Source organism: Melospiza melodia, chromosome 1 (assembly GCF_035770615.1).
Source record: "Melospiza melodia melodia isolate bMelMel2 chromosome 1, bMelMel2.pri, whole genome shotgun sequence".
Taxonomy (NCBI): domain Eukaryota; kingdom Metazoa; phylum Chordata; class Aves; order Passeriformes; family Passerellidae; genus Melospiza; species Melospiza melodia.
This window is the reverse complement of record NC_086194.1, coordinates 153,847,366-153,991,544: the sequence shown is the minus strand read 5'-3', so window position 1 is coordinate 153,991,544 and position 144,179 is coordinate 153,847,366. Positions and strand designations below refer to the sequence as shown.

Genomic DNA, 144,179 nt, shown 5'->3' with positions numbered 1-144,179 from the left:
GCCGATGTAACTCTCAAACAGTGAATACAGAAGTGACAGAGGTAGGGGGACTGTTCATTTAGGAACACATGAGAAGAGAAAACGATGGGGGAATGTGGTTCTAGTTTCTACTGTGTAATGGATGGAGCCAGACTCATCAAAGTATAGAGGATGGACTAGAGACTCGGGCTGAAGGGCAACAAGAAAAATCTTCATGGGAAAAATAAGGGAAAATATTTTCATAGCAAGAATCATTAAATTTTGGGAAAAAGTTTCCCGGAAGGGTTGCAGAATGCTCATCCCTGGAGACTGCACAGTCACCTGAATTAATTTCAGGTGCATCTGAATTGGCATAACCTGATGCAGCTTTGAATTCAGCCCCACGTTGAGAAGGAGGTAGAACTAGGTATCCATTCAACACCATTTCTAACCAAAGTATTCTGTGATTTTATAAATGAAGCATTGACTTACAGCCTAGAAATACTTAGGGGCTTGAATCAAGTTAATTTTTTTTTCAATATCCATTTTGCTTTTAGAAACTTTGTCTTAAGGATGGGTAAACTCAGTTTTTAATTTTAGTCTGCTGAGTAATTAAAAAATTACGCATTTTCCTGTATGATTTGATATTTTGATGCCCACATAATCTTTCTCAAGGCAGCCGGCCAAAGTCTGCTGCATTGGTGAAGTTCATATGTATTTTTATTAATAACCTGGCATGAGTTTTTCTCTTCTTCTGAGAAAGAAAGAAAAGAAAAGGCAGTTTATATCTTTTAAGAAAAAATATAGCCATTTGGAAAATGTGAAGATTAGAACCAGCATTCTCACAGCTAAACTATTGTACTAATTTATTGATGCTTGTAAATTAGTTTTTCTGTATGAATTGCAGTCATTTTCTGCAATGATCATAGAGTATATATTAAGAAATAATGTTTTATTACACTGCTTCTCTAACAGCAAAAATTCAAGGCATGAAAAATGCTGTTCCTAAGAATGATAAGAAGAGACGAAAACAGCTGGCAGATGAAGTTGCCAAACTAGAGGCAGAACTTGAACAGAAGCACAAGGAGGAATTGAAGCAGCTGAAGGAAGCTTCACCTGAACAGAATAAGGTAGGTGCTCTAACTTCACCTGAAGTTGTACAGGTACAATTTGTGTTAGGGCTTTTTTAACTTTTAAAAATTCTAATGAAATAGTACTTCAAAGCAGTTATCCTATTCTTCACACTATTAGTAACTCTTTGCAACTTAGGAAAGCTTTAGCTGTTACAGTAAATGGGCAGTGCTAGAAGGGGCATGTAACAGTGAGGGGTTTTTGTTGTTGAGCTCTTTTGAGAGAGTGGCTTGGTTGCTTAAAGAATCCCTGTAAAAGGTATTTCCAAACAGGTTTAATATAAATTTGCAAAAGCATGACAGAGTTTGGTGGCAAGATTTACTCTGGTACTGAATCCATGGATGAGGCATACAAGGAAAATCATTATACAAATGCCAAGCTGTAACAGAAATTAAACGTAGAGTAAGGGGAAAGGTGCACCACCACAAGTAGTATTTTGTGTTGCTTTTAAGGCTACATGGGTAAGTCAGTTATGTTAGAGAATTATGTTTTTAAGGTACTGTTGTATTGCCTCTCTGGTTATCTTATGTGGACTACTCAAATATTGGAACCTTCAGCAGGTGTTGGACTCATCCAGTGTGTTTTGTCTTTCAATTTTATCAGCAGTGTGACTGATCTTTTTGTATAGCTCATACATTCACTGAGTTAGGTTTGTCATTTTTTTGAGAAGTTTCAACTCTCTTTTTCAACTCCTGGTTATGCTTTGATAGAGAGGATGGACCCTTCTGCTTTAATTTTCACAGAACTTGCTAATGGCTGTTTGGATACCTCATAGGCTGGTGTGGTGAGGAAAGCTTTTCCTTTCAGCCAGTAAGCAGTGTTCACCAGTGTGTTAGAGAACTTACAGCTTAAATTTGAGATGCACATAACTCTGTTGGGACTGCAGAAAAGTAACAAAATGCAAGACAGTAGTTTGGGATGTGAAATACTTTGATGGCTTCTATGCTATACATGGATCTTTGTGGTTAAACTTCATAAAAATACCCTGGAAGAAAACTTAAAATTGTTTCAGAAGATGCATATCTTTGTTATTGTTTATACTAATAAGAACATTTAACTTTTTTTTTCCTTTTAGACAGATTCCATAGCTGATGGGGTTGCAAATATAGAGCTTGAAGGAGTAGAGCAGCAGACTCAGCATCATCGAATATCAAAAGCACAGAAGAGGCGGGTATGACTTCATGTTAAATATTTGCAAATAACTGATTGATTATCTTCCCCTAAACTTAACTGTAATAGCCAAAGGTAAACGTTTTTACTGGGAACATTACCTGGGTAATTCTGTATTGATGCTGTACCTACTGGATGTCTTGACAATCTGTTAAACTGCTGCCTAGAGATATGTAAGGATTTTGTAAATAATTGTACTTTTCTACCTTCAGCCATGAGCTGGGTATCAGAATAGGTCAGGAAATGGGAGCCGTAAGAAAAAAAATTATGTAAAGCAAATTATTTTTAAAAGACTTGCACTAAAAGTATTATCAAAGAAGTAAAGTTATTGAATTGAAATACTGTGTGGAAATTATGCAACTAGTGGTACTTTGCACATTTAACGAAAGAACATCAATACTGTAGAAATTCTGTGAAATATCAAGTTGTTAAGAAACACTGCCTAGTGTCCTGTTCTGTTAGGCTTAGATCTGGTTAAACATCACATGTTGTGATGGATTAACATTCTTGTTGTACCTGCCTGAATATTGGGTCATGGCCAGGGGAACACTGCTGTATTGCATATTTCATCCCCTGTTAAATGGTCGCTATGAACATGTTAAAAGGATGTTTATAATTCATGGTACCATGTCTAGGCAAACCAGGAATTCTGGTCTAGTTTTCCCATATTCTTATTGCCTAAACCTGTCTGGTCCTGATTTGTGGTGAATTTTAAGCATGAAAATGGACAGATGATTCTTCGTACTGCTTCCTTGTTTATTTGCTTATTTATTTTGGTTCTTGTTCCCATGTTACATCAGTGTGAACTTAGGAAACATTCTAGGAAAGTAATTTTTTTTTTTGTATTATTACATCCCTGCTAATATTCTCTGCATGCATTCTTATCCATCCTTAGGTTAGGAGCAGTCTTTTATGATGTAGAGTACCTGTCCTGAGGGAGTTTCAGTTTCATGGCATGAGCTCCATGCAGTTGTATACTTAACTGGTAGATCTCACACTAGTTATGAAAGAGCAATATTTTCTGATGTTTAATTAAGAGTTCTCATACTTGAGTGTTGAAATAGTTGATCCTGAAGAAAGCACTATGATTAATAGACTTTATGTAAGTGTTGTAAAGTGTTATTTTGCCTGTTGATTTAATTAAGATTTCTCTTGTCATATAATTTTGGGTATGATTAACTGTGGAGGCAGTTGGGATATATTGGTCACTTAGCATTTGGTGAAGTTTGGGTTTAGGAGGTCTCCAAGATCAGTCTGAATCAGGTGGTACTGATTCAGACAAATATTTTATAGATAGGAATGTACTGAGAAAGCATTGGAAGAGCTAGAAGCAAGCCCTAAGCCAAGAACCATATGGGCATATTCTAAATTTTAACCTTTGATGTAATTTTTGTGTGTTTTTAATCTAAGGAGAAAAAAGCTGCTTTGGAGAAAGAAAGAGAAGAAAGAATAGCTGAAGCTGAGATACAAAATTTAACTGGTGCTAGACATCTTGAAAGTCAGAAACTTGCCTGCCTATTGGCAGCAAGGCACTTAGAGATTAAACAAATCCCTTCAGATGGCCATTGCATGTACAGAGCTATTGAAGATCAGCTCAAGGATCACCAAAATTCCTGGACTGTTGCAACTCTGAGGAGCCAAACAGCAAAGTATATGCAAAGTCACTGTGATGACTTCTTGCCTTTTCTTACAAACCCTAATACTGGAGATATGTATAGCAGAGGTAAGATTTTAAAAACAATTATAACTGTTTCTGATAAATCTCAGTCTCAGTTACAGCTTAGTTGGGACTTTTATGGTTTTTGTAACTTTGTTACTTTATTGTGTTCCATGGAACACAGCATTATGAAACTATGAAAGCTATGAAACTTGGTACACCTGGATCTCTAATTAAATATATATTTTTAAATTAATCTAGGAAATATTATTTCCCATTGGAAAAAAAAACAGAACAAAACAGAACTTGCTGGTTACTAGATGGTCTGAACTCATTCTGGGATGTGATTTTGTTATTATAAACAGCTTGTCTAGCAGGCTGGAATTATTTTCTTGTCACGTTTTATATTGGTATTTTAATGTACACAGGAAAGCTGTTAAAAATGGGTGTGAAATTCATTCAGATCTATTTTATAATAGTTTGAATAGATGCATTTTCTTTTTTTTTTTTTTTTTTTTTTTTTGGCTGCAAAGTAGTTAGGGACCATCTTTTACAAATAGACTAAATTAAAAAATATAAAGAGCTTTAGTGTGAAGTAACAGTGTAGGCTGAGTCAAAACAGAGTTTATGTACCTCTTATTTGAGCAATATATGATTTATTCATTATGCCTTGAACACCACAGAAATGACTGCATAAGTTTCATTAACTTAATGCTACATTTGTTTAATAGGCATTGCTGTGGATTTCATGTGGTCACTGGGTGCTGTCTTTCCCATGTTGACAGAGATTAATGTCACAGGTTAAATGTGTCCCAGGAGAATACTGAATAAATTCTGCACAGCAACAAGGAATTGTGCTTTTCTGTTATAAAGGAAATTAATGAAAAGTCATTCTGAGCAGTCTTCAGAAAATCTGAAGATTCTTCTTTCTTAAAATCTGTAAGGTTCAAAAGCTTGAGGGTTTGTAATTTACAAACTTTAAACTTGGTATCTGTAGAACATGATCTGAAAAGATTAGCTATTTACAGAGCAACTATTAAGAATAAATACTTCAGAGGTTGAAAACAAGGCAGCTAATCTGGGAATTTAAATAAACCCTAGCCAGCTGTTTTCCCACATGCAGTTGCAAGATTTTTAAAACATACCTGACACCTGGCTAATTTAAGAACTAGATATGCTACTCACTGTCACATTCTTTTCTAAAGTTTCTAAACATCCTCTGAAACTTAACATGAAGGAAACTGTATGCAATTTCATGTGTGTTGTTACCTGTTGTTCTCTGAAGAAAAAAATTAAAGTATTAGCTGTACTTCTTTTTTTACTCTTTTTTATCCCTCTCTTCAGTCTGAAATTTCTTTTCAAAACAGAATGAGTCTGGGGTATTTTTTGACAACTGTTTTTCTCTGCTTTTCTTCAGTGAACATATGTATTTTCCTTTATAATGTGTTTGTACTTTTCTGCCTCTAGTTTGCACAATCAGTGTTTTTCCACAGTTGCTTGTTCTTAACCAAGACAAGTACTAAATGTTGTCTTTTCCTGCAGAGGAATTTGAGAAATACTGTGATGATATAGCAAATACAGCTGCATGGGGAGGTCAGCTGGAAGTAAGTATTGTGTTGATAATTTTTATTTGTGAAATTCTGAAGTGGGTGAATAGACCTTAAAAAAGGGCTTCTTTAGAAAGAATACCTGAAGGCATAAGGAAATATAGTCATAAATAGCTTATCAAGAACTTTTTCTTGTGGTTATAGGTTGTTTTCCCACCATCTTTCTGATGGTGCACCACTGTTCTGATGTATTTGGCAACATGCAAGTTAGTGAATTAATTTGGTATAAATATCATTAGAAAGACCGACACAATGAGTGGCGTGTATTGTTAGGTTGCTGTCATGTAAACGAGAACTCGAGCTTCAAAAAATACATATTTATTTTAGTTTGTCTTATTTTTTATGAGAGAAAATTTAGCAAATTAATGAAACTAGCCCAGTGTATTCTCTAAACAATGATTGAGGCAATCTGTTTCCACTTAAAGTTTTAAAAGTTGAAATAATTTTGCTTATTTTAATAAAGCATAATTTCTGAAAATATTTCTAATGTTATGCTTGAACTGCCTGCTAAAATGAAATGCCTAGTCTTCCTGTCTCCTACCTACATTGTCTTTAATCCTATTACTAAATTGTTTTTGCCTTAAAGCTAAGGGCTTTGTCACACATTTTACAAACACCTATTGAAGTAGTGCAGATGGATTCTCCTCCCATTGTTGTTGGTGAAGAGTATTCAGGCAAACCAATAACACTTGTGTAAGTATGCAATTTTATCACTAAATTTAGTGCACTTATTTCTGTAACAGGGCTCAGCTTTGATTCTCATCTGCTCTTTTGTTTTCTGTTACACATCTGATGTTGAAACACTGCTTGAGTAATGGTTGTGCAGATCAGAAATTTTTTGTGATTGACACACTTACTTTGGAGAAATTGTAATTAGACAGTGTCTGATGTGTATCAGTCACTGATTTAGAGAATGCTGCAAGGTCATTTTACCTGGTAAATACTTACAAAATAATAATGACATTGATACAAGATGGAGAAACCCTGAAGAAGGAAAAAAGTTATTTGTCAAACTGTGCCTAGAAGTCACCAGAATTAAAACTTGTCTTTATTAATACTCTTCTGTGTAATGATCCTATATATTTTTGTTGCTAAAACTTGGCTTTATTTCCTTTGTCTTCCAGTGCTGTTACTGTTTGGCATGATGTATACTTTTTGTTGAACTGAACACTATTTCTGTAACTTTTTTTTTAGGTATATGAGGCATGCCTATGGATTAGGAGAACATTACAATTCTGTGAAAGTTCTAACAGACACTGCCACAGAGAGCAGCAGCTAGCATACAGAAGTTGTACATTCACATGGATAACAGTTGCATCGTGATGTGTTGGGCTCCAGGAAATTCCCAGTAAGACTGGAAAGTAAATGGCATGGATTAGAAATTAAAAAAAAAAAAAAAACCATACAAAATACAAGACCCTGCAAGGTTTGACTATAAATCAGACATGGCTCCTGATTTGTAACAAAACCAAACCAAAACCACACAACAATATTTTGAACTTATTGGTATTAATTATGTTTAGAAGATCTTCTGTAAAATGGTGGCTGTGTAGATCAGGTTTTTTTCAATAGAGCTTCCTCCCAATACTGCAGAGAAAATATCAAGTGGTAAAAATTCGTTTTGGTTGATCTGCATTTCTGCTGAAAATTTTAGGTTATCTGAAGGTCCCTGTTCCATTATTTCTGTCAGATTTTCATGCTAATGGAAGAGTTCAGGCATTTGAAAGAACTGATTGTATTTTGCTTATGGAATATTATCTGCAGTGTTTCTGTAGTCCTATTAGGATCTAATTTCAACAATGTAGTATTGATTCCCTTCTTTATTTGGGCAGAGAAGATGAGGAGGTAAATCCAGAAGCAGAATATCTTGGCTTGGCTGAAGGAATTGCACGATCTTTTTAAAGACTTCCATGTAAGATGTTTACCAAGGGTCTGTGTAGGGGGTTTTTTGAGTTGGCAGTAGGAATCCAACTCTTGTGCATTGTTATTTATGACAGTACATGACTGCACTGTCAGTGCAAGTTAACTGCACTGTTCATTCTCCATAGTCTTTCAGCTGTGCATTTCGGTGAGTCCGAAATCTTACAGAGCTCCTCAGTGTCCTCACTTGAGGTACTGAAACTCATCTGAACTTACAATTTCTGGATCTGCTGATCTAAGCACTTTGTCATCTAAAGTGTGATGTTTTATAATGCTTAAAACAGCTGGTTGCACACAAGCTGTAGAAATAATCACCTTGGGTTTTATCAGTAAACAAAGGTGATCTGGAAAAGAGTTAAGTGTATTTTAATTGCTTCTTATGATGCACAGAGACTTGAAAGGTTTTAATATGGCTTGACTTTTTACATTAGAAATGTAGATTGTTGTCTGTAAATGTGACTTCGAAATGAGGAGCATACTGAAACCAAAATTTTAATGCAAATGTTTTTTAACAAGTGATTTTGTTAATTTTTAAAAAGCTTTAGTCAATAAAAGTATTGTATTTTACTGCTGCTGAGTTGGTTTGGAGAAAAGTGGTTAATGAAAAGATTAAACACCTTTGCCCTGGTTTGAGGATTATGACCTAACAGTGTGTATCTTGTAGTTCTTCAGTAAAGCTAGCCTGCAGACTTACATTCCTGGAACTTAGAAAAGTCTGCTCTTACTTAAGAGGGAGATAAGTGATCACTTTATGGATCAGATTATGTCTGGATTAAAGCACTTTGAGAGAGAGGGAGTAAAAAAATACCAGATAATTACAGCAAGAGTTTTTGGACAGCAGTTCTTTAGGCTGGTGCCTGCCAGGAAAACAAAGTATTAAGCAGATCAGGAGTTTTTACATTCTTATTTATCTGTTATAGTGTAATAAATATAGCTGGTTTATGTACCAAACCAGCTGGCTTACTGTAAAATTTAGTTTACTACCTTGATTGTATAAAATGATGGTTTTAATTTCAAAGAAAAAATAGGATGCAACAGCATGGAAAAAATGTTTCTATTCATAATGCCATTAAAAATTTCACTAAAAATAATGAAAAGTACTCTTCTCTTGCTTAGAATTGATGTGATATACATGCTGCATTTTATAGATACACAGTTTTTTGGTTTATTTGGGTTTCAGTTTTGTTTGATTAATTCAGATAGAAAAGATGCCAGAATTGGGGAACATCTGTACCAAGAGTTTGTCATGTTGAAGATGTTTACAGTTTGTATGAAGTTAAATAATTTAATATAGTGAGTGAAAGATCCTTGCTTATGCTGTATGGGACTTGCCAAAAAGTAATAAATTGGTTTATTTGTGGCAAATCTTGTTGGGGTCAGTTTTATTTTATACTCAAATGTTCACTTATTTCCTAGTATAAGTTTACCTGTTTAAATTTTAGGATCCTATTGTAATATGAATTCTAAAACAACTGATTGTATTCAGGCAGACAGTGCTTCACTCCATATGAAATCAAGTTTTTTTTGAACTGAATTTATCCTTTGCATTTAGCAGTTAAACTTGTGCTCTTCTGAAAAACTGTATTTGAAAATCCTGTTGAACTTCGGGGGTCTTCTCACAATTTAGCTTCTAACTTTTGTCAGATTACATTTTTCTCTGCAGAATAACACTATTTACTTCGAGTGCGTTTCAGTAGCTTTCTTGCTTTTATCTGTAATTCAGTTTCTTCAACTGCTATTTCTTTTAAGGAAAAGGGTATTTTTTGGGGTATTTTTTTGCAAGATTAAGTTGCCAGCAGGAATACTCACATGAACAGGGGGGAAGCTGTCTAGTGGTCTGCAGTAAATTGTGTACAATATTCTGAAAGGGAGGAACATATTTGTTGTTGAAAACAGTGGTTAGATGTGGCTCTTAGTGCTTGTCCTTGTCCCCTTCACTAACTCTGCACCAGTCTCTGCTCTCCTGTCCAGTTGTGTGGGCTGCAGGCAGCCCCAGAAAGGGGTTGGAGGTGGATGGCAGCCAGAAGGAGTGCAGACCTGTCATAATTTATTTAAGCAGCAAATTAATTAATCTAATAATTTATTATTTAGATAGCAAATTAGTTCAAGGATTTTTTTTTTTAAGAAAGAAACTATATACAATGCAATGAAGCAGTGATGTCCCTTGTGCACTTTTGTATAGTTCTCATAACTTCTTGTGTTTATGTATATTAAAATATTGCACAAAGCTAAAATGGAGCTTTTTTTATTTTGAGGGTGGCAGTGCAGTGGGAGAGTCTGCCCAGAGAGGTTGTGGAGTCTCCCTCTCTGGAGACATTCAAAACCCACCTGGTTTCTGTGTGACCTGCTCTGGGTGACCCTGCCTTGGTGGGGTGGTTGGACTGGATGATCTCCAGGAATCCCTTCCAACCCTAGTGATTCTGTAAGACACAGTGAAGAGGGAATTTGTTCCACAACCACTTGCTTTGAGGCAGAATTGTCAGTAGGAACACTTTTTGCCTCTTCTCCATGCTCTGTTCTTTGTATCAGGCAATTGAACAGGGGCTGTGATGGGCTCCAGGAAAAAAAAAAAAAAAAAAAAAAAACCAAAAAACCAGTGCTGAAATGTTGGGTGTATGCAGAACACATGCCCTCTGCTCCTGTGACTCAAGGAGTAAGATGTGCTGGCAGCAGTGTGACTGGGGACATCTGCAGCTTGTGGGATGGTGGCTGCCCCTCGGCTGGGTTATGCTTGAGTGTAGCGTGAATTACAAGGGTGGGAATTCCTGGAGCTAAATGCACGGGTGGCAGTAGAGTCGGTGGGGTCGGGAGGGGCCCTCCCTGTGGCAGTTTGGGCTGTGGGTTTTGCCCAGTCCCTGCCCCAGCAGCCCTGCTTGCCTTGCAGCTTGCAGACAGCCAGGCAGCGTCCCTTTCCCTGTGTGGCGGCAGTGCCCACGCGGAGCTGTGCTCAGGACAGTCCTGCTCTGGCCCTGCAGAGCTGTGCTGCATTAGTGCCATCTGCAGGGCTGCAGCCGCATTCCTGCCACAGGAACCAGTGATCAATGGCCCGGAGATGGCATGAAAGCTTTGGTGAGAGTGGGCATCAGAGTGTCCCTTCTGCATCATCGGGGTGCTTTGGGCTGTCATCTGTCATAGGCAATGGAATCGTTGCAAGTACAGCTTTCTATTTTTAGCTCTTGAAACACAGCCTGCCTCCCTCTGTCTGCCAGTGGATCTCCTGGGATGTATTTATGAATGATGTATTTATTTATGCCTGTGTTTATTACTTAATCTATAAGAAGTTAAGCAGACTTAAAAATAGGATCTGAAACACAGAAGGCATTTTCTCTACTTTCCTTGGCTTCAGTGAGAATGCTAATCCACCAATTCCTTTGTTTTGAGCAACTGATAAAAGCAACAGATGGTTGCTTTTATTGATTGATCACTAGAGGCATATGATAGATGTACTTTTGAATACAACTAAAATCCAATTGCCTCTGTATGTTAGAAACAGTTATATCATAAAAAGAATGATTCATGCACAAAAATATTTGGTAAAATTAAGAATAAACCGATGTAGTCTGTGTTGAAGATTAAATAAATACGTCAAGGTGTTAATTGAAAAGCTTTTTTCTATTTGCAAGTTAGAAAATTTGGAGTGTATAAACTTATATCATAAACAGATTAAAAAATATTCCCAGGAGCTGTATTTTCTGCAAAGGCTCCCTGAACTTTATCAGTTCTGCAAATGTTTTGTCATGATGTATGAAGGAGTTAGATACATTAAGAAAATCAGACATGCTGTGTTTGTCCAGAAATGAAAACCTTCCAGATGTGAGTAATGCTGTTTTATTTTTTATTGCCATTTTTTCCTTTTCTTTTGAAGGATAGTATTATGAAAACATTTGAGCACGATCTCTTATTTGAAATTATTATGTAAATAATGCAAATGCACATGGGCAATTGCATTCTGGAAGGTATATGAATATTCTTATGAGAAAGCTAAGGATGTGGAGATTTTAAACAATTCTTTAACACACACACATATATATATACACACACACATGTCCTCTAAAATCACAATATGAATAAAGCTTCAATAGTATAAATATGCGATAGTTTGTCATTAATTCCTAATAAGGCTCCGTTGAGTGGGGAGTGAGTGACATCTAATGAGGAACCATTTTTCTTTTATCTGTTTGCAGAATGTTGGAGCACAAAACAAAAAGAAACAAAGCAGGGAAAGTAGATGTGAGCTGGGGATGCCTGCATGAGATGCACAGAATTATTCATTGTTGAGGAGTGTTCCAGGTGCTGGTGGCTGGGTGTGCTGCTGGTGTGCCCTGGCTGGGGGGAGCAGCTGGAGCCCAGGCACGCAGCTGTGAGTGTCCTTTGGCACTTCAGTGCTGTTCAGCAGCTACACCACGTTAATAGGAGCTTGGTGAGCTCCTCGTGAGAGCGTTCTGTAGGTTCACTGGCAGCTGCATTGCATCTCCTTCGCTGGCTGGTGGAACTGCAGATTGCATCAATGGATTTTAAAAACTTTATTTTGATCTCTGGTATATTTGTTGGTATTAGACATACTGTGCTTAATGTCGCTGATTCCACTGTAGTGCTTGCTGTCTGATCTGCTGCTTGTGTGTGTTATCCATCTGCTTCTGAACATTTTATCACACCTTTTGCAAACAACTGAAGAATTAGAGGCAACTTGGAGATTTTGGAGAAAAAATACAGGGGGCAGGCAAGGGGCTGGAGAATGTAATGCAAGAATGCTTTAAATCCAAGTTGAAAAACTGCTGTTCAGTAAAAAACAATGAAGATACTGTTAAGGAAAATTATTCTCCTGATCTTCCAAACCTTTACATTTTAGATTGTACATTTTAGTTGTGACAATCAAGCAAAAATTTTATTTGTTTTAAATAGAGAAGAAGGTGCATGTCACACCTCTGATAGAATCTGCAAAACTTGAGTACATGCTGTCACTTATTTCTAAAAGAACTTTAGCTTTCCTTGTCTTAACAAGTAATATTCCCCCTCTTGTGGAAGGACACATAACAAAAACTATGATAAGGGTCTTTTTCTAGTTAGACCATTTGGGAATTCTGTTATTTTTCATGAATAATTTTTGATGCTGTCATAATTATCCACATAATTGCTATGTCCTACTTGTGCCTGGCTGAGAGCTTTCTGTCTACTTATTCTTGCCATGGACATCACGGGAAATAAAAAGAAATGTGAAATAGCTTGTGTGGATACAGACTCTCAGAAAGGACAGGCTGGGATGCTGAGGGAGGAGAGGGATTGCTTGGTGCTCCTCTGTGGGACTGGCGGTGGGGTCTGTTCATAGCTCATGGGTCAGGAGCAGAGAGGGGTGGCCTAAGTAGACTTTTAGTGGGTCCCTGTTACCCACCAACAGACATATTTCATATTTTTATTAAATTTGCTAGTAGTGTGGGCATTTTGCACAGTTTGAGCTGCCTGCTCAACTCCAATACCTTAATGTAAAAATAGGCAAAGCAGACAAAATTTGACAATTTTTGCTTCGTAAATACAATTGAATATGAACTCTCAGTAAATCCTGTGTCTGAAATTCTGTATTTTTCTGCAAGACTTCTTTATGCATTTGGAGAAGAGCACACAAGACAGGTTATTTGTACATCAGAAAGCAAGTCTCAGTAGAGGTTTTCTGCTAGTCTCACTTCATGCGATGTAAGGTACACATCACAATGATGCATGTACCATCGAAGTTTGTCTGATGCACAAACTAAGCTATTATTACTTTCACAGAGTGGCCTTTCCAAAACTCATTAAAAATGTTAAATGAGTATTCAAATAGTCTTTATAAATTTCAAATGCAACTGCAACAGTTTGCAGTCAGAAAACATAAAAATACAATTTTACTTAGCCCCATCCCTGTGTTCAAGACCAGGTTGGATGGAGCTCTGAGCAGCCTGGTCTGGTGCAACATGTTGGAACAAAGTAAACTTTAAGGTCCCTTCCAACCCAAACCATTCTATGATTCCATGATAATTCAAGGACTGAAATCTAATACGCATTTTAATTAGGGGTGAAAAGAATCTAATCCTGTACTGCACACTGTAAAACTGGATGAGAACTACTGACTATTATATTAGAATCTAAGTAAACAGGCCAAGAAGAGAATCAACTGCTAAAGGTATAAAGCTTAATTTTTGTTTATTAAAGCACTGTACATGTTAACTATATATTGTCCAGTGTAAACTCTCAGTAAATTTTAATTGAAGAGCCTTAAAAATAATAAAAGTAACTTCACTTCTAAATTTTGCACATGGTATATCTCACGAGCATTTATTTTGAAGTATTAAAGTGAGGGAATAGATAATCCATAACTATACCAAGTAACTCAAATTGTATTTTAAATTTTAGAGCTAAGATTCTGCATGTTATTCATGTGCACATGGACATACAAAAATACATGGACATAAAACATATGTTCTCCATGTTTGGTACTTCAGTTCATTTTCTAAAGTAATGACATAGTTAAATTTCTGATGTCAGGGCTGAATGTATCACTGGCACACATTGCACATGACATTCTGTTCATTCAGTTAATGGCTTCAAGGATAGTTTAACCAAGTATTACTGGCACACAATGCACATGACATTCTGTTTGTTCAATTAATGGCTTCAAGGATGGTTTAGCCAAGTATTTGAAGAACTATACACTAAGATTAAAGATATGTATTGAATAACTTCTTATCTCTTAAATGTAGCCACTTGTTTTCATAATAGCATAAATCAATGAGCAAGGCAGTGGATGTGGCGTGGGAATATGGGTCTCAAAGCTGGAAAAAAAAATAGTTGAGGAAGTTATTAGTAGCATCAATAACACATTTTAAAACTAAGCAAGTACCTTCCAACAGTTTACGAAATACCAAAATTTGATAACATTTTTCTAAATGCAGTGTAAAACAAATGAGTAAACATGAAGCATGATTTTCAAAGAATATCTTGGTTTTAAAGAGATCTCTGGTGGTCCTCCAGACTGACATCCAGCTCACAGCAGCGCTAGTTTCAGATAGAGCAAATTATTCTGTCTTTCATTTTATGAGCATCATCCTGTATGTGGAAAAGGGGGAGGGAAGGCAACTGAGAACTCCGTAGACGCAGTCAGAGGAGAAATGCATGTTCTGTGTGTTTGCTTCAGGCTGCAGGTCCCTTGTTTCTGTGTCCATGCCAGTCAGAGGGGCCACCTCAGAAATTTTTTATCTGAAGGTTTCCCTAGTTTGAGCTGAGTTTTCCAGTTTCTTCAGGCTCAATCTCCTAGGTCATAGTGAGGGAGATGTTTGCTTGGGGTTTTCTGATCACTTGGATTGATAGAGCCAGCTGACAGACTAGAAGAGCTTTGAGGGTATTTCTGCCCATTCAGCCTATTTATAATACTGGTGTGTTGTATTCAGTGGAATTAACTCACCTTATTCCTTTAGACAAGTCTTTCATTCCATCCTTGCCTTTCTTATATGAGCTATCATGCTTAGTGCTTTTCAGACAAATAATTTTATTGGAAAATAGCTAAAGAGTTACAGAGACTGTAATCTCATTCTGCTAGGGATTGAGTTACTGAAGCATTGGTTATCTATCAGTTGTTTCTTGAGACTCCCAGAGCTCTCAGCTGTGTACCCTGCTGGTTGTGAGCACATTCCTTGGCAAAGAAATCTGCTTACCATGTTTGGGCAGATGGGGAGCAACTCACCTTTCATTTTCTGCTTGAATTTCAGTTTGTCATTTTTTGTTTGCAATTTTCTATTTCCAAGGATTTTTTTTTTCATGATCACACCTCCCTCTAGTTTATCAGCATCTCCACATCTCACTAAAGCAGTTTCTATTTCTTGCACCTCTTTTATAACAGTGTTCCAAGACTGAACTGGACATTACTAATGAACTTTGTCACACAGCATTGGCTATCCCTCTCAGCAGATGCCTTGAACTTTTACAATTCTCCCCGTGTCTTTCTACATCATGGAACCAGTCCCAATGAGCATGGAGTGTTTCTGACACACTTTGTTATGTGGCACCAAATACTTTGCTAGTTGGATGTAAACTACACAAGTTATTACACAGAAATTGCTCATTTCATAGGCCTTTCACCGCTTTCAAAAAGACTTCTCCATCTCAGAGTAGGTAATAACTTCTTTGCATGTGCAATTCTTGCTGTGACTGCCAGGAAGAGTTCCACCCATACAATGATTTTTTTCAAAATCTGGATTTCATCCATGAGTATCTGGTCTCAGGCCAGGGAGTTAATATCAAATAGTTTGCAGCAGAAACATTCTGTTATAACTCATAGAGTACGTAATGAAAAGAGTGACTTGGAAATGGAATGTCCTAAATTCTTTGGCCATTTCCCTCAGCCATCCAGTCCTCAGAACACATTTGGATTTTTATTTACTTTCTGAAGTGCTGATAGCCCTAATTTTTCCCGAGATCCTCTTAAAGTTATATAGTTTTGGGAGTAAAAGATTTGTGTGTTGGATAATGAACTTTCAACCCCATTTGAAATGACATAATGCTCTTGAAAGAGACTGAGGTGGATATGCCTCATTCCAAATGTGGGTGACTTAAAGGGTCCCATTATGGAAAAATAAATGGAGCTTCATACTCATAATTACTTTAGCTGACATGTTTAGCTGAGCAGCAATAAAACATACATCATCTTAATATGTATTGTTAATCTTGCCAATGATTTATACCATGCAAGCTGAAATTACCTCACCCAGTTAGAGAGAATGAAGTCAGTGAAAAGCAGCCAAGGATAATTAAGCTAGACAAAGTGGCAAGTAGGTTTTTCACTGCTTAATATATTATGAATTATTGAAATACTAAAAGACAACATGAAATTCCTTTCTTTTAACCATAACTGATCCTGCTGTGGATGTGTTCAAACAAAAAAGATATTTCAGATATTTCATAACAGTAAATAAACATGGTTTTATTTCATTTTGACAACTATATTAGAATGTGCAGATTTTAAACTAAGATCTCCAGCCTTGATATTCTTCTGATAAATCATGGATGCAAAGCAACAAACAAGAGAACTTTGCTGTTGGGAGGTGAGTCTGAATACACTTCTGCTTGGGAGAGAAAATTTTTCTTGAGGTGTGTTTCTTGCAGTCTTTTCTAATCTGAGAGAAGTCAGCCTAGTGATGACAGGAACTGGGAATTTTTGTAATAATAGAAAATAAAATTGTGTACTCCTCTACCTTTTCTCCTTTTCTGTTTAAGATGATTATTCTTTAGATAAAACATGCAAAATTTATACTTCTTGGGATATTTTCAAGCACTTTAGCATAAAAGGAGGCAATTATATTTTATTTTCTAACAATATCCTTCTTTTCAATTTGGCCCTCAGGGCACTTTTTGTAGCATCATTGTGCAAGATGGGCTGGTAAGGTTCATGTACTTTTTAAGTATTCCATAATGAAAATCAGATGAGCAATTTCGCATACACAAAAAAAAAAAAAAAAAAAAAAAAAAAGTAGTAGTTCAAACCTAAGATTTAGAGAAGAAGAAAATCCATATGTTTTTAAATCTTTTGTCATTGTTGTTTGTCATTTTGTAACAGCTTGGAGCAATACTTAGTCCAAGATTTCAAACAGAACATGGTTAGCTCTTTAGTCATGGTTAGGCAGTCGCTTAAGGCCACCATCACTTATGTTCTGTATGCCAGTGAACACAGGAAAACACACATTTCTTCAAGGAAAAGGCCTGATTTAATAAGCTGGTTTCTTAAACCAGCTGCTTTCTTAAAGTTTCTGGTTACTCCTAGCTTTTATTTATGACTGAGTTCTAAAGTTCTAAAAAATGCTCCTATGCAAGCCTAATTTTGTGATGTGTTGTGAATTAAATTTCTATGCTGTCAGTGGAACACAGGTGCATCCTTGTGCTTCTTATACAGGCCACTGATTTGCTGTGGTAGATAAGGCCATAGAGGTTAAATGTTTTGTCTGCAATATGATGAGTTGTTCAACAGGAAAGGGAATTGCATTATAAAAGGATGGGGGATGAGAAAATGAGATGGCTAGGAAGCATTTGGATGCACAGTTTCCAGAGAAACAGGAAATCCTAAACATGTTCAGCATGAACATAAATATCTATGGAAGTAAATTAATTTTAAAGTGGCCAAAGTATTTGGATTTTAAAACTGTTATTTTTCTGGTTCTAGATGATCTTAGAGAAGAAGATTTAGAGTACGATTCATTGAATGAATATTTGATTGATTTCTTATACAGCTGCTTAACTAAAGGCTTTATTCTGGTTTATAATTTATAGTTTTATAAAGCATTTTAAAGACATCAAATATGAATGCATTTTGGGTCCCAGTGTAGGTGATGGAAAGGAAGATTGAGGATGGTCAACACCTCGGAAACCCAAATCTTTAAAGAGCCATTTGAATGTGGAGCTGCTCCCAGCCAACAGTAACATCTGGATTCCACTACAGCTTAAATAACTTTCCAGATGGATGTTGCTTATGTTCCCATTTCCGTAGACAGGGCTGACATTGTGAAAAAAGAGTGAAAAGCTTGAGGATCTGTTTGCAACATCTGTATAGTGCTTAACTTGTTCTAACTAGCAAGTCATCCATTTCATGGAGTCTGAGAGTCATGGAATTGTCATGGTTGGAAGGGATCTCCTGAGATCATCCAGCATAACCCCCTGCCCAGGCAGTTCAAATCTCTTGGCACGTGTCCTGGTTCTGGCCCAGAGCAGCGGGAGTGGAATGGCCAAGACTGTAATGTTACTCGATACCAACTTATGTCATTGCCAGGGGTGGGGGAAAGGGATTCTCTCTGTTTCCAAGGTGAAGGACATTCTTTTCTAGTGGGAAAAAGCATGGTGTGGTGGGGAGGAGTCAGATGGTATTTGTTGTGTTTTTCTGTGTAAATAGTTTCTTTCTCTTATACTTTTTGTTGCTGTTATTGTTTGTTTTCTTATCTCATTGCTGTTTCCACTAAATTGTTCTTATCTTAACCCACAATTTTCCCCTTTAATGCCTCCAATTCCCAGAGCAGAAAAGGGGAGGGGAAGGAGGGAAGGGTGAGCAATCAAGCAGGATCTGGTTTGGGAGAGCCCTGGTGGGGGCACTGAAGTGGGGAGTACCATTCCTGAACCACAAGAGTATGTTAGCTATGGAAAGGAATCACATTTGGTTTCTGAAGATCTTACACTGAATGTTGAATAGAGAGAGTGATATGAAGAGTGTCTTGAATCCTGAAGGAGACATTACTGATCTGCTGGGTGCATCACACAGTGGGGCAAGCAGGGGAAAGAAGGCTGCTGCAGCCCCTGCCAGGCTCTCTGCTGGACCCTTCACCCTCATGTGCTCCTCTCATTTTAAAGTTTCTGAAGCAAGCTGAGGGCAGTTTGTCCAGCTCAGGAGGGCTGTACGTTTGTACAGAATGGAAGTGAAGGTATGTATAAGTGTTTAAGAGTGCAGCATGAGGATTTTTAGGCGTTTGTGGGGATGGAAAAACTTCTGGGACAGCACTGAAGGGCTGAGCATGCAGAAAAAGGCAGAACTGGTGTAACCTTATCCATACTGACTTTTGGCTCTGGTTTTTGAACTGAAACCTCCTCCAAACTTCTCTCATTTTGCAGCCCAAAAGATGCAAGGAGTAAGGGAAAAATGAAGTGTGGACACTGAAGGGTCTAATTAATTTTCTGGCCCTCAGTTACTTATCAGCACGGATGTTTTCTATGAAGTTCAATCCTAGTTATAATATAACTTATACTGCAGTATAAATAATAAATAAATAATAAATTAATTTCTTCTTCCTAAATTAAAAATAACCTAGGATAGCTTTTTGATTCAGAAAACTTATGTTTTCTTCATCAACATTACTGTCCACTCCCCACTCAGGGTTGCATATGACATGACAGATAACAATGGCTCTGTCCTAAAGATCTCTACATTTAAATATTTTGTCTTGAAGACAAAATTTGAGTGTAAATTGTGTCCTTGGAAGCCTTTGGGCCTTCAAAGGCATTTAGAAAGAACCAGCACCATACAGAACATCTGACAGAAAAAGAATTCAGCAGCATAAATTTGTGGAAAGTAATTTTGAAATGTTGGTGTTGCACTGGTGTTTCCTCAGAAAAAATGTGCCAACTGCGACCAGAAAAAAACCTCTTATTTTCAGAAGAAAAAGAAAGTAAGCTGAAGTGTACACCTGCTAGAATAGAGACAGTGCTGTGCTCCCACCCAGGGTAGTCACGGCTTGGACGCTGCTGCTGTGCCGCAGAGCAAGCAGGGAATGCACTCACTAGATCAATCAGATTGCTCTCTTTGGTATTGTTTACAATGATTGTTAATTAGTTTCCTAGGATAGTGCCTCATTTGCGGTCAAAATAAAATGTACACCAGATGGAGAGAAAATGAATTCCAAAGCAGTAATCTATTCATATACATAATTATTCCTTGGAACTCTAATGGTGGTGGTTTTGGCTGTTTAAACTCCAGCAACAGATAGATCAAGCAGATGACATAGCTTAAACATTATTCAGGATTTTATTGGATAAACCATAAACAATTGATATATGATTGCTTTTTGACTGGCTTCTTTCATGTGTTTTAATTTGATACTGTGATTAACATTTTTTCATTTAGAGACTTTGAGTTCAAATTTTAGAGTTGCAGAAAATATTTGATAATATAAAATAAATATAATATAAAATATCTGATAATTCATGTAATTTCTCTCTCCTCTAAAATAAGAGAGTTTTTTTTATTTTAGTTTTTTTATTTCTTACCCTTTTGAAAGAATCATATTGTTACAAAGATAAAACTGATTCAGGAAACATATTCCTATGTAATTAGTAAGAAATTTCAGTGGGAATCTCAATGTGCTTGAATTTAAGGATGTGCTTAGTAAGCTTCATCAACTGATCCAAATTTACTTACTTTGGAATAATTCTAGTATGTCTATTACTTCTATAGATAGTAACTTTAAGGATAAGTCAGTCAAAGTTCCATGAAGTGGTGTGGATTTTTTTTTCTTATGCAGATATTTTTCTGTGCTTAGAATAAAGGATTGCTAGAATGCAAACATTTCTGGAGACTTTTGGCTCTGTGGTGGAGCCTATGGGAACTTTGGGCTTGATCTTTTTGCTTTGAGCAATGAAACTGGCTGAGAGATGAACTTTTATACCTCAGTACAAACTGTGAGGGATATCTTGGCAATACTCTAAATTTCTGTCACCTTCCTGAATCTGAACATTTCAGTAAGAAGGTGTTTAAAGAACACTTAATTAGATTTTGGTTTTTATGTAGAATAAAAATGTAAAAATGGCAAATTAAATTTGTATCTTTGTCCCATTAAGATGACGTTAAGAAGGCTGTAGTAGGTGCCCAAATATATGGAGGTGACAAAACCAACAAAACCAGAGCTGGTCAGGGGACTTCATTTGTGCTTTGCTTTTAAAGGTCTTTAGAAATCAACATTTTATGTGCAATCAGATTGTACTCCCAAATAAAGAAGATCAGACTATTTTCATAACTGTCTAAAAATATAACATTAAACATGATATAAAAGAAAATTATTTAAAATATGTAAAGAGATCCTATGAAGGTTTTCTTTTTGACATTCACCTAATTTATTTAATGTATATGATGCTTTTCTGTTGGGTATGGGATAAATCAAAATCCATCTCTGACAAGGAGAAAAGTATATTACTGAAGTTTATACAGTACTGTCACAGAGCAAATATTCACAGGGCGCTGGCACAATGTCTTGGCTGTGTAGGAAGACATCCACAGGTTAAACATTTAGAAACCTTGGAAAATAAATGTACATAGATAATTCTGTAGAACACTAAAAATTATATGTAATTTATGTATAAAAATTGTTCTGTCTAGGTTTTTTGTTAAATGTACACATTCTAATTTATGCTGAAATATTTGTTTTGTTTGCTTTTTCAAAAGAAGTTTCATTACATCATGAAGTTTGACAGTATTTCCTGTGTGATATTGTATGGGTATTGGTTTAAGTTGACTTTTTAAATAACACAATTTACAAATACATGTAGAAATGAATAAGGCAACATCAAAGTGGTAGATATTAATGATACTGGCAAATGGAATAAGTCTTTGGTGGCAGACAGGGAGACAGGAGCCTCATTCATCAGCCACTGGGATCTAGCATGGCTTGAGGCAGCAGAAGGTCAAAGAGGAGTTGGAAAATGGAATCATGGTGCAGCCAAGTGGTGCTGTCTCTAACAGCTGCCCAAACCTTTGGGCTCCAGCGCAGGTTCTCTTCACTCCTTTGTAGTTCTTTCCAGTTGTGTAAAGGATGGTCATGAGACATCTCACTGCTTTAGCTTCTCATGAGCTGCTGAGTAAAATTTCTTTCTTCCATTTATGGATGGACAGAGAGTGTCTGAAATGTAAGAGATGATCGTGCTCGGAGCTCCCATGGACACCAAAATGATAGTTGTACGTGACAAGGTTGTGTCAGCACAGAGAGGTGAAATTAGTCTTGTTTCTCATTCAAAATGCATAAGTGAGCATGCCAAGTTTCTCCCTCTCATTCTGGTAACTAAGTTTTCTGTAGAAATAGTCCTGAGGTGTGTTTTGAAGCAAGTTGGGTTTTTTAAATTACTGTATCTTGGAGGAAGTTTCCCCTCTACAGTTAAATCCTAGTACAACTGAAAAGCTGTGGCAAAATTAACTCAAAGTAATTATAGTTTGAAACAACAAATCTATGCTATATATGCCTTATTTTATGCAGTGTTCTGCCCAATGTCTAACTTACAAATACTGCACATTTCTGAATCAATGATTCATTTGAGGGAAGTAATTCTAAACTGGGAAAGTGTGCAGCTGATCAGTCATTAAGAAACCCCCAGTGAGTAATTGCATCAATGCATTTGAGCACATGGGGACAGGTTTTAACAGGGTGGAAGGGAAATGCTTGTATGGAATATGGGAGTCAGAACAAAGAAATCTTGCAAAAAAGGAGGAAAATTATTTGTAAACCAGTGTAAGAGAAGACAAAGGCAACACAAGAGCTAAAAAGTCTAAATTTTAGAAGTAGCAAGGGAAAAGGAAATATGAGGGGGAAGTAAAAAAGGTTTGTCATTTGCAAAGATGAGGAACAAAGCTAAAGCAACTGCTAAGCACCTGACTCAGCAAACTATCCAGCCATATGCTCAAGTGCATTTTTACTTAACAAAGCACTCCACAGTCAATTAAGCAATCACTGGGGTCAGGAGGAATCTTTCCACAACAGCTATGAGAATGTAATCTCTTAGATTTTATTCCTTTTTAATTTAGTTACATGTAGGTTTTGTGCTCCCATTGTTTATGAGATTAGACAAAATGAGGATGAGACAACAAAGATTTTTATAATTTCTATATAAAATTCTAAATGCATGCATGATGAAAAGCACTCTCTTTCTGTTTACTTTACAAAAAGTATTTGAAAAAGTTGCATCAATCGCTGGGTTTCTGCTTTGGAAATATGTCTTAAAAATACAGAGTTTGAAGTATGTAGGAGACAAAATTGGCATGAAATTATCTCAGTTGTCTGTACTCCCTCTCTGTAACAAGGAAGAGTGGTAACTTTGTAAGATTTGGAGCTATCTAGGACAAATATTGATTATTTGGGAAAGTGTACAGTTCTGCACCAGTTGTTCAGCAGCAGTGGTGCATTTCTCTTGCCCTGATGAGCATCCTTGCTCCCTCAGACAGCCCAGAATGGTCTGTGCCAGCCCTCTGTATCAGCTGCCCTCCACCCTCTAGTTGGTGCCATGTTCATATTCCTAAGAAAAGCAAATACTATGTTGTGTGATGTAGACAATTGCCTTAGAGGCCCAGGAAAGGGATCATGTTCAAAACTTTGAGATATTTACTGAGACTACCTAATTTACTATTATCTATTGGTAAATTGTCTAAACTAAATAAAAGCTGATAATTAAAAAGGTACATAACTACTGCCTTTTCTTCATCAAGGAGGTCATTAGCAATCACATCAGAAAAGGAAAAGAATTATCCTAATTAGTGTGAGGCAGAACTATAAAGACAGGATGCATTGTTCAAGGTCACCTAAAAGAGATTTTTTTGCTGTAAATATAATTAGGACAAATTGTCCAACTCATGGAGCCGAGTACATGCAAGCATGATCATACATGGAATTAGTTTTTAAAATAATCAGTTGTTTAAAATAGCACCCAGTTGCATAAAATGAACAAGTAGCACTATTTGGTTGGCTTTTCTTCTCAATTCTGTAATATTGTGCAAATTAATATATGGACTCATCTATAGGGCCTATATGATTGAGCAATCTTTTTTTTTTTTAGTTCATTTTAATGGATTCTTAAGCACCTGGCATGTGAGTCATGGCGCTCTCAGCTATCCAGCACCAGTGTACCAGTGGGTTGTTTTTGTTCCTACACTTTGGAAGAACTTGCTAAAGGGGCAGCAACATTCCTGATTTCAGGGCACTTGGTAAGTATACTGGGAGATTTAGTTTGAATTATTTGTATACTTTTGAAATTTGGAATTATTATATTTTTATAATCTATGGATGCACGTTTGGGAAAGTTTAAAATACATTCTTTCAAACTGAAGTATTATGTGTGTGTCTAGTCACTAAGTTTCAGGCAAGGATGAGAATTTTTATTAAAGTAAGCAAGATAGTTCAGTGCAGCTGGTTGTTGTGTGACTTTCTGAGGTTTCTGTCTTATAGTAGTGAAACCATTTATAGAACTATTGTTCTTATGTCTCTGTATATCTTTCCTGCTTATTTCTGGAACTAGTAAAAGCTGATGTTACAATTCAGATTATTATTAGTGCAAACCTTTTTGTCTACTCTTTAATTCGGCAGCAATTGATTTCCTGTATAGTCACTCATTATTATGAAGTCAGTGTGGCAAACAACAACTTTGGGGAGAAAAATAATTAAAATCACAATTTTAAGAGTAACTGCTTTTTTTATTCAGTATCTAATATGTATTCTTCATGTGAAAATTTCTGTTAAGTGTGCAGACTACTAGATAGTGGTCTCATAAAATATCTTTTCAGATATTTTAAATTGCAATGAGGTAAGAAAACACTGTGTGGATATGTTAATGTTTTTGGATTATTTCTCCTCAAGAACTGTTTTAGCTTTCTCACAGGCTGCATGGAATTTGCTCAGCTGTGGTCCTGGAATTCTGTCAGTTTGCTGTCTCTTGGGGCAGGAAGATATTAGCTACTTAAATACTAAATTTTAATTATTACACTTCATAGGCCTTCCTTTCTGAATGGCTGTACTTTCTGTCATATGTTGTAAAATCTATTACCACTGTGATTTATATTATGACAGCCTACAGTTCTGGATTAATATGCTGATTTATAAATACACTCTTAACTTAGTTTCCTCAGTGAGATAATTAAGTATCTGTTTCAGCTGGATGAAATTAATTTAATGAGTGAAGTATATGGACACTCCAAAACTGCAGCTTTTTCTGATTGATGCTTTCACTGACTGATGTGTCACTCTAAAATACTTAACAACACCACACTTTGTTGTAACAGAGGATAGAAATGAGGCACTTAGAGGTTTTTGCATAGGGAGAGAAGAATGTGATAAGTTATTTTATCACATGATGCAAAAGAAAAGATTTCATCTGCTGAAGAGTCTAGAGGCAAGGTATTTCTGATTAACCAGACAGTAATATCCTCTGTTTTCAGACTGCCAGAAGAAAAAACTTAGTATTGAAGAAAGGTGATGTATTTTGGGATAATCTGTGATTTAGTATTCATTCCACTGCCATAAGATGATGCAACACTCAGAGAGGAATGCAGTGAGGGCATAAAGCACAAGAACAGTTTGTCCCTCCTGAGCAAGATCCTGAGCACCTTGATCTGGCTTTGAAGTTATCCATTCTTTGAGGAAGTGTTTGGATGAGATGGCCTTCAGGTGTTCCCTCCTCTCTTAAATTATTCTATGCTTCTCAGGTTATCTGGAGATAAAGTCCTTCAGGAATGCTTGTTTCATGATGCTACTTCCCAAATCGTTCTCTCATGAGACAATCCATAATAAGTGAGCACCTAAATGTTCTGTGGTTGATGACATTATGTTCGTTCAGGTAAATGGTAACTCGAGGGGTTGCACTTCTTGAACATAGGTACGTTTTAGATCTATCTGCTGTTTGTCTAACTCATAAGACTGTTGCACCTAAATTCCAGGGAAAACAGAACCTTGTGGTGCGAGGTGTTATGGAAACTCCTGTCTGACCACCCAGAAGTGACTCAAACAGTCACAGTCCCATCACCTGAGCTGGGACCAAGGCTGCTTCACAGAAGGAGGCCCCAGTGATCCCATGAGTGCCCTGCACAGTGTGGGATTCCCTACACACTCCACACTCACATCCTCCAACCAGGATCTCTAACTGGCTCTAACCCCAGGTTTCCCATATTACTCTTAGAACTCTGGATCCTTAAAATAATTTAATCATGGTGCAACAGAATAACCTCTTGTGCTGAGAAGTGGAGCCTGAATAAAGGACTCCCTGGGGCCTTTATAACCTTACCTTAGGTGTGCAGTAGTTTGGGGTGTTCCTGTTGGTTCACTGGCTCCCGCTGTGTCTCGGTGCCAGGTCACCTGGCTGGTGCCACAGGTCCCCAGCCCTTTGCAGCTCATGGCTCTTGCCACGGGCTCCTGCCACCCAGAGCTGGATTTGCAGCTGGCTCTGCAGCTGCACCCTGAGCTGCCTGCATTGACTGTATTCTTCTACAGGAGCTCAGGTTTGGCCCTCCCAGCTGCATCTGTGCCCCAGTGTCCCACAGCCTCTGGTGGGCCAGGTCTCAGCACCATCCCTTACAGATTAGGTCTCAGACATGAGAATGGACATTCAAGATGTGCTTACAGGCTCAGCACACACTGCTTTGGAATGAAAGGATGCCCAGAGTGAGCAGAGGCTTTGACTCATTCTCTGGAGGTCAAGGCTGGAACTGAAACCAGTGAAGATCTGCTTCTGTGGTGTGGTTACTCCATTCCACAGGCTGCTGAGCACCCACCAGTCAATAAGATATGCAAGAGAAGGGGTCACTTGAGTTTGAATTGTTTGGTTTCCTAAGTTGAAAAGTTCTCCTTTATTTTCGTGGCTTACAGGCTGGCTTGTGCACTCAATAATCACAAAATCTGGTTTACTCTCTCTGTCGTAACTTTTGGTTAAGTGAAATAATATGAAGAAACCAATGCCTGTGATTTAAATATTTTTTCAACATGTGTTTTTGATGTTGAAACCTTAAACAGGATTTCTCTTGCACAGACAAATCTGTGTCAAGGGGAAGGGGTTACCACAAAGTATTTCTGTTAAATGCCACTGTCTGTGTATAGAGATTTATGAATTTTGGCTATCAAGACGTTTTTTCTTATGTAAGAGTTCTTTAATCTGTTTCTAGTCAATTCCGTGACACTTAACCCAGTTTAAAAAGAAAAAAATAAGCTCTCTTTTACTAATTTGAAGGTAACCTTCAAACAGCTGCTAGAAACAACCTTAAAAGGAAATGAAAAATTACATTTTCTTTACAGATATTTTTCATAAGAAGTGGGCACTGCTATGTTTCTTATTGTCATTTTAGATATGCTAAAATTATCTCATATAACTTGCTATTATTTTAGCAAAAAAAAATTTTTTTTTAAATTTCATTAGCACCTGTATGTCAATTTATTAGCAGACAGCTAATCTCATCAGGTTCAGAGGATCTCATCAGGAGGATGGTTGCACTATGACTTTTTTTTTGCCTATTCTGCACTCCCTTCGTCATTCATTAGGTGTGCACAGAGCAGACTGATCCTGAGCATAAGGACATCCCATGGTTCAGTATCCTGCTGAATCAATCAACTGACCTCCTGTCAAATTTCTGGCCAGTAAACACATGGGAAATTTAGGGAACAAACCTTTTTTTGATGCTGCAGATATCTGATTTTCAACTAACTGTGTTAATAAACTATATAGTTCATATTATCCACCATAGTGGACAATATAGTTCAGTACCCACCCTGTCACAGCAGCGTAGCCAAAGGGAAATACCGGGCCAAGCCACTCGATGTCAGTGTTGCTTCACCGAGATCTGCCTAGCACAGCATCCTTAAAAGAGCTGAAAAGTCCATTTTACAGGGAGGATGTTTAAGTAGAGCCCAAGCCTTTTGAGCCATGCCTGGCTCCTGTGTTGCCTCGGTGTTACTGTGCCCATAGTCCCATAAATTATCTGCATGATGAGGGGATGGAGATTATAGCTTTATGTGTTTTGTTAAGGGTGAGAATCGTATCTTTCTCAGTTTAGGTTCACATTCAAGTAATTTGTGACTGAAATCAGTGTTTTTGAAGTTAATTATTACTGAAAATGCATTGCATCCAAGCGTGGGAGACAAATTGGCAAGCTTTGGAGTTTGTGGATTTTGTCTGGCTTTGATACAGCAGAATTTCAGAGGGGGAAGTTATTTAAATATCAGTAATAAATGATTTGCATACTTACACATATGCTTCTTCTCTGCCTAGTGTTGAGGTTTAACCCAGGTTTATATAATACATGTGGTTGATAACCTACTTTTTTACAAATTCTAAAAATTCAGGAATGCTGTTTTGAACAGTGTGGATTTCTATCACTGTTTTTGTGTTGTTGCATTTGTCAGCACTCTGTTTTAATTCTAGTAGCTTGTATTATATTCCCATGTGCTATGTTCTGCAAAATATGAACTGCACAATTTGGTCTCTCTAAATTAGTTCCTCTCACCCTCTTTTTAAAACTTGACTTTCATTCCGATCCAGTTATGCTTTGTCAAAATACTTTAAATTTTTCATAGGAAAAATTTGTCTAGGGGTTTTAGCCATAATTGCTAAAGACACAAGCTTTATGTGACCAAGATTTTTGCTTGTCTTATTTTCCTAAGTCTTTAATTTAGTATCACCTTAATCCTTTACCATACTTGACTTCTTTTTTGACAGAAACAGAGCAGTACCAAAACTGAGTTCATAAAAATTTTTGATCAGGATAGAGGACAAGGATGAGCAGCAATTAGTTTCTGCACAGAATAGAAAGGTGAGGAAAGCTCAATCATTATGTATTCATTATCTATTCAGATATAAATCTAATATGTTTTTGCCAGTGGCCAGCCAGAAGGTGTGTGTAGTTTTGGATTAATGATAGCACATCCTTCCCTTTACCCAGTGATGGTGGAAGGGAGGACTTCAGTGAGTGAGTTGGGTGCTCTGGATGTTCTTGAGGGGAAAAAATTATGCACAGCAGCAGAGCACATGTTCAGTTAGCTCAAACTGGTTTTATGCTGAATGTTTACAAATATTTAGTTCCTTCCTGAGAAAACTTATGAAGATCAAGTCACCCTGCAGAATCACAGAATGGACAAGGTTGGAAAGGAGCCCAGTTGGTCACCTGGTCCCACCTCCCTGCTCAAGCAGGGACATCCCAGAGCAGATGACACAGGATTGTGTTCAGATGGTTCTTGGATATCTCCAGTGAGGGAGACTCCACATGTTCCACTTTTTTCCATCTATGCCTGTCTGAGCTGTGAATAACTTCATTTATGTTCTATGAGGGTCTGTACACATAAGTATAGTTTTTGACCTTGCCTGCCAGTTTATGTGACATCTGAAGGCAGTTCTCATGCAAGAATCCAAAGATTTCCTCCAAAGGTTTTCCTGCTTCCATATGAAGTGGATTTAGGGCTTCTCTGTCAGAGCTTACCACAATTTTTTCCTTTTGGTGTCTAAATTGGTGTAAGGTGTCAGATTATATTTTTTTTTAATCCCTTGAGGCCAGAGCTAGAGAATCAAACCCCCTTTCTTCATATATCCACCAATGTATGTAAACTTCCCATGTATGTAAATGTTAGAGGAGCTGAGGTTACCCCATTTATTTTTGGAACTTTTTGCAAATCAGGATTTTAAAGCCCACCATATCTGATTCACGATGCCATAAATATCTCCTTCTATATACTATCTGAATTCTAATTTTTGACTTATGGTAATTATCTTTTTAGCATTGCACATAAATATCCTGCTAGAATTAAATTTTTATGCATTTCCAGAACAAACAAAAAACTACTATGGTAATCACTTGAAGAAATGTTTTACTCATATGAGATTATCAAAAAAGCTAATTGTGAAGCATCTAATATTACAGAAACATGTGTAAATACACTGACTTAAATGTGTAAAACCAAAGGTTTCTCATGTTTATCCTTTGGTGTTCCAGAAAATGAAGTTTTATTCACTGTTTTCAGAGCAAGAGAGGGTCTCAGAATCCTGATAGCTCAGGTACATCATGAAACAATTCAGCCTATGGAAAGCCTTCATAGTCTGGGAGTGTATGGATTAAAGATTTATAACAGCTGATGGGAAAGAGTTTGAACATTGTGTGTGTGATACGTGTTTCCATAAGGATACTGAAGTGCTCTAGGAAAGTGGAGGGGATTTTATGTTTCTTTAAGATTCAAAGGCTGTGATATTTTGTAGTGAGGTACAGGCTTGTTATACATACCTATACGTCAGTTTTCCCTTAAAAACGTTGATTTTTCTGGGGGTTTGTAACTATTGCTTTGTGTCACAGGTAACTAGGATTATTTATTTATTTGAGTTACAATGAAGAATGTATTTCAATAGTGATAGTATTATCAACTTCAGATTTATGGATAATGCAGTTTTTTACTTATCAAAAATTATTGTTGGGGTTAAACAAAATTTCCACAAAAATTCCACAACAGCTGTAGGATGTTTGGACTCATGCATGCCCACACTTACAGAGAGATACCATCCTCTGTTATTGGTAGGGGATAATATCTGTTGATAATGGAAATCCTAGGTGTTCAGATACTGATCTGGGAATGAGGTAAACTTGTCCAGTTTAACTGACTCTGCAATTAGGAGGTGGGAAAAGCTCAATTACAGACCTGCTCAAACATCGTCAGCATTTTGGTGCAAGAACTTTGAGGACTGGAGAATATGTTCTTGTGTGTTTAGCCACGGTTCTTTGGTTTCCCACTGTGGGTTTTTTTGCCTGTTTCAGAATATCCAGAGCTTTAAGCAAACAATGATAAAAAAAAAAAAGAGCATATTTATGTGTAGAAATGTATTTTGATTTTTATTTCATGGTAAATACTGTTATAGTTAGAGGTACTGAACATTTCATCAAAAATAAGCAGCACCTGACTACTGAGTAGCTCTCATTGTAGCTCACATAGTGGATTCCTGTCCACTTCTGACTATTGAAAGGAAAAGATTTGTGTTGTGAAAACTTGTCAGGTATAAATGCCTCAATTATGAAATCCTTGAACTGCACTTTCAAGTTAAAAAAAGTTTTCTTTGTTTTAAAGAAAACAAAAAACACAAACCACAAAAACAATAAATGAAAATAATTGATGCTTAGAGGCTTATTGTAATGAACAGAAGTAAGATTACCTGTCTTTAGAAAGTGTATGTTGTTAATGGGTGGGCAGGGCAAAGAGTAAGGATGCCAGGAATAGTTAAAAGTAAGGGTCTGTCTCATGCTAAGAAATTCTTTCTTTCTCTTCCTTTTCCCTTTTTACCTTTGCAATTCTATGGGACACACTTGTGGACATCAACTGAGTGTCACTCAGCAGAATGACTTGATGCATTTGTCTTTGTGCCAGTCTACCTGTTGCGTTTGGAAGCAGTCTCATTTTTCTAAAATTGTTTTGGGTAGAAAATGCTTCAGGGTTTTTTTGCCTTAATTTAAACAATAAAATGTAAATTAATTTCTATTTAAAAAAAGGGAAATATTTAAAAAATATAAAATTTGATTTTTATTTCTTACTACAGAATAGTGATTGGGAAGACACTTCTCCCATATAATGGATCTTGCATTTCAACTTAAATTTCTTTGCCATCCATAGATACAGAAAACTTAGAGGAAAGCTTACTGTGTCCTTGCTCCATAACAGTCAAGGCATTTAAATGCCTGAACATTTAAAGCTCCTCTGTGTCCTTATCACTTTGTCTGAGCACTTTGTATCGTACGCAAGGTGCATGACATTATTACAAGAACAAATGTTACTGGGTGAACAGCCTGTGCTGAGAGAGCCTTCGTGGAGTGGACAGCCAAGAGCAGAAAGGACTAGCTTTGAACAAGAATGATTGTCACAAGAATTTTTGGCACTGCCCATGTGAAGCTGATACCTTGCAGTCCCTCGCTGCACTTTGAGCTTGTTACTCCGAAGTTTGAGTTTTCAGCCCACAGAGAGAGTCTGTGTATGTTTCTGGTAGGGCTTATTGCTACCTGATGTTCTGCATTTGCTACATAAACAAGCTTTTTGTGTCATTTAGAAGACAAAATGCTGATGGAGTAAGACAAGTCTTCTAGCACGAGCTTTACTGAGCTCTCGGTGCCTCCCGCCTGCGGCCAGGAAAGCTCCCCCAGGAGGGACCAGGCTGCTCCCAGGCTTGGCAGGGAGATGCCTGCTCTGCTGGGCACTTCTTGCTCAGATTAGCATAGCCCAGCCTATATCACACACACACCCAGTAATACCTCATTTTGCCACTGGAATGAGGCCAAAAGCACGAGCATTACAGGGATATAAAGCGGGAAGTTACTGGAAAGAATCACAAACTAATGTGAGACTAGACCAAATTTTTGCAAACAGCAGAAAATATGATCTTTTTCTGTGGACAGTTCTTGCGTTTAATGTAGCTGTTTATATGATTGAAGCACTTAATAAGTGTTTTCATTGAGTGTAGTTACAGAACAGCTGCAGAAATTTTAAGTGCTTCTGTTCATTTTTTTTCTTTGCAGTTTGGAACTGAAAAATCTCAGAAGAAAACTGGACACTGGCAGAGATCAGGGTGATTCCTCAACAGTGCACTCCTCTGACAGAGGCACTGCTTTTGTGGGGTAGGAATGATGACAGGGGCAAAAAGGAAGAGAAGTACAGTCTGGAGGAAGATCCAGGCTGTTCGCTTAGAAGATATCAAAGCCTGGTGTATGAGGAGGCTGCCTATCTTGACATGGGTGCCTGTCTACAACTGGAAGGAAAATTTGGTTCCTGATACTGTTTCTGGGATGATGCTAGCCATCCAACAGGTGACTCAAGGTACAGTTAACTCATTTCAAATTAATATTTTAAGTTTGTCTGGTCATATCTAATGTTGATTGAATCTAAATAAAAATACAAGGAAAAATATATAGTCTTAACTAATTTATAGAGTGGATGTGTAAATGTGGAAAGAATTCAGTTAATTTCTGTCTAAGTTTACTATTTATCCTTTGACATTTTTTCAAACACTGAATATGGAAGGTGAGAGAGCAGTAACTCTCTTCATACAGAATATATATTATATACAATGTTTTATCATGTTTTATATATAATGTTAATGTTTTATATATAATGTTTTATTATATTATATACAATGTTTTTAATACCATCTTTTTCTCCATTTTACATGGAAAACAAAATATAACTCAATGATAATTGCACTATAAAATAAGCTGTTGTGGAATAAACACGTGTGATACCAATACCTGTAAAATTCCAAAACACAGCAGGAAGAGGTCACAACTTTCTGTGCCTAAAGAGTATTCCTGCCAGAGACATTATCCAGGGAGAGGATCTGTGGCATCCATGGCTTGTGTGCTGATTCAATGCTGTATTGCATTACCTACCACACCTCTTTTCAAGCAGCAATACAAACAGGGGTGGAGCTAGACTCCATTTTACAGCTAAAAAAAAAAAAAAAAGCAGAAAAAAGGAAAAGCTTCCCAAACCCTGCACAATGACCTGCAGAAACTTTAAGTTCCAATCATCTTGCTTAGTGAAGTGATTGCTGCGAGGAAATAAATGCTTTTGTCAGTTTTTGATGTCTCTCTGATAGTGTCACCTTCGTATGATAATTTCTTATATTTGTCTCAGACAAATCACAGCTTCTTATCTCAGATGGACTTTAACTCCTTCCTTCATGTGAATGATATCTATTGTTTCCTAACAGTCTTCCATATGAAGTGTGCTTAACTATCATTCATGTTGTTAAACACTCCTTTAATGGAATTATGCTGCAACTTGAAACAACAGATTTGTATAAGTATTTGTGCTTTTAAAGTAATTAGGAACATCTGCATTGGCATGATTTAACTTTAGAAACCTTAATACTGTAACTCTGCAATGTATCTAATTTCACTGGTATGTGTGCATACAACAATTGTAATTAAAATGCTGCTAATAACAGTATGTTGAAATTCATCAAAAATGCTATGTTAAACATATTTCTGCAGTCCTGGGAGTTTTAGCCAGGATTTTAATGTTTCACTCTTGTACCAAGAAGTTGTTTACTGTCACAGATAAATCTGTGAAGACAGAAAATACAGGTTTGTGTTTTTTGGTTTATTTATAAGTACTCTAGAAACAATTTTATTTTTATGCTGTTCAAAAATAAATACTTTGAAACTCCTGATCTGTTCTTTCTTTCTCTGCTTGCTACTTCTCAAGGTTTTGGAATGATTTTAGGGGATGAAATAGAAAAAGAGTTAGAGACAAAAGCATTTCATCATCTTTGTGGTGCTTTAATTTGAATGCAAATATAAACTCTTTCCCTAGTGTTGTAAGCATTCCAGTTACCAGCACTATCCGAATATTTTCACAGGAAGACTTATGGATGAAAAGAAGTTCCATTTGTTATATGCACAAAGCCAAAAAACCCCAAATTTTTGGAGGTTCTATTGTGACAGTTTTCTTCCACCCTCAAGACAAACCAAGAAATTTTGTAATGCAATACAAGGCAGAAGTTCTAATAATAGTAGGAAAAAAAGGTAATTGGTGATAATTGATATGCTCAATAATTGATTTGTTGAGCATAGTGCCAACCTCAACAACAGGTTTAGGCAAATCCAAGTATAAGGAAATAAACCTGAGTAATGGAAATATTTGGAAAAATGTACAGTTGTATTCATATGCAACAGTTTTCTGAGTGATGAAAACTGCAAACTCCAGGGTGGAGAGCAGTCCAGTAGCTTGAGAATAATTAGAAAGGCTTGCAAATGAGCTGTGTTTTTCACAATTTCCTTCTGTGGGGTTTCTTACTCATCTGGTATTGGTCATATTCAGACTATTCAGGTTGGCAACTGCTCTGATCTCATGTAAGGCGTTTGTGTTCCCACTTCTAATCTGAATTTTAGATAAAATTGCTGATTTCGCTTTGTATTGCAAGGAAGAAAAGATGGAAGTCACTGTCCTTACTGTGCTGTAGTGAAAGCAACAAAACTGGGCTGGGGAAAAGGAGACTGAGGGGTGTAACAAGATGGAAAGTGAAGGCGTGGGATTATCATAATGTACTGCTGGGCATTTGTGATGAAAGAGCCATTGCTGAAACCAGGCAGTCGTTCTGAAAATGTTCCTGTAGTTGTTTCATTGTCTGCTAAAAATAATAAATATTAATTCAGAAGTCCCAAAATTCAGAGATCTTTACCTTATGAGACAATATTTGTATTTTCTCTGTATGTATCCCCTAGTTTTAGAGTCCTTTATCTACTTCTACAGAATATGGAGAAAGAAATGTCAAAGATAATTATGTTTCTAAAAATTTTATGAAAATATCACATAGGAAAAAGACTCTGCAAGTTCTAACTAAAAAAAAAAAAAAAGCCTTTTCAAATACTCCAATTGGCACAAAAACTGGACTTGCACAGTTTCTGACTGCAAAGTAAGCCAGCCACAAGTCAAAACTAGTAAAAGAAATCAGGCTTCATCTGTTCCAGCTATTTAATATTAGTTCCAAGTATAATTTAATAATGCTGACAAAGAATCCTTATTCTTACTTTGATACTTAAGGTTGAAAAAATAATCTTTAAATCTAAAATGAACATCATGATGCAGTCTTGAAGTTTGCTATACACTGTAATAGGAAGTTAAGAAATTTGAGCTTTTATATTGTGGTAATCACAACATAATTTGTATAATTTGTGTCAAAAACTTCTCAAAACTCTGTTATTGATAGACCAGAGCAATATGTCTCTAAATTAACAAATAAATCCCTAACTTTCTTGTTGGATTAGCATTCATTGTCCTCTTCCCTTTCCCTTTAAAACTTATTAATACCACATCCACAGTCATTCTATGAAGAGTCTTTCCATTTAATTTTGTATCCCTCATCTTTGCAAACAAATTCAACTGCTAGATCCATGTAGATGTCCCATAAGTGCCTAACCTCCTTTTTCCTTTCCAAATTGAAATCATGCTGATAAAACAAAGGGTCTGCTGTGCAGGTAAGTAGTTCTGAGCAAGTTGTTTCTGTGTTCTTCACTGGTTAGTGAAGATTTAGTTGATGGGAGTTAATGAACATTAAGTTATTAGAGAGCATCCAAAGGAGGGTAAGGAGGATGATGAGGGGCCTTGAGGGGAAGCCAGATGAGGAGCAGCAGAGGTCACTTAGTTTGTTCAGCCTGGAGAAGAGGAGACGGAAGGGAAACCTCAACATGCTTTGAGAGGAGGTGGAAAGGCAGGCACTGATCTATTCTCTCTGGTGACCAGGGACAGCACTTGAGGAAACTGAGTCAGGAGGGGTTTAGGGTGCATATCAGGAAAAGGTTCTTCACCCAGAGGGTTGTTGGGCACAGGAAAAGGCTCTCCAGGGAACTGGTCACAGCACCAGCCCGGCTGAGTTCAAGAAGCATTTGGACAATGCTCTCAGGCACATGGAGTGACTCTTGGGGTGTCCTGGGCAGGGTCACGAGCTGTACTCAATGATCTTTATAGATCCTTTCCAAACTTAGTTTGTTCTGTGATTTCGTGCTTGTGAGAGGTGGAGAATGACTACATTTACATCACTATTTTTTCCTTTTCTTTCATTCTCTTATTAAGTTGTCGATATTGACTGACAAGTTTTCTCACTTGTGCTTTTCTGATTCTCTCCTTCATCCTTTGAGGAGGAGTGAGTGGCTGGATGGGTACTTAACTGCTGGCTAGAATCAATCTATCACAGGGGTGATTAATCGGACTAAATCAAACCACCTGCTTTGTTAAGGCTGATTAATTATATTAATAAGTTTCCTCTGAGTGTAACAGGGATGGGCTCAAGTGTAGATGCTGATAAGGCAGACATCAAAGTTTAGGTGTCTTAACCATTATATCCATGTCATTGTGGGTAATAACCAGATGAAGATATCATGTTTAAGAGTTCATGGTTAAAGGCAGGTCTTACAGTTTTCTTTTCTGCAATTCATCCATTGACCTGTCACAATTGAATTATTTGTGGGTTTTTTGTGTGACTCATACCCATACCCATACCCATAAAGAAGAATACTTTGATCAGCCTGGGTCTTAATTTTTCTTGGTTTCCTTACATGATAAAATTAAGATGCATTATGATACAGTCTTTCCATGTAGCTAAATCTCACTAAACTGTCATCATGTTTTTTCTGTAGCCTTCTGAACATGTGCTATAGTCCCATCAGAGCTCTTCAGAATGCATCTGCTTAGCTTATTTGCCCAGCGGTAACTTTTATTGCATCAAGCAAATTATTAATCTTTACTTTCATGGCCTTTCATAGGTGATCTTTCCTGATATTATTTATTCATTACCAAGTTCTTGATCCATCTACCAATAATCCACTTTGCTATTCTTCTTCATTCAGTCTTGTCTTTTCAAAAAACCAGCTTTTTACCCAGGATTTAAATTTTACAGTGTATATGTTTTGCTAGTCATTCCTCAATTTTTTTTCTACTTAGAATGTGGGATTTGGTTTTTTTTTTTTTTTTGCTTGTTTTGCTGTTTGTTTTTTCCTGGGCAGAATTATGCACACTGCTCACAAAGACTGGCATATAGAAACCATGTGCCATGACCCATCAGTAAGCTTCCCTGAATGTCCCTGAATGCAACAGAATTAAAACCAAGTTTATCTGAAAAAGTTTATAAAAGATACCCTCTGTCATGCAGATGAGTTAATTGCCAGGGGAATTACTACCCAAGTTAGTCTGCTTGAATATATACTTTATTTTTTGAATGTATATTTTAGTGTATGTAACTTATTTATCTTGTCTATACAGATAGGGGACACAAATGTGTCCGAAGTATTTTGGTCATGAAATTATGTGAAAATTAAGTGCTCTGCATAACACTTGAAGTTGTTTTACTCTTTCTGGATGTAAATAACTAATGTAGGTACCTAACTTCAGACAATGTCAACCCTTCTCTCAGGCTTCTTCCAAGATCTCTCTTGAGGTTTTGATAATTATAAACCTCATCTTCAAGCTATTAATGACCAGACTGTCTCCTGCTTACACAAACATATGACTTAAATTCTTTTTTTTATTGGTAATTTTCTGGGTGATGATAATACTTATACCCTGCACTTTTCTTTATAACAATTTAAAACTCTTTACACTTACCAATAATAGAAAAGTTTATGGGTAGGGAAATTAGACACACAAAAATGCTTCTGCTCAAAATAGAGAAAGTACTTGTGCAATACTACGCTGAGAGTTTATGGTGCAAAGAATTCAGGTTTCAGTAGTTTGTTACTGAAATGCATGTTTAACAGTGCAACTGAGTTAAACCCCTCCAAAAAACCTCAAACCTACTAGTGCTTTTACAGCCTTTAAAAAAATAAGTGCAAAATACAGTGTTTCATTTTGGTTATCTCTGTTCATAGATGATGCTCTCAGTAGAAGAAAAGGCTAGGAGAAGGAGTAGAAAAACAGATTATATTTGGGAGAAAAATGGCTCAGGTTAATTAAAACATGAGAAGGTTTTTTCTTTATCAGGAAAGGCGTTCAAATTAAAAGACAGTTGCAGCACATAGAGAAATGAAAATAAAGTAACTTGAATCTGTTTAGATTTAAAATTGGGAGTAGTTCTAAAAATATTGTATTTAATTATTGGGTTCAGAAGATGAATCTCCTTATCACATAATCCCATTCATGGATGTGCTAAATTACAAACAATTGTGTTTGGCTGTCATAAGGGGGAGCAGACCACAAGAGAAGGTCTTCACAATTTTATGCTCCCTTTCAATTTTATGATCTCTGAACTGCTGCTTTTTTTTTTTTCCCAAAAAAAATAAAAGTGAAGTTTGGAACTTCTGTATATATATGAAAATGTTAAGACAAATGTGTGGGAGTTGCAAAATGAAAACACTGTCACTCTATTTCTGATTCAGTCTTGGCTTGCTAAGTTGTGGAATCATAAACATTTTTCTGTTTCTTTTGAAATAAATATTTTTCTGAATATTATATTGCATGTACTCAGTAGCTGCCCTCTGGAAGCGTGAGGGTATAAGATTTGGACTTTCAAACTTGCCAGATTGCAATGATGTCAGTGTTTGTAGTTTTAAAAAACTATATTTTTCTGTAGGCAGCTATTACAGGGATATGCTTAATGTAGAATTTATATATAGTATTATACATTTGCTGCCTTTACTGTGACCTATCATGAACAAGAAATTCTTTGGCTCAAGTGGATTTTGGTGGGCTGTTTTTTTGGAGGGTGGAGGGCCCTAGAGACATATTTCCTCTAAAAGTTAAATATGTAGATGGCATCTGATGAAATCAGTATTGTTATTTCTGCCAACTTCTTTTCTTTTTCATTCTTCAAGCCCAATAATAACTCACTGAGTCTTGGTGTGGTTTGTATGTTTTAATTAAACTTCATTTAATCTGGAGCTGGATTTATTGCTGAACAACTAATTCCTTAACACTGGCTGGAGACCCTGACATTAAAAAAAATTAAATATATTGCCTTCCTGCATTTCAGAACTGGTGCCCAGTGTTTTGAAAGGCATGATGCCAGGAACTTATATAATTTTTTTTTCTTAGTTTTTCATGGAGGAACCCCAGCTGTGTCTTCTCAAGAGTGATAGTTGCCAGGGGTTTATTTCAGGTTCTGATCATAAATGTAGGCATAAATATACTCTAAGCTCACTAACTGGAGCTAATAATTTTATTAAGGGCTAAAGCTGCCTTGTAAATATACATCTGGCTTACAAATAACACGTGTAGATGAAATAGAATAGGCACATTTGGAAACAGAGCCAGAAAAACCTCCTACAGAATGCATTGGAGAATCCATGTAGTTCATGATTTCTGGAAGAGTGTCCAGTTGAACTCTGTAAGAGTTCTCTCATGCAAAGAATAATGATGTAAGCAGAATATGAAATTTAACATGTTAGTGAGAAAATGTGGGACAACGTTTCACACTTTACAACTCTCCAATGGAGTATCAAGGCACTTAGGCTGCTGTGTGTGCAATATTTTCTTTCTAATGTCTATGAAAGTTCTTCCAAGTTACACATGTGCTAATGCAGACCTGTCTAACAGACTGCTAGAAATGTGAATTCAGCTTCTGGATGACCTCTGACTCCCCTGGGGCCTCCTGTCCAGGTGCACTCTGGTGTGCACACACTGTGTGCCCAGGTGAGCTGCATGGGCCTTGGGGTGCCTGAGCACCATGGACAGAGACTGAGCAACCCAGGAAATATTGATCCTTGAAGGAGGAAATGACACCATACATAATCTTCCAGATCAGAAAACTGATAGTGCTCAGATCCTTGGCCACTGATTTGCCAAAATGGATGACCTTTTCATGGATTTCAGCAAGTCCAGGTCATCGGGATTAAGGCCTCAAATCACTCATGACAGGTTTTTGTTTCTCCACAGCATTGATGCTTCTCAGAAGATTACCTCATAGTTACCTGCTTGCCAGAAACTTCTGAAGGCTTCATTTTCTGTTTATTCTTACTGAAATACAGAGATTTTTACCTATAATCCACTGTCAAAATCCTTCTTTGTTTCTGGAGGTGGCCGAATTCTTCCGGTTTTACAGCTGGCTAGTGGATAATAGAACTCCCTGTGAGGCAGTTTATAAAATCTTTGTGGTGTTCAGATATGGTGTCAAATTTATCCTAAAGGGATCTTAACATTTCAGATTGTCTGTCAAGACTGATAGATTTTTTGAGGAGCTCTATTAAAAGAAAAGAAAACACTAGGAATTTTTCAATGCTCTGTTTTGTATGTATCTATTGCATACAGAAGGGTCAAGCTGTCTTGAGCAGTGAAATCATAAGCTGTCATGCCATCCCCTTACTTCTTGTACCATAATGCTTGCATATTTTCCTTTTGAACATTCAGATAGAAATGTCAGTATCTGGGGATCTGTAAAGTGGCAGAATAACACAATGTTTTCTCAAATCCACCTTTGATGTGCTTGTCAGATGGTGCATTGAATCTGTGAAATACTGTGAATTCAGGTACTATGGCTAACACAGCTGAGGTGCTTAACTCTTACCAAGCTGAAGGAGACTGCTGCATGGGAAGGAACTGCACTGAAGGATCCTTCAAAAAGAGGGGGGTTGCCAAATCAACATTGTGTGGTTTCTGAAAGATTTATGGTTCGTTTTTGAAGGCCCGTCCTTCCATTTTGTCTTTGCATTCTTCATTTGCCTCAGGTTTTGAATGACAGAAGAATCAAGGAATGATTTTAAGCTCTTGGTACTTTGTCACCAAATAAGTGAGACAGAAGGTGCAATCCACTTCTGCAGCCCCAGCAAATGTGCATTGAGAGAACTGACATTGAGCTGCCCAGTTTTTGGAAGTTAATGATTTCCAAAAGATCATTTTGTGTTAAGAGCTTTTATGATGCCATTGTTAAAGAACCCTCCAGAACTAGCAGGTTTGTGTAGGAAGACTTTTCTGAAATATAATGTTATTTTTTTTCCTATAGTGGAAAAAACTTTTCCACTATAGGAAAAAGTTAGTTATCCTGGAGTTAGAAATTAAATCCTGGAATATGAGTCATTGGATAGTTTGATTTGTTAGTTCTCTAGGAAGTATTGATAGGAGACTGATTAAACATGTGTCAGTTCTATATCCTCAGAAAATACCCTTCTTGCTACATAATAGAGCTTTGTGAGAAGAAAGAGTAGAAATGGAGAAATTATATTTTTCTGAAGCATTAGAGAGTGCCCACAACTGAAGATAGCATTTTTGAGGGGGATAAGATGAATTAGTGACATTTAGGGTTCCATAAACCTGGGCTCTGACCATCTTAGAATAGTCACACTTAAGAGTAAAAGGTTACAATTACAGAAAGTTATTTGAATATACACTCTATCAGAAGAACTTTTAAAATATATATAGCTTTTTACAGTAAATATTAAATTATACTCATGTTGATACTCCTCAAATTAATTATTGGCTTAATACTTTTCCTGCTTCTAATTTAATTTCTGGTTTGCACCTAGTATTTCCAAAACATGTGATAGAGTTTTCCTCAGAACAGATGTAAGTATCATGAGCATATTTCCAGATGCAGAGAACTGTTAACTAGTTGACTATACTGTGGCGATTCACAACTCTTCCTATGGAAAATATTTTTTTATTGCTGCAGTTTTGGCACTAATCTAATTAGCAGAAACTTACAACTCAAACTGAGACATTTCTCCTGCAGCAGGAGATGGCCTTGTTTCTCTTTGTATCGAGATTGTTATTTTGCAGTTGCTTGCATTGACACCAAGTGTTAAAGATCCCTTGCTTTTCAGCCTGGTATGCCAGAGGACTGGAAAGCACCTGGTGCTAGTCACAGGTCATGGTTTTCAGTGAAAGTGTGTCCCACAATGTTATCTTATGATAAGGAGGTAGTTAAAACAAACAATATTAATGTACTGTATCCAAACATACTGCTCAATATTTGTTTGCATTTCTTTTCATGGAATTTATATTCTTATATGAAAACCTTAATGTCACTGCCATGGGGGCTTCTCCATATTGCCAGTGAAGATTATGGGAGATCCTTACTTTATGATCTATTTTCTTTAAGTATTACTCTATGGAATGAAAAAAAAAAAGAAAATAATGTTTCTTGTCTTTTGACAGGAAAGTTCTTGAGCAAACAGAATGCATTGCAGTGAAGTTTAATATGAAAATTAATGAAATAAGCTTAAATATACTACTGATTACATCTTGAAAAGTATTTGAATCTTTAGGGCATTTTATGCCTAATAAGAAAACCTGAAGTCTTTACTGATTCTATTTTATAATGCCCCTCTGCTCTTACATACTTCAGTAAGTGCTACACATGCTTCAGTAATGGGAGTAAAAACCTAACAAACAGGGCCAGGACTCAAATCAAAGGCTGGTAGTTTTAGCCTGATCGCCACAACCTCACCATGAAAAAGAATGACAAATTTCTTCTAGAAACTCAATACAAAACGTGAAAAGTCCAGGCATGAAATGGAGAAAAACAAGGGCCAAATTTAAGCTCAGATTATCTGCCTGTGAACAAGTGATATTTATCAGCAGCAGATAATCTGGATTTACAACTATAACCAGGATCAACAGGCTCTTCCCAAAAACCTTCTAAAGTACATATCTGGCTCAACATTCAGTGCTGAACCTTGTGTATTCCCTTATACTTGGCAAGTACACTGACAGGTCACTCCATTTCAATGTTGTTGTTATAATTAAAATGTGACTGAAATACTGATTTTTCTGATTCCTTCACTTTTTGGTGTCAAATAATTAGCCTAGCATAATGCTTTGTTGCAAGTCTGGAATATGTGTGTGAGTAGTATTCAACTAGTAAATTAATTCCAAATTTTCTCTTTCAGTTTGGTTTTGTTAATGTTCAAAATGGTTAAAATGGAAGAATTGTCCAGTGTTAAACAAGGTTTTAAAATTTATTTCTCCTATTCTCTGTTTCCTTCCCTCCTCCATGCTCAATTTTATCTGGATTGGGTCACGTAGTTCTCTCCTGTGCTGTTTTTATTCTCCTCAGGCACACCCTTCTGTGTTGCTCTTGGTCCAGAATCTTCTTTTACCTCTATTGATCATGTGAACATGGACATTGCACTACAATTTCAAAGAGCTTTCTGGCTTATGATACTGCTGTGCTAAGAGAAAAATACAGAAGTGACTATCAGTAGATGCACTCATCATAAGGCTGAAGAGCAACCAAGTCCATTTCTGCTTAAAAGAAGTTTAAAACTAAACAGATTTAAAAATATCTCTTCCCCAAGTCATAACTGATAGCACTGCTTTGCTGAGCACAATGTGGATGAAAATGATCCATGTAGGATTCACCTCAGCAAAATCTTCACTCTGAGGTTTTTCTAAGAACAGATGAACTGCTTCACTGAGAACTTGACACTTCTGACCTTTTTGTATTTTCTTGCCTCCCCTCCACCACCACGTGCGCTTTGTTACAGACTCAAATGAAAATGTGAGAAGGAGATTTTGAATATAAATGTTCAGAATTGCCTCTCAAAACCCATAAACAAAGACACTTTTTGGCACTCTCCATACTATCAAAGCCCCGTAACACCAACATTTCAGGCAAAGAAAGCTTTCTGGAGCAGTTAGGAGAGAACAATGAATCCTACAGGTTTAGTTTTCTTCGGGAATTTCACATGTACACAGAAGGCAGCTCCGTTGCACAGATCTGAATCTCCTCTGTCTCAGACCACAGGTGCTCATTCTCCCAGTGCACACACCTCTGCCCTAGGCTGGTGAGTGCACTCAGGTTGAAGGTGGACTTGAGAAAGGCATCTCGTGTGTTACACAGGCCAGTCCTTTCTTCCAGTCTGCATGATGAGGCATTCATCAAAATTTATGGAGCAGCTGTGCAAGCCAGGTTCTCCTGCTCTTAGTTTCCAGAAGTAAGAGCTGTGACATGGCCGTGGAGCCTGCTGATCTGGAGCAAGTCTGGGGAGTCTCCTGATGACTTGCAGGAAGCCAATGCAAGATAGCCACTTGTTATCTTAGGTATCTCAATTTGAAAAGCAACCAAATCTGCTGCTTTGCAGGAATGTTTCTGTTGAAAGATGAATTCCTGTCCACGACTTTCTAAGAAAAGGATGGATGTTGTCCTCTGTAGTTAAGCAGTGAAGGTAATTAGTAAGTCTAAAAGTTAAACCTGAAGTCTAAATGTTAAACCTGAACCAATTCTGTTCGTTCTCTCTCTCAACATGAAAGTCAGGTACTTTCTGTTTCTGAACTGACAGCTTTACATGATGGAAGAAATGTTAATGTCTATAGGCTTATAAACCCCCCTAAAGAAGATGAACTCTGGAACAGTTTTTTGTTTAAGAAATTAGAAGAAAGCAGACTGAAGGGGCTCCATCCAAACCAAAATTACAGGTTTTGAAAAATTTGTAAAAAATAACCATCCCACTGCCTGGAGACTGCCTGGCAGTCTCAAACCCACGTTTGTGAGGGTGGGGGTGAAACATTGCTGCCTCCTCCTGTGAGGCCTGGCTATTAAAAGAGGCTTGGAACCACTAATGGAGACAACTTGGAAACATGGTGGGATATATGGATTTGGATGATGAAATGAAAAACCTTCCACAGTGATTTCTGATCCTTATTGTATAGTAGTTCACTAGTAGTAGTAGATTTTAATAAAGGACGGTGAGTTTTTCCTGCTCTTAATAAAATTGTAGACATTTCCTCATAAAAATAAAAAACAACAAAGCAAACAGAACAGTTTTATCATCATACAGTGAAGTATTTTTTAATTTTAATTTTCTATAGGGCTGGCCTTTGCTGTTCTGTCTTCAGTCCATCCAGTTTTTGGTTTATATGGATCTTTTTTCCCTGTCATTATTTATGCCATATTTGGAATGGGACGTCACGTTGCAACAGGTAAGTGTCTGTCTGCTAAAGTCGTTTTCAGAACTGGATACAGAAATTTATTCTTGTGTAAAGGTCAATGGAAGGAAAATTATCTATGATTAAACAGAAATAAGATGGTTTTGTGCTTCTCTTTACAAGTATTTTTTGTCAGTTTAAGTACTTTAAAGAGCCTCGTTAAGAATATACTGGAGTTACTCTTGCCATTATAATTTTATATTGCACTGACACTTCCTTTCTAAATGTAATTTACTAAGAGCTTTTGTATTTTAACTTTGCTTTAGAAATCTGCTTCAGGCTAAGAGTTTAACACAGGGCTCTGCCAACAAGATGTATGTAAATGGAAATGAAAAACGTTCGACTGCCTCTTAAACCACAAAAAACACACATTACTTCTCACCTGTCTAAAACACAAATCCTGCATTTCTCAGGAAAAGAAAAACAAAAGTGACCTTCTGAGCCCATTACCTGCTATTGTATTAAAGCTAGGGACTCTCCCAGTAAGGACTCTTATCCTCTTGCAGAGCAGCTGGGCAGGCAGTGAAAGATGCTGCCCGGCCACTCTGCTGGTAGTTGTGAGTTACTTGTTTACCCTCAGCAGAGCCTCCCCAGCTCAAGAATTGAATGGCTTTGGGCTGCTAATAGGTTGATGAATGCTCTGTTTCTGAGCCCAAAGAAATCAAAATTATAGAGGGCAGCAGGAAATAATACTCATTAGATTGAACCACAAATCCTTTGCTGGGCAGAAGTGGGCACTTGGTGGCCCCTGGAGTTTGCAAGAAGGGTGAGATAGGCCCAGCATCAACACACAGCATGGCTGGGTGAAGGGAAGCAGCCCCTGGGGCTGTCAGAAGATTTGAGCAGGGAGGAGTATCTCTTCCTTGAAGAGCAGAAAATCTCCTGAAAGGACAAAAGATGGTTCTGGGTAATCACACTCAAAATGAACTCTGCAGAGTCTGATTGCACAAGTGTATGCATGTTCTACTGAGAAGTTAGCAACACATTCTGAGCTCCCTTTTTGATCAAAAATATTCAGTTACATTATAAAAAAATACAATTCTGAACAGCTATAAATTGTCTTAGAGAAGAAAAGAAAGTTGAAAGTTTGCTTTCCCTAGATGTACAGAGAATATTTGAGCCTTTTGATGTCCAAAAAGGATCTGTAGATGTGTTAGTATCATAATGTTGTAATGACTGTATTCAATTCATGTTAAAGCATTCCAAGAAAAGGTGGAAATTTAGAATCTGGAAAATAAATTTTTCTCTTGAATACAGACAGATTAAAACTATAGCCTATATTAAAAAACTGTTTCAAAACAAAAAAAAAAATTAGAAGTGTATTGTCAGAAGTTTGTTGTTGTATGATCATCAGGAAGACAAGAATCCATCATATGTAGGAAAGATAAGTAAGCATCTGGCAGCCATAAATTCTAGTAATGAAAACAGTTGATAAAATAGGTAAGTATGCTGTTAAGTCTGATGTTTTATCCTTGGGAGGAAATAGTGTTCAGAGAATGCCTTGCTGAGTTCATGTCTGCAGATTTCTGCATGGTCCTTGGTGTGGAAACTCTTTCCATTCACAATTCTATTTCAAAATTTAATTTCAATGAAAAAAAAAAGGCAACAAAAGACTTGTCTTGCACATATGGAATTTTTTAAATTAATAAATTTGAGTTTTGAGTGACATATATTGTTGATCTTTTCAGAGAGAAGGTCTCATGCACTTGTTCCCCCAGCCCCAGTTAAGGCATTGTGGTGTGTAGCTGAGTGTACAGGAGCCATCCTGCCTGCCTCAGCTGCTCCATGGTTCCTTATGGACTTTGGAGACAACCTCTTCACTTACCAGGATTTTCTGTAAGATCTGAGATGCTCTCCATATGTGCACAGGCTGTAAAAGTGTTCTTTGTTAGTGAAGGCAGTCATGTTAGTATGAAATAGAAAATCCATCAATGGCCCCGTTCAGGTAACTGTTATTCACTTGAAATGCCTCTTCTTTGAAAAGGCTGATCTACCTTAAGAGATTTCTCACCTGAGCAACAAATACATACAGCTTTAGACTTTTGTTAACATTGTTTTTGAACCATTCTCTGAGACAGTTTTATCTGCCATAAACAGCGCATACACATCTTTGATTTAAGATAGAACTTCATGTAAGGTTCTATCTTTTCTATCTCTACAAATTTAATTTTATGCAAACAACTTACAACAATAGAATGGCCGAGTTTGAAAGGAATCTTAAAGGTCTTCTAGTTCCAACTCCTCTGCCATGGTCAGGGAAATCTTCCACTAGGTCAAGTTGCTCAGACCCCCATCCCACCCGGCCTTGAACACTTCCAGGGATGGGGCAAAAAAAGCTATGTGTAATCAGACCCTACTGGAGAGGAGTTAATGTGACTTCTGTAAAGGAAAATCCTACCTCACTACCATCTAGACTACTGCATGAATGTCAACAAGTGCATGGAGAAAGGATATACTTTGAATATAAGATATCAGAATGGTCAAACAGCTACTGATAAGGCTCCACACCAAAGGTTACTAAAGAAACTAAGTTGTCCTTGTGATAGAAGAAAAGTCCTTTTATTAATTATTAGCAGGTTGAAAGATATGGAGCAAAAGGCTGGACCTCATGGTCACTTTTCAGGATGGTGGAATCCCTGGTGGGTTCCTGAGGAATTCATGCTGTGGGCTTTACTCTGTGAAGGCCAAGGTGAGGGCAGGACTGTGTACACCAGGTCTTGCAGGAGTAGAAAAAATGTGAGTTCAGAGAGAAATCGTTTTAGAAGACTTTTAAAGTATAGATTAAAGAAAACAGTACAGCAGATGCTGAACTTCTGAAACCTGCTCTCAGACAACATTGAAAAAGGAGAAATTACAGGCAGGTTCAGACAACCTTTGATAAATTCATGAATGCTAGTCCACAAACAAAATTTAAAAAAGCCAGCTAAGGAAGTACTTCACTAACACAACAGCTATGGATGCTGGCAATAAGAGCAATGGCCCACAGAAAATGGCCAGGCTTGTGTGCATTCCCCATGTAACACCTCTGACTGTCACAGCTGGAGGCAGAGTACTGGGCAAGATGGGCCATTGGTCTGACATAGCAAGATATTCCTGTGCTCTAATAGCTCTGCATGTTTGTGTCTTTTAATGTTGAATTGTCACCCTCATTTATCTTTGTGTCATTAAATACGCTTTATCTCTTTCAGCAAATAAATGTTTTTCTCATAATTTGCCTCCATTTATTAGAGTGCTAGGTACTATTTAATGGACTAGGTACTATATATATAGTGTGAATTAATTGCCCTAGACATTTGAATAGTGAACACTTGGGATTCTCAGAGAAATAGCTGCTTGATCACATCCAGGGTGAGTTAAAAGCATTTCTGATAACTTGAAATAACTTGAAATAATTTTAAATTGTTGTATTTGAATGTCTTTTGTAAACCTGTCTTAATAAATGTGCTTAAAAAAGGATTTTCATTTAATTTGCCTGTATAAATGATATTTTATGGGAAGAAATGTGTGTTACATAGAAAAAAATATCTTAAAATTGTTCTTATGATGACAGGAATGTAAAAAATGGCACTTTTACTTATAATGGCCATTTTGAAAAAGAGACCATGAGTGATGAGTACAGACAGATATACAATTATTCATGACTAATGTGTGGCTTTTTTTACAGGAACTTTTGCTTTAACTTCCTTAATATCTGCCAATGCAGTTGAGCGTCTTGTACCTTCAGTCAGAACTAATTTCACAGCAAACAATAATTCAGGAATTTTGGGTTTGTCAGAATTTGAAATGCAGAGGATTGGAGTTGCAGCAGCAGTTTCATTTCTAGGTGGAATCATTCAGGTTGGTGGTGATCCCATTTTCTGTATGCTAATGATGTACTGCCTTTGTTACAGCTATGACATTTATAATAGTTTTTATACTTCTCTGAGGAAAACTAATGAAAACATCTGCTTCAATGGGCACAAATGATGAAATTAATGCACTTCGAGAATTTGCTAATCCTTTGTTGAGATGTAGTAATTATCTGTATACATTCTCTCAGTGTTTTACAATATGAAGCAAAATCACCTTCAGCCAGCTTTACCATAATACTCACTTGGAGTTGGTGTCTCTTTTCCTTCTTCAGAAACAAACATGAATCAGCTCCTGGTAAGCACTGACGTATTCCTGTGGCTTTCTGTTGCCCTTGGCTTGAAAAGCAATACTGTACAATATCCAATAATTAAAAACAGTAGGGAAAGTTTTAAATTCTCTTTAGAGTTCACACACCCATCATTAAAGTGAAATAGTAAAACAGATATCTTCAAATGATTCTCTAAAGTTTATTTAAATGATCAGAGGTCTTTTAAATTTCTTCTTTTTTCCTATTCTGGCTAAAGGGGCCAAGTTTCTTTGTCCATTGCCAGTTGCTTAGGTTTTCAATGAAGGCTTCCCTCTTTCCTTGTAAATATTAAAAGAGAAGAATTGTTCCAGCATGTGACATTGCAATGCCTCCTAGGTAGCTGGGCTCCTGAAACTAACCCAGACCCCTCCACCTGGTGCTTTGGATCCCTCTCCCATGCAGAGGATGAGCAAAGGGGCCCAGAATGGGATCTTCAGTAGCCTACGTGCTTGGCAGGAACTGGGGCGTGTACTCATGTTAGTCAGTAGGAAATATCAAGAAGCATTGTTATTTCTGGTGTTCTTATAATTCTTTTATTGGTTTATGATGAGAATTCTTTTATTGGATCATGACAAGAATTCTTTTATTGGATCATGACTTTGGAGCAGGAGGGACAGCCTACAGACAGCACAGACAGCAGAGCTGATGCAGATTGTGCCTGGCTGTGTCTGTACGTGCTGTCCCAGCACTGCATCTAACACAGGGTGTGTGCAACAGCAGAGCATGAATGGAGCTCTTCATGCAGAAGTCCTGAGCCCACAGCTTTGAAAGCTCCTGCATCATCCCCAGAGAGGCCAAAGTGCCTTATGTGGGAAGTTGGTGCCTGCATTCATTTGATGTAGCTTCAAAATCTAACGCAGAAATTGTTTTGCCTGGTGGCTGCAGTATCGTGTTAGGTGTGTGAGTCCTCTAGACCTCTTACACTTCTTCATCCTGAAAAGTTCTGCTTTTTCATATGCCTTCCACTGCATCAGCTGATTTATCTCAGCCTATGTCCTCTTTAATCTTGACTGGAATGAGAAGAACTGGTAAATCCTCTCTGCATCTTCAGATGCAGGGAACTGTGCCACGTGCATGGGCTCCTCTCCCAGGTCAATAACGTCACTTGCATTAGAATTATATAACACATCTGGTGCTTGTCATGCTGCCACCCATCCTTTGTGTGAGTTTAATAGTTGGAGGCCAGAGTAATACTTATAAACACTTATTTCCTAAAGAAGTGCCTTGAAGATACTAATACTGCAATATGCAGGTGAAAGTCCTGATCAAGGCTGAGATTAAACTTTGGCATCTTCCCAGGTGCTGTTAAGTGTGGCAATCTATGTCTCTAATCAAGATTCCAGTCTCCCAACTAACAGTTGCTGCAAACCCCAGATAAGGTGACAGGGCACGTGTTGCTCTTAATGGGTAGTTGAATCAGTCACCTTCTTCTATTTATCAGATTAGATTAGAAATTACCTAGTGGCTTGAAATTAATGTGTGTTCTGGGACAAGATGAATAGTACAATGCATTTTGGGGCAACAGCTTTTCATTGAAGACATCCTGCAATACAAAAAGAAGTTGGATTGTCTGTGTAGTTGATATCTCCGATGGTGCTGCTTTGGGAAGGGAGCAGACCTGGGTTATGTTATCTACTACAAGACTTTATTTTTCTGAAAAATAGTCAAAATTCAGTTCTCTAATCAGCCACTAATTGCATAAAAACAACAGATGCTGTGACTTATCCCTACCTTGGGCATCTTCCAGACAAAGGATGAAAAGTCCTTGCCAAAACAGCTGTTTCCTTCTTGGAAAGAGTAGGTAAAGAGCTGTACACCCTTGGCCTAAAAAGCAATTTGATGCTATTTTTCCAGTAGCATGGCTAAGTAATCCAATCAGCAAATAATGTTAAAATAAGAGAGAAAACATAAAAAGTAGTGAGTAATGGAGGGAAGGTGGGGGAAGGGGGAGCTGTTTTTGAGATGAACTGCTGTTGGCTAGCTTGTGTTTATTGCAGACCACAACTGTGCATTTGTGTGTGAGGCAAACTCTGAGCAGGCTCTGTGAATTTCAGTGCCATCTAGACATAAATTAGCACTATTTTCTTATCATAAGACAAGGATAGGTAGAGATTTTCACAATTCAAATTAGGGCTTAGCTGCTTAAGTTTTTCTCAAAGTAATAAATTTCAGAGTCCTGAACTACTTCTGAAATCTAATGTTTAAGGAAGTGCTCATAAAAGAGAAAGAATACTTAATTATATTAAGAGGCATTCTGATGAAGTTAAAATAGTATTAAAATAGAAAATACGTAAACATAAAATAAAAACTTCAATTACCAAACCCATTTAATATAATGCATGCGTTATTTCATTTTAAAAAGCAGAATGGAAGGCATATGAAGTTTTTTTTTTATGTTTGTGTAGCTGCTACTCTATAAAAATAAACAGGGCATAGAAAATAAATCAAACTAATAGAAATCTTCCCTGATATCAAATACCTTGGAGGTATTGATGGGGAGAGAAAATGATGGAACGTAGCAGACATATATGGGGTAATTTTGTAATTAAAATTGGATGCTGCCTTTATAACATAAAAAAAAATCCTCAAAAGTGCTTTTGGGTAAGATTTTTTTTCCCTATTAATATATGTGCAAGAATGCTTGCATAAATATATGTGTCTCTAAAATAATCTCAGCATACTAAAATGAAATTCAAGATTAAGATTTGCTGAATAAATAGAGGAAAGCTCCTTGCAGATCAAACTGAGGAAAAATATCCTAGGAAAAAAAACTGAATTCTCTCAAGACCACAGTGTTATAGACTTCAGTTGGGCTATTTTTCTCTAGAGGAGAAATAGCTGCTTATTGCATTCCAGTCTTGTAACATTTTTATTGGCAAGTTTTTCATCTACAGTATTTTAAAAACTAACATGTAATTAGTTGCTGATATACAGCGTTGGATATAAAAATATTTCTGGTTTTCAGGAGAACAAATTTACACAGTCTATTATCAATTTGGTTAATAAAAAACGAATACATTTGAATAAGAAGGGCATTTTTGTAAGGCAATATTCTCGTCCAAATCTCTATTACCCTGTGAGAAAAATGATGCTGCAATATTCTGTCACTGATAGCTCTGCATGAGGTAAAAACATGAGTCTATTATACAGTGATAATCAGGGAAAAAGTTCATTTTCCTTTTACAGTGGAAATACCTTATTGCAGGCTCTTATTCTGTATTTTGAAAATTACAAGTTTTCAAAAGGGAGTTCTGATTCTCACAATTATAGTAGAGCATACTACCATATGTGTTAGTACAGAAAGACCATAGAAAAGACTTTTTCAGGTCCTGGAATGAGGAAAGTTCACTGTGCACACCCTCAGAAGCTACCAGACACTCTCGGGACACCCAGAATGAACATAGGAGCTGCAGCTCAAGGAACCAAAAGCTAGTGGTCTGCCAGTCAGATGTCCATTGAAACAGGCCATGGAGATTTTAAATTGGCAGCTCAGCTGAGTTGAACTGTGTCTGACTGTTGTCTCCAGAGGGTCCATAGAAGTCTTCACTTTTGCTCCCTTGGATTGTGAGGTAACCAATATAATGTACTAAATGAGAGTCTCACAGCCTGTGTTGGTTCCCTCCAAGAGATGCTCCCAGTTCTGGCCTCATCCACCCAGCCCATGCAGCAAATGATCAGGAAGGGCCCCACCATTTGTCTGCTGTGACACTGGAAAACCCCTTCCAGAACAGTGGAGTTTCGAGGGGTTTAAAATTCACTCTCCAAAGCTGAATCTGAGCAGCAGGCAACACCATGTCAGTCTTCCAAATTCTGGGGACAGAAAGTTCGACATTAGTGATTTCCAAAGAGCTGTTAAGTGATAAAAATTTTTACTGGCCGTGGAGGTAAATTGACTACATGTTGAATGGAATTTTAATAATAATAATAATAATAACAGACTGAGTGTGTTGTCATGGGAAGAAAGTATTGAAAGTGGACAAGAACCAAAGGTTCTGGATAATGAACATAGAGAGCTTTGCTTTTAGCGATTGCTCATTTTTCTTCTCCTGGCTAAATTCCCATTCTCTTCTACTTGTAAGAGTAAAATTATGGAGCAGTAAAGACAGATGCAAAAAAGATTCCCTTTGTATTGTCTTTCTTCCATTTTGAAATTTACTTATTTTTTCCATTTTTTCTTTTTGGGAATCACACCTTTCCCTACTTCTGTCTAATCACTTCATTGTATACCTTTTTTCTGTGATCTTTTCTCCTTTACTGTGCATTAACTCAAGGCTGCTTTCCCTCACTTTATCTTATATTGCTTTTTCTTTTCTCTGAAAGGTCTTTATTTTATTTACATGAATTTATTCAAGAATTTATACCTGGTGAAAGCAAAATTCACCTCAAGACAGTTACTTCTTAAGGAACCTTTTTACAAAGTATTATGTACTGGAAGTGCCACACAAATAATCAATAGCCAAGTTCCTTTCAAACCACTTTTATATTGAGCATATTCTTTCCCTGAAATCTGCTTTTATCCTCTAGGAACTAAGTTCTTAAAAATTAAAAATTCTGGATGCAATTATAGAATAAGTGAAACTCTGTTTTCTTTTACAGGTTAAGAAAATCTCAGCATTATTATAAATAATAAAAGGAAAAAATATTTGCTTTTTTTGTTGTTGTTGTTGTTGTTCCAGCACTTTAGTGGCACTTTTCTCTGTAGTTTGTCTGCATCAGGAACAAAAAGAAATCATAAAATATACCAGAAAATAAAGTGGAAGACCTGCAAAAATGAGCATCACAACCAATAGCCAAAATAAAGCAGATTTTTAGACATTTCTTTAAGAATATTGAACTTTCTACACTTAGGTCAGTGTTACTGGGTGAAAGATTTTATGACATAATGCAATGTAGTGTAATTGAGTGCTGTCAGCTTAGCTAAGTTTCAAACGGTGTTTATTCAAAATGCAGTGGCAGCCAAGCTTAAATGGCTCTTGCCCAGCATGGAGGGTTAATTGTAGAGTCAATCTGGGCCTGTGTAAATGCTAATAATAATTTTATCTGTCAGGAAAATTCACATGCAGATAGATTTGGGAGGCTTGTTTCAAAACCTTTTCCTCCTCACGATCCAAGCAGTTTCTGTCCATTACTCATGTTGCAGGGACAACATGAGGTACCCATATCAGTTTGTGCTAAAAATTACACCCTCCACCCAGAACGTTTCCTGTTCTGGTTGCTGCATTTTTAGATCCTCTCCATGGAAGTTGCATGGGTGCACATCATATTTATTTCTCTGTCATGTAAATAAAGAGTAGGATGTTCATGCTCATGAAGTACTGCCTTTGTCTCTGTCAGTCCTGAGCTGCCTTCTGCAGGAAGCAGAGGGCACCAAGTGTTGCTTGTTCAGTTGAGTGGCTACAGAAATTGTCTAACTGAAACCACACCCATGGTTTGCATGTATTTTACATAGCCCACAGTTCCACGCAATCAATAAAAACTGTGTTTGAAATGTGTTCTTTTAGTTAGTACCTGTGAAGCATCCTCTTAAAATGCTGAAGATTAAACAAAAAAAAGGTAAAAAACCGAAACGTAGACCTGAGAGTGATGCTAAAATTTCTAAGCTCAGCAATCATTTTGCTGTAACTCACAAAAATAACTTTCTCTGAAATGCTAATAGTAACTAATACTTCTCTGTGATATTTTGTAGTATACAGAATTGTCTCTGTGTTTTTGATTCCATGGCTAAATAAACATCCAATTTCCTGGAAAGTAAGCTATTACACAGTTAGAAATTTCACATTCAGACAATAGAAACCAATTTTAGAAAACAAACAAAAATTCCCAAGAGAAGAGAGAATTGAATTCTTATTGAACTTTGTTACTGTGAACAATGTTTTAAATATAGTAGTAGACACACTGTTAGAACAAACAGCTGAACAAAATATCTGAAATTAGTAATTATCAGTTTTAGGCCTGACTAACTAAATTACTACTCACTGAGGGTACACAGTAATTATCATTATTGGAGTCTAATCTTGAATGGCAATCAATGTTCCAATTGCTCATAGTAAAGAGCAATTTACATGCTATTAGTGGGAAGTAGAAGAAAAATCTCAGATTTAATCTCTCAAATGGAAGAGGATATTGCTCACTAGAGGTTTTGTGGTTAATTAAAAGCCACTTATTTTGATATTTTTGTTTCTTTTGTGGTACTATGCCCAAAGCTCTCTGCATACAGGTGAGCTTTATGGTGAGAACATGAATGGTGTTCAGGCATAAAGAAAGATAACATCTGAAAATAACAGTTTTAGCTTCAGAAAAAAAAAAAACCAAAAAACCCCAACCCCCAAAAAAGCAAGGGAGACTGTGATATATTCCAAAATGATGATATTTAGTATGGTAAACACAAAATGAACCTCTTAGAAAGTATTGTAACAAACAACTCTGTGCCAAGAGCATGTAACTTTTCAGGGAGAAGAGCAGCAAATGCAAAAGACTGCAGAAGTTAGAAACTGCAAAACTCATTGTGAAAGGAGATTATGTCAATGTAACTTAATGTGGATCAGAAAAGCACAAAGTGTTGTGTAAACCACAGTAGCAGCTGTAGTCATGTAGCAACTTTGTGCAAAGAATGAAGAGTTATCATATCTCATACTTTGGAGAGAAAGAATGTTCCAAGCACAGGATAAGGGGAGAAAAGAGTTGAACACAACAATACCTACAATAGTTGCAGATCCTGCTGTAGTTTAAATTTCTGGATTAGAGGTCTCACCACAAGAGTCTCTATAGCACCTCATAAATTTGGTATCTGTTGAAATTACTAATTTTGAGAATCCTGATAGTGACATTATGGTAATCAGTAAGCTGGACCAAGATATGGCTCTTGGCCCATTTAGGCTGCAAAGCAGAGGAACAGGAATAAGTCTCAGAACCAGCCTCACTTTTTGAGTTGCTGTACTTGTTGCAGTGTTGAGTTGAAGTTTTTATGGTGTTTATTGTGCTTACATATTTGAGCAGGAGAGAATATTTAGAGTTTCTCTGAGTCTGCTTTCATTACTAAACTAGTATTAGAATCTGGTAAACTAGTGAGTAAAATAGTGCAGGTAAACGCACAGAACTTCAGTGGATTGCACTTTCAGATAGATTTATCTTCCAAAGGACTTTTGCTTTGTATCTTTAGCTCATTTATCTTATAACTTATGAAAAGGACTCTGACTCATTGTCCTATCACCAAGAAGCTGCTGATCCTCCTGCCTTTGCTTTTTAGGTAGTGATGTTCATGCTGCAGTTGGGCAGTGCCACTTTCTTGTTAACAGAACCTGTCATAAGTGCCATGACAACAGGAGCAGCTACACACGTCGTGACTTCGCAAGTGAAGTATCTGCTGGGAATGAAAATGCCATATATATCGGGACCACTGGCATTTTTTCATGTGAGTTCAGTTAAAGAGATGAGATTTACTTCATTAGATAAAATTTTATTATATGCACTATTTGTCTCTGTGTAAGAGTATGGAATTTGTTAGGCACATGTGTGAATGAACAGATGAATCTTCATCTTGCTTTAACTGTTTGTTAGACAAGATTTGGAAAACCTGATAGAGAACTAGCAGGGATGGGTACAGTAATTAATTTAAAATATGTTTCTTAGGGTATCCATAATCCCTTTTATTATCCTGAGCCATACAGGGAGGGTAATCTCTCTCTGGGTCAGCATGTGGAAGGAATATAAATTTAAATATATTTTCTTTATATGCTACTGAATGAAATCTGACCATCATTGTGGTGAAAGGAAAACGACCCATGATTTGTGCATCTCCTATGCAAAAGTTACTCTAGATATGTTATTTATTATTTATTACGTGATACTATGCCATAAACACAGCAAGTGGACGGCTTGAAGGTAATTTTTATAAAATGCATGCTACATTTCATGCAGTATTGTTGCAAATGAGTAGTAAGGCTGCTTAAAGCATCACCATCACAGGTATTGGTAAAAAGCAGGTATGAGCTTATTATGAATTTATGGAAGTGTGACTTTAACAGAGTTCAGTGGCAAGGTTCACTCTCTTACTTACTGCAAGGATGAGGCATTCACAGGAAAATTAGATTCGTAGCAATTTAGAAGAAATTACCTGGAGACTGAGGATGAAAAAGGGTAAGGGCACAAAGGGTATGGACACAAAAAATAAGGTGTGCAAAAGGGTTTAACAGAAATTCATCACTGAGTAATTTAACATTTATTAAGCGATTCAATGGGAATTTTTTATAACTATAACCGTGGCTTAATTACAGTTTCATCATAACAACATTCACACCATAACAATTTCACATGCACACAGGCGGAGATAAATGCATGTCTGTCTGTCAGTGTAGAGGTGCTCATAAAAAATTCCCCTCGACTTCAGGGAAATATTCATGGCAAATGGCTGAGTGTTTGTCACCAGACAGGGGTTGCACCTCAAGGAGTCTGTGTGCATCATGTGTGTGTGTGTGTGCATGTGTGTGTATCAGCCCAGGGGCTGCACCCCAAGGAGTCTGTGTGCATGTGTGTGTTTGTGGGTACGTGTGTGTGTGTGTGTGTGTGCGCGTGTGTGCGTGTGTGTGCATCATGTGTGTGTGTATGTGTGTGTGTGTGAGTGTGTGAGCCCAGGCCTCACTGTGATGGTCTTTTGAGCATTTCAGACTCGAGGGTTCCCGAGCTCTGCGAGGTGCCCCACAGAGAGGGAGGTGCTGGCACAGCCCACTGTGGCCCAGAAGGCCTCAGAAGGCCTCACTCACGACTGCTGTGGGCAGGGTCACAAGGTGATTTGCTTTAGTCACCAGTTGGTTTCCATCCTGACCATAACCCACGCTGGCATCTGCAGGAGTTTCCAAAACATTTGGAAATTGTTTCCAAAACTTCGGCAACAATGGTGCTGCTCTGCTTGGGCTGCAGCTGAGGCAGGGGACGTTCCAGGGCTGTCAGGGCATGATTGATCACCCTGTGCTCCCCACCCCAGCCCCACAGTGGGTGCTGGTGTTGCAGCACCTGCTCTGCTCAGGGACACGTCCCCACCTGGCCGGTTTGGGCAGGGTCAGGGGGTGATGCACCACCACCAGTGCCATGGTCACAGCCCTTGGAAAGTTCATATTTTTGGCTGAGCAAAGCTGAATAATCTTATTGCAGAGTCACAAACATATTCTTGATGGTAACTTATTCCAGCAAGCCCTGAATTTCAGTGCTGTGAGCATAATCTCTTGGCATTATTAATGTTACAACAGTGCCTGTCAAATTATATTTTGCTCATAATAAAACTGTATTTACTCGCTGAGGTGATATCTACATTGCACTGATAGTGAGACTTCATCTAGGCAGCCAATAAATTAGGACACCTTATTTAAAAGTACTGACTATGTCTTTGTGCCCTAGTATGTGCTTTAGTTTTTCCTATTATTTGGAAAATTTGTTAATGTGAAATCTTGATTAGAAGATGTTGCTTTTTAGAATGTTTTTTCATAGTATTTTACAAATTTGATTGCTTTTCATACGGATAATACATTTGTTAATTTTTTTGCCGGAACAATTAATTAATGAAAATTAGAAGCATGTAATAAACACAAGTAATTTATCCATTTATCTTGTAGGGATATACCTAAAAGTGTCATAGCTATTTTTATGAGCGATCAGTTGGCTTATTAGACGATTAAAAATGGTTCTTCTTTTTTTATTATTTAAAAACCTTTTCATAAATGATTCTTAATATAAAATGTGAATAGTCTCTTTTTTGTGGCGTTTCCATGGAGACTATACATACATATAGGAATATTGTCATCTTGTAGAGATGACTGGTGTTAAGTACTGCAGCCAAGGCATAATCAAAATACACATTATGAGCAATAATAAAGAACAGCAGCGATATGAAGAAATATTTCCACCTTGGTGTGCTGATGATATCATAAATGAGGTCATTCAAATCCTTTGAAAGAAATCTATTCCCTTATCCCTTGTATTTTTATATGCATTTGAAACAAGTTCTTTGCCTTTCTCTTCTCTTTTGAAATCAAACCCCTTTGAACATATTCCAGAGAAAAACTCCTGATTTTTTTAAGATACTGAATTCCTCTGTAAATTGTGTGAAAGTAAATGACCAAAAAAAAAAAATCTACTCTGTACAACTTGAAAGAATGATAAAAAAGGGGCAATTTTACTATATGAATATTTTTAAATATTTCTATTGTCTGTTCAGACTTATGAATTGTCTTAAGAAGGTCCAGTATCTCTGTCAAAAGCACCAGAGCTAGACTTAAACAATAATTTTCTTCTGTGGTTGTAGTTTCATGTGAGAATTATATTAAGTAGATATAAGGTAGTTTGCACATGTATCTAGAGAGTGAAAGGCAACTTTGGCATGTCTCTCTGGACATGTTCTTCACTTCAAATTCTCAAAATCCAAAGTCTGGTGCTTTTGTTACATTTCTTTTCTTTGTCCACTCCAAGACACCTCCCACTCACAAAACCAATTGCTTTGCCTCAGGCAGCCTTTGGGTTGGCAAAGCAAGAATAAGAATGTTTAATAAAGTGCGATAGGAGAGTTGCAAGCAGAGCAAGCCAGTGAAATGAATTCTTTATAGCATGTGAGATCATGGTTAAATACATAGGAAGGAACTTTGCATATGGAGAACAAATCTTGCACACTGGCCCTGAGCCTGTGGTATTTCTGTGTTTACACACAGGTTATGTAACAATAAATTTTGTTTTCCCTGTACGTATTTTGTCACATTTCAATTGAGCTCCACAGTGCAGCATCAGCTGGTATTTTGCAAATTGAAAAGGAAAAGTGAAGGTGAAGAAGAAAAACAGTGAGAGAATAATGTATGTGAGATCTAACTTTACAAGGGAAAAGAGTCATCAAGTTTTACTCAGCATCTGAAAATGAAAGAACATACTTGAATTTCCCCCTTATTTGTGTATAGATACATTTATCTTTCCACATGTTTCTGAGAAAATAAAACACTGCAAAATGGGCTGTAATGTAAGAAACTTGCTTTGCAAAACGGAGTCTTCTGTGGCTGTGTTGCAAAATCCTTGTGTGGTTTTGCTGCAAATCTGAAAAAAGCCCCCTAACATTCAGATTCTGTTATCAGTCTTTTCTTTTCACCCTTTTTTTCCCCAGCTACCTCTACAGTTTACTGTATTTGCCTGTACATTTTCCCTCCAGTGTGACATATCTAAAAAACATCAGAATGAAATTTTTTTGAAAATGAAATCAATTACTTTTAAAATGTATCATCTTAAATAACATGTTCCTTTAATTCCTTTGTTTGCTTCAGCCTCTACATACATTTTAGAGCTAATTTTTGGGGGTTTCACGTAGGCATTAAAAAAACAACTCAGAGCATTTCATTAATACATCCAAATACACACCCTTTCTAGAATATAAATCATTCCAATGTTCAATATCACCTCAAAACTGATGGTTTCTCATGAGAAAAGGAACATTCAGTGTCTGTATATATATGTGCAAAGCTCAAATAATTTTTGTTTCACTTAGGTCAAAATTTACATTGATTAGAAAAAAGTCCAGTGATTGTTCATAATATTCTTACATAGTTTCTATTAAGAATATTTACACAAAACTAGCAATGAAACTGAAAACACAAGAGGCAAACAGCTCAATTAATATATCATTGCTGATTTTTAAAATATTTTATAGAATGAAAAAGATTAAAAAAATGTTTTTAATTATATAATGACAAAGATTGCTTCATACACTGCAATATCAAGCTAAATTCTGCTGCATAATTTCCAAATTACATTTTTGATTAAAATATTTGTAAATACTTCTTTTGAATCAGATGCCAATGCTGTTGGAAGCTTGAGCTTTATGTATTTAGATTCAGGATTTATAGTTTGATCTTGGATGAGTACAGTAGCTGACTGGACAGAATACAATGTAAAATGTACAGTTTAAAGAGATGTCTGTGGTATGTAATTACATTCCTGCTAAGAGCCACATGCTCTTTCTTTCTTGTGAAAGGGTCTCCTCATTTCACTGGTCATACCATGAAGTGAGTGGTTTTAGGTTTTCAGAAAAGGGTTACCCAGGAACCCACTAGTCAGTGGAAGCTCCTTAGTCTAATGCAGTCATTAATTTAATACTAATGCATCACTGCCAGAATTGTTTTGGTGTGCTACAGACACTTTGGGGATAGTGCTGTTTGGGCTGCTGAATTTGAATGAGCTACGGAGTATTGGTAGTTCCATTATTTTTCATTTATTGGCTGATGTAGACTGCATACAGAAGGGTATGACTTCAAAGAAACACCAAGGGATGTACTAGGCAGTTCATATAAAGATTTTGTTGCAAAATCTGAAAAACTTATGGCAGAGGTTTTCAAGATTCGGCCATATATATATTTTTAAAATTAAATGGAAATGCCTTTTTTATTCAATTTGAAAGACAAAAATTCTTCAAGCCTGTGTATATTTCTTCACTAAAATTTTATTTATTCACTCAGTATTTTGTCTCACTTTGTCTCAGAAAATTAGATTTGATGCCATGAACACAGATAGCCAATGCTAACACTTTAATAGACAGCATTCATTTCAAAATAAATCCCATCTTTCTGACTTCAGCAAGTAGGAATCAAACAATTTCTTCCCTTTTCTTGCCTTTTCACCTTAGATCTAGCTCAGTCTTTGGTGAGTTTGTGGGCTCAGTTTTCCAGATTGCCTCCTTTTGTCTTAATTAATCACAGCTTCTGTTTAGGCACAGAAACAAGTCCTGTGCCCTCTTGAAAATGCATTCTTGGAAAATTATGGGTACAGATCTAGTCCCAAGACACTCAAGACACAATCCACATATTTTCTGATTACAGTGGAGCAATATGTGGCTAAAAACTGTGGTTTAATTACCATTCTTCAGATTTAAGAAATATTTAGATCATATTACTTAATAAGTTGACTTTAAAATATTTAAAATATTTTCCTGGTTTCTGAGAAATGTTGGTGCTGGGTTATATTGTGCATCCTTAATCGAAACTGCAAGGGCTACATTGGCTCTTTATGAGAAAAGTTACTTTTCTGAAACCATATTTAGGTTGGGTTTTTTTCCCTTTCTAAATTATGAAAATATCTTCAGAGAGAAAAAAATCAGGAAGTCATTTTAATTTACTCATTCTTCAATATGAGCATCACTTCTTTAATGAGTGACAGAGTCAGAACAGTAGAAATAAATTCTATCATCATATTAACTACCTTTCTGCTAAAACAGGGTTTTTTTTCCTAAGATAATTTTTCTAGTATTTTTCTCTGACCAATATAAATTTATGAATTTAACCTCCAAACTGTCAAAACTTGTTAGCATTATACATGTATTTGAGAATAAGTTCTCTGGAGCAGAAAATTATTAATCTTTATTTTGACAAAACTATAAGTGACACTTTTGATTTATTTTAGTGGTCTTCTTAGTCATTGCCAGAGAAAACACTTTTTAATACTACTATTATTATTCCAAACTTCACTTGCTTTATTTTATTATCCTTTATGTTGGGGTTTAAAAAAAATTATTTGTGATGATGTCTAAATCTACATCCTAATCTTACCTTCTGTTCTCTCCATGGTTTATATTTCTGTATGCACAACAGTTCCCAGAATTTAAATGCAGAACTCAAGGGACTGAGCCTACCTTGTTTTTTCCCTTACAGCTTTAGTAAGCATGTGTATTGTATCCATTTTTATGGCTTGCTGCTCTTTCAGGCAATATTGCTTTTCTTCATGAGGTCCAAAAAGAAGTTGTGATGAGATCTCATGATTTCTTTATCAGGATAGATGGTCTCTCTAACTTTCTTTACCCCTTCTGTTTCAGCAAACTTGTAATTTTTTCATTGCTTTCTGTTAACGTGCTACCATACTGATTTATGCCTTATTTCCTGAACCCACAAATTCAGCACACAGCAAAAATTACAGTTCACTGTGTCATCTGTGCTGGTGCAAAGGGAACTGCATTCTCCTGAGCCTGTCACTTACAACATGGTATTAATCACCAAAGACCTCTCTTTCTCTTCACCATTGGTCATTCTGTTCCTGTTCTGTATTTCTGTTCTGCATCTTCCTTATAATTCAGCGCTGATATTTCCTTTGTTCATCACAGATCTAACCACATTTTCCTAACCTGTTTTACAGCTGATTGCAGCACATGTTAACTGCTGAAAAACTGAGCTCCATAGCTCTGGCCTGGTGTTCTCTTTCCCTCTTAACTCTGCAGTGAGTGGAAAAGGAGCAAACAGGGATGAGCAGATAACTTCAGTTGTTTATATAACCAGTGACACATGTATGCAAGCTTGGCATCTGTTGAGTGTGTGCAGCACCTGGACCTGACCAAAGCAGCTCCATGGAGCACTGTGCAAGGGCCAAGGGCAGCCAAAGCGGGGGCTGAGGACGCCCTGCTGAAATTACTCTGGGAAAAAGTTACTCTGAAAAAATGACCCACAGACTGCAGAGAATGCCCCGAGGAGGATGCTCATCTTGAAGATTCCTGTTGCATCTTTGCATCTCTTCCCATCCAGCCACTACTACATTTTTCTTTCCCTTTTCTTTTTTCTCTCCTTCTCTTTTCTCCTTTTTTCATATTTTAATTTTTTTTCAGAAATAACTTTCACTACTAGCATTGGTGGATGTTATATACTATGGCCACTACAAATAAACCTTTGTACAAGAAACTTTTCTCAACATTTTTATGTGACACTCCCTTATCTCACTGAACTTAATGAGACTGAAAAAGAAAAGGAAACATATCACATTTATTTGAATTTTATAGCTTGCTTCTACTAAAAGAAATTTGTAAATTAATATATAGTATTAATTAGTATAGTAATTGCATTTTTAAAAGTTTTCAGAAGTCTATAAGGGTGGTAAATTGATGATTTTCTTCTTCGTAAAATCTAAAATACAGGCCAAAAAAACTTGTCCAATGACTCAGCTTCTGCAGTATTGATTCAGCTCTCACTCATTATCTGTCTGAAGTTGTGAGAAGATGCCATGGCCTGTGATCCAGAATATATTTTTTGATCTGTGATTGTTATTTGCTGTTCATTGTAGATTTATGCCTATGTGTTTGAGAATATCAGATCAGTTCAGTTGGAGGCATTACTTCTCTCCTTGCTGAGCATTGTGGTACTTGTTCTTGTTAAAGAACTGAATGAGAAATTTCACAGAAATATTAAAGTTGTCCTTCCCATCGATCTGCTTTTGGTAAGTAGAAAATTACATATCAGGCTTTTTCTTACAAAGCTTTCAGTGGCTCTATCTGCTGATGTTTACTGTGCTGTCTGTAGTTACCCACACCCACATCTGCCACTTATTAAACAGACAGCTGATTTTCATGGCTGTAAGTTAATTGTAAAAACAGGAAACAGTTTGGCTTAATAATTAAGAAAGAAATTACATAAGCTCCCAATTTGTATAATATTTTTCATATGTTTACTACTTTTTACATAATTACAAGAACATAAAGCCTAGAATGTTAAAGTATAAGAAGTTTCAAATAGAAAATAAAAAGTAACTGGCCTATTGTAACTCCAAGCAAGTCTTCTGCTGGGTAGCTGTGCCTTAGATGTTGCTTGTGATTTATCTACAACAAAGTTAAATAGCTATGCTATTGCTTTCTGTCATTTTACTAGCATGTTTTCTTTTAACAGTTTTTAGTTTTCTTTTAACTAAATTAAAATTAGCAGTTGCATTATAAACCCCTGCTTTAAGGATTAAGCTGTAGTCAAATGATTAGCACCAGATCACCATTAGAAAGTTTCTGTTTTTCTCTAAACCTCTAAAAGAAAATGCAAAGTATGAAGGACAGCTCATTTTCAGAGTGCATTACTGCAATTACTCTTTTGTTGCTTGAAAAAAAATATTTTCAAGGGTAAAATGCTGGAAAAGGAGGTAGCGTGGTCCTGGTCTCAGTGTTACCTTTTTAAAAATATTGGACAAAACGTACCAGCAAACTAAGGATTGCAGCCTGGAACCCTGCTCTATTGGGATTTGTGTGTTCATCTCATTTGAAATACAGGAAATGGGTTTGAACCTCCTCAGGGTCAAGCTTTATACTCCTCTGCAAGATTTGTACCTGACAGAACCTAACAACAAGAGGCAGACACATCTGCTGTGCTCTGTGCTGAAGTCAACACTGCCAGTGTGGATCAGATGTGCTCAGAGAACATCAGCTGGGTCAGATTGCTCAGGAACACCTGAATCATGAACTGCTTTAAGCTGCTGACATGAATGGCAGTGCTCTGGGGCAGGTGCTGAACAGAGGGACTTTGGACACTGATTGCCAAGGTTCCTGGGGCTTTACACAGAGCCATACAAATCTCTTTCACAGAGATTTGTATACAGAGTGAACAAACTGCACTACAGTCTCACGTCTTTATTGTGTCCAAATCTTAGTTTCATTTGACTCTCTTACACATTTGCAAAAACAAAATCATAATACTTTCCTGTTTTACTGGATTGATCTAAGGATAAATGTATGAGCAGTGCCATATGCTTAGGTATGACAATAAGAGATACCATGTCAGAAGGAACAGAAATGTAACACCTTTTTCTGTTTGAATCAATAGATAATTGCTACATCCATTGCTTGCTACTATGCTGATATGGAATACGTCTACGGGATAGAAGTTGTGGGAAATATCCCTAAAGGGTAATGTGGGTTATTTAGCTTCTGGCTTTTAAACACTTCTGTTTCTGAGAACAGTCTCTGAAAAGGTCAAAGGAGTTTCTGAAATAAGAAATGGTAAAAATCTATTTTGTTTTTTTCCTGTCTCCTCAAACACTCTGTTACAACTCAATCCCATGTTAACAAGTTTCACATGCAGAGATATCATAAAAAAAATGCATCCTTATATGTTTTCATAGATTTTTATTGCTGTGTGGAATAAAAAGTAGGTACTAAGTACTTGATGATGTATGACAGGAAGGCAGGACGCTCTTTACAAGATTATTGCAACCTGCTTTTTGAGGGTTGGGTTGGGTTATTGTAGCAGAACATTCTCCACCCATGTAATAATTTTAGAAAATGCAGTTTCTGAGAAAATGTGAACGATTTAATTATGCTGAATCTAGAAAATAACATTTTTACTGTAGTTAATGATACACTTTCCTCCATGATCTTGAAAAGAAGGCAAAAAAATTTCAATATAATTTTCTAGAAAGAGAAATTAGATTAAATGTCAGAGAAAATGTTCACACTCTACAGGTTGGTATGGAAGAGCACAGCTGTTGTGTACTCTCCTGCTTGGATATAGGAGGGTTTCCCTAAATTTCACAAAACACAAGGCCAAGACAGCATGAGTGCATGTGTGGCAGCTTGCACTGAAAGAGATGAAATAAGGGACATTTCTGAGAAAGAATACAGTTTTTAAGTATTTAGAGCATGCTACGAATCTGAGACTAGAACACGGGCTAAGTGTGCCCCTTCTATGTGTAATGAACAGGTCAACTGTATTTGTGCAAATTTAATCTGGAATTTATTTTCTGTCTAACCTCATACAAGTAGTGTTGAAAACCAGAAGCAGAGCCTGGATAATTCCTGCATATTTTTAGGCATTTATCCAAAATACCTAACTGCCTTGTCAGTGGAGAGCATCAGAAACTTTAAGAGCACAATTTGCTTTTCAGATGGTGTGATTTGTGCTCTGGAAAGACCAAAGTCTTTTTGAAGAGTTCAGAGACAATCTGTGGTGATTTGGTTCATAACTTGAGTAGTTTTATTGCGATCCCCATTAGATGGAATAAGTGTCTATTACTGTCAGTAACCGACAGGAATACAAAATTTTTTAAAGATTTAAATTTAACTTTACAGGAAAGCCAACTGTATTAAAAAAGGAGAAAGTATATAGTAGTCTCTTCTCTGAACATTACAAAATAAGTGAATGGTTGCTAATTTTATTTGTCAGTTGTGGAGTTATTTTATCAACATCTCTTTATAATTTCTCAAATGGAAGTTTTCAAATTGAATACTCCATCTGAAACTGTTTCATCTTCTACAAATTCTCTTCTGCTGTTCCCAACAGAGAGATCTTAAAATATTGCAAAATGTTACCTTACAAGTTTACAAGTAATACAAAAATTAGCTGTTCCTGCAGAGATTGTTTCTGTGGTACTCACATAAATTGCAGGTATATAGAGACTACATATCAAGTTTTTCAAAAATTACTGCCTTTATTTTTTATAGGTTGCCATCACCAAAAGCACCATCCATGAGTGTCCTGCCTGAAGTAGTCACTGAAGCTTTTGGAGTGGCACTGGTTGGTTATGTAGCCTCCCTAGCTCTTGCTCAGGGCTCTGCTAAAAAGTTTAAATACACTGTGGATGACAACCAGGTAAAGCTCTTTCTTCTTAGTGTCACTGAGCCTTGAAATCATCATTTGGGAAAAGTATTATAAAAGTTCCATATAGCATCCTGACGCCTTCTAGTGTTTACAGTAACACCCAAGTTTTGTTTAAATTATCTCTGCAGAAAGCCTGCATTGGTTGAACTGCTCCTTTTGGGGAAGCTCATCCTTCAGGATAAACTTGTAATGCTACATTCAGTGCAGCATTTGGGTATCAATGCATTTTTCACTGCTCTAGAATGAGACAGCTTCTCCTCTGGCAGCTGATCTCTTATAGACAAACTGTGATGTTAAATCAGCCTCCATTAATGAAACAAAGCAATTCTGAAACAAAACCAGGTAGTTTATAATAAGAAATTATTTATTTATGCAAAGTAGAAGTCTCACCTGAAATAAAGGTTTATCTGTATCTAAGAAGCTGGGTGAGTTCAGAGAGTGCTGCCAGATTTACAGCAAAAGGAGATTTTTGTTCTGAGTTCCATTTTGCATAGAACATGTTTAAATAAAAGTGGGCAGTCTCTACCCTACTACAGTGCTTGGGTAACAGTGCATGGTGGGTGGGTAACTCCAAGCCTGCTGAAAATCCCTGGAGATGCTAATTCAAGCACTGTGGGAAGAAAGGCTCAATTTCAGATAACTGGCACTAGTACTGTGAGATGAAATTGTTGCCCCCACCTTTATGTTAAGTGGTTTGGGATAAATGGCATAGGGTTGAATGAAGAGCAGTTGTTTTGCAGCTGGAGGTCTATTTGAACACTCTGTCTAGACAGGTTGGTTTTGCTGCATCAGGTCCTGCCTTTTACAGCTTGTATATCATTGGAAAACACAGTGGGAACGTTCTTGGCTGTTTAGGTCTCTAAAATATTTCTCAGTTTGAATACATTGAGCCATGAATTTCCACTGATGCTTCAGAGCCATGTTTCTACGGAGCAGAGGGAGAATGCTTTGAGCTTAGTGCAGGTCAGACTCCAGGGAGACACAATGCTTTGTTTCCAGGCACTCCATGGAAGTGTTTCAAGGCACTCCATGCATCTGTATTTCAAGGCACTCCATGCATCTGTCCCTTCTGCACCTTTGGAAGTCTTGTAGCTTACACAGGTTCATTACTGAATGCTTGGAAACTCTGTGTATGTCCACATCAAATAGTGGATCGCAAGAGCAAAACCTCCATGAGGGGAGAGCAGTGAGGTGGTGTGGCTGTGCTGCCTTCAAGGACAGGCATAGTGCTGGGCACGGGGGCCGGTGGGGGTGTGAGGCTGCAGGGTGAGCTTTAAGGGGGTGCTGCTCTGTGCTGTGAACACAAACTCATGAGCTGCTGTTTTCCTGGCTGGATACAGCACCATTTTCCTACATGTTTTCCTCAGCACATCAACTTGCTCCTTAAAGTCTGTGATGCTGGGTGGCCATGGTGGAACACTTCCTTAGAAAACACGGCTCTTAGGCCGCACATACATGGTGGCTTCTTCACCTTTTCTCCTATGAATCCTTTGTTCAGACATGTCTGCATTTTGACCATGAGCAAACATCAAATACATTTGTGATGAAGGACAGCGTGCATAAAGTATGGCTACCACACCACTACACTTTCACTAGAACATGCTCTAAAGGAAGAGAAATCAGTGGCTTTTTCCAGTGAGCCATGCACCAGAAATGATCTGGACAGTTTCCAGACACCAGTACTTGGGGCTCTGTTAAAAAGCAGACATGGATCAAGATGTAAATATTTTGTTTGAACTTAATCTTCAAAGCTTGACAATAGCATTTATTCTGGGAACAAAATGTCCCTCCTGCTTTTGATGAATCTGGTTCAACAGCTCTATCATTCAAATTAGTTCTGAGTTGGGAGAAGGTCTATTCTGTTGGGAAGCCCTTTGTCATGTACCTGTGGGATTTTTTCCCTCAAAAATTTGTCCATCTTTTATTATTGCTAATATTTGCATAGGGGACTTCTTTGTTGGCAAGAGGCATTGAAATGACAGCACAATAGGAAAAAACATCTTCTATTTAACAACTTTGCAGGAATTTTTGGCTCATGGCCTCAGCAACGTGATTGCTTCATTTTTCTTTTGCATACCAAGTGCTGCAGCGATGGGACGGACGGCACTTTTATACAGCACGGGTGCCAAAACACAGGTAATGAGTTTTAAAAACACAGGCTATAAAAACACAGGCTTAGAGTGAAGTATGTCAGAGAATTAAAGCTATGATTCTGCTCACTGCAATTTGTACTGATTTATCCATTCTATTTTCCTAGCCTCCATTTTCCTCTTTCCTGGGTATGCCTCTGCCCTGTCATTTTTAACAATCTGCATGAAATTGCATCTGATCAGTGATGTCTTTCTAGGAAAAACAATGCTTCCATTTATTAATTTTTACCTGTTTCATTCAATATGACATATAAGCTCTGTGACAGCAAGGAAGTTAGTAGTTGTGTTTTCAGACTGCAGAAAACTGCATAAAAGACCTTTCAGTTTATGTGAATTTGTCAGCATTGTAACAAAAGTGCCCTCTAATGGTGTTTAATGGATTTAATGCTGCAGTCTAAACCAAAGTTTAGGGGGGAAAAAAATCACATTTAATTTATCTGATTTAATTTATCTTCTATCAGATTTCCAAAATAAAATGAAAGTAACCTTTAGAGCTGTTTGTTAAAAAAACACAAGTAATCTCCCAGCTTCTGCCTTGTGACATGGTGTGCTTGTCCTGTCCCTCAGTGTACACTGAGCCCACAGAGATGACATTTAGATTTTTGAGGATGTTTGTTGCTATTTCCTACTGAGGAAACTAAACCCACAAGGTGTTATTACAGTAGCTCAGGAAAGAGGGGACTTTAATAGCTGGGATGACAACTGTGGCCCTGTCACCTGTCCAAAACGTGCTTGGGAACAAGAGCGGTGGCAAATCACCTGGGGCACCCCCACAGCATTGCCTCTTCCTCTTAACTCAGGGGCCCTTCGGGGGCAGCCTGCCACATCTGTCCTTTGCTATTCTCCCAGGTAACAAGTGACAGGACAAGAGGAAACACCAACACGCTGATCCAGGGAAGGTTTAGATTAGATATCAGGAAACTTTTCTTCACAGAAAGGGCTGTAAAGCACTGGAACAGACTGCCCAGAGTAATGGCAGACTCACCATCCCGGGGAGTTTTCAAACATTGTGTGAATGTGGCACTTGAGGCCATGGTTTAATGGTGAACATGGTGGTGGTGCTGGGTTGATGGTTGAACTTGATGACCTTAAAGGTCTCAACCTTAACAGTTCTATGATTCAATGATTCTAATTTCATATTACAGTTGTTTCTCTTGCCTTCTCTTGTACAAAGGACATTAGTTACAAGGAAGAAGTGGTACAAGACTAAATACAATCCATAGGTAGTTTCTCCTCAACCATGCCTTGCAATTATTTCTTATGCAGATGCCACAATATTAAGGAATTATACAGGACTTTACTCCAATAATCTACATGTTAAATAACTGCTAATTAGCCTACAGAGTACTTTGAACTCAATCATAATGAATAATCTAACAAATAATAATCTTGAAAAGTATTTATATGAAAATATTTTAGCTACCATTTGGCTATTAGTTATTTCATGTATTTTAGTTGAATTTTATGTCATACAATGAGCTGTCATCCTCACAGACATTCTCTTCTGTAATCTGTTAATGTACTGAATGTACAATTTACAGTTGACTGCATCATGCTGTACTGGCTTTTCCATGGAAGATTTGAGGTAACCTGCAGACCTATAACCTTGAGGCATATGGGATACTTGAGCACCCTGGCTCTGGTACATGAAGGGAAAGACCCTGATAAAAGGTTATTCAACACATGAAATGAAAAAAGAAACCACTGTAATTCAATTTCAAGACAGCAAACACACAATAAAAATCTGCTTGGTTTACCCATTGGTTTCACAGTATAGCAGTGCCTGTGTCTAAAAGTTAAGAGTGTGTTTATGAGAGTACTATGAGAGTATTTTATTATGCATAACAATCTCTCCCCTGCCTTCCTGGAAAGCAACACATCAACTTAATGCTCTCCTTTGTGGCTGTCCAGACAGAATGAGGAGATGACAAGATCATCACTTATAAATATTGGTCAGGTCATAGGCAAAAAGAGGCCTTTCCTTAACTTAGAGGGAAGTCAGTTTGGCAGAGCACATGGAAGAAATGCAAAGAGCCTTTCAGGGGCACGGAGGAGTCTTTTTATCTCAAATTGGCTATACTCTCAGGTATAGCCAATCCAGGGCTATACCTGGATTGCAGTTTTGTCATTTGTTCCTCAGTGATATATTTTCCTGGGAGAAAAGAAAAGTGAAAAACTCTGTGATGGACTAGAAGCATCCTTCAAATAGAATCAACACTTTTTTTCTTGCTCTTCATGAAGGCAGAAAGAGGGAAAAGATCCTTTTGACTTTACCAGCAGATTTTCTGTCCCTTTTTATGTAAACACTCTGTCTATCCTTCTTGATGGTATTTTTAAGTACACCATGACTTTAATTTTCTAGTGTTTTAACAACTTGTCTGGTTTTGTTTTTAACAACTTGTCTCTTAAAATGAAACCTAATTATTTTAGTAAAGAAACATATTATCAATATAAAAATAAAGTGAGCATCTGTCTACTTATCGTCAAAAACCTTCTGTGAATCTGAACTGTATATTTATAAGAGCAGAAGTACTCAGTGAGCACTCACAGCAGAATGGGACAGTGCAATTTTACTGTCATTTTCCATCAGATTAATACCATATATACTGTGAAGAAATATGTAATTATTAGACCATATATTTTTCTGAATTTATATTACTTGCATTAGTTATAATCTTTAATGTACTTTTTAAATGGTACCTACATTTTCTTAAGTAAATACACTGATATAAAAATGAAATTTTTAGTGGTTTCTGGTTTAAAAATAGTTTTATTTTAGTGTTAATCCCAACAAAAGAAGTCAGAAATCTTCTCTTGTGGAAAAAATGATAGCATACATAATTCTTGCTTAGTGCTATGACAGATCTGTTATTTAGTACAACATAGGGTGCATGGCTATAAATATGTTGCAGAATGACAGTGGGTGCTGAGAAACTTCTGGGATGAGACATTGCACACACACGTTCCACTTAATACCCAAATGTGAAGTGATGCTCTGATCTGTGCCAGGGTGCTGGCAGCAGGGTCAAGCACAGATGTTGAGATCTCTCACTATCTCATCACTGTAGCTGATTAAAGGTAATAATCAGAGATTAAAATTGAAATTATATGCATCTGCAATGCACAGATACATTAATAGCTAACACCTTCAACATCTGATTCTTGACTTTGTCTACAATATTTTAAAATTAGTCCTTTTCACAATTTCTTTATTGTTTTTGTTGTTAGACTGAATGATCTGCAAATCTTGTTTATTGTTTTAGGTGGCTTGCCTTATCTCTTGTGTATTAATTCTTGTGGTGATCTACACAATTGGACCTCTGCTGTACTGGCTTCCTATGGTATGCTACTTAACTTTTTTAAAGATTAAGATATCAAACATTTTCTAAGGACATTTTCTTCCAGGGAAAGACAGTGCAACATTTAAAATAGCTCTATTTAATTTCAGTGGCTGAAAGAATAGTAAGGGTATGGTAAATCTTGAAATCATAAAGTACAGAGGTGACAGCATAAGACATATAGATTTTAGACATATATAGTTACATATATAGACTATCACATCAGAGTATAGAAGTGAATTCCTCTTCTACTTACTTTTGACATGTAGTTTACAAAAAATATACATCCAGGTCACTGCGGATTTGTAAATTGACAAAGTGTCATAGAAATTAATGAAGATTAATAATATTTTTCCTGATATGCACATGATACAAATTTTGCTTTTCAGATAGATATGATACAAATTATTTTAAATAGTGATATAAGCTTATGACAAAAAGACTATAAAGTATTCTTATATCTCTGTCATACATCTATGCTAAGACTCTTTAAAGTAGTGTGACATCTTTTCACATAAGCTATATCTAGCTTTTGGTATTACAAATTAATAGTTAATTTTAACTAGAGGCATGTCAAAGCTGCTAAATACAGCTCCAAAATTATCCACAATTCTGCCATGTATGTACATGAAGTTTTAACTCAACTATGTTTTAAACTTGCTTGGTGCTATTGTTTACATGGTGTCATGAAAGTTCTCACTTTTCAAACACAGATCCTTTTATAGCTTATTTTAACCATGCAAAGTAAGGACACTTGAAGATGGGTACACAATATGTCCTGGGTTTTTTGCTATACTTCTTCCCTGCTTTCATTTGTTTTCATATGGATTATGGGTAAATTTTGACCAGTTTCCTGTAGGTTTTTCTACCCATATTTTAAAAATACTTTTTGGTTTTTGCTTTCTTGATAATTTATTTCTCTTCTAATATGCTTTTTCAGCCCCATCTCTGCACTGTAAGTCCATTGGTTTGTACTCCATTATTTTTGGCTCTAGATGATTTCTTCATCCATCTCCTCCTACTTCCTGAGTCAAAGAACAAAAAAATATTTTTTTTTGCCTCAAAATTAATGGACCTTTGCCATAGAGGCCTTCTCTAGGGATGGGAAGGAAGTGAGGAAAGGGAGTTACAATTCTTCACTGCATAGAAGTTGAGTGATGATTTGCTTTTGAGTCCTTCAGACTGTGGCAGAATGTATTTGGTCTGGTGAGGCATGGAAGAGTCTTGAGTAGTCCTGAGGTTTCTGTCATTTTTCTCTCAGTTAGGTAGCCTGTAGATTGCCTTCACAAAAAAAATGGGGATAGGGTGGTTGTTGCAGTTAGCAGCTGTCACAAGGACACCTGTGCTTATCCCATTTTCTAAACACCTACCAGTTTTTTTATAATTTAAATATGATATTGACTGCTAAATTAAAGAAACAGCATTTGTTTTCACTAACAACTATGCAAATGGCTTTTGTGTTTATGTCTTTGCAGTGTGTGTTAGCAAGTATTATTGTTGTGGGCTTGAAGGGGATGCTAATGCAGTTCCGTGACTTAAAAAAATATTGGAATGTGGATAAAATAGACTGGGTAAGTAAAACTTAATGTTAGGAGGTTTTCCTGAGACCATTTGGCAAACATCTGTTAACTAAACTTTAACAGTTCTGTGGCCCTAGAAGAAATAAGTGCAAGATATTATTAGTAGTACTTTTTGTGCACTATCAGCTCAGAATAACAGCATCTGTAATATCAGTTGTATTAAAAAATAACATTTTAACCAACAATAAAGAATCAAACCTGATGCTAGAGATATGTATGCAGACAGATCAAGACAATATGAGCAAATATGTGTCTAATTTTTATGTCTTTCCTATCTGTTTAACATGCTTTTGTTATTGTAGTGTTATTGAAGAGATTTTGGTAGCATCCTATCCTCTGGGAATAGGGAATGACCACACAGGTCAAACAGAACTGAAAGCACTAGTGATGCAGGAAGATAAATAGTGAAAGATTCTGCACTATGAGAGGAGGAATACATCAGAAAAAGTAGATAGGTGAAGAGATAGAGTATGAAAATTTAGTTTGGTGCAAAGTCTAAATAGTCTGAGAGAATTTGCAAGAATTCCATAGTAAAGATGAATCCTGGATGTAAGAAGACTCCTGGATTTCTCTTCTGTGGGAGATTTTGGGTGTAATGGCCCATTAGTGGAACAAAAATTTCTGCTGACGTCCTGTATGTTTGAGTTAACAATATTCAGAAAGGTATTTTGGCCACATAGTCCTTGTCTGTGGTGGGAAATACAGGTAATTGGAGTTGATAGGACTTTTTTGAATCCACCAGTTACTTAGCATTCTATAGCAGTAATGGTTAAGTCTAGAAAGAATAAAACTTTTTTTTGTTAGACTACTGCATTTTAGTATGGGGAACAGAGCTGAGTAAGCAACATCAAGTTTGTGAGACTTTTCACACTTGGTTGCAGAAAACTAGAGGTTCAGAAGACTTGTTTTTGGAGGTTTCTTTTGTATTATCCAGAAGAAAAGTTCTGTATTTCCTGAAATATTTGCTTCCTCGAGCAGTAAAATTCTGAAAATATTTTCTGTCTCTTGTTTTGTATTTGATCTTTAGCTTAACCCATGTTGCCAATGACAGAAATTATGGATGATGTGGATCAAGAATTATTTTGGGAACAATAGGCTTAAAAACATTTAAGTCATTAACATTTAAACATTGGTAGCTATGGGAGAGAGATATATCTTCTCCATCAGTTCATTGAGATAATAAGTAGTTACACTTTCCAGCAGGATATTTTGGAATCTCACTAAATTTGACGTGTCTTCACAGATAGACGAACCTGACTGATTTTTGCTTTTCTGGTTTTGGCAGAAAAGGTTGTGTGAGTAGTTAGTTATTACATCTCTGACATCTGTCATCATTTCTAAGAGAGGCTATAGAACGGGGGAGTTTGCTGGGCTCATCTTTTTGACTAAACATACTTGAGCAATGATTTATCTTCAAGCAGTTTAACCATCAGTCCTTAGCTTGACAGGATAAATTATCTTGCCTTAAATAGCATAGTTTAAAGAAAGGCTATAAACATTGATCTTGCATTGCTGCCTGCTCTGAGGAGCCCCACCAAGGCCAGTGATTTGTGTAACTACACTGGTTATTTTGGCCTGAAAGGATTCACCCCAGTAACTGACAGAACACAAGAAATGAATCATTCCATCACCCAGGTTATCCAAAGTGTTCTGAAGACAGAAACCCTAACAAAACATTTGGAAATGATTAGCAGTTGTCCTTTCTGGAACTGATTCTTTGAAGGGTGTGTGTCATGTAGAATTGAAGTCAGGTTTGTTTTGATTATAGGTTTGGCAAATGATTGTGCATGGAAATGGAATATTATGGAGTTTGTTACCTTGTTCCTTTACACTTCTTTAAGCATCTCATTAGATACAAATGGGATGAATATATTTATTTGTTGATTAGTTCTCTATAAACACAATCCTCTTCAATGTAGAAGGTATGATATTCAGGGGTTGGAGTTGAGGAAATCCATTGGTTCCTCGAATCACAGGATATTCTGTGTTTCTATGAAATCTCTTCTTTCAGCCATGGGTGGCTTTTTCTTTCAGATTTACATCCTCTCAAATCACATTTGATTACTTTTCAGCTACTACCCCACTGGTTTTATTCCAGAGGTTTCTTTCTTGCCATTGAAACTTCAAATGTCTCCTGCTTCAGTTAAGGTCTTCTGTCAGTCCCTACACTTTGGCTGGATGACTTCAACAATCTCAGATTAATAACTGCATTATTCCACTATATATGTTATATGCATAACTGAGAGTGATTTGTCTCAATCTTTTTTTCTGCTTTTTCTGAGAAAAGCCAGGAAGCTAATCTGACCTTGTCTGTAAATACATCTCACTTCTCATGTCCTCAGGTCAAAAGATTATTTCCTTGTCCTTCCTGTAAGCCTAATTTCTTATGCAGGCCAATTTTCTAGCTTTCTGTTTTTATTCTCCAGCTTGATAGGGCTGGTGATACCTGTGATATTCTCCTAGTATAACTAAAAAGTTCAGTGAAGTTCTTGTTAACTTTTGATTTTAAGGCTCAGGATCACAGATAAGCTGCCTTTTAAGACAGGCAAAAATACTACCTGGCAATGGACTGCTGAAGAAAAATGTTCTCTTTGCTGTTAACAGTTGGACTTGAAAGTAACCAGAGATGGGGGGAAATATTTCAGAAGGTGATGTTCTAAGTGAAAAATTATAACAGAATAAGGATCATTTTCATGAGTTAATTATATACCAGGGATTTGAGAAGTTCAGCAATGAAATACTCTGGCATTTAAAGAGAAAAAAAAATGTTTTAAAGTTACATATATGTCTTGACCAGAAAATGACCACAGCTGAGACAAAGCCAGGTTGCATGCCTGACATTTAAAGTAGAAAGAATGGCCAGAATTTATGGTAAAAATGACACATTCCCAACATGGTGTTGTGATGAGAGGCAGTTATGGATGCATGCAGCATGAATCATAATTGTATGCACATATATTAATATTAAAGGATGTAAGGAATGCTACTAATTCAGCAATTAAAGTAGATCCAAGAATGAGGGTCTCGTTTTTGACAAGTATCCTCCAAGATCTTGCCAGTATGAAATTCTGGGACATGTATCCAATACCCTGTCAATCTATTTTGTCAAAATATTTAGAGAAGAGGCCCTAGAAAGGGTCTTCCTTGAAATCTGGATCTCCTTAGTGCATTTTCTTGGGGTTTTTTAGAACTTCTTCAGATACTGTCCTCAGGATGAAAATGGCCTCTTAAATTTGTTCATCACACATGAGTCCTGATTTGTGAGAGGGCTCTGAGAGCTCTCAGGGCTCTGCTATGATTTACAAAGAGAGGGCTCTGCTCTGCTTTCCTCTACAAAGTAGGAAACCATCTCTTCTATGAGAATTGTTTTACATCCATGATTCTATCTTATGACATCCTAGGGAGATTTTCTGGTTTTCCTGCCTTAGTGAATATGCTAGTGTGAGTTATATTACTTGTGCTGCAGGTGGGATCAAAGAACTACAGTACCACTTTAGGATCATTTAGGTTGGGAAAGACCTTTAAAGACCATCTTGTCCCACTGCTAATCCAACACTGCCAAGTCTACTCCTAAACCATGTCCCTGAGTGCATTAGGCTGTTCCTGCCCTATGGCTGTGGTGGGCTTCACTTGAATGCCAAGTTTTCATGAAGGGTATGCTGAGGATGAATGCACACATTAGTCATTTGTCTGCAGAAGGATGTGGGACCATGGCCATGTCACTCAGTCCTTTGAGCCAGAGCCTCCTCCCAGGCTCCAGCATCCTCTGCTGAGACAGTTTTGGAATGAGCAGGACTTTAATGGGATTCTTTTGGCTATATGCTGGAGGGCCTCTGTTAGAGCAGCTCATGGCAGCCTCATATTACAGACAGCACAGAACTGGTCAGCTGAGACATGTTCATCTCTTCCTCCATTAAGCTACAGCATAACCAGGTAGGAGTTAGATGAACTGCATCCTAAATTTTATCCATTCTGATAACCATCCATTGATTATGGTAGGAGACTAGACAGCTGTGTTGCAGATAGCTACATGCAAGGAACCTACCCATTCAGGCAACAGCTGATCGTATCCTCAGTTTGCAATGAAACAAGGCAAGTGCATAATCTGCTTTTAAACTGTACCTAAACACTTATTATCACCATACCTTAGCATTGCATTGTTTGGCTCTAGGTTCAGAAAGTATTCTGCAACTTGTTTATATGATATTTTTCCTACCAAATGCAGATTTTAGACTGTCATCAATGGTGCATAATTAGACTCTATGAAATGGAAAGTCTAGAGGAGGCAGCTGCTATACACAATCACTGTACCTCTCAGTGTTTCTGATACTTTCTGGTACATACAGGAGTTGACACAAATCTATTTCTTCTACTTGTTTCTTTTCCCCCTCTTTAGAGTTTTCTTTAAATTAGTACAGTACTTTGAAGGTGGATTTTGTTTTGGTTTTTGATACTAGCATGTGCCTATAACACATTATTGCTAAGATCTGAAGACTGATTAGATTCTATCTGTCCTGGAGTATGCAATAACCATATTGAAGTAAGCTGCCAAGGATAACTTTGATATTTTTATCACTTCTATGTTGAACTTTGCAATAAGCCATGAATTTAAAAAAAAAAAAAGTCTATCAAACGAACATAACTTCTTTCTACAAGTTTGACGCTACCCTAATTAAAGAAGAACTGCTTCCAGGCCAATATAAAGCACTAAAAGAGTGGTTGATTAATGAGAGTATGAGTTTTGGCCCAGCCTCTACAACAATAGCAGTCTCTGAATACAGTTAAGATGTAAGGTACTAGGCTGCTGGAGAGGCACTTAACTAGCTATCTCAGTAGTCAGCAGTACTTAAACATTTCTGGCTTCGATTCTTCCTATGCAGACTTTGTATTGTGTTTTTGTGCTGTTTTCTTCTGAGACATAAGAAGTTTGCAGGTCTGCAGCAGTGATTTAGTCAGATGTGATGAGGTTCAGGTCTGCAGCTGAACTGGATTGCACTGGAGTGGATTCAGGTGCTGTCAAGGGTTCAGCCTTATTAAGATAGTCAAATTCTTGATCTCACTGATTTTCAGGTTTTCAGTAGTTCTGTTAGGCTTAGGTGAGCTTCTTTATAAATATATCTTGGATTTATAAATCTTAGCATTACTTTCTTATTCATTAATCAGACCTCAATATCTGCTGTTCATAAAGGTGGTCTTTGCAAATATATGCACAACACTTCATATAAGATGTCATGTCAAAATACAGCTCGTGATTAAGGACAGTTTCAGAGGATGAGCCACCTCCTTACCTGGCAGCCCTCCTGTTGAACAAACTGAAAAGTCTTTTGCAGTAGTTAGGAATCTTGAAGATGAGGGGGGAAAAGGTTGCTCAACAGTCACGTAACATTCTGTCCTCTGTGAAGCACAAGTTAGCATGGTATGAATTACACTTAATAATTCATAAAATAACAGTTCTGAAATCTGCTCAGGCAAAATCCCTGTGCTTGGGCTGAAAGTATTCTATTGTTTCTGGCTTTCGTGAGTTAAGTGAAGGAAACAGAAAAGATAATCTTAAAAATGACTGTGCCATTGTAATGTGATCTGTTATTGTGCAAACATGAACAAGCAGCTCTATAATTCTTAAAACAGGCACCTGTGGGGATCAGTATATCCAGAAAAATGAAAATACTTTCCAGTCTTTTTTAACACCTTTTATATAAGGATTAGATGGCAATCTTGGCTTAAGGCTCCCTCAAGGAAAGAAAGATGTGTTTTATCATACCAATTAGGTTGGTATAAGAAATCGAGTAATTCACACTTTTCTTTTAATTGTAAAATCTGCATGTCTCTTGGCTGTACACATCATTGTAGTATGGAAAGAAAAGTGATCATTTCTGGTAAGAAAATAATTAAGGAAAAATTGAAATGTGAAAGTTTTGTAAAGTTTTTTAAAATTTCTTTTTAAAGTGACCTTAGTTTCAGATATACTTCTGAGTATTTTTAAAATTTGTATTTAAAATTAATCCAAAGTTTTAGTAATCAAATATTGAAAGATGAGGAGGTAATGTGAAATCTCACCATTTCCATTGGAAGGAATTAATTCCCCAGTAATTTTTATTTGTAATAGAGTTGTTTCAGTCAGCTGTACTCTGATAAATGCCACTTTTAATCAGCCTCCTTGCCAATCATAATTCCCACTTGTATGATTAGTGGAAGAAAAGGTCTCTGTATATGACCTCATTAGGGCACCTCTTTATGGGAAAGGAAAGGAGGATTTAAAATCTATGCAGTGAAGAAGGTAAGAATTTGCAATGTAAAAAATAAAATACAGGTTTCCGAAACAACTGAGTTGATTCTGACTTAAGCTGTTAGCAGAAGTACAAATGCTATTTTAAGTAACCCTGGAAGGAACCTCTGTGAGCACTGGGAAGAGCTGTGCCATGCTGCATGTGGTTCCCCATGGGGAGGCATTACTTTAATTGCTAATTCAGTCTTCAGGATTTGCCAGTTCAAAGATCCAAATGTTCACATCTGAGAAACTAGCTTAGTTTTAAAAATCTTTATTTCTGATTCATAAAATGCACATTACTATAAAATTTGAAACTAACCACTTCTTTTTGCTCCCCTCCTTAAAGAGCATCTGGGTTAGTACCTATGTGTTTACAATATGCTTTGCTGCTAACGTGGGACTGTTGTATGGCGTTGTGTGCACTATAGCAATCGTGATTTTCCGCTTTCCCAGGTAAGAAACGATTTATTGAAATGTTCCACTAGCACCTCATTATGTATTCCTTCTGCATTGCTTCACAGTCAGGATAGACATACGGTATACTAAATTTAACAACTAAACTTCAGGTTTTTAGTTGCAGAAAATTGCAAGATAAGACAATTCAAAAGTAAAAGTCACATCTGTCCATTTACTGTAGACTAAGGAATCTCTAAAACATTTTATAAAATGGCATTGTTTTGTGATTTCTCTTATTATTACACATCTGTAGGTTTCATTATGTGAAGGTAGCATAAAACCAACTGGAAGATTACTAATATTTTTTTCCGTTAGATATTTATTTGCTCCTTAAGAAAAAAGTATGTCTGGCAAGCTTTAGTAACTAAGAGCCTTTATAAACTCCTAGGTACTATGTTGCACAGGAATTGGTAGCTGACAATTGCACTGCTAATACAGATTAATGAAACATAACTGTACAACTATTCTAATGTCTAGCAAAATGTGTAAGTTCTGTGCACGACTTAGAAAAGTCAAGACAAATAAACTAGAGCCATCAGAAGTTTGGGTTTTTTTGGTGCTTTTTTTTGTTTTTTTTTTTTGTTTTTTTTTTTTTTTTTAATTTTTTATTAACATATTATAGTTGCTACTTTGGATCATGAGCAAAGGGAAATATAGCTGAGGTTCATGATTGATTTGTGCTACAAAATTAATCCACAGCTCACCAGTCCTGGAAATGACTTGCTGCTTGCATGCAGTTGTTTGCATGAACATTGAATCCCAGTGAAATTAAGCACAATATAGACAGCTCGATTAAATGCTTGTTAAAGTTAATGGTGTTAGACATTTGTGCACAGCTTTATTCTCATAGAATAAGTTAAAGAACCAGCATGAAAATAGTTCAAAATTTCAAGGCAGTTAAAAATATTGGGAGATTGCTTCTGCTTGAATTAACTGATACATTTGTGATAACATTGTGCTACTCAGCAAACTAAAATTTTGGTAAATTCTGTAGTAAAGCAAAAGGCAAGTTTTCATGTTTTTTTTGTCCTGAGCCTGGATGTTAGAGGCTCTCCAAAAGCAGAAGTGATGGATATTTAACAGAAAGAGCCAGATGTAGAGGAGACCTCAGTCTGAACCTGCACTTATTAATGTAAATAAGACTCTTCCTGCAGATCTCTGTGTTCAGTAAAGCTGCACATGACTGTCCACACCATCTAAAGGCATTGAACAAGGCAGCAGCCCTAAAACTGGCACGGCACAGATGGGGTTAACGAGATAATGTATAGCAAGCCGTGCAATCATGAGCAGAAGTGTTAGCAGAAGCGAAGCAAGGAAAATACCATAGATTATTTATTGTAAAGTTTCTGTTCAGATGTCAGAGTGCTGGATGTGGTACATGTTATGTATCAGACTGTATTAACAGCAGCCACAGCTACAGCTTCCTTTATGCAGAGATGAGAGAACAGCTGATGTTTGCAAGGCTCATTTATCTGGCCCCAATACCTGCAAATACTCCTGGTGTATTGGCGCATCTGTCTCAGAGGATAGAGAGTTCCAGTTAAATGTGTTCCTGTAAATGACATGTTGAATCAGAAGATTCTAACACTGAGCTCCTTTTCCAAGGCATTTTTCTCTTTTCTCTCTGTAGAGAGCATAGGAATACTGGTGCTTTCCAGTAAGTCCCCCATTTTGATAGCTAGAATGCAATGTTCTGCTTCATCATGTAAAGATGTGTCAATTTTAATGGCAAATTAAATATCTTTGTTTTGTGTGACCCACAACTATTATACATATTTATTTTCCCTTTCCTTACAATATGATCTTTGCAGGTAAAAAATATTAATTAAACTTCTTTACTTTTGAAGATATAGATTATTTATGAGTTACCTTGACTTGAAAGTAGCTCTGGCCAGCAAACAAAAATTAAAATTAAGATATTCTTCATAAAAGAATTTCATTATTCATATTTTCAAAGTGATCTCACAATTCTAAAATGAGCTTTTTACTGTTTAAGAGGATGATTATCAGAAAAGAAAAGGTCTGTAATAACAAGAATACTCCCAGATTGCATTTTTGGACCTTTAAATTGCTATGCTGTAGCTTGGGGTGTGTGTCTTTTTGTTTCTGTTCAAGACTACTAATGATTAACTGTACAGATTTTTCTCTATGTATTGATCACAGAGCAAAGACACTGAATTTGAAAAATATGAAAGAGGTGGAATACAAATACAAAGTAGAAGATAATTATGTAAGTTAATTTCTTTTTTAACTTTCTGTGTGTGTGTTTCACTAATTCAGATTTGTTTGCTTTCTCTAGTTAGTTACTAGATCATAATCGGGGAGTCAAGGGAATGCTTTTACGATATGACCACTTGAAATCTAAAGCCAGGATAAAATAATAATATTATAGTTGGCCATCAGAAACTGGAATATTTTCATGGTGGTTCTGCTTGTCTGCAAAGTGAAGTTAGGCAAGTCCTCTTAGATTTATCTATCTTAGTTTATTTGTCATTTATAGTTATGAATTGCTCTTTCTCAGTGTTTCCTAATTCCTAAATTTAAGTAAATATCTTGCCAGGAATGGCAAGGGCAATCTGAGCAGACAATAGCAGTCTCTGTATTATTATCAGTTTTCCTAAAAGCCCTTTGGTATTTTTATCATCCCCAATCTCTTTTCTGAAACCATTTCTCTCCCCAACCCCTTGTGACCAGATTGTCCCAGAGGACACCACAAGGCTGGGCAAAGAGGGGCAGCACCACAAAATGGTTACAGACTGCTTTGCAAATTTCATCACCCTGTGCAAATGAAAAATGGGTGGAAGAATCTCTCCTAAAGACTGTGCCTTTTAAATCTGGCTTCTTAAAAGCTTAAACCAACCAGTCAGATTCTTTGGTTATTTTCATTGCAATTATCATCAAAGTTGCTTTTTGCTCGGGTCTGTGGTAAGGAGAGAAGGGTAATGACCCAGAGAGGTGAACTCCCTCCTTCAAGATGAAATGGTAGGTCAGCAGCCAAGAGAGAAGTAGAACCATGTGTCCTCTCAGCACAGAGCCCCATCACCAGGACACCCTGCCTTTTCTGCTGTGGCAGTTTCCCTTCTTTGTGCTTTTTCCCTTAGTGCTGATGAAGAGTCTTATGTATCACTAAACTACATGCTCAGCAGTTAGTGCTTCACCATTAAGCAGATCTTCTGTAAAGAATTTATTATTTCTGGCAAATGTCTTCCATCAAAGCTATCTTGGGCTAAAAATCTGAACTTCCGAGGGCTCAAGGGCATTTACTGTTTTGGCATGCTGGGAAACGTTGGAATGTGAAAGGTACATAAGAATGGGGAGGACTCTGAAATGTGAATGAAAAACACTGTTGTTGAGACTGGATCAGCTGTCAATTATTATATTACTTTTCATTCTTAATAAAAATGTTGGAGTAACTTTGTCAGAGATGGGTAACAAAAACTTGATTTGCCTGCTATTTTTCATATCGGTCCATGAAGCACTTTGTACAAATGCCTATACATTTTTTTTTAAAGCTTAAAAAAGCTGGTCCCCTGCTTTTTTTCCCCCTAATTCAGTAAGATTAACGCCAGTAACCTAATAACAAACTAGTGTCTGCAGACAGTGGGGAAAATAACATTATGTTAGCAAATTGCTCAAGAGCTATTACACAAAACAAAGAAGGAAAATATGCCTTTAATTGAATTTAGAGTCACTGGGTTGCAGCAGGCATTTAGGGTAATTTTTAATGTATGAATGTTAGACTGATCCAAGTTTCCCTGGTAAGTAACAGATTAGACATAAACAACAGGACTTTTAAACATGAAAATATGCAAGCTTAATGATCTACCCGGCCATTAAGGATTTATAGGGGTTATTTCATCAATAAGAGAAAAGACACTTTAATGTGGAAAAAATCAAAGGGAATTTAGAAGGTTATGTGAAACACATTTCATCCCAGGCGTTCGCTGGCACTGAACTCGCACCCGAGCAGAGTGTGCAGGGGAATCGCCCCGGGCCTTCCGAGGGGGGGCAGGAACAGACACCTGAGATAAATTTCCTGCTTTCTTAGCAAGGACACAACAAAGAGGAAGTTTTGGTTTCTTCTGAACAGTTCTTGTCAACAAAGAGTCAAACCAGAGCCAGGAATAACTGGATGGTCTAATTTAGGTCCAGTTGACCTTGTCCATTCTGGACAAAATTATGCACAAGTCTGGCATTTGCTTGATCTGGCCTTATGATCTGAGTCTTTCAAGTTTTGGACTTTGTACTTATAGAAGCTTGATCATCACAGGATTTGATCTTTGCACATCAGTCTTCCTTTTTTCTTATCTTTTATTTTCTACTTTGCCATGGCACTGAAGTATCCACTTGTCTCTACACCAAGCTGTCTATAGCATCATTTTTGTGGGAATCTGTGGAATGTCAGAGCATTTCTCCATTCAAGCATATACCATGCTTTGTTTTGCCCTTAGTTTAGAGCTCTGTTCCATACAAACAGATACATTTTAACGGCCAGTTGAGTTTTGCCACATATTTGACTGTGGCGAAACTCATTTGTGGTATTTTCTGCAATCACATCCCACAGGTGTAGGTAAATTGCGCAAAGTCCCTACACATAGTCTGGGGTTCCTTGCCTCAGTTGGGATGTTTGAAATGTTTCCTTTATTTCATGGTCACTGTGGTGGTGTCTGAGAGATCATCTCATTCCCAGAAGTCTGAATAGCAGTCTACAATAAGGAGATAGTTTATGTGGTTTGTGGTTCCATTTCTGTTTTGCTTGAAAGTCTGTTGGGAAAACTGCATATCTTCAATGCAATCCCGAACAATTTTTTTGACTGTGACCTTGTTACATGATTTTTGTTAGGAAGAAAGAGAGTATTTTTTGACCTTTATTCTCTTGCAAATTCTTGATTTTTGCTTCCATTGTCACACAACCTGTGGAAGATTGGGAGTTCAATAGAAGTAACTTCTACAGAAGTTCCCCTACAAAACCAGTCTTTAAGCATGTCTTACTCTGTCCAATATATATATATAAATATTAATTTTCTTACTGGCTTTTGAAGATTTTTTTATATGTACACCTTGAGAGTGAGAGAAATAGCACTTGTTTTGTGCAAAATGTCTGCCACTTGTACCTGAGGGTTTCGGACATTATCTGGTGTCCTTCCAAAATTGTTCTGCCGTGTAACATTTATGTTTTGAGCTGCACAGTCTGACTGAAGGTGCTGGTAAGCTGGTTGTAGCTTATTTAGTGAAGTGCATAGACGCGCTCAAGGGCAATGGAGAGTTGTGAAGATTATTGTGTTGGTGGTAGAAATATGCTGGTAAAGCTTTAAATGTGCCACTTAAGGTTGATCTGTATCCATTAAATATTTTCATGGAGAACTGTCTCTGTACTAAGGTCGTCTTCAGATGAGCAAGATGATTATTGCCAGCTTTCCCCAAACCACCTGCAGTGTTTGCCCTAAATCCTTGTGTACTTTTTACAAGATGCGTTTGTCTAATAAAATATATTCCCTGTCTGCAAATGTTACCTTGTCTATGCTTGGGGATCACACCAACTGAAATAGTGCTATTATAATTGTTAGCTAATAGTTCTTAGTATTATGCCTCATAATGTCTATGCTTGTTTTCACGCTAAATAGCATTATAGATAATTTTCATTATATATTACTTGTGTTTTCATTCTTACTTCAGTTATGTGTGAAGGCTAATCAATATAATTATCTGTTAAATCATTTTCACAATCCAAAGCTCCTCCTAGGTTAATTCACAGGTATTTTCAGGTTTTTTAAAGAAATGAGTCTGGGATTTGTTCTCCAAATCCAAGATGAACTTTTCAGCATTATGTTTATTTCACTCCCCAGGAATCACTAAAACAGGTAAAAATAGTTTCAGTCAACAGCCCATTAGTCTTTTTGAATGCCAGAAAATTTCACGCTGACCTGTTAAAGATAATCCAGAAGGATGGCATGAGCAGCCAGGTATGTGATATTGTAAACCAGGTGGGATGTGCTTTACACTTCAGTAATCACCATGACTAGCTTGAAGATTGTGTTTGCCTTCCTTGCATTTCTTAGAGAATGCAATCAGATACTGAAACAGGTATAAAGAAGCAACATCTGAAATTATTCCTTTAGAAAAAAGCTAATTCTAATCTTAATCAGATTCAATATGGACTATTTTTGTATTACTTGAAAATAATATCCCTTCTATTTCTGCTTATGGTCCTGTAAGAGACATTAAAGCACTGATCCAAAACTCAAAAATTTCTAGAAGAACTTACATAATCTCATCTGATATAAGGCTGGGATTTTAGAAAGACAATGAGTAGCTACAAATGTGCTTGAATAAAATGTGATTTTTTTTTTCCTGGAGATAAATCCCTGAAAGATGGATACTTCATTTCTAACTATAAATAATTTTGGGAGAATTAGGAAGAAAGTGGCTACATTTTATCAATGGTATTGCTTCTTTTTCCTCTTTTTCACTGATTGTATTAGAAAAATAAACAGTATACAAATTAGGTATATCACATTTTTGCAGAATATCCCTGTAAGTATAGTATTTTTCCAAGTTCATCTGCACATAACTACTGCAACTTCCTGCAACACTTCCTAAAAGGGAAAAGATAAATTATCATTTTTCTATCAGTGCCATGAAGACATTCCAATATGATACAATGCTTACTGTAGACTATTTCATCCATTTTGTCAAATTGGGCTGAGAAAATCCAAGCTGTGTCTTAGATGGGTTGTTAAGACAGCAACGTGTCTTAACCACCTCTGCTGTCCCTTGACTAAGAGTTGTGCTACCCATATGTACTTAGATGGGTGGAAATTCAGCTCAGAAAATGTGATGCCTTTTTCCCTTGGTTTTGCTAGGCTGACTGATTTGGATTAGTATGATAAAAAGCCTCCAAACAGGGAGAAATTACTTAGGATTTCCATGGAATTATTTTGAATCACTTTAATAAGTTAATTTGTATGTTACTTATAAAGGAGATTTTATCCTTTGTTTCTTCTGTAAGGTACTCAGCAGTACAGCTGCCTGAAACTCTGCCCTTTTTTAAAAATTTTTTTGTTGTTGTTGAGTAGATGTCTTTCTGTAGCACATAATGGGTGTGAAAAAAATGCAACTTCACTTTCGTTTCTGTGCTTTGTGTCTGGTTTTAACTCATGTTTCTACTGAGAATTTACACATTGAAATAACCATTATAAAATTATCCAGATAAATGTAACTCTTCAATAAATTTATATGTCAAAAATGTTCTTACTAAAATATTAGCATAGCAAATGAGATTGCAGCAAGTAGAAAATTAATCAAAAGTTAATCTTATAAAATCACTGCCAAGAATTTTTCTTGTCAAGAACATTTTTCCCATCTTTTGACCACTTCTTAACCACCCCCCGCTTTCCAAAAGCATTGTTTCCAAAATATGCTTTCTAGTGAATCCAAGCTTGACAGAGGTTGAGCCAGCTAAAAAGAAATGCAAATATCAGTTTGAGTATGTATCTCAGCATTCTTCTAAAGTTATACCAGAAAATATTATACATACAACAGGCTATTGCATAGGGCATGATTTTGGAGAGAATGAGTTAACTTTGGTACTGAGAAACAGAATTCTTATGTATTGCATTGATTTTCTCTCTTCACTGTGCAATGGACTGATTTTCCTTGGTATGTTAATAATGTGCTGCTTTTATTTCAGTGTGAGCAGAACACATTGCTCTGTTCATTTTCCAATGGAAGTTGTCATGGTGAGTTTGTTACCTACAAATGGTGTTAAAACAAGATGGATGTAAGTGTGCAAAATAGTTCCACATTTTTCTATATATTTCTAGGTGCACACAAGTTCTGAGGAAATAAATATTTTCAGTTAGACCAAACATTCAATGAAGCATGAATGCTAAATTAAATTATGCTAACCTTGGCCTAATAAGTCCTGTAATTCATTCTGGTTTTGACAGACTTTTTAAGATTTCAAAAGCAGGGAACCCCTTGAAAATGCCTTTTTTATGGGAGTGGACCCTTCTAGTGGAAGTCTCATTGCCCATCACACATGGGTTGAAACAGGATGATTCCAACCCAGCCCATCCTCTGATTCTGTGTCCCTGCTTGTTGGACTGGAATGAGTGTGTGTGTAAAGAGACAGGTACATAGTGGGGGAAACCCTTCCCATACTGTTGCCTGGACTCATCTTCCCACCAGGCTGAAGAGACTGTTTTGCTAAGCTCTGGTCTTGGGTTTTTTTTGCACACAGAGTATATTAGTATGAAAAAGTAAAAGTAAGATTAGAACTATGTAAAATCTTTGGGATCCTTAATGCCACATAGGAGGAAATCTCAGAAAATGTCAACTGAATTGTTAGTGACACGATAACCACCAATATTATACAGTATATCAATACAATATATAATAAAAACCCCTAGAGCTTTCCTTTCAATTAAGGATTTAGCTGCAAACTCCACTCTTTCCACATTTTGTAGCACTTAAATCAAACCAGAGCACATACATTCCCATGGAGAGCTGCGGCAACCTTTTGCAGTGGATACTTTATACAGATGATTTCATTGTGGACAGAATTAAAACAGTGTTTATTTAAAACCCTTATAAGCATTAAAGCCACAGTGGAAAACCTGATTTGGAGGCTGTTATCTGACTGTTTGCATTTGTTAACTAGACTCAGGACATTTTTATGGTACTACAATGTTTAGTTAACTTAGGGGTGACAAAGTGTTTTGCTGTAGTATAGCAACCTATGAAAAGGGTTATTGAAGATGATATTGTATTTTATTGACTATATTGTAAAATATTATGTTTGAGATCTTACCAGTACATATTTCAGTCATCTTGAAGATGAACTGGTTTGTCATATACAAAAGTGACGGAAAGCACAAGACCTCTTTTCTGAATGCCTAAGACCTGCCTTGAGGACTTAAATGCTGTCATTACTTATATCAACCAGTCTATGGTGATTCTTCATAGGGTCTTTTCAACAACAAACAGAGAAAAAAGAAAAATCCCTTTAAAAAGAAAAGCAAAATGCTGAGCTTAAATTTTCAAGGATGGGAGCATGAGGACACAATCCTTAAGCCTTATGGGAGTTGTCCAGGAAAACATGGAAAAAAATGTATGCTTTCATCAGAATCTTCCCTTTATCCCTTTGGGGAATACTGTCTCTATCAGCACCAAGTGAAACAGCTGTTCTGGCTCATGCCACTGATCCAAAGAGGGTGCAGGTCTTTACCTACCCCCTCATTTAGAGGCCAGAAAGCCTCTATTGCAATTCAGGATGCAGCAGGGAATTATTACACTGAGCCTGGGAGATCACATGAACCCCTCCTGTGTTTCTATCAGAGAAATTTTCAGGAGGTTCCCTCTAAAATCCTATCTTTTTGTTTGTATGTATCTATTCATGCACATTGAACAGAACAGAGACAGTAAATGTCTGGACATGCAAGTCCAAAAGTCTTTGCTCTCAGACTACTGTTGGAAAGGAATTACCACCATTATAAATTTGCATCATGGGAAAATTCCAAGTCTCCTCAATAGTTTAAAATCTTTACCTCTACTCCGCCAAAGCCATTCAGCTTAATCATCTTTACAATCAGAATTGCTTTCCTTCATTTTTTTTTTTCAGTTGCGTGCATTATGAACAGACATTTGTTCACAGAACAATGTAAATAAGATGTGCAGTATTTTCTAGTTTTCACTTTATGAAAGCCAGCAATCATTTATCTGTGTGCTAGCTCAGGATACATTTAGAACAGAGAATGTTTTGATTAAACACAAGATGGCCTGAGGTTGAAGAATGAATATAAGAATTTTGCTAATCTTGCCAACACAATTTTCTTCTCCAGCATGCATGTGTAGTTATGTATTAAAAAATTACCCAGTCAACAACCAGCATAGTAAAACCTTAGGAAAATTAAACACTCCACTTTAGATCTATTTCTTCCTTATGGGTGAATATTAAGTTAAGCCATAGGCAGGTGTTTAGGGCCTATGGAAATCAGTGTCATATCAGAATTAAAAAAAAAAAAGATATATTGTCTTTGTATACCATGAAAAATCTTCCAAAGAAGCCAACTCAATGAGAAATTAAAGTCTGAAGAAGCAACTTTTAATTCTTGAGACACTATTGCTGCCTAAAGCATCACCATTAATATATTCTGTCTGTCATCACTTCTTTCCATTGCCCTAAAGGTTCTTCATTTGTTCTTCTAAAATATGGCACTTGCTTTCCTGATACCCCAGCACATAACAATGACAATCTTATTGTGAGAGTTTGGGCTTATTTTGTTGAGATATCATCATTCTTATACCCATTTCTTGAGTATTCTCCTTTTAATTAAAGGTTTTCATTTATCAAATGTGTAGGTGAGTTGGTGCAGCCGTGTCACAGTGAGAGACATGTTTTGATATTAGACTGCAGTGGACTGAATTTCTTTGACTACACTGGAGTCTCCGTGCTTCTTCAGGTATTCATGACACTAGAAACATTCTGTATATAATTATACATATGAGTTATTGGGGCCAACTACTAGTCACTCCACCTATGTCACTGGATTAATCTTTCACCTATAGAAAAGATGAACAGAGATTTGGTATTAAATTGTACTCTGTTTATATGCAAAAAATTACATTAAAATATTTCTATTGGGTAACAGAGCAAATATCTAATAATCTAATATTCTATTGGGTAACAGAGAAAATCTATGTATCTATATGTAATGAAGAGGAGTTTTGGAACTTTTCCCTTTTTAAGTTGGTTTTTCGTCATATTTGACCCTGCCATGTCAGTTGTAGAGACAAGTAAATTTACTGCTTTAAAATTTCAGCTTTAATTCTGTGATTTTATCTGTATATTCTACTGTCTGCCAAGCCAGAGGTCAAAACATGATCTTCATCCTTTCTCCTGTGGGCAATATATGTTGCAGACTGGGTTCAGGCAGTGCAGGAGTTCCAAGATGCTCCCAGAAGAATAAACCCAGCAGTCACTGGTTACTGTGGTGAATGGAACTATGTCCAGATGGTGGCTGGCCACAACTGGTGCTCCCTTGGGGCCAGTCCTGTTTAATATTTTTGGTGATGATTTGGACAAGGAGATCGAGTACATTGTCAGTCAGTTTGCAGAAGAGACCAAGCTGGGTGGGAGTGTTGATCTGCTGGGGGGCAGGAAGGCTCTGCAGAGGGGTCTGGGCAGGCTGAATCATGGCCCAAGGCCAGCTGTGTGAGTGTCAGCCAGGCAAAGTGCTGGGTCCTGCACTCAGGTCACAGCAACCCCAGGTGGCACCACAGGTGGGGCAGAGTGGATGGAAAGACATGGGTTAGTGGTGGACTTGGCAATGCCAAGCCACTGCTTGGACTTGATGATCTTAAAGGTCCTTTCCAATCGAAACTAGTCTATGAGTCTACAGTTTCACATAACAAGTAGTTCTATATAGTAGATAAAAAATTATGTTCAAAGCTGTTTTTTACACTTCCATCAGATCTGGAGTTTAAAAGTTGTGCAGTGAGTACAGCGTTAAGTGGGTATGGAAGACTTGGTTTGCAGAATTTTTCTGAGTAAGATAGAGGGCTAGATTTGAACTTGGGTCTTGGCCCAGACCTCTTGTTGCCCTAACAATTTTCTCAATTTACTGCAGTGATTGCACAGTGAAGTAAATGTTGCTTTAAAATATTTTAAATTAAAACTACACATACAGGCAGGGATATAATGAAAAAGAAAACTGGAAAAATAAGGTTAGTGAGAGTGACTATTAGCTATTAGCTATCAGTACTTTTCCTATCCTTTTGTACTGGGAAGAGTTCATCATAGATAGAAACTGACCTGGATTGCTCTGGTCTGAACTCAGATCACATAGGACTGTTAATTGTTGAACAATAGTCACTAATAGTCTAATATCCATTTGAAATATTGAGCATTCAATATTGTATTCATTTAAAAATTTGTGAAACTGATTTTCAAAAGGTCTTAGAGACCTCCAAGTTACAAATTATCTCAAAGATGTGTTTGACAAATTTGTGAGAGGTAAGTCTGGATGGGCTGTGAAGTGCATAGATTGGTAGTGCAGCCTCTGGATAAACGGTTGGTCCAAAACCAAGTTACTCCTCCTCCTACCAAGACGACCACACTCAACATGTCCTTGTTACACTCCTTCCCAAAATATCATCACTGATGTCAGAGATGGAGGATTTTTGAACTGAGTAAGAATTTTGCTTTATTTTAAAAATAGAATATTCTGATGGGGTTTTCACTGAATCTCCTCCCAGAATTTTTCTACTTCACATGAATTATTTAAACTTTTTTTGAAGCAGTAACTGCTTAGGATATTCCTCATTTGGCAGGAGAATGCCCTACTCTGCTTTTAGAGTTATTTTCACTTTTGTTTTTTTTGGTTTTGTTTTGGTTTGATTTTGTTTTCTATCTTATTAATATTTTGTCTCTGGGGAGCTGAACACTTTCAAAGAAATAATAAAGAACAACTTACTGCTCAATGCAGCATGATAGCTGTGGTTCTTTTTTGATATAAGTCTCAAAGTTTCCTAGGTCTGAGTCCTGTCTGTGTGGACTGGAAGTAAGCATATGGTAAGGACATGCGAAAACACACTGAAAAAAGATAAGTGGAAATAATACCCCTAAAAAATACAGTCAGAAATTGCAAAATTATTACTCAAATTCAGTCTTAATTCTCAGCAGAGCTGTAGAGTACTGTGAAGCAGTGGCAGGAAATAAATGTGGCTTGGTGATGTTTGCATTATAGAAGGGCTCGCTCTTGTGGCTGCTGGCAGTACAGCTGCTGCAGCAGCACTCTGGGCTCTGCCTACCTTGAACGTGGGCTTTTTGTGAACTTTCTTCTCTGTTGGTATTTTAAACAGTTTTTTTTTTAATTTCTTGTCTTCAAACATAGATTTACGTGGACTGTAAAAACAGATACATCGATGTGTTGCTAGCACACTGCAAAGGCAAGTATCAGCTTACAGTAAAAATTTTAACATGATGGTTTATATATCTTCACCACCTTCTCAGTGCTCATGTTTGTTTTACTGCAGGTTCCTTGATAAAAGCAATGCAGTATGGTGGAAATCTTGACTCTGAAAATCCTGTATTTTTTGAATCTATTTCTTCAGCAATTGATGCCATTCGGATTCACAGGGTAAGACTTACAAGCAGGAGTAGGTGAAGCCTGGAGGGCTTCTTGGATGCTCACAGCAATTTGTTAAAGTCTGGGAAAATATTACTCACCCAGTGAACCTTTTATGTAGAAATCTTTTATCTGTCTGTAATCTACAACTAGTCCTCAGGCTGAGAAATGCAGTTTTCCATTTTTTGCTGCTAGCACTCTCTTCCCATCACCACATCTACTTTTGCAACATCTCCATCTTCTATGATAGATCCAGAGGTGCTGTGTTGTGGTGCTTTAATCTGGGCTCATTCTCCACTGGAAAGATTCATCTAGAAATACCTAACACGGCCCCTCAGTGAGACAAATTAACTCACAGCCTCTTCTGCATTACTGAAACAACACTCCTGTTTCTCAGCCTGGGATGCTTGAAGCTCTTCACACATCAGAGCACTGGTCTGACTGAAAGGGTTCTGGATCCCCAGCTGGTTTGGTTTGAGTTAGAAATCTTGTCTCTGCCCTGCACTGTACCATGCTGTGTTGGCTCACTGGTGGAAAGAGGGGAATTGCACGAGGTAGAAGAGAGAGCAAGAGGGAGAAGGGAGGCTTGAGCATCTCTTTACTTGTTCAATGATTCCTGCATTCCTTTTTAAAAAGATTGTAAACCTGGACTTTCCTCTTGAACTATGTGATTCTTTTCCACTGTCATGGCAGTACAAGTGAGTGTCCATTAAAAGCAGTGTGCTTTCCCATGGTTTTATTTATGATTCAAACTTGGCTAGAGCTTGGCTCAGAGCCTTCTCCAAGAGACATTAAACTCATCATGGTCTGTGGTTTGGTCGTTTGTCTTTTGTTCTTCACTTTGTATTTAACTAATTAAATCAGACTTGCCTATGGACAAAACCACTTTCCATTGATTTATCCAGATTAAGGTGAGTTGGCATAGTTGGTCTCGTGAATTGACCAGAAAAACATGTTCTCTTCAGCGCTTTTCAACATTTTTCATTATGTTGTCCTACAAAAAATAATTTGTTGAAATGATAACTGCAGGGCAAAAATAATGGGGTTGGCTATTGTATATTTTGTCTGGGTCTGATTAGATGAATTAGAATGATCGGTGTGTTATAAAATGTCTGCTTTTTATATTGACATTATTAACTTTCCTAACATTCTCGTAAGATAGTTATGTACCAGCATTCCCATTTTATGGAAGTGAAACATGGATAAACCAGGACAAATGTTCATAATGAAAAGGGGGAGTTAAAATTCAAAATGCACTTTTTAAGGAACTGATTGCTTGTTTCTATCAGAGGTGCTAGGCAAGTCAAACCTCTGCATAGTGGCTTAGCAGTTTAGTCTGAAAGGCTTACATGCAAACTCAAATTCTAAATGTAATCATGAACAGTGTACATACACTGCTGGTGCTTCTTCAGAATATTCACAGTATGTACTTCAGGGATTTTTGTGTATTCATTGTGTTGAACACCTGAAGATAAGGTGGACAGGAGTGAAAAGGCAGGGTGACTGCAATAGCAGCAGCACACTGCAGCTGCCAGTCTATGTGCTCCTCCTGTGCCTTTTTAAGGTGCTGAGGTCAGTAGGACTCTTCAGTGTTAACATGACAGAATAGGCAGAATAGGATAGAAAAAAATACAAGGAAGGGGTTGGAGACTAACAGAAAGTGATTTGTTCTGATTCACATTTCAGCTTCCCCATATAGCAAGAAATAGTCTTCCACTGTCAGAAAGGTAGAGGTAAGAGGGCTTTGTGGTCCATTTTCATCTCTGCTGCTGTTCAGAAAAGATATTCTTATCTACATGCTCCAATGAAAATGTGTCGTTCTCATTTCTATGTTTATAAATTGGTAGGATACTTGCCCATTACTTTTTGCAGTTAATCTTAAATAACTTTTTTTAATCACAAATAACTTTTTTAAATATTAGTGGTGTTTTCAAGCTAGCACTCCTTCATATCCTAATTTTACTTTATATTCTAGGAAAACATTATAATGCTTTTTTTTTCTGTTTCTGTCATTTTAGAATTACAGCAAGTTCAGTGAACAGAGTGAATTGTGATGCCCATCCACTGAGCATAGCGAGTTTCATCTGCTCATATTCAAAATGAACTACAACATGGCTTCTCCTTCACTTTTTTCTCCAGCGGATCTCATAGATGATCTTTTGTATACCATATATATTTAGTACATTCAGTAACGACAGATCTACCTTTCAGAGAGAAAATCTTTCAGCTGTGATCACTCAGAGAATTTTTATGCAATTGTTCTATAGTGGTTTTATAAAATATTTTTATATACATTTATATACAAATTATTAGAAAGCAGACACGAGGCACTGTGTTTACCAGTTAGGTGTATTCATTTAGTATCTTCTATTGTAACATTAGTTGTAATATTCATCTGTAGTTTTGTGTATGGAACAGAGACATGAATTCTTAAAAGAGTATATTATAATTGATACAGTATCTGCAGCAAGGCATATACCAATGCATACATTTTCTAATGGCTGTTCTTACTCTTTCCTCTGTTCAGTACAGCTATTTGCAGTAACAGCATCACAGCTATCATATGCTTTCACTTTTTGTACTTGGTTTTGTATGCTTTTTAATACCTGCTCAGACTAGTGGGAGAGCTCACAAGTCTATGCAGAAAAGGCAGATACATGTTGACTAAGAACACTGGATTGCCTCCCTCTATATTTGTTGTCTTGTGCTATTATGGTTTACTACATTTTCAAACCCACAGGTATTCTTTAGTGTCAGTCTGAAGAGGAAAAACTGGTAATATTTTTCCAAAACTTACTCTTTTTTCCAGCATTTTCCCACATTTTTTCCAGTCTGCATTTCCACTTTGAGCTGTGATTTGTTTGGTGTTGAAATCTTCAGCTGAGGCAGCTGAAAGGTGACTGTAGTGGCACATGAGGTGTGGGCCATATTTCAGCCACAATCTTGATGTGATGTGCAGTATACTTACTGTGTGTGAGCACACAAAGTGGGTGGTGGAACTCACAGTTTGAGTACTTGGTTTGTATTTATGGGTTGTCAGCAATTGTATTAGATCATACTATCACACAGCTATCATGTTATTTGGCAACATATTAAGGCCTTCCAGTACCTGAAGGGAGCCTACAAGAAACATGGAGAGAGACTATTTGCAAGAGCATGTGGTGATAGGACAAGGGGATGGCTTCAAACGGGAAGACAGTAGGTTTAGACTAGGTATTAGAAGAAGAATTCTTCACTGTGACAATGCTGAGCCATTGGAACAGTTTGCCCAGAGAAGTTATGGATGCCCTGACTCTGGAAGTGTCCAAGGTGAGGTTGGATGGAGCTTTTAGCAGCTTGTTCTAGTGGAAGGTGTCCCTGCACTTGGCAGGGTGATGGAACCACATGATCTTTAGGGCCTTTAAAACCTAGGCCATTCTATGATTCTATGTATGATTTTTCTGCTCTTACCTTTGTTCCCTTATGTGGACACCACCAGTCAAATGAGCTGAGCAAAAAGGAATCAACAAATGAGAAAAGAAGTAGGGGGTTTTGGTTTTTTTCACCAACTTAAAAAAATCTATGGAAGCTATAGGTAAATGAATATGGCACATCTGTAACAGCCATCTTACACTACAGAGAGGAGGGAAGTACAAGGAGGCTTTGTGCAGTTGACACACATAGGCAAAATCTAGCTCTAAGCCTTCTGTTTTCAGCAGCAGTTACATCTGTATGTTTGTCTGGACCCTCCCTGCTCTCTCTGCCCAAAGCTGATGCCTGCAGGAGATGAAGTGGCTCATGGAGTGACTTCTGCATCTCTGCATAGTTCAGACATTGATATGCTTTTCCTCAAGTGTTGGTCACTCCACACTAGTAGATGATAATGGGAGAGAGCCGTGGGCTTTCTTGCCCTTTCAATTATGAGTGACTCTTGTAGTTATTCCCTGCTTTGTCCCACAGAGGACTAGAAATGTTCTGTACAAGTTCTTTTGAGACTGCTTTGGTAATTACTATGCAAAAGGCTGATAAGTGAGAAACTCATTATATGCAGGAGAAATAAATTCTGTGTATTGTCCCAAGCACATTAATTTCAGATGCTATAATTGACTGCAAATGGCTCATTACATCACTGGACTCAGTAACAGGCTATAACATTTGATTAATAATTTCTTGAAACAGTTTTAGTAATTTATTAACACTTTAGAAACTATTTACAATGTACTTTAATCGCAGAAGCATCAATTTTATGTCACAGCTGACTGGAGATTTCTACTTAACTGCAAACTGAATAAATGAATAAATGGTATCTTTTCTACTAGGTTCAGCATTTGTTCTTTGTCAGCTGAATGTTTCTTCTGAAAATTTATAGATTAGTTGATTAATGAAATTGTTAAAAATAGGGTCTTTAGCAAAGATAACATCACTTTTCAGGAGACTTTCACTTTTATTCTGAATGATCTTGTAAATGGAACAACACAGATGCTTTTAAAATTCCTTGTAGTATTAGCCTTTTAAGAAACCTTTTGCATTTAATAATCAATTTTGTAGTGCTTATCAAAATAGCTTCTAATTTTTATTGCTTTCAATAGGAATAATTTTTGATCAGTGTAATGGCTGGTTTAGGAATGAACATTTATCTCCCATTAGCTCCAACCTTACAACACTGGGATTTGGGATAATATTTCTGTCATCTATTTTGCTATATATAATTAGTCTACATAACTTTCTGTTTCTGAGAGCATGTATTGTTAATTATATTCCCTGTCTGGCAAGTGGCATCACTTAAGATAGTTGTTTCTCAGCAGAACAGTGTTGAAGGGACATGTGAAGATAGCTGCCCTTTCAATTTCTTCTAAAATACCTGTACTGAGTTTAAGCTCTGTCAAAACAGAGCTGCTCTATACAACTATGGGCAGTGGGGATGGAGTATTATTTCTTTTTTACCATTGACTTGGAAGAACAAATTTCAAATTACAAACCACTGACACAGTTTCCATTTCTCCACCACCCAGTCTTCTGAGCTACTGAAGTTTGCTAAAACATGTGACTGCACCTTGCCTGCCTTCAAATGGCCAGGAGACCATTGCCATCAGACCTCGTGGACTGCCAGGTCATGGTTGGTCTGCTGGTGGGATGGGAGTTGCTTCCTGTCCTCCCCGAGTTGCTCTTTGCAAATCCCAATTGATGGTGTGTTTGTGCCACTGACAGACTCAACTGACAACTGTTTAATTCTTTGGTGAAGATTTAAGGAAACACCTTAAAACTTCTGGATTAAGCTTTGGAGGCAATCCCCACTATCAATTTCTACCCTTCTCTCAGTGCTTTTTTATGTAGACTGTCCACTGGCTTTCCTCTGGCTCTCAGGATTATTATGTAAATACATGGAACCCAAAACATCACAATTAGCTTAGGAATAGAATTAAATAGAATAGAGTAACATTTGAAAGAAACCAACAGGCATCATCTAGTCCAACTGCTGTTATTATAAAAAAATATCTTAATTACAATAAACCATACTTATTCTTCTGATCCAGAAGGGCCAAGGAAGCCAAACTCATTCTGTAGCAAAGAGCCTACACAAAGTCTGTGTGTCCTTATGGCTGTGCAGGCCTGGCCACACTATCCCAATGGAGTTGGGAATTACAGTCAGGAACAATAAGGGGTTTAGTTATTTGTGCCCTGCTGCTGCAGACATTCATCTTTGTACCTTCAGCCTTGTTTGCTTGAACATCCCTAGGGACTTTTCAGAATAATGCAAAGTTTTATCAAGTGTGGCTACATCTGTGAGCTTCTGCAGTGTTAGCAGTAAGAGCAAACTGTGGAGTTTCTCTGTCCTCAGTGATTTCTAAAGCAAGAGAGAGACTGCACCCGCCAGCAGAGGCTTGAGGAAGTTTCTCATTTGCAAACAGGTTTCAAGTAATGAAACTAATGAGTTTACTACTCTTGGTAAGCAATTCTGAAAATCTAACCACTCACTTTGCTTCCTGTATGTATACTTACATGCTCAGACTTTATATTGCAAATTTCAGTGTGTATGAGTCACCAAGCTTTTGCAAATCAGTGCTTCAATTCTGCACATTTGGTGTATTCTGCACTTCATAGGAAAACCTAAATACAATGGTTTTTTTTGCAGAGGTGGTCCAAAGTTATCAGAGATTATATATTTAGTTGATGTGTTTAGGAATTTTTAGTTATTTTTAGGAACTTATTCTACATGTTAAATAGTATATCATGTGAGTAAAGAGTTTTTCTCAACATTTAAGATTTGATAACCAGAGTATATTAAAATGGTGATCTGATCATATGCGCTTACAGAATGTGTTTCACACATTCCAAAACAAAGCAAGCAATGAGGAAAAAAAGAGAGAGCAAACTGATGTTATAGAGTGAATATAAAGGCAATTAAAAATTAGGTATAAAATATGTAATAAGGAAAAGACTGTTAACATTACATTTATGCAAATTAAATGTTTCTAATTCTTGTCATATGTCTTTCATTTTAAAGGTTATTTGCCCTGATTCTATGATTCAAGTGTCACAAGGTCTGGCTGTAGCTGCTTTGACATAATTTATTTGACAGCTCTGTGTGTCATAAATATATAATGTAACAAGGAAAGGTATCTTCACTGTTGAATGAAAACATTAATGTGTCAATACTGTGTATGAATACTGTTTGACATTTACTAGTTTCAAAAATAAAATGCACAGTATGCCTTGAAAATATGGTATTCCTATTTTTGGAAGATACTTTCTTTGTCTAGAGGAACTCATAAATAAATGAAGGAGCGCAGTTCCAGAGTGCATGCTAAATGGTGCCTTCATCATTAAGATAGATTTTACTAAAGATCACATAATCTGTATGTTTCCATATGTTTTAAAATGCATTTAAATATTTTTTCTTTTTCCGATTCCATGTATTAGCATATGCAAGAATAAATTTATACTGAAATAAATTGGAATATGAGACAATTTGCATGTAGAAGGAGGAAAAATTATTATTTCAATTCTCTTTTTTTATATTCTGTACTAGCCCCTTTGTTAGGACATATGCTGCCTTCTCCTACCTCAAAATGTATTAGATCTTAACAATGAAAAAAGAGAATTTGCCTTACATTCAGAAGTTTTAATTCCTCACAGCTCTTACAGGAGTATGGCATGTAACACATTTTTACCTCTATGAGAAATACAGAAATCTTGGTCCAATTTCCCCAGTATTGCCTCTTTGCATGCACAGTCGTTTGAATATGTCTTTTTTAAATTGTCATTTGCATCTACAGATGGTGCACCTCATATCCAACTGGCACATACTGACGGCACTGCTTATGTACAGTCTGTGGCTTATCCCAGTAGAGAGGAAATGATGGGCAAACCTTCCCACCACCTCCCAGTAACTGCAATGGATTGACATATCTTTAAAACTTTGGCCTTGAATGTAGCAGCTTAATTTTTCAAGCCTGGTAATTTATGAAAGCATTTGCTTCTACAAAAATGAATGCAACTGCTACATTTTTTTGATTTTACAGTGGTATGAAAAAGTGTAAACAATTTACAGTTCCATAAACTCCTAGATGCTAGACAGCTAAATATTCTTAATCTTGATGACATAGGCTATTTTTTAGAGCTAGGCTATTTTTTAGAGCTCTCCTTTCCAATTAAACTCAGACAATAGCAAGGAAACATCCAAGTTATCTTTCTTTGGGGTGAGAGAACAGAAAATATCATCTTTTTTATTCCCAGAATGAGCATGTAGAAGATCAGCTCTCACCAAGAACTTGAAAGGTAACTTGAAGTGCAACTCCTTCCCTACTGGGAATCCTTTGGCTCCACAGCAGTTCTGAAGAGCATGACATGCAAGAGCAGAGAAATATCTGCTTTTTCTCGTGTGTTTTCCAATAAAGAGGTCTTTTGTGCTGGATAAATTCAGGTGGTTAATATTTAAGAAGAACCAAGAGAGTGGCTCATGTTGTTGCTCTGACTGACTCAATGATGAGAAGTGTTCTCATTCCTATTGTGCTTTGACTGTGATATTGTTGCAGTTTAAAAGCACAGCTAAATTGTAGGAATTCTTGAAAACTCTACAATGCTGAATTAAGATGTACACTGTACATTCACTTATATCCCACAAAACAAATCCCACTAATTTGGACACACACTTTTATATTTCATTTGAGAGGCAAAATTATCTGCTCCCTTAATTGTTACTTGCAACTAATAGTTTTAAGACTTCGGGGAAGGTGCTTTTTTGCACATTTGCTCTGATTTGTAGGCTCAGATAGTATAGTAAAAAATGTGTGCTGCTTATTGGGTCTGCAAATAAAGTCTCTCTGAGTTCACAGCAACATAATTGGAATTGTGAGTTGATACTACAGAGTGTGTAGTTTATATTCCAGTATAAATTAATAATTTCAAAAACCCTCAGCATTTTGCTTCAAGTTCCTTTTCCTCTTCTCTTTTTCTCTGTGACCATTTTTGCATCTCAAGAATTTCATTATTTTCTGGTTTAGCTTGGTTCCTATAGCCAAAATCTTAATTCAGAATACCTCCATCATAAAGGAAGGTATGTTTTGAAAGAACAAGAGCAATTATAACTTATCTGTTACAAAAAAAAAAAAAAAAAAAAAAAGGCACTTTTTGGTTCTGGAGTGCTTCCAGATTTGAAGCATGTTTTGGAATATTACATTTGCAATATGCAATTTGTGATCATTTTTATCTGTTTTTAAGTAATAAAATTGTGTTTAAATCTGCTGATCACAGCTCAGGTTTGGTGCTGGCCTGACTCCACTATTGCCCTGATTTCAGAGGTCTCCAGTATACCTCATCTTCAGTTCCCAATCCCATGAAATAGAGACAGTGTTGTAGGTGACCCGTGGTGCTCTGCAGATCTGGGGATGGCTCACTTTGCTGCTTCCTTCTGCCTCTGTCCTGGCAGGAGACAAGCTCCTCTACAGACTGCAGAGCACTAGTGGCTGCAGAAGTGATCAAAATACAAGTGAAATGCTGCAGATGCAGAGCTGGAGACCAGGGCTAAGATGCTGGTGGGCTGTGAGACTCTCAGTCATGCATGGGACTGGGAGGAGAAAGGTGCTGGGGTGGACAGCAGGATATGGGAAGAAGCTGTACAGGAGAAAAAGAATCAAGTGAACAAGACTGCGATGCTGCACATGAATGAAAAAGCTGAAGAGCAAGGATGCAGCTGGGATGTCAGGCTGCATGGAGGTGCTGGATGAAAGGGAGGCAGATCACAAAAATTTGAACAAACTCCTATGGGCAGGTCCTTGATCACTACACAAGATCATTTTCTTCCAAAGTGCAGTTTGCTTCACACAAGGATAATTTCCTCACAAGTGCGATTGATCCTGTTAATGTGGTTTCAGCAGCATTTCAATTACTTCATATCAGTAGGAGTTTGGTTTTTTTCTGAGTCTGACATCTTTTCAGAAAAAAATGCATCATTTATAGGTGTTTCATTCATATAAGTATGAAGTACACATATTACAAAGCTCACATCTGCCTCTTTTCAGCCTCACAGACTACACCTTTGCAGAGAGACAGGTGGTTCATAAGGACAAACAGGTGTACCCCAAGTACTGCCACCTCCATGTTATGGGAAGCCCTTGAAAACCCTGTGCTCAAAGCACTTCAATCATTTCTCCATCATTTTCACCATTCAGATACTTCATCAGGATCTACCTGGGGTACTGGCAGCTGCATTCATGTCATGCATCAAAGAAAATTTAGCACAGGACTAGAAGTGTGCAACAAAAAGAAAGTTAAATGGAAAAATTTTCAGTTGAAAGACTAATTCTAAGCTAGGATAAGAGTTTTAGAATAACCAGTCCATTAGGGCTAATCAACAGTGCGCTATGGGCAATGTTGGTAGAGTTTCATGGGGCACCCTGTATGCTGTGCCTTGGTGAGTGCATCCACTCTGTCTGTGCAAGGAAAGGCCAAACCAGAGAGTGCAGTACCCTCAGTACTCAGGGGAGCTGCACTGAGATGTACTGCCCTGGAGATGTGCAGGCACTACACAGAGGACCACTGTGACCCTCTGAGCAGTGGGCAACCAAGCGTTAGCACAGGCAGAGACCCTATTGCACCTTTTATCAGGAGAGTGACATCCCTGTGGCTTTGGACAGCTGCTGAACCTGTCTTTGTAAACATGGCCTCAGCCTAGAATGGCATCATCCTGCCTGCCTGGGCTGCACGCGCCTCGGTGCGGTCTGAGAACCTGAACCGAGTGTTTCCAGACCGCTAAAATCTACAGTGCCCAAGTCTGGACTTACCTCAGGAAGGTACCTTAACTCTTCCAGGATTTCTCCTTCCTGTGGACATTATCTGGCTGCATACAAAAGAGGGCAATAAGATTCACTGGTGACAAGGGCAAAGACAGCAGAGGGCATGAGCTGGCAATCTTAGTTCCTGAGGTCTGGTATTCATAATGGTGGTTTAACATTAAATACATATATTGTCCTAGGAAGAGGGAACGGTGCCCAGGAGTTCTCCACTCCTATGACTTCCCCAGCCACAAAAATACAGTGTCGCCTTTTGCCAGGCAGCCCAGTTAAGGCTTAAACTCTTTTTGGCATAGTTTTGTTGTAAGGTACCCTCACCAACTAGTAGAAAGGTTTTTACTCTGAAGATAGAATGACAGATGTGAATTTTGCCAGCCTGAGAAGGAAGTTGTTTCTGCACTTCTCAACTCATACAGCAAAACCTGGGCTATTGTACTGAAGGACCTGCCCTAGGTTATCCATGAAAAGAGGACTAGCAATATGTTAGCTCTCTGCCAACACTGGAAAGACCAATGAGCAGCATCTCTATATTTCTGCAAGGGATAAGGCAAATGCCTCACTGCTTGGTCTGGTCAGCTGTGGACAACTCTGGTGCCACCAAAGCCACAAGTCTGGACACTAGGTAGAAGCAAATGAAGTGTTCTAATACCTGAAGTCATAAGCACCTCCTAAACCTATTACTAGTTGTTGGAGGTATTTCCTCTGCCCACGCAGTTGTCAAAAAGGACGGGGAAAAAAAAGGTGATGTTTAACTCTGCGGTATGTAAAGTGTTTCTGCATCAGTGATTTCTCCCCCATGGAACACAGCAGGTAAGTCTTGGTGACAGTCAAGCTTAAGCTTTTTTTTTCCCTTCAATTTCCTAGCATTTGCAAATAGGAGATAGGTCCTTAATGTTATATTAACATAGATTTTTATGTGTCAATTAACAGATAAATTCATTATGAAAACTCATTTAGGAAAGGACTGACACCAGACAAAGCCTTGAGGCAGCTGTGGAGCGCTGGGATGAAACATCTGCTCCATCAAATTGCACTCAGACACTCCCATTTCTTGGCTGTTCACCCCTGCTCCACAGCATTTCAAGCAGCCATTTACCTCCTTGGGACATACAAGTTCAGACACAGACCCACATAAAGGCCAAATGTCTCCATCAATTCTTCCAGGCATAAACAGCTAAAGAAAGTTGTCAAGATATGCAACCCTCTGTCATCATGAAAGAAAAAAATTCTGTACAAGCTATATGCCATGTTCACTTTTCATGTAAGATTTGCTTTTGTTGACTTATTTACTCAGTATTGAATTTGACAAGCATCTCAAATATTGAATCTACTTCTGAAACCCACCTATTTTCTAGGTTATGGACCTCGTTTGCTATTTTAGCTAATGCAAAAATGCCTTCCATTACTAGCTGTGTTGCTTCTCATGACATAATAGAAATTGACTCAGAAAGTAGCATATGCTGTTATCACCCATAATAGATCAGCCACATCTCAAAGATTGGAAGCCAAAATTACCATTTGGCATGTCTGTAAATTCAAATATAACGTCTGTCCCAAGTTGGAAATTAATGGAATTTTATCTATTTTATAGATATATATCAAAGCTTTCTCTACTGCCATAAGAGATTTTTCATTTAGTATTTGTGTTAAAGAAATTTTCCGTGGGTGTTTAATGTTGTTGAAGAGCTCATCAGGTTGCAATTTGTAAAACACATCTCCTTCTGCCTTCATGCAGATTGTTTTCTCCACTTTGAGGTTCAGTGCTTCCAGAAACAGAGCTAGGAGAAGCCCCTGAGAAGCTGCTTCTCTGTCTCCCTGTCCCAAGGCAGGACCCACTAAATAATTTCCAACAGTTATTTCTCAATAAAATAGAAGGCAATACTAAAATATTTTACACTTAAACACATCCCTTCACATATGTGTAGTGTACATCAAAAATTCTTCCCTGTTGGTTGGAATTAATTACCTTTAGTTTTTAGAGGGCCAATAATACAGAAAAAGCCAATTATTGAGGACGAACCTTATCTGAACACTTTCAGAACAGAAAGCTCCCTGACAGCAGTCAGATTTCCATGCACATATGTAGCAGGATCAGACCTTTCATGAGCAGCTCGATTCTTACCTGTAGCTGGGGTGCATTTTCAACCAGCACACAAGCTCTGGTGGGGACTTTTCACCCAACTGTACAGACTTTTTTTCATTCTCTGCCACTCATGTTTTAGATCAGGATTTCTTTTCAACAGCTATGGTTTCTAAAAGGGACAAATTATGCGTCCAGTTCTGCAAACCTGCCTGAAATGAATGCCTTTAGAAATCAGTGGAGCTTTCACATGGCAGATGGCTCCCTAGGATTGAGCTCTACATAATTTTGCAATATTTTAGCTGGGGATATTTTAGTGGCTTTTTCCCTATGCATGACAGCATGATTTGCTAGCTGCTAGAAAATGTCATCAGACCCTTTCTCATTCCACAATCAAATCCTTAGATTTGATTTGAACGAGCAAAAATGTTTTCCTTCCCCGTTGTACAGGACACTCCTATCCTATGAAAAATATTTCCAGATAAAAACAGTGACAGTAGAAGGGTAGAAAGGTAAACCAGCCATGTTGTGATTCAAAATAGATGTAAAGCCAAAAGAAGGGGAAAGAGGTTTTGCTAAAAGCCTTTAAACACACGTTCTATAATTGAAAATCCTTCCATCCCCTAAAATCCTTCTGGAGGACTTCCTAATTATTTCATTTGTGGTGTCAACTGATATCTCTAACAAAGCAATAAATACAATATGATAAATTCACCAAGTTCAGCTTTTTTGCATTTGTTCAAAAAGGATGAATTCAACGATCATTGCATTGCATGTCAGTCAACATCTAGACTGCCTCCTACAAAAACACAGGAAAAGCAAAAAGGAAGTTGCTTACCCCTCTCTATTTTGCCAACATTTGTCCCAGTCTCAGAACTAATTAATTCACTATCCCTGGTGAGGCCTATATCTGCATACAGAGATTGAAGTGGAATATTTTACACTGGTTTTGCCAATAGACTCTGCAGGGAACATTCCCCTTCAAGCTGGTCACACAACTGTTAGAGGTAACATACATGTTCTAACCACTACCATAGTGCTTAAAATGGACTTGGCATGTCCAGCTGATGTTTGAATTCAAAAAACCTGTCAGTGACTGAAGTAAAGGTTACCTGGATCCCTGGGCAGTCCACAGAACGAAAGAGGAGCCCTATTTAGATAGTTTACATTTCCACTGTGTCATTCCCCTGGAAGATATATGTAGCTATGGCTTACCATCTCTGGCTAGTAAGACTGATTCTACTGTTCATTTTTTTGCATTTTTTTAAAATTAAAACATCTATGTCTCTATTCTGAAGCAAAGCAGATACTCTGAATACATCTCACTTAATCCTAGAATTCACAGTCTGTACTATCATTTACAGCACACACAATTACACAACTCCTTTTGTAGTTTTCTCCATTCTGATCTTGTGACTAATTATTCCTTTCCAATGTTTCCACTTGTTTTCAATAAAGCATTCCTTCTTCTTTGACCCTTCAGTAGGATAGCTACTCAACAAAACTAAAATTAATGTGGCTTCCTTGTTTCCTTTATATAAGAGTGCAATCAATAATATCATCTGACTTCTGGAGAGAAGGACTGTTAGTTAACCTTCCTTGCTGCTCTTGGCTGAACACTGGGCACTGCAGCGTGTGACACTGTAAATTACAGAAAAATAGTTGCTATCTTCAAAAATGTGGTGATACACCAGTCATTTTAACAGCAGGATATTTTGATTCATTGCTCATATTCACTGTTCACATAATAAACAATTCAGGACTTGAGTCTGGGCTATTGGAGAGGGGGTTTTTGCTCAAAATAATTCTTAACTATTGTACCAATGGTATTCTGAGCCAGACACTTGATCAGAAAGGTCTGGAGTGTTGGGAGACTATTCAGACTCCCACCTGAGACCTCCATGCAAATTTCATGTGATGTTCTACCTGGGCATGGAAATGTAAATGGGAAAAAAACTCACTAGTCATGGTAATGGATCATGTTTTGGTTTTTTTTTTTTAATGATATTTTATCAGATGAACGAGAAAAAGTTATAAGAAAGGAGAATGAATAACAAAGAATTAGCTTTGGCAGTTGAGAATCATGAATATGTTTTGCAGCTGGTAACCAACATAGCCAGGGAGGAAGAGTGCTCATTACTGAACCAGCGATAACAAGTCAGTACATGAGGAGTTAATAAGACCACATTTAGAAAATTTGGGAAATGGGACCTTAAGGAAGCGCTCTAAGGCAAAATTTGCAAAGCCATTTTTACTAATCAAAGAGGCATTGCAAACTTGGCTGACATTTGCTTTAATGGAAGACTTTCATTTTTGTCCATCTCCTCCACAGAGTTCAAAACTGTGAAACTGAACTCTAAACTGTCTGGTATTTTGTGTTGAAGGTCTGGACCTCTTTGTCAACAGAGAAATCAATGGATTATGCATTCCCATTTTTCAAACTCTGTTCAGCCAGTGTAGTTGAGCTCTTGCTTACAGTCACAGACATGTGGGCCTATGCTAGTTCATGAGGATGAAATAGGAATTAATTTTGCTATAAGATTACTAGATCCAGTTTAGTATTCTTTGTACAAACTTACTGAACCGGACCAGTAACTTCCTTTATACATTCCCTTCAAAACATTCCCATTTCCTCAATATACAAGCAATCCTCTCTATTTTGGAGGAACGTGTTTCTTGCCATCTAAGTAGAAATCTAGACATACACACGCACAATATTCCAGAAATAGGTAGCCTCTTGGTCTCCTTTCATAGTATGAAAGATAAATTATATATTGGATTATGACTTAAAAACTGATATATCCATTTGAGTTTTTCTCTTCCAAGGTCCTTAAAAAGTTTAGTTAATCTAACTTACATCAGAATTCAATCACAAAGGAGAGAAAATAAGGAATATTTACTATGAAAGATAATGTTTTTTGAAATTGACGTAATTTTTATTACAATTTTTTTGTGCAGTCACATCTGGAATAAAGGCAATACTGTTGTCTTCCCCAATCTGAGATTTGAGGGGAAGTAGGTCTTACCGTGGCATAAAAAGGCAGAGCATCCCTGAGATGAGTTTATCTGCCATCAAAAAATATGATCAAAAAAGAGCTGGATTTATGGATTGAACCCTTAAGAGTTGATGTGCTGAGATATTCCCTGCCTTGCCTCAAGAAGTCTGATAGCACCCAACAGCACCACAAACCACAGCTGGCTAAAGAGGGGGTAGGTGTGTAAAACCAAAATAATTCTTGAATTTTCTTATGGAAAAAACCCCTTTATTTTCATTCTCTGAGAAGGGATTGAGCAGGGGAAATAAACTGTTTTGATTAAAAATGCCTCTTGTTCCAGCTTTACTGATTTGGTACCTGACACATGAAAGTGAAGTGCTTTTTGACCACTGGAAACAGAAAAAATATTTAGTTTTTATTTGAATTTTTGCACTATTAATTAAAGGGATGAACATTTAAAAATTATTTTAGAAAAATTTCATGTTAATTGCAAAATAGTTTTTCACTGGGGAAAATATCTTGATAGAAAGTTACCAATTTAGCCTGATGTAAATGAGAATTAAATCCCTTCCATGTTGCTAGAGAATAACAATGATGCAAATGAAATTATAATCTACCAGGGAAAAGCAAGTTTAGTTTATAGGAGATAAGAGCCTCAGTGGCTGTTCAGCTGAAAACCCTTAACATCCTTCCAAAGGCTCAGTCTGAGCTGCATCCAGTATTTTAGCTGCAAGATACAGATTTTAATTTTAATTACAAAACACAGATTTTAATTCAGAGGATGGAACTGTCTTGACCAAAACTTCTGTAGTGTTGTGTTTCCAAGCTGTTATCCACTCCAGGAAATGCTTACTCAGGCAGATTGTGAATGGCTGACATCCTTTTAATACTTTGATGCTGTTCCATTAACTTACACTGAGCTGAGCTTTTTTTAAATTGTTATCCATTAACAATAAACAGCAACTCAGTTAATTAATCCATGTCTTTCATGGACTGTCAATGTTGAAAAAAGGTGAGTTTTGGTCAGTATTTTGCACATAATTTTTACTAAGACTTGAACAACAGACATGTAAAGTTTCTCTACTCTTTGACAGTGATTTTGAGGAATGCACACCTATGCTTGAACTCTATTACGAGGAATGAATGCAAAATAAAAATGCTCTTAATCTAAGAACAAAAACAATGCTCTATTTACACAAGATGCTTACAACAATAATATTGTTTATGTAAACCAGGCTATCATTATTGATTCCAATAATTTGTTGGTATTTAGGGAGATTTCTGCTGAAAACACTTTGCAGTCAACCTGCATTTGAAAATGTTTTAAAAAGCTGAACTAAAACTGAATAATGAATTCTATGGGTATTTCACTGCCTAGCCAGACTTGCAACTCGCTATCTGAGAGACACAGAAAACAATCTTATGAAACAGCTTCCTGATAAAATTTCAGTTTCATTATTCTCAAATCCTTGGTTTAGAGCAAATGTACCATGAAAAAAAACCAAAGAATTGATTTATTCTTTTATTGGTTCCATTTACTATCCTATTCAAATGCATTGAATATCATGCTCTATGTAAATGAGAATTTAATATAACATAAAGTCCAAACAAAATATCTAGAATTATAACTGGAATCTCAAGAATTTTTATAATTTGAAATAGAGTAATTTTTATTTTGCTAGACTGATATTATCGAGTTTAGACTACAATAACATGAGATAGATTGCCAAAATAGATTGCTTCAACCAGCATGTACTGAAAGATTTTTTTTATTTAATGAGAAATACCAGAATTTCAGCTCTCCCCTTAACTTAATTCAAAGGAGAAAAAAAGAGAAATTATTACTCAAAAATTTTAATGGCACTATGTAATAATAGAAATTAAAAACTATGAAAGTGGATGCTGGGGAATCTTGGTCTATGAGGTTGCATGAAGACTGATATTTCTTATTATATTAACAAATTTGTATATGTGCATATGTTAAATAAAACCAAGCATTTTGGCTTGACAGTTAAAATATTTGGGGGTTTAATTTTGAGGGTTCAGGTTTGTATTGTCTTAACTAGTTAGGTATATTTATCACTTTTATGAGGGCACATAATTTATACCTACTCTTCACTTGACCCAAGCCACTAAAGAAAATGGATTACCATGAGTTCAAGCCAGTTTATACAAAGACTCTTTTCACTGACAAAGCACGGCTCCAGCACAATAACTTAACAAAAGCCCCACATAAAAGACTTTGTAGTGTATTTTTAGGATACTTTGTATAATTTTGATCTACTTCAGTATACTTTGCATACCTTCTCTGTGTTCATATTTTTGAGTTTTAAGTACAAGGGACTTTGTATAAAACTACAGAGGAATGAAATAGGGAATTAAAGAAAAAAAAGAAGAATCCCTTCAATGCTTTCATTTGTGGTCAGTCACCACTGTACTCCCTCTCATTTCTTTTGAGATTTGTAGCCAAGCCGAGAACTATGGCCATCTGTTTTTAATCGCTATTCAGGATGATAGTCTGTGGATCAATGAACTCCAGTCACAGTCTATAGAGAAACTGCAAATCTTTTGGGGATAATTTCCAGAGGATAATAATATTCACAAGAGACTTCTTTTGCCTTCCTTATCTCCAACTACAGTTTTTCATAAAAGAATGGTATCATAGCTGCCTGTTCCACCAATTGCTTCTATCATGATGCATTATTGCCAGTGAGCTAAACAATTGAAGTCATAAATCTTTGAGCTTTTAGCTCTGCTACCACTGCCCAAAGGAGATTTTGTGAGACACAAGTGAGCTAAATAGAGTCAAGTGACTAAATGCAGGAGGGTGAAATAGGACAGAAAAGCTCTCCTAATATATTGTCCAGATTTTCTTGCAAGAAAACATAGCATGAAGTATAGTTCCTTCACAAGTCTGAAATTAAGCACAGTACATTTGCTTCAGTTAATGCCCACCAGACACCAACCATACTGACAGAAACGAGTAACTCTACTAACTGTACATTACACTGAGAAACACATAGGAGGAGAAAATAATAGCTACTAGTTCCTGTCCTGGTGCCCATTGACCTGGCATCTGCTGAGGATAAAATGCACAAATGCATATGCTAAGAAGGGTTAATCTCGCTGGCTCTTGCACAGTTCAGTGCTGAGCACTCCCCTACACTCCCACTTCTGTGCACGACCTGCAGCCATCCTGCCAAAGCCAGAAAACACATGGCTTTGTAAACCCTTGATAGGGTCTGCACTGCTGCTGCTTCTTCCCTCCTCATACTGAGGAAAAAGTGGAGAGAGCATCTGGGACTGAAGGAGGCGCGGGTTCCCCAGTCCCAAACTGAATTAACTACTGGACTGGTGGCCAGCACAATACTCCTGTCAGAGCTGGCTGAAATCACTGACTCTAAAGGGTCATTACCACATAAGCAGGTCCATTCCCTGCAGAGGGGCATGAAGGCATGATAAATCAGCCTACCAAACTGCTCCAAAGAAAAAGTAAATAAGCAGCAGTCCTTAACCCTTAGCTCTCCCAAATGTGCTTTGTTATTTCTTTCAGACAGCTGTCCGAAATGAAATTGGCATAAACTCAGGACATTCTTTCTGATCTGAGATTCGGGCCTCTTATCTGAATTGCACTTAAAAATCACATCTTTGGTGATGTGAATATCCATCTTTTCAAATTAATGTTCTGTACGTCATGTAAGTTGCAGCATTCTTATCTCTCTTGAGAAAAAACTAAGCTATTTTTTCAGCTTCTTGCTACATTTTTTTAGGATGTTGAGATTCTACATTTTAAATATGAACAGCTGAATTCTCCCCTTAGATACATAAATGCAATTCCCACTGAAATCAATTAAAGCTGTTTTGAAATCTTACAGAGTACCCTTAACTTTATATCCATTTATATCTTGAAAGTAATTGGACATATATAATGTGAATTGTCTAATGGAAAGATGAATCATCCCCAGCTCACTATCTGGAAGGAGACTTTGGATACTTGATACAAAGCTTTTCACTTCCTGTAAATTTTCAGAACCACAGCTTCTCTCTACACCTCCATTTGTATAAAATATTTCAATTTCATGGTGCTAATCCTCTTTTTTTGTGAGCTTTATTTCAAGATCTTGCCAAGAAAGGAAGAACTGTGGGGAAAATATTAGTTCTTAACTGAGTCTACTCTCATATAAAATATTTCTACTCTAGAATATTATGGGCAACATTTTAAACCAAAGCAGACTTTACAAGAAAGCTGCAAGGTTATGGTATTAACCTGAGAAGTATTTACAAGGAAAATGACTACAGTGATGGAAATTCCAGTTGTTCCAGACCAGTTCTTACCCCACAGAGTTTTTAGTCAACAGATTTTTTGACCACTGATTTTTGTGCTGGACAGTTTCACTCTGCTCAAGGGCTGGGACTTTTCTCTTGCCAGTGGAATCTTCAGAGCATGTGATAAAAAAATGGAATGGAATTTTCTTGAAAATGTGAGTCCATATCAAGAGTCCATAGTAACACTGATAAGCATGTTGCTTATTCTAGAACAACTTAATTCCAAACCATTTCTAGTTTCCATTAAAAATAATTATAGCATTATACAAAGTATTCCATATTAGCTGCAATTTTTTTTCTGAAGCAATTTCTGAGATAATAGTTTCACTGTTGAGATACAAGCATTTTCTTGGTTTTAACATCTTTAATTGTGATTTAAATAAAGTTGGGCTAGGGTGGAAAATCCACTTTTAAAAGCATAGCTGGCTGGAAGATATAGGTACAGGTCAGAAGCTATCAGAAGCCTTTTTAGTTACCCTATGTGAAGCACCATTCTTGGGAATGGGAGTGTGAGGACAACTGGGAGGCAGCATCTGGAGCCAAGGACCAGGAGAAGCAGCTTTTCTGTCTTTGTTCTGTTTCTACCACAGAGCCAGTTAGCTATAGCTTTACATACAACATTGTAATACTCATGAAATTCCTGACTATAATTTTAATTGAAGAGCCATAAAGTTTTAATCATGAGGTAATCTGAAAGAAACAGCATATTTTCATAGAGGAACAGTCTCTTGCTGGTGGTAGACAAGGCATTTACAGAAATGAGATTTATCTCCAAAGCAGAAGATATTGATCATACACTATTACAATCACAGCACTATTTCTTGCACTGGGTGACGGATGGTGAAGCAATGATCTTGACTGATGGATGTCAGTACACAAGAGAAACAGTGCTGTAATGCTTTTGTTCAACAGCAGACCTCTCAACAGTTCAAGTTATAATTGCCCCTTCTGGGGACCAGAAAACTAGGACAATTTTGAAATGAGAAAATAATGGGTAATTCATCCATAGAACAAATTTTCCATTTGAAATACCATGATTAGTCTATTTCTCAATCAATGGGCTTGTAAGTACTCAATTACAGTAATTTTAAATTATTTCTATTCTTTTTTCTGGAAATAAAACTATTTCACTAATAAAGTATAATAGAGAATAAAGAATACGGGGTTTTTTTTGCATTCAGCCTGAGAGTTTCACCCAAGATTCATGAAGTGTTTCTATGAACACAGAGTACTTCTGCTGCAATCACCTGCTTGTGTATTTTTGGCTGTTAACTTCATTTGTCCACAAATTACCCACTGGGACTTCTGGTTCCCCTCTCCTGTGGCTATAAGAATCTCAATTATCTCTTAACATCAGTGATGAATTTTTTGTCTATCTTAAGAGGTCAGGGATCTGCTTTCTAAACTCTTGTTGGGGTACAGCCCTGCCTAATCCTACTTGGTCATCCATTTACTCTTTAAAAACATCTCCACAGTTCATTCATCCTTTCTCAATATATAAAGAATGTGAAAATACAATTTTTTTAAGAGAGGTGAAACTCAGGTTTCTTTTATATTAGCCATTTTGTGCTGAAAGCTGTAGGTAGGATATCTTATTCCATAAACATGGTAAGACCTCTAGCTATGGCTTTCTTATCCCTTTCATTTCTTTTCCATTTCATTTCATGTCTTGCTCCTGAGAACTTGTTACATCTCACAAATCATGGGATCTGCTCTAAATATTGTGACTTATTAGCTTCCCCAAGTTCTGGGTCTTTCTGCCCTAATGATGATGCAATATATTGGGTAAAAATGATTAAGCATTTTTATCCTTATTTCTACTTCTTTAATTAATTTACTGGGGATTTAGAAGCTGTGAAAAAAAAAAACTCCTGAGGCCTGTTAGATATTATGGTGAGTTGGGAGCCCTACAGAACACATGAGAAATTACCCTTGTATCTATTTTCACAAGTTTTTTGATTGGCTTCAAGTCCTCTGTACTTTCAAAGAAAAACAGACACAGAAATGTATAAAGCATTTTTAAGTTTGGAAAAAAATATTTTGCAAAACAGGGTGTGTGACAGGTCTGGCACTGTCTGCCAAATGTAGATTTGTGCTGTGGGTACCTAATCAAACAGCGCTGCTAAACTCAGTGCTTATATTCCCTTAAGAAGTGATGGAAAAAGGATAAGAGGCTTTGAAGACCTCCACAGACATGTCTTTCTGGCAAGCTGAGGCATTTAAATGACTCCTCCTCTCTGCGGGCCTGAAGGGGTATCTGGGGTTTTGATCACTGATCATACAGGATGTGAGACAGATGATGCAGTCTACGTTCCCATCTCTGGTCACCCCCTTGCTCCAATACTGCATCCCTCTTGCTCCTGCTGGAAGGACGGCAGGACAAGAGCCGGGACTTTGCCTTTCACTAGGCATTTTCTTGGCTCACATCTTGCTCTCTGGTTCTACTCTGGTATCAGCCCCAGCTGGGACGGGCTTCTGTTGTAGGTGGTAGACAAGGTGTGCGGTACAGGGATGGATCGAAGTTTGGGCATGAAATGAGGAGCTGGGATACAGATGAGAGTGAAAATGGAACTCGCCTTCTATTTTTACACCTGTCTTTGCCGCCTTGCTCGGTAGGATGGTCCATGTCGGTATTTCGGGGCCCCGTGGAGCGGCTGGAGCGAGCTCTCCCACTGCCCGGCTCTGCGGGCTATGCCTCAGTAGCGGCACGGACGCTGCTCCTGCCCGGGGGCTCGGGCAGCTGCCCAGCCCCGGAATGCCGCGGTCACCCGCCGTGTCCGGCTGCTCCCATGGGCAGGGCGGTGAGTCAGGGTGCCAGCACGGCCCTCTCGGCTCCCCAGGGCAGCCCCGGCCCGGCCGCGGACCCTGCGGGCCCAGACGGGCAAGGACCCTGAGCGGTGTCCGGTCCCTGAGCGGGGCACGGACCCTGAGCTGGGCACGGATCCTGAGGGGCGCACGGATCCTGAGGGGACACGGATCCTGAGGGGGGCACGGATCCTGAGCGGGGCACGGGGCCTGAGGGGGGCACGGATCCTGAGGGGGGACACGGATCCTGAGCGGGGCACGGATCCTGAGAGGGGACACGGATCCTGAGCGGGGCACGGACCCTGAGGGGGGCACGGATCCTGAGCGGGGCACGGATCCTGAGGGGGGCACGGATCCTCAGGGGCGCACGGATCCTGAGGGGACACGGACCTGAGCGGGGCACGGACCCTGAGCGGGGCACGGACCTGAGCGGGGCACGGACCTGAGCGGGACACGGATCCTGAGCGGGGCACGGACCCTGAGCGGGGCACGGACCCTGAGCGGGGCACGGACCTGAGCGGGGCACGGACCTGAGCGGGGCACGGACCCTGAGCGGGGCACGGACCCTGAGCGGGGCACGGACCTTTCCTGGCGCCGCTGGGAGCTGCTCCCCGCCCCGCGCTGGGGGCCCGCTTCGCCTTTCGTTTGAAAATAAAACCGTCATCAAAATCACTCGTATGATTCAGCTATTAAACCACTTAATTCGCAAATCCGTGCCATGGGTGGTTTAGAAAGGACAATTAAAAAGCCAGGGGACGCTTTCTGTGTTTCTTAATTGTGAGCTTTATCAGCCGGGAATGGTGCCTGCCATCCGCTACACTAAAAAAACCCTCGATACACAAATTGCAATGGTGTTTTATAGGTGCCTGCTTGGTTTCCCCTCTTCTGCCCCAGACTGTCAGAAAATGTTTTCTTGGCTATAAATAATTATTATTTTATATTTAATTTTTTTTTATTTTATTGCAATTTTATATTTTGTTTTGGTTAATTTTATTTTATTTTGCTCTGACTGTAGATTTAGGGCTGAATTGAAAATAATCAGAAAGAGAATGGCAACGAGACAATCACCTAGTGTGAGGTCAGCCCTGACTTGCTGTGAGCTTAACCATGCTTCTCCTGGGCAAAGTAAAGAGCAGCAGGGATTGGGAATGAGCCAGCTCCATCACAACTCTGTTATTATGCCAGCAACCCTGGAACATAACCCTCCTCAGGACTGGGACCAAGGGTTCAGTCTCACCTTGCCTGTCAAAGCCAAAGAGGATAGGACTTGCAATTAAAGCAGACACAATTCTGCTTTAATGTCTATTAATTCTGGAGTAACAAAGCTAAGAGTAGAGTTATGAAAACAAGAGTCACAGCAGGATTAACAAATTAATTTTTTATTCTCATGTTGTCCTCCTGGCTGCTCAAAACCAAGCTAATACCATGCTAATGTTCCTTTTAATAGACACTGCATGAAACTCGCCTGTTCACACCCTGCAGTATCTGAACAAGAACCTGGCCCAGATCGTATGTTCTGCGTCTCCATCTGTGCTGATGGGTCAAACTGCTCTGTGAAAAGAGCTCTCCAATAGCTCCTGTATTCAGCTAAACCAGTGAGAATCTGAAGTGCCAGGGATTTGGATTGAATTCAGCTTTCCTTTTGATTCAAAAAAATCCAGACAAACTCACAACTGAAAACCTTCCTGTCTTTCCCAGGTTAAAAAGGAGGGTGAGCTGGAGTGGGCAGGCCTTTGCTCTCTCTGCTGGAGCAGAGCAGGGCATGGCGCTAGAGCAGCAGGAGCAGAAGGTGCCTCTCGTGCCTGCAGTGAAACTTAGCAGACAGAACTTGCCCCAAAAGAGGGAATCTAGTCCACAACAGAGGTCCCTGGCTGTGCTGTGTCCAGTATGTGAGCCTTTGTGAAAGCACTTTCTCTCTTGTTCTTCACTCCAGACAATTCATGATGCTCCCTGGATAGCATTAATGGAGTTGTGTTTCCTTGCATTTTCCACAACTGCCTGTTTTTCTACTTGTCTCCCCTTTTCCGTTTCCTGTTGGCACTGCATCCTCAACTCCTAACCTATTACACACATGCACTGGATTTTTTCACTTGCTGGAGGAGGTGCTGCACAATGAGATCCATGTAGTGAGAGTTCAATTGCTACATGTTGGAGCACGGCATATGCTAGCCAGTTTTCTCACCCACACCCCTCTCCGTGGGATTTCTCAGCACATTTGCTTCCCAGCTCCTGCGCTCAACATGTGCTGCAAAGTGTAGTGGAATATCTGGGTCTGAGGCCCTGCAGTGTACAGGAGGACTCTTCCTGACTTGTATTAATATTGCTGCCAGTGAAATCTATGGCATTTTGATTGCTTTGGAGCTCCAGTGCTGAAACGTCTTGCTTTCTGCCTACCCATATGACTCTCCTTTCAGCTTTTTGTCTTCACATGAAAGAGAGGGCAAAAAAAAAATCTTTTGATGTTTTTTGAGAATATTGCAAGATATTCTCATGAAAACACCATTTCATTTGCTCAGGCTCTTGTTCATACAGACTTTCATGACTTCCAGGATTGACTATTTTAATTTGTTCCTGGTGATGTTCCAGATTGTTTGCTAAACTGGCTGCAGATGGTTTTGAATGTTGCTGCTGCCAGAATTGTTACTAGGACTTGATCTGCAGATCATATTTCTCTAGTCTCACGTTCCCTCTACCCTGGTGCCTGTTAAGCAGCATATGGCTTTAAAATTCTTTGCTGACTTTTAAAGCTTGCACTGGCCCTGATTCTTTTTACCTTCCTGGCCTTATAACGCTTTAGACTTTGGCTTAGGCTCATGGCTTATCTAATGTAATGGCCACTGACAGTTCAGAGCCAGCATCCAAAGACCAGGGTCGAGTATTGCTTTGGGTTTTGCTCCTTGTCATACTTTTCTTTCAGTGAAATGAAGGAAGTGAGTAGATTTTCTCGTTCTCTTGCCTAATATTCTAATGATTATTCCAAGCTTTACACTCAGCTTTTCTACATAGATTTACACACAGATGCAGACACACACAAAGTCAACATATAGCCAGTACCCTCCTCCTTTAAAATTCAAAAGTGCAAACGAAAGAAGCTTGATTCCCAGCTGATGTACAAGAGAACTGGTCTAATTAATTCTGGAGAGCCACTTCCTGATGACACTGGGTGAAGAGGGATATGTCCTTTTATGTGCATGGCATGGAAAAATTTAGGAACATCACCTTCTCTTATTTGCCTGCCCTTCAAATACTTTGATTAGTGGAAGCTAAGGAGTGTCACTCTTAGCTGTCTATCAACTTTGTGTTGCCTCAGCTGAAAAGGAGGTATGCAAGAGCATTGCCTTGCATGGGTATATTTCATCACACAATGTTTTGTTCTCCCCCTGCTGCTGGACTGGATCCCTGCCAGATGCAGAACAAAGGACAGTAGTAAGGGGCTGGGTTCTTTTCATCTGTCACTGAATGTACTCATAGAATTTTTATTAATGGTGGTACAGTCCAAATGCACAATGGGTAAAATTTTGTATTTACTGAAATCTATGGGAATTTTCTTGGTGGCTTTATTAGAGCCACCAGGCTTTAAGGAACAAGGTGTGGAAGCAGAGATGGCTTGTATTGCAAGGTCAGCGAGTGCGTGTAAAGGGTTCTTGTTGTCAGTAACTTAAATGAGGGTTGCTGTGGGGTCACCGAGGTGCAATCAGGGATTGCCATAGGTTTAGATCTCCTTCCAGAAAGCCACTCTGCAAGCCCAACCACTGGTATTTATTCTTCAAGGGTTAGTTCAGGAAGAGTTCCTGTCCTCTTGCTATCTTTGAGCCCCTCTGGACACTGAGATGTTTGTCTCCATATGGAAAGAATTCACAGTGCTCCCTTCTGCTCCCAACTCAATCTGCAAGACCACACCAGGACCACTCCAGTGTATCCCAGTCCTTTACCTTCACTGACTGCAGTGAAGTTATGTCTGAGAAGATGTGTACAAGTTTCTTTGTCCTGACTAGTTCTGAGTTTATAGATTTCTTTTTCTCCTTAGTCTGTCTCTTGGTGAGGTCCTACATATTTTGTACTTATTCCTTTTCATTCTTTCAACAAAGTAGAAAGTAGAACACAGGTTGTGCTTTCCCTATGGAAAAACATTCCAGACTTTTTTGCTTCTTTCACTTCTTTCAGAATTGACCATAGCTGCACATTACATAAATTTCTAGAAATGAAAATTAAAAAAAAAACTGGGGGGAGGGGGAATTTGACTAGGGAAAAAAGTGGTAAAAAGAGGGGAAAATAGGGAAAATTTAGAAGATTTTGAAAACTTACATCCATCACCATTTAGTCTGAATGTATTCTGTGTGTTTTGCTTTTGTGTGTTCTGTGTGTTATCAAAAAAAAAAGGGGGGGAGGAAAGGGAAGAAAGTATGGACATATCAGCACTTCTTCATAAAAATCCTTTTCTCAAGAGAGTTGTATATTTTATGAAAGAAGAAGTCAAAGTTCAGATTAGTTTTTGGATCATAGAATATATTAAATATATTCCTGTGTGATAAATTTGTCAAGGGAGAATTGTAGTACTCTATAAAAAGTTGAGTGCCCTGGTAAGGTTAGAAAGAATTGGAAAGCAGCTGTAGCTATAAGGTGGGGAACACAAGACAAAGGACATGGAAACTGACTAAAGTTCATGACAATTTGCTGCCATGATATTGAAGCCAGATGACTTATGAAGTCCCCAGGTATACAACCACGTCAGTGATAAGTAGAAATCAGGAGTTACTTTTCTCCTGTGTGTGCGTTTTAAGCCTAGTGTACGAACATGACACACGGGACTGCAGTCAGCTTTTAAATAAGATGTTGAGCAATTAGGAAAAAATAGTTCTGGAAAATAAGGAAAAAGAGTAAACAAAATTATCTGAGAGCTAGAGAAGTTACTATCCCTTCACTGACTGGAAGGACAGTGTGTTTATTCAAGTCAAAAGGTGGATGTTGAAGTAATCTCTAATCAAACAGATATGGCCACAGCAAGAGTTATGGCTGGAAGCTCTGGCCGTATGAAGATGAAGTCAGAAGAAAACATGAAACAGGCCCTGAGCAGCAATGGCAAGAAACTACTGCAACACAATACCAAAAAAACCCCAGTGATACCGCCTAAACAAGTCTAAATGCTTTCTTTGGGAGACTTTTGTTCACACAAATTTTACTTTAGTCACACGTATTGCTGAGTTCACTCACTGCGTGGACACTGGATAAAACGCGGTGCTCTGAGATGTCCAGGAGAGCAGACTGAAAGGGGTGTTGGTTCATCCTTGCCTTAAACTTCAGCAAAGTCTGAGGTGACTTTCTGGGTCAGACTAGGTTTCTGTTACATCCTGCTTCATACAGAAAGGTAGAACCACAACCCCAAGACATTACTTGTCTTTGCATTTTAAGGGGGAGAACAAAGAATATCAATATTTTTACAGAACTAGTTAAAATGCATTTCAGCAGATGCTCTCAATTCCTTTGATTGAAGTTAAATTTCTTAACAACTCCAAATAAAATTGTTTCATTTTGATTTATTTACTTAAACATTCTGAGTTCAGGACTCAGGGGAACTTTGATTCCTCACAGGAATTGTAGTTCAAATGCAGCATCCCCATTTTTCCTTGGTGGTTTGGGGTCCCCAGATCAATTGGACCTGGTCTGGTGTTTCAGCTTCAGGAATGTCTAAGGAAGCTTTTGCAGAAAAGAACTGGAGCATGTATTATCTGAACTAAACTGCCATGAGACATTTCTATGACTTGTGACCATGAGGTAAGGTCTAACTGATCTGGTCTGAAGTGTTTTAACCAGCCAAGTGTTTTTCTTGGAGTCAGTGTTGCCCAGTGAAGATTCAGAAACTTTAAGGAATATTATTGTTTCCTTACAGTAAAGTTCAGTTTTGCAGAAAATGCATTTTATATGAGAAAGCATTTGTGGAAATTTCCTGACTAGTTTTATTTAAGAACTAGAGAACCACCTCTTAATTGAAAGGAGGATAGTGCCAAATATTAACACCCCCAGGGACAGCAAAACTGATTAAATATGTGTCTAATGTTCTGTTTTTAATCCAAAGGAAACTGCTTCGATGGCATACATGTTATTTTAAGTTTTTTTCATTTTCCTGAAAAAGTGTCTGAGTGAAACAGCATGTTCTTTATGCTGGGGTCCCATTCCCTCGGGTTACTCTCATCGTGCTCACAGCACATAAGTGCTGCTCTTTTCTCTGAGCCAGCAGTGTGAGGGCTAGAAACAACAGTGAGGAAAACACTGCAGTGGTCCTTGTGTGTGCCTGACTAACTGCTGGGTCGTGAGCTGCAGGGACTGAAGACCTGAGCTTTCTTAAAATTGTTCTGCATTGATGTGTCCCTTCCTGAAGCTGCAGCTCCTATGAACAGCCCCACTTGATGATTAAAATGAGTGGTGGAACACTAAACCTGGCAAAGTTTTCATCTCTTTTCAAAATCACACATTCACAGATTGCTGAAGTTGGCAGGACCTCTGGAGGCCATCTGGTTTAGTTCACCCCACTCAAGTAGGGCCACCCAGAGCTGCTTGCCCGGGACTGTGTCTAGATAGCTTTTGAAAGTCTCAAAGGAGGGAGACTTCACAGCGTCCCTGGGCATCCTGTGTTAGTGCTTGGTCATCTTGACAGTAAAAGAGTGTTTCCTGCCATTCAGAGGGAACCTCCTATGCTTCACTTTGTGCCTTTTCTTCTGGTCCTCTCACTGGGCACTGCTGAAAAGTTCCTATAGCCATTGATAAGGTCCCCCTTGAGTGTTCTCTTCTGGGTGAGCAGTCCCAGCTCTCTCAGCCTTTCCTCATAGGACAGATGCTCCAGATGCTTAAACACCTTCATGGCCCTTTGTTGCACTCTCTCCAGTATGTCCATGTCTCTGTCATACTGAGGAATCCAGAACTGGGCAAAGCACTCCAGGTGTGGCTTCACCTCTCTAAGCAGAGAGGCTGGATCACCTCCCTTGACTTGTTGGTAATGGTTTGCTGAATGCAGCCCAGGCTACCATGTGTCATTTTAGTCAGGAGGGCACATTATTGCCTCATGTTCATCTTGGTGTCCACTGGGACCCCAGGTCCCTTTCACAGCACTCATTTCTAGCAGGGTTGCTCCCAGAATACAATGGTGCATGGAGTTATTCCTTCCCAGCTGCAGCACTTTGAGCCTGTCCTTGCTGAACTTTGTGAGGACTTCCTTATAAAACTAGGTGTTGCCTGATAATAATCTTTGCTATTCAGACACAAATTACATTAAAATATATATATTACATGTAAAATAATTTAAATGAAATTGTTCTGATCTTTTATCAACACTTACTGTTATGTATTCACCAGCAGCACTGTCAGAGTCATTAAAGTGTCCTACCTCCTGCCATACCAGATCCACCTTCTCCAGAAAATATCCATGTTGTTGATCTATATGCTTTAGCAATGATGAAAATTTAATGAGCTGGAGCTATTGAGGCTACCTTTAACTCTGAAATAACATTTCCAAAGCTTCCAAACCTCTGCTGCCAAGAGAAGAAAGAAAACATCTTGATTTTTATCCCTTGACTTACTACCATTGCTGCACATGCTGAGAGCAGTGTTCCATCTCTGAGAAAAAAGACCTCTCTGAAGTACAGACCTTTAACTTACAGACAGTGATCAGATGGTCTATTGCAATAGAGCCAGGTGACTTAAGCAGATATGGATCACAGTCAAGGTTGCCTTGGTAGCTCTAGCTTTTCAATGGTTTTAAGTCTCTAGGATGAGTTGTTGCAATGTTACTGGAATATCATCTGTTTTAGTGCTTATTAAGCTGCATCGAACTGCATGATTTTTCTTGAGAAACATTGCATATTTATAGGTATGTGCATATACAGTTTTTTAAATTAAATTTGGAACATGAGCAGCTGATATAAATCGAGGTGCAGTGCCACATACTTTATGGTACTTACTTCCTGGAAGGGCTGATGAATAATTGTGATTCTGGCAAATACATTTGCTTAGGTGACTCTAAGGCTGAAAAATGTCTTTATAATCTGGTGCTAAATACCATTTAAAAAAAAGTCTCATCCAAAAGTCATGTGCAAATGTAGGCAAAGGTTAAATCAAATCTGAATGTCTTTTACAGGACAGAAATCCAGAGCTGAGGTCACATTAAATCACAATTCAATTCTGTATAGAGCATCCTGAGAAAAAGCTGAAATTCTGAGAAAAACTCATCCATCCATAACAAGCAGGTTCTTCTCATCAGTGAACACAAAACCAGAGGAAGAGAAAAGAGCAACAAAGTATTACTTTACTTTGACCACTAATTTGTGGATGGCTAGCTGGAGATGACTGTGTAACAGCAAGCAACAAATGCTCAGTGTTTATATCAAGTAATCCAGTGAAATGGTCAAAGACAAGCCAAATCATTTACAGGAGGCTTTCAATGTGCAAAGTGTTTCAGAGAGGCTTTGCCAGCACACAGCTAAGCACTGCTGGAGATGTTGCATTTAACTGATTCTTCATGACTGATCCTGGGCTCTGGATGCAGGAGTAGAACCAGGTCTTGCCTGTGTAAAAGTATTAGGTTTCTGGCTGCAGTTGTCTCTCAGATAGTTTGGAACATGGAGTTGGAAACCCCTTTTGGGAATGCCAAATACAATCTCTAGAAAATAAATGCATTAAATATTTCCTTTCATATAGAAACCTGTAAAATATGATATAGAGCTATTAAGTTTTGAAGTCACAATAAATCCAAATTGGGAAAGGTGGGAAAACTTTTGAACAGCAACGTTACAAAAAGATAAACCTAAGAGTTCAGTGTGTACAGGTAGGAGTTCATCTCTTATCTTCAATGCCAGACATGCCTAAGGGAGGAAGCAGAGGAATTGTGGTGATTGGCACTTGTTTCCAGATCTGTTCCTGGATTAAATTAGGACTGCTGTATTTGTGACAAGGGTTTCCTGGCCAGAAGTATGTGTGCATGAGCCACCCAGGTGGCCTACATATGAACTGGAAGTGCATCCCAACCTGAGCATGTCTGATGTGCTCTGCATGTGCTGTGCAGCTGTGCACAGACAGTCAGTCAGATGGATCCAGTACACGCTGCATTTACACTGTCATCTGCACAGTCTATAAACTACCAGGGGAATCAGACAAATGACACATGTACACAGTGTACGATTTCTGGCTGCTTTTGGATTTCCTACATCCTAAGATTCATTATGGAGGTAAAAGGAGACATGCCTGGGACAACCCAGACACATGGGGAATGTTCTTTCTTATGTTTGATTTACCCAAAAGGTGATTTTTTAGCAGTTGTAAAATATCTATTGTGCATTCATGGAGTGGGACATGGTATTGTATGACCAAAACCAATGCTTTTTTCACCCACTGAAAGAAATCAAGTGTTTAATACATGACTCCTGGACCAAGCTGAGAATGAAATCATATCAAAGCAAAAATGCACCATTCAAGCAATGCAACATAGCTCCCAGATGCATAAACCTTTGGAGTAAAATAAAACCACATGATCCCCATTCATAAAAGCAGCCTTTGGTGGCATTTGCTCTGCCTTTGGCTTGCAAACATTCAAGTGTGAAAGCTTTTGTTCATGAGGATATCTGCAGGGATGTGAATACTCCTACACATGCACTGCTGATATTAAAAAGTATATAGGTATACAAACCCCTGTGTAAATAGGCATCTCCTATAGTGATTCTCTTGAAAGCTTCTCTTCATTTTAGGAGTCAGGATGCAGGTACTGTATGGTTTTGATGAGCAAAGACAGACTGGGAAGAACAGAGCAGATAAGGAGTTCATGTAAACTGCTATTATACAGAAGTATTTGAAGAAATGCATGAAAATCAATCCTGTACTTTGGTAAAGCAGTGTCTGGGAAAGGGAATCTAAAGGAGATGATGCGTTGCTTGTAGTGATAGGTGTGCACAGTTTTCAGCTGTTTGTAAAGTAACATTTTATTGTTCACAAGCAGAGAGTCTTGAAGGATTTACACAAAGGAAATTCACAATAAAATGCAGCGAGTATTTTTGCCAATAGCAGAACGTCTTGCAGAATGTTTCTTTCCCTTGTCATTTCAATTCAAGACCTAAATGTTATTCACTGACACACAAACTAACAATGACATTTTAAAGCTTGCACAGTGCACATGCATCCAGCTCCCCTAGGAAAAGCCAGGCAAACACCTGATGCCTGCTGGGAATTTCGCTGTGGGTGCCAGACAGCTGCTGCCCATCAGTGTTTCCAGGTGTGCTTATTCGGTTGGGAGGTCGCTGCAGCTGCAGACACAATCATAGCAGGGACTCAGGCAGGCTGGAGAGACAGAGGACAGGCTCAGATTTTGCTGCTTGGGCTGCCTTGGTTTTGCCCTGATTTAGAGCACCTGGCTTGTTTCAGGATGCAGATGTTTGCTCTGTTGCCCAAGAACCAGCACTTCATTCCCTTTATGATGAGCACTGTGACCTGGGGGAGTTATTAAATCTCTGGTTCAAAAGAGTCTAGTTTTTCTCTCTTTTTGTTTCTCAGCTGACAGTCTAAAGCTCACAAACAGATTAGTGGAAGGAATATATAGAAATTAAAAACTTAATTTTCAAACTCCTCTGAGTCAAATCTAATTGACAATTTGAATTATAGCCTGCGCTGTTCTTTGTTTCATTTTTCTTTGGGGAAATCCCTGCTTATAATTTTGCTTTGTCCTTTACTATAATTTTACAAGCCTATATTTAAAAATTATTCTGAAGCAACTTCTAGAGGCTGAAGCAATTTTAGGACTACTGCAGTGCTGGTGTGAGACCATGCAATATTCAAAATGGAAAAGATTATACCTTACTCAGGAGACTAGGTACCTTTTTTAAGACCACCAATTTAATTAAAAAACACAGGCTCTATATTAGCAGCAAGCTTACGGATGACCATATGCCAGTCAAACATAATGAAATACATGCAAATGCTAGATGGTGTATTCTTTTGTCTCTGAAATTAGCTATTTCAGTGAACAGTCTCTGTGCTGTATGAATTTTCTTTTCTTTATATTTAAAAAATAGTGCCTATCTGAGTGCATACCTTTTGAATGATAAGAAAGGTAAGAAATAATCTATTGTCAACAATGTCTTTACAGCTTAAGGCTTGGAATTCTTGTCTTACATCATGAATGTCTGCATCATGCACAACATTGACATCACATTGAGGTGTCCTCTTTCCTATAAACACATTTCTGCGTTTGGAGGTTGTTTGCATTGAAGGGGAAAAAAGTCATGAATTTGAAGCCCTGGAGAAAATCACTTATGCTCAAGAAACACATTTCAGCCTTTCTGTCTGAACAGGTTTGTTTTCAATTCCAACTTCATTTTTCATCACTGTCACCCATCCACTCGGCCATTTGTGTTTGAGGAGTCGGGACAGGAGAACCTTTGCTCTTTGTGTTGCTGCCACAGTCAAGAGCCCTAGCAGAACCTGCAGAGCTGTAATGTAACAGCTCCACTGACTGTCTCTGAGAATCTTAATAAAAGCAAACTAGTTTCAAGTAAGGGACAACCTCACAACTGATAAATGTGCAAATAGAGCAACATATATTGGGAAGAAAATCTAGAGTGTGAACCTGATGTGAAGACAACTGCAAAAAAAAATCTTTCTGATTAAACATCTGATAAGAAAATAGTGTCTTAAGATTTAAGTTCTTCAGGATGTCACCAGTATATGACACTAAATTTATACCAAAGGGAAGGAGTTCTGAAGTTCTTTTCTTCTACAGAAATCTGTTATGTTACTGTTGCAAGGCCTTTGTAAAATTCCTTTAGTATAATTTTTGGTACATTATCTGAAAATAGTATCTGTCTAAAGATACTATTTCTATCACTACAGAATTATCAGAAGTTCCATAGTGACCAAAATAATGTAGTGTAAAAGGGTCTCATGAGGAAATTACTTTTAAAATTAATATATCAGATTTTTTTTCCTTTGTGAATATGACCATTTGCTGCTGCTCTCAGCTTACCTTGAAGACATGCCATCATATTCTGAATGAAGTCTGTTCTTTCAAATACATTCTGCTAACAGTGATAATCAAAGTATTTCCAAAGACAAAAAGGTGCTTATTAAAGAAAGGCTTAAATCCTAGACCTGATGAGAATTTATTTTTCAAAAGTCACTTTTCATACCTATTTTCAAGTATTTTTCTAAGTTATTTTCTCTAATTATTATTATAATTTAAAATAACTATTTTGATTAGCATGAAGCTAGAATGTCACATTTATTAAATGTCTTCAATTTCTTCATGTCTGGAATCCCACATATACAGAAAGATTATTTCACAAGTGCTATCCCCTTTTTTTTTATTTTGGTAGCTAAGATTTAGATTCTATTCTTGCTAAGTTATATAGAAGAAGAGAAAATACATCCAAGAAAGGGTAGTGATAAAATACGTGTTTTTACTATAGTTGAGCCACAGGATGTCACTGTTCCTCTTTCACAAGAAACAAACTTTAGCTGTGAAAGTAGACCAGATTCTTCTTAAAATTACAGAAATGCACAAAAATGACATAAAAAGCACAGAAATTAAGTCAGACATTTCTTTTTGTATGTGTGAGTCAATCTAGGCAATGTGTTGCCTATGTAGAATAACAATTTAATATTCAATTCAGTCTCATCATGTACCAAGATTGATATATTTTTGGTACATCCCTCCAGACAGAACTGACACATATCAATATGTCCCATATTGCATAAAGAGTCAGGCAGAGCTGAATAGAGTTCAGGCGAAAGTTAATGTAAGACATTAAAACTTCTTGTAGCCTTCCCTAGTTAGCGCTGAATTTCTAAAATTTAGCACCCTTTGCAACCACAAAGCTGGATCTTGACAAACACATGCTGCTTCTAGAGGTTTAATATGATCCCTCCATAAGATCCTTGGTTCCCTTCATATATAGAGTTCCCCATCCTAGATGTCCCAGGAGGAAGGTGGAAATTAGCTCAGAGAGGCTTTCAGATGTCAGTGTGCCTCAAGCAGTGTTTTTCGTCTGAGGGCACTGCAGAATAAAAAGTCCTTTCCGCATGGTCATCCTGATGTCTTCCTTCACACACTTCCATGTGTCTGTCTAAAGATACTATTTCTATCAGTAGAGAATCATCAGAAGTCCCATAATGACCAAAATAATGTAGTGTAAAAGGGTCTCATGAGAAAATTACCTTTTAAATCAATATAACAGGTCTATTTTATGCAAGTCTTTTCTCATTGCAGTACGTAGGGCAGCTCCCTCATTCACTTCAAATCTCCTCCAAAAATACCTTGTTCAAAACTCCAGTAATATTGATCTGCCAGTTCACGCAAGTCCAAATCCAATTTTTTAAATTACCATTGGCTATTAATTCCACTTTCTGACTTGCATTTTCTTAGGGAGTTATCTTGTTTTTTCTGAATTATTTCTCTATACTTAGTGCATTGCACACAATACATGATGAAGGAAGTGGATTAGTGGCAAAGGTTTTAAGAAATATTGTGTGTGGAAGGTGACTGCTCCCTGTTTTTTGTGGAATAGCTTGTGTGAAATGGAGGCATTCTGGCATATTTTACTCACCTTTCTAGTTTCTATACTCTTCTTCTCACAGCTTTGGTAAAATGGACTCTTCTATTTTCACTCCTTTTGTGGGATGACATGTAAAATATATGGAAAATGTGTAGGAAGACTTTTCACAATCACCAGTTTCATCCCTGCAGCCCACTGAGATCTCGAACTGAATCACACCCCATCTTCTACATGTCTGAAATAATTTCCATACTGTTCTTTAAAATGGCAGCCAGGAGTCAGTGAGAGGCGGGTGCAGAGACATGAAACAGAAGAGAGTGCAGTACCTGCAGAAATCTTTTTCTGAAATCAACAACTAGATCATCTGGCATCTCTGTCTGAAACCTAGATTTTCCTATCACTGAGGAACTCCTAAAAATATTTATGCTTTTAGTGTTCTTTGTAAACAATGAGGGTACTTTGCATGAATTTGTCTTTGTAGATACTCTTCCAAAAAAAATAGAGGAGGTAGCAGTTTGGGGTGAGGGATTGTGTGGTGGTTAGCAAGACATATGGTGTGCAGCATAAGGACCTTACTGGATACAACTCAAGGCAGTAGCAAAATTCCCACCCACACCACCAGATCCAAACCTGGCCCATAAACACTTTCTTTATTTGACAAACCATAGTATAAATGACTTTCTGTTTTATAAACGGACTCTATAATTCTCCCTAAATAAGGGTTATTATGGATGCCACTGAGCTCTCCCGTACCAATGGCATCTCATTGCCATAGGAGCTAATACACTTGAAATGTGGGGAAAATGTATGAAGATTAAGAAGGGTTTGCAGGACCTAAGCTTAATATATGATGGCAAGCATTTCCCAGAAATGTTTCAATATTTTGGGTGATATTTAGCTGAATAGCACAGAGGTAACCATAGCCTGAATAGCAGGGTTACAGTATTTAATCTATTGATGCAAGTTGGCTGGACGACACATTTGTTCCTTGAGCTTCCTGTTTCCACAAACAGGAGGAGGAAAATTGCCTCCAAACACTAAATCTGTGCTCCCATGGGTCAGCCCATGCTACTCTTGCAGAGTAACTGGGTGTCTGACAGAAGTGTGGCTGATGCATCTCCAGTAGCTTCAGGAGGGCTAAAGTGTTAAGTAGCAGCACGGAAGATATGGAAGCACAGATATCAGCATAGGCTACCAGATAAACCCTCCTCTTGTGTGACAAAGTTCAACTCAGGGTCTCCACTGCAGCGTTCCTGGGATTGCTGAAACATGGCATCTTTGCTGCAGTCATACCCTGTGGTGCAGTAATAAATTGTTCTGTGACAGCACTTTCATTGGAGCTTTTCTCCATATACACTGCTGGCAGAATATGCAAACAAACACACCAACAGTCCTAATTCACAACAGACACAGTTATGGCAGCAATATTTTGTGCCTTTTCCAGACCATTTGTCAAATTCTACTTTGCTTTGAATGAAAGCAGAATTTTCTCCAGAAGAAAAGATAAAGGAGATCCCATTCAGTTGAAGACGAAACACCGTAGGGAGAGTGAGGGGGTTACAAAACTCTCCAGTGTCTTTTTTTCAGCTGTATTGATTTTTTTTTTCCTATTTCATTTTAAATGAATAAAAATAATTTGTAGGCCTTAGGGACCCTCAGGGATACTGAAGCCTGCAGCAAATTTAAGCATACTTACCACTTCAAAGTCAACTGGGCTTTCTCTTACAGCAGATTAGTTAGCGTTGCAGGGGGAAAAATTCCAGAGTATTTCTCACTGGAGATGAGTGTGGAGGAAATGTGCTTGACTTCCAGCACATTTCCAGCAGAAATAAGGTGGTTTTTAAATGTTACCTTTTTTTATATAGGGCTGTTCCCTTTAATACTTCCTCAGTCCTCTGTTGTCCAGACAGTCACAGCTTCAGTCAATATGGCCTGTACCATTCAAAATCACCCTCAAAATCCCAAATCTGAGCAAATGGGCACTCTGAGGGGTTTCAGATCCAATGAGTTGTGGCTTTGGTGATCTTAGGGATGTATGGAAAGATGTTCCAGTTTGAACGGACAATTACTACAAATTGGTTTGATGTATGGCTGGACTGGAAGATCCCATTGGGGATGTGTGCCCAGCTGTGCAATGTGTCAGATGACTGTGTATTTGAGGTCTTGGTCAGTAAGCAAGTATCCAAAGCACAAACTTAGTGCTTTCAATGTTGTTGGCGAAGCGAATTAAGAGCTTGGATGGAAAATCCTAAATTTCACTCATGGTCTAGCCAAGAGTGATGCTGAAAAGAAACAGATTTCATGGGGTTTTAAGTGGCAGAAACTGGAGGGCCAGACCCCGTTTTTTGGAGCTGGAGCATTGGTACCAACCTGTGGAGGCCACAGGTGCTTGATTGCTGCCTCCTTGGGGAGCTCTGCCAGAACTTCAGGGACAGAAATTTGTTTGGTGCTGATGGCATCTCAGCAGCTCCCAGTGTCAGGCACTTAGTATCCTCAATATCTCAAGCACCTCCAAGATAAAGCAGCAAGTGTTGGGAGTAGACATAGCTGCCAGGTCCCTTCTTGACCCTACCTATACCTGAAAATTTCATAAATGATTTTTCCCAGCTCCTTTTTCTCCAGTATCAAGAATATGTTGGATCTGATGGAAAAAGAGAAGATGAAAAGAGAAAAGAGAAGAAAAGAGAAGAAAAAAAGAAAAGAAAAGAAAAAAGAAAAGAAAAAAGAAAAGAAAAGAAAAGAAAAGAAAAGAAAAGAAAAGAAAAGAAAAGAAAAGAAAAGAAAAGAAAAGAAAAGAAAAGAAAAGAAAAGAAAAGAAAAGAAAAGAAAAGAAAAGAAAAGAAAAGAAAAGAAAAGAAAAGAAAAGAAAAGAAAAGAAAAGAAAAAGAAAAAAACCCCAACCCTGCTTCCTGTTTAAATCTTTCTAATCACCTGAAAGGTGACATTTCTGCTGTGCTGAATGAGGTCAGTTCTCAACTGGGTACAAATAGCAAGAGAACAAAACACATGATGAAGCCACATCAACAGTCTTGCATATTTCTCTCCCATCAGAAATGCACAGTCTACGTTTTTTGAGACCAGAACTTCACAGGCTTCTTGAAATAAGAGGGTGCAAAAGAGAAGGGAACAATATAATTGGCTGGATACTAATGTCCTTCTTGCTTAAGCAAGCAGGTCTCATTATGGTTTTGCATCTTTCAACTTACTCTGACCAAAGTCTAGCACTTGGTGATATTGTGCTTATTTATTTTGTGGCCTACATCTCCATAGGCTTATACAACAAGGACTGGATAATGCTTATTCAGAGATTTACTATATTTCATTTTCCATTACAAATGTACAAGAAAATACATCTAAGTATTTCAGATTTCTTTGTCATAAAACTAAAGTAAAATCAATCTAAACCACAACTAATTTCAACCATCAGCAAAACCTATTCTTTATTCACCCTTTCAAGGCCTTTCCTGCAACAATCCCCAAGTCTTTAAAGGCAAGCACTGTACTGGGAAGATCATTAATGCATTTTTTTGACCAAGTGGAGGAAGAAAGTTCAAAGAAGAAGGCTTCCCACAGAGAACAAACTGTCCTGTGAACATCTGAGCTACTGGAGTCAGAGTTTCTACTAAGCTATGTCTTATGGTTGAGTTTGGTATCTAAGAAGGTGCTATTTTGATTGACATTTTGGGGAAAATTGCTTCTTGCTTGTATGATAGAGCCATGAAGGCTCTGTCAAGAATAGATTATTTGGTTTTTTTCACATGACTGTCTCATAGAGGCTCTCTCCTTAACTTCTCATATTTTTTAAAGATGTTAATTACCTTTGAATCTCTGCATCTGTGTCAAATTTCATTGAATCAGTCCAGAAGGATCAAACCCTTTGTGTCTGTGTGGGAAGCTGGATTTGCAAAACACCTGGAGACTCTATTTTTAGGAAACCAGATTCTTTAATAATCTCCCTTGCTAAGTGATAAGAGATGACCATTCTTTGCTGATGGTGGCTAAGGCAGTATCCCACAGGTGTGGGATCCCTCCTCTACACAAGCATGGTATGAACATGACGTAGCCTGATGAGCTATCCAGATACAAAATGAGAGAGGTGACTTGCAAGTAGGATCACTTTACACAGGAAGCCAAATTTGCTGTCACTCACATTGCTCTTTGCCCAGTTGTGGCACCAAAGCTGACTTCAAAGGGAGCTCTGTAAGCAATCCCATCACCAGTGATTCCCTGCACTCAATGGTTTCCTTTCCTGTGGAGCAAACGGCTAAGTGACTCAGACTGTGCAAGATGCTTCCTTGTCACCTACTTGTTGCCTTTGCTCCTCACTCATCTCAAGACCGTCTTTGTAAAAAACCTACTGAGTTTCCAAACAATCAAGCAGAAGTTTTCTCTTCCCAGCCTCCCTTGCCCAAATATCTGTTTTAGAAATCTTAAGAGCAAGGTTGGCCTAGAGACATCTGGCTTCCCTCATGGTGCAGCACCACCTCATGACTGATGGCTAGAATTTGACAATACTGTGGGAGATCCAGTAGTTTATTCCTTTGTGTGGGAAACAGGGGAAGAAAAGATCAAGTGGCAAATGAGCAAATAGAAGGAAGAAGTAAACTCCAGGAGGATCACCTCAGGGCTGAGCATTGCAATTCTCTTCTTTTTAAACCACATCCAGCCCAGAGTGACTTGTTTTGAAGCACTTAAAAATGCAACTGAGTGGAAATTGCTGAACAAAACATGTTATAATGAACGTGGGAGTTTCACTGAAGTGAGAGGCGTGTTGCACACTGTTTTGTCTATGGACTAATGCCACAGTCTAAGGGACAGGCATCACATCAAACAGAGGCATACAAGAAAACAGTGGCAACCCCCACTCACCCCAGCTGTGCTCTCTTGGCTCTGTACTGAACATGGTGATCATAGTCTGGCAGAGCTGTTGTAGAAAATGAGATCTGGAACACTTAAAAACATTTTGGAGTGAATTCTGTTTATTAAACACCACTGAGACCTTTTATATCAATTTTCAATCCTTTCAATAACTTGTTTTCCAACAGCACTAAATCACCCACCTCTTCTTCAGATCCTAATTAGGCCATCAATTAGGTAAATCACATCTGCTTGTCCTTTTTACCACAGTTCCCTGTGTACAGCAGCTCTGGATATTTTAGAGTATACATCCATGTTGGCAAGGCGAGATTGGCACTGCTCCCAATGCTATTGCCACCCTCCCTCTGTTTTCGCAAGGGTGCACACAGATGCAGCCGGGTTGAGGATCACTTCTGCTGCAAATGAGTTGGGTCTGAACAAGGGAGTTACTCTTGGCTGAAAACCCGTTAGTATACAGAAGTATAAACAAAATCAGCAATAAACGTGATCAGTTTGCATGACTCTGCACTCAGACTAATGATGAAATAGTTGCCTGGGCTTAAGCAGCTGCCAACAGCTGTCACGGCATATTCCATGTTGTGTACAACTTTTCCATGGCATGGAGAAGGAGGAACTGTTTCAAAGAGGATGCAGGTGTTGACTCACACCTGGCATGTTAGGAGGATGTACCTCCTTCACTCTGCAGGCCCACCATGCTGCTGGCAGATGGAGTGCCAGGAGCTGAGCAGCTCCCCGTGGCTCCTTGGTCACACGCACTGTGTGCAGGGGCCAGGGACATCCCTGCAGGGCAGGCTCCCCATCCTGCCTCCAGCTCTGCTGCACCTCTCTCCTGCCATTTCTGTAGGCACCAGCTGTTCATCTCCCTTGTTTGCAATGGGGCTGAGCCCACCCAGGGCTCTCCATTAGTTTGTTAGCCCTGACCAGGGTCACATTGTGAGTCTTAAATTCTTCTTGGTGTAGGTGGTATCAAGAAGCCCTGAATCCTCCTATGCTAAATCTCTCACTCATCAGATGGCTTTCTCTTCAGCACTTCACAAATTCAGGTTTTTTGTCTTACTGGACACAACTGAAGAAGAACATTAAAGTGAGTGAAGATTGCAAAAATTGTCTTTGAGATTTTAGGTTCTGACTCTTCTCATCTGAGCTCCTCACAGTCATTGTTAATAAGGAAATATAAGTATGGAGTGGATGTAAAAAACTACTGCTTAAAACTCCCCTCTCAGAAAGAAATGTACTTATTACACTTCCTACACTTGAAAACTACTCACTGACATAAAAGGCAGTGTGTAATTGGTCCTTCACATTTAATTTGCATGTGGAACATAATAATAGCACGCATATTACCAAAGAAAGCAGATTTTACAAGGACTCCTTTAACAACTTAAAATTGTTGGATGAGACATGTTAAAATTATACTAGACCTTTCAAAATCCAAAAAATAAATTTCAATTTTTAGCCTTCAAAAGTTAAAAACTTCTATGTTAAGATTGCATCTAAGACTATTTATTGCACTGTGTGTGCGCAATGAAGATGTTTCAGGTGCTCTGGTGCCATGACACTGCAGTGAAGGAGGGTGCCATTACCTGAAAAACCCTTGTTTAAAATTTGGAAATCTGATTGAATGTGTTTCAGCAAAGAAATTATTTCATGCCAGTTCAATGAAATGCAAGTTTAGACAGCTGGATCTATGGCCCAGGATTCCTCTGTGATGCTAGGCAAGCCATATAAAACCTTATTTTCCTCTGAGGATCACTGACCTCTTTGTTCCTTACTTTCTGGTCTCCAATTGCAAATTTCTTAAGGCCAAGCTAACAGAGATGCAAAGTGCTCACAAAGGTAGAACTGATGGATTGGACCCATGAGAGAATGGGTTATAAGCTAAAAATTGCAGTATCATCTGAAGTATCAGGAGCTCATCATCTCCAGTGTTCATCCAAAGGAAGGAGCTTGCACTTACCTGTGACGCAGTTCCTCAGAGGTTAAATTGTAGGGGTGTCAGGAATGCCATATAACTGGCATTTTTAGTGCCTGTGGAAGAATCAGAATGAAGAGCTCTGTGAGAAATGAAGATGTGATCAGTATCTATTTTGAATGATGCCTGCTAAAGTAGTTGTGGGAATGCCTGGCCATGTGCTGAATGGGGAACACTGAAGAAGGTATCTTGATGCATGCATCCTAGAAAACAATGAATGGGATGTTTTCTAGGATGAAAACAATGTGGCTGCTTCATTAGAGAGCTAAACTTGTGCAGTGTGTGTGCAGAGGGGCATATCACACCTTCATGGGCAAAATAGACATCCTTGGTGTTTCCCTGGGCAAGATCTATACCCCAAATTCACCTGGCCTTTATTAAGTTAGGGAATATCTAAGGCATTACTAATTACTAAGGCATTACTGCAATGAAGATTGAGCTTTACTGGAAGCTACAGTACACTAATGGTTCCAAGGCTCATGGCAGCATAATTCTGGCAATTAATCAATCTCTCATTTTCTTCCATGTTTTCTGCCCTGTTGATTATCATCCTTCAGTCTTCCTACTCCTCTTTTGAGATGGCATGGATCACAAGAGAAAATATCACCCAGGCATCAAAAGGGCTTTTCCTTCCTCTCCTGTCAGCAGAAGAAATGCATTCCCAGGAATCCTTACCTGTCTCTGAGAGGGCTGTGAGGGCTCTGGGAGCATCTCCCTCTGGGGATCTGGCTGCCAGCCCAGGGCTGGCTTAGAGACAGGGCAGCCTTGGCTGATCCATTCCTTTGGAGGCAGGGGAAGGTGGTCCTAGAATACCTAAGCTCCTGTCCCTGCCTTGGCCCCCACTTGCCCCAGGCTGATGCCCAGGGCTGGGTCTGCCCAGGCTGCCCCCTATCCTGCCCTGTCCCTGGCTGGGGCAGTGGGCCATGACAGGCTGTGAGGGAGCCCCCAGCCCATGCAGTGTATTTACAGGGGGAGAGAAAAATTTCATCAAAATAGCTTGCTCATCATTCCTTTTGAAATTTTTAATTAATTTCCGTTTTAAAATACCAGCAAGAAAATGTTCTGACAAGTTTATACCCATACATGCAATGTACAATTTGGAATTAAATGTGACTGAGAAAATAATTTTTGAACCCATATACAAAACCAATGCACAAAAGTTGACTCTTTCTTCTAAAATTAAGCCTTTTTTCCACTCTGCTGTCCTGACCACAGCTTTGGCCGGGTCAACTCTGGTTTGCAAGGCTGGACACCATGAGATCTTTTATTCTTCTGGTGAGGACAGCATTCTCTAGCTCAGTGGATTGCCACAGAGGTTCATTGCAGCAAGAATAAGTTGTGCCACAGACCCTCCAAGTTCAGCCTAGATCACTCCAGCCTTTTCCTGGAGGGGAATGCAGAGGTCTCCTTTCTCCAGATCACATATTCCCTGGTGCCATTTCACACAGTATTTTTAAAGAGGCACAACTGTTTTTGAAATTTTCCACCTTCTTCCCACCTTCCCAGCTTCTCGTCTGCATCTGTCTACCTGTTTGCCCTCACTCATGCTCATTTAATGGGTTGTGAGAGAGCAATGTCAAACAATCAGGAGAAGATTCAGGATGCAGACACACAGGACTTCCTTAAAAAAAAATTAGGACATTTTTTAAACTCAGATTCTTCCTGTGGATCCCAGTGTGGGAGAGCTGGCTTCAGCACAATCAGGATCACAGCCACAGATTGTCTGTATTGCCATGAAGTAGATTCTGCCATCCTCAACTGTTAATCGCCTTCTGTGGTTGTGTATGTGACAAGCTAGTCCAATCCAGTTTTAACACTTCATCTAGTGTTAAAAAACTCTACATTAATAATGGGAAAGTTCAGGGCTATACAGAACATTCAGAGAAGTACTATAGAGAAGTACTACCTGTCCTTACTTTTGGAACACTCTTCCTTTACTAATAGTTATATGCCCAAGTCTTTTCCCTCCCTTGTCTCTGTATTTGCTGTGCTTTCCAAATGCTTGAAGATACAAGTTGCACAAAACCAAAATGTTTCTCCAGCCCAGCTGCTTGAATTCTCCAGAGGTTTTTTCCTGGCCTTTCTCAGCTGCAGGAGGGGAGACTGCCTCTTCTTTAAATTCCCAGATGATTCATGATAAAAATAGTGTAGCATTATATTCGTACTAATGCACCTGCAGTATCATCTGTCTCCCAGCTATGAGGCTGCAAATTTCACAGTTATCAGTGCATAAGTTGAAATGCTTATAAGTCTCTGCCAGCATAAAACATGCCTGCAGTTCTGCAAGCTCAGCAGAAACTCTGCAGAGAGACAGAAGAAAGTGTATGTCCTGAACAGTCCTGGCTGATGAGAAATTCATACAACATAATACAAGTTACTCAGATTCACATGATTAGATTTAGATTTACATCACGTGGTTTAAAACTTTTTAGGCCAGTCTCCAACATGTTTTTATGGTCATACAATGTTAGTTCCTCAGCAATATGTTAGTTTCAGTTATTCTTTTTTTTGAGTTCTCCTACTTTGTTCTAGATCACATTTGTCAATGCTAGTTCTAGTTTAATTTCCAATGAAAGTGTTTAATCATAATTTCATAACATTTTAAATTAATTGTCAATCTACTGTGTCACATTAAGACATCAAAGTTGAATTTGCTTACCTAAAACTAATAAGTATATAATTGCTGGATTTTGTATTTGTTTTGATTCTGTCTAGTCACTGACACCTCCTCAACACTGTTCTTGTTCTTCTCCCATCCTCCCAGGCTCAGCCTGCTGCTCGTGGTTCTGTTTTATTCTGACAGCTCTATGCATGTCTGTGTGTCCCTGGTCCCAGAAGCAAACTCTATGGCTTTCAGTTCCAATGCACAACCTTTGCTTCTGCTGCTTCTTCTTGCTAACTTAAAAGCTCTGCTGATTCTGGGACATATTCTGAGGACATTTTCTAAACTACTGTAAGTTACTTTTGAGCCGCAATCTAAAAATGAAAAAGAGTTGGACAGTTTTGAAAATGCATTTCCTCCTCTATCTTCTGTGTAACCTTATTGCTTGCTTCACATTCAGTCATTGAATCTTGATGCATGCAGCAGAAATGCTTGTGTAGACACGCAGCTGGTGGATTCAGTAAGTGTAGAGCCTGCTTGCATAAACAAAGACTCAAAGGGGAAAAAAACCCAACCAAAAGCACCTTTGGGGACACTTTAAATGTATGTCACGATCTCACAATCTCCTCCAAGTTAACAAATTGTATTTTAGAGCTGTGTTTGGTAATTATTGCATTCATACCTCAGAAGTAAGACCCAGGCATTATGGTTGGTTGGAATTCATCTGAATAAATAGCAGTTTGCCACATTCTTAACAAAAACATTATTCATTAGAACTATTACGTATTAGCAGCCCCGAATAGCGTTTGGCAATTGCTTTGGGTCTGTGTTTCTAAAAGGTCCATAGACGCTTACAAATTGCTCAGTGCGCTAATATAAAACAGGAGCAGTAATGAAATAGTAGAGTGAGTATTAAGCTCCAGGACTGCAGTTTTATTCTGCAAAATGTTGCTCTTGCAATTTGTAAACATCTTAGAAACTCGGGTGTTTTTAAGCTATTTAATGATCGTTAGTTGTAAGTCTTGATTTGTATTTGCTGCCTGTCCCTCTGCAAAAGGCATTAGTGGCAAGCTGAGCTGGTCAGATGATTTTCAGGCATTGCAACAATAAGCCCTAGGTACTTCAGAGGTTTTAGAACACAGATTGCTGCAGGTGGTTATTGAAAAAACCCTCTGAAGAAAGTGGTCAAATGGGTGCTATGGTTGGTAGTGCTGACTGGTAGGGTAGAAGGAAGTGCACAAGTACAATGGGAGACTTGTCATGTTCTGTAAAAGAAATAATAACTCTTCAAATCATATGTGACCTCTCTGCTCCATGCATGGCTCTAGATTGTAGCAAAAGAAGGCACTTCTAATGAGCTAGTAAATGACTACTCTTTCAAGAAACTTACATTATATCCCACTCATAAAAGATGTAGCCAGGAAGAAGAGAAATTTTTCCTTATTCTACACATACTCTGGCAGAAAAGGGAAGGAGGCTCCAACAAAAGAATTTATGAGATGTCAATATAGTGTCTGGACATTTCTGACCCTTTAGAAAATTTAATTATGAACACTGCTTTGAGATTATTCTACTTCCCAAAGAACAGAAAAAGCTAGACACACTTCATTTAAAATATTGGAAATACTTACATTCTATATCAGACTAAACTACTTGCTCAAAGTCTTTCAGAAAGCCTCTGAATGAAGAAGAACCTGAATTTTGTTCCCTCAGGTTCTATGATTTATGACTCCAATCCACCCTCTGAAATCTGTACATAATCTATTAAGCAAATAAGGGATCCTTCCTTTATTGAAATCCAAATGATTTCCAAAGCATCTGTTTCCAGTTCTGTCAGCAATCTGGAGGATACATTGCAGATACCTTAAGGTAGAAGTAAAACTCAAGAGCCATGGATTTACAGATGTTAGCCATCACTGTGACAATGTATGGTAAATAAATCTTGAAAAGTTGGAAGGAACAAGATATTTTCTATAAGGTGAGAGGACTAGCTCCTTCTTGTGCTATGCATTTAAAAATGTTTTAAAGAAAGGCAAGACAACAGATTGCCTTAAACTGATTTCTAATACACTGGTATGAGATAGTAGAGTGAAGAGGACTAAAGGAGGGAACAGGGAAGAAAAGCATATCAACATCCAGTTGTTTTTTGCGTTTCTGGCTGATAATGGTCTGAGGGTATGGACTTGTGGAAGGGTGTTTGGGAGAACAAAAATGCCAAGAAAAGAACCTGAACAGAAAGTGCTTTTCCTCTGGTCATTCTTGCCAATACCTACCTGTTAGATTGCTTTCAGGGCAAGGCAACCAGGATTCCCTTATTCTTAAAAGCAATGTGACCCTGGGGCTCTACTGCAGATCAGTTCAGAAGCAGTCAGGCATATGAAAGATTATATTAATGACAAATAGTTCCTCCTTAGTATTGGAAGTTTTTTGCTCTTACCATCAGGAGGAAAGCATTGTAAATGAAATGTTTATTGCTGTGGTTCCTTTATGTGACTCTTGTTTGTTTATCATCAGTATTTTTGGAGATCATCTAACAGAATCCAGAAATTCACATTTCATAATCAACACCTAATTTTTGTTAGGTTTAAGAAGGTTTTTTATAAGGTTGTGGTAACAGAAAACACTTAGCCTTAGCATTAGTTCCATAGCAGTATAGTAATCATGAAAGGGATGTGAGTGGGATAGAGGATTATAATTTATTGCCTCTGAGCATCTACTCTGAACTGAAATTAGCACATTCTTGTTAAGGTTTCCAGTGATGAAGTATTTAATTACTGAGCAGAGCATCACCTTTCTATATTTTAGAAATGGGTGATGGGTGTTGTCTGGTTTTGTCTGGGATAGAGTTAATTTTCTTCACAGTAGCTGGTATAGTGCTGTATTTTGGATTTAGGACAAGAACTTGCCTTCTGTGTTCCTGTTCCAGGTTTCCTGTTCAGTTTTCACAGAAAACCCGTGGCTTCACCTGTACTTTTCCACTAGCATAATGCAGTCCTAATTCCCTCAGTATTATTCTGTGGCCTATGACTATATATTATATCATTTAGTTGGGCCACAAAATTAGCAAAATAAATTTTAAATAGAGCCATGAACAGAATAATGTTGCTGCCTCTTGAAAAGGGGAGGAAAAGATATATTAGATGAGACTGCCCTTCACCTTGAGGTGATCTTTGGGCACACAAAGCAAGTATGTGACGCACAGATCCCAGGTCTCATTCCATAGCATAGGTCAGAGCTGCCTCCAGCAAGAGCTGGCAAAGTCACTGCTCATCATTTCTTACAGGGGGCTAAAAGGCTGCTCTGAGCAGGAGCTCATCCCTCTGAGCCTCTGTGTCTACCCATTCAGTAACACAACACAAGGGAAAATGGGACCTCTCACTTCTTCTCCTAGGTGGGTGTAAAAGCATTGTTAGAAAGGGAAAACCTTGGGTACAAAGGCAGTAAAAATATGGCTAAAGGGGCATGTAGTTTTTCTGTCAGGTGAAGATTGATTGTGCTTTGGGATCCCTTTTTGTACAAGAAACTAAAAAAACTAAAACAAACAACCCAAACCCCATGGAGAAATGATTTTTATGCTTATGCTTTATTATACAACATTGATTGATTTCAGAATTCTTTTAAATGAAGCGTGGCCATTTAGAAAATGCTGAGAAATTTGAGGTTCCACTTAAATAGTGCTAGTTACATGCATCCATATACAGTGAAGTGTGTTAGGCACTATTCACAGCATATATAACAGATCACCACTGAAGGATTGACAACCACGTAGAGACTGTGAACAAACCCATCAAGAGTACTTCTCTCACTGTACCTGGAAGCTGAACAGAGCGTTTTGCTGCATGGACTAATGTTCGAAAGGACTGGGTTATAAAAACTGTATTTACTGAGTTTCAGGTTAAAATGGGGCACCTAAAGAAAAGAATGATCACAGGCTTGCCTGTCTTTTAGCTGCAGGTAAGAGGACAGTGAAGAGAGGGAACTATTCATGCTTTTAGCTCGAGTATCATTGAATTTAATGAGAGATGAGTGCTAAAACCTCATGTAGCACTTTGAAGATACAGGGGTCACTTTATCTCCTATTCTGTTGAAATGACTGATAAACCAGCCAGGAACTATATATAGTTTTTGAAACAAGTAAATATGTCAGCAATACAGTAACACTGTATGTTTAGCCAAAGAAATAAAAATATTAAGGGAAATTATTTATGCAAAAATAGGGCAAGTTGTAACTGACTACAAGACAGCTGA

General features: G+C 37.9%; 2 protein-coding genes across 2 annotated transcripts in view; both read left to right on the top strand.

Annotated features, from left to right (window-relative positions):
- The window catches only part of OTUD6B (OTU deubiquitinase 6B), a 10,431-nt gene extending 1,619 nt beyond the window's left edge, over positions 1 to 8,812 (top strand). Inside the window, exons 2-7 of the mRNA XM_063172672.1 lie at positions 934 to 1,088; positions 2,165 to 2,260; positions 3,670 to 3,982; positions 5,459 to 5,520; positions 6,110 to 6,216; positions 6,718 to 8,812. Of these exons, the coding sequence (XP_063028742.1) occupies positions 934 to 1,088; positions 2,165 to 2,260; positions 3,670 to 3,982; positions 5,459 to 5,520; positions 6,110 to 6,216; positions 6,718 to 6,802 (818 nt within the window). The 3' untranslated portion in view covers positions 6,803 to 8,812. The remainder of the gene's footprint in view (positions 1 to 933; positions 1,089 to 2,164; positions 2,261 to 3,669; positions 3,983 to 5,458; positions 5,521 to 6,109; positions 6,217 to 6,717) is intronic.
- A 23,232-nt stretch (positions 8,813 to 32,044) lies between these two features.
- On the top strand, positions 32,045 to 101,175 carry SLC26A7 (solute carrier family 26 member 7). Its single transcript, XM_063172661.1, has 18 exons — positions 32,045 to 32,510; positions 44,928 to 45,038; positions 48,709 to 48,881; positions 56,450 to 56,614; positions 64,264 to 64,416; positions 65,781 to 65,863; positions 67,397 to 67,544; positions 69,576 to 69,689; positions 72,967 to 73,044; positions 74,517 to 74,612; positions 81,236 to 81,342; positions 83,509 to 83,575; positions 87,192 to 87,308; positions 89,036 to 89,084; positions 91,708 to 91,808; positions 94,242 to 94,296; positions 94,384 to 94,487; positions 96,494 to 101,175. The coding sequence occupies exons 1-18, from the start codon at positions 32,318 to 32,320 to the stop codon at positions 96,527 to 96,529; spliced, it is 1,950 nt and encodes a 649-aa protein (XP_063028731.1). The 5' UTR covers positions 32,045 to 32,317; the 3' UTR covers positions 96,530 to 101,175.
- The last annotated feature ends 43,004 nt before the right edge of the window (positions 101,176 to 144,179 follow it).

Excerpts from the sequence above, each read along its gene's own strand:
- SLC26A7 (XM_063172661.1), top strand. The coding sequence starts at position 32,318 with ATGATGACAGGGGCAAAAAGGAAGAGAAGTACAGTCTGGAGGAAGATC. Across the intron at positions 32,511-44,927 it reads CATCCAACAGGTGACTCAAG|GGCTGGCCTTTGCTGTTCTG; the intron begins GTACAGTTAACT and ends AATTTTCTATAG. Across the intron at positions 67,545-69,575 it reads ACACTGTGGATGACAACCAG|GAATTTTTGGCTCATGGCCT; the intron begins GTAAAGCTCTTT and ends ACAACTTTGCAG.